The following is a 144,179-nucleotide window of genomic DNA, read 5'->3' as shown; positions in this document are numbered from 1 at the left end:
TGTCCATCATAGCTTTTAGTTTAGCAAGCGTCCGTCTGTTGCCCACCTCCTCCACAGAGTTCAGCGAGCAGCCCAGGACAGAACTGGCCCTCTTGACCAGGCACTCCAGTCTTTTCCTGTCCCGAGTGGTTATGCTGCCTGACCAGCAGACAATTCCATGGTGGATGGCTGAAGCGACCACAGAGTCATAGAAAGTCTTTAGGAGTGACCCCTGAACCCCAAAAGAACTCAGTTTCCTGAGGCGACTCTGTCCCTTTTACATTAGAGAATCCGTGTTTGCAGTCCAGTCCAGTTTATTGTTGAGAGTAACACCCAGGTACTTGTAGGACGTCACCCTCTCAATGGCCGAACCCTGGATGGTCAACAGTGCAGGTGAGGATTGTTTTCTGCAGAAATGCACAACCAGCGCCTTGGCTTTCCCGGTGTTCATCTGGAGGTCATTCTGCTGGCACCAGTCCACAAAGTCATTTGTCAGTCCCTTGTACTCCCAACCGTCTCCCTTTGTAATGAGGCCGACAATAGCTGAGTCGTCAGAGAACCTCCGAAGGTGGCAGGTTGGGGTGTTGTAATTGAAGTCCGAGGAGTAGAGGGTGAACAGGAATGGAGCCAGGACCATCCCCTGCGGCGCTCCAGTGCTGCAGAGAAGCCAGTCTGACTCAGAGTTCTTTACCATCACGTACTGTGGCCTGTTTGTGAGGTAATCTGTAATCCAAAATGTGAGGAGGTGGACCACTCCAGCATGCCGCAGCTTGTCCCCCAGTAGATTGGACTGGATGGTGTTGAAGGCACTGGAGAAATTGAAGAATGTGATGCTCACCGTGCTCCCAGCATTCTCCAGGTGCAGCAGTGCAGAGTAGAGGAGGTAGATGATGGCGTCCTCCACATCGATGCTGGGCTGGTAGGCAAACTAGCGGGTCCAGTGACGAGTCTCTCCAGCGTCTTCATCAGGTGAGACGTCAGTGCCACCGGTCTGTAGCTGTTGAGGTCCTTTGGGTTGGCAATCTTGGGCACTGGGACCAGGCATCACATTTTCCACTGCCGTGGAACTCTGCCCAGCTTCAAGCTCAGGTTGAACATGTGCTGGACAATGACACACAGCTGCTCGGAGCATGTCTTGCGGAATCGGGAACTGATGTTGTCCGGACCTGCTGCTTTCCTCACTTTCATCCTCCTCAGTTGGTTCCTCACCTGCGCGGTTGTGACAGATAGGCAGGAGTCAGGAGAGTGGCAGCTGGGGGTGTGGCAACGGATTAGAGGGCAGTTGTTCGTTGCGGGAAGCTGGTCGTGAGATGAGGCAGGGAGGGGGAAGTCCAATGTGAGAGTTGGTGCAGGTGCACCTACAGGTGGAATTGACGGTGGGCGGGGGCGACAGACGTCTTATCAAACCGAGTGAAAAAGAGGTTGAGTTCATCTGCCCGGTCTTTGATGATGTCCAACTTTACATCTCGAGCAAATCATTTACACAATACAATCCACTCCACCCTGTCTAACTGTCTCTCAGATATCAAATGCTGGATGCAAATACACTCTCACTCTTAAGTGCATGAAATCTCAACTGATAATATTTAGTCCTCGATCTCTCACCCAAATTGCCTACAACTTAATCTTACCATCGACAACTGCATGCTGTTCTCACTGTTGCAAACGTGTCCTTTTTGATAACCTCTCTATCGACCAACACATCACCCAAATCATCAAAATGGCTTTCTTCCACCTCAAAAACATTTCTCGTCTCCGACCTTCACTTTCTTTCAACGCCGCCCAAAACCTCATCCACGCCTTCATCGGCTCCAACTTTGACTACTGCAATAGCGTCCTCTACGGTACAACCTCCAAACTCCTCAAAAAAAAAAAAAAAAAAAAAAACAGTACGTACATGCAGAATTCCGCCGTCTGTCTACTGACCCATTCCGGTGATGACATCACCTCCATCCTTAAAAATCTCCAGTGGCTGGGAGGGAGTTGAGTCTCCGGACTGCCTAGTGGCAGAAACTGTCCTTGAGCCTGCTGGTCTACGCTCGGAGACTCTGCAGTCTCCTACCCGATGGCAGCAGGCTGAAGAGGCTGTGGGAGGGGTGGGTGGGATCGCCAGCGATCCTGATGGCTCTGCGGGTGAGGCGGGTGTTGTAAATGTCCTGAAGGGGGGGGGGGGGGGGAGACACTGATGATCTTTCAGCTCTCCTCACGATGCGTTGCAGAGTCTTACAGTAGGACACGGTGCAGGCTCCGTACCACACGGTGATACAGCTGGTCAGGATGCTCTCGACCTTGTATAGTATAGTTTATTTCTTTAATTATAGTCCATATGGAATGTGACCGCGGTAGAAGGAGGTCGTGATGGGGGTCGGGGCTCCAACTCTTTTGAGCTTGCGGAGGATATACAGGCGCTGGTGGGATCTCTTGGCCAATGTTGCCGTGTTGTGGCTCCAGGACAGGTCTTCGGATATGTGCACTCCCAGGAACTTGGTGCTGCTCACTCTCTCCACTGCAGCTCTGTCGATGGTGAGTGGAGGATGCTGGGGGCGCACTCTCCTGAAGTTCACAACAATCTCCTTCGTCTTCTCCACATTCAGATGGAGATTGTTGTCCTTGCACCACGTGGCCAAGCGGCTGACCTCGTCCCTGTCTGCTGTCTCCTCATCGTTGTTGATGAGGCCCACCACAGTTCTGTCCTCCGCAAACTTTATGAAAAGGGTGGATCGGAATGACGATGGTGAGCAGTCATGCGTGAGCAGAGTGAAGACGAGGTGGCTCAGCACACACCCCTGGGGGGGGGGGCCCTGTGTTCAGCGTGATGGTGCTGGAAGTGTTGTTTCCAATATGCAAGGTAAACTCCTCCCACACCTAGAAAGCCCTTCGCAATCAAGCACCTTCCTACCTTTCTGACTTTCTGCACCAACATACTCCTTCCCGCATCCTCCGCTCCTCAAACACAAACCATCTCACCATCCCCATGGCCAGACTCAGAACCTGGGAGGGCCGAGCCTTCTCTATCACCACCCTCACCCTCTGCAATGCTCTACCACAACACATTGGTGGACAAGATGGCGCCGCGAATGGCAGCCTCGGTCACACGCTCTCTGGTATTGTTCCTGGTTTTGTCATTTTCATTTGTTTTTTGCGATCCTACGCGACTCAGTTACACGAGGGAAGAGTAACTGAGCATTGGGGAATCCACTCTTGGACTATTTTCACTGACACACCAAAATCTACAAGGTTTTTCGGGGCTGCTCGCGAGCGGAGTAGCAGCTCTGTACGGAGCTTTGAGACGCCGGCGTAGGAGGGGGAAGCGAGCCGGCGTGCTCGTCAAGCTTCGGCAGCGTGGATTTCGAACGCCGCTCCCATCGATCCACCTCGCTAATCTACGCTCACTACCAAAGAAGATGGACGAACTTCTGCTTCTCACAAAGACCAATAAAACATTTGCCCGCTCTGCTGCGCTGTGCTTCACTGAGACCTGGCTCAGTGACGGCCACCCGGATTTCGCGCTACACTTACCCGGATTCCGTCTCCTTCGGGCCGACCGCGACACGGAGCAATCGGGGAAATCCAAAGGCGGTGGACTATGCTTCTACATCAAGAATGGTGCACCGATGTCACGATGCTCGACGCACACTGCAGCCCTGGTTTGGAATTGCTGTCTCTCAACTGCAAGCCATTCTACTCGCCACATGAGTTCGCTTCCTTTATTCTCGTCGCCGTGTACATCGCGCCACAAGCTAATGCTAACACGTGTATACAAACGCTAGCGGACCATGTAAACCATCTTGAACTAAAATATCGAGAATCACCCCTGATCATTTTGGGCGATTTTAATCAAACACGTGTAAACGGTGAACTTCCCAAATATAAGCAGCATATTGACTGTTTCACCAGAGGAGAAAAAAATTCTAGATCATTGTTACACAGCACTCAAAGGCGCATACCGGTCTGTTGCGCATGCAGCTTTGGATCTTTCTGACCACTATTTAATCTACTTAATTCCCACATACAAACAGAAACTCGAATGTGTAAAACCGGTAGTCAAGACAGTTAAAAAATGGACAGATGAAGCAAAGTTAGCGCTACAAGAATGCTTAGACTGCACTGATTGGAGCATCTTTGAAACTTCAACGGGCACATTGGATGAATACACAGACACTGTAACATCATACATCAGTTTCTGTGAGGACATGTGTGTACCAACAAAGTCCTTCTGCTCATTTAACAACAACAAGCCATGGTTCACTCCCAAACTTAGGCAGCTTAGGAAAGAGAAAGGGTCTGCATTTAAAAGCGGCGATCGAGCAGTTTACAAACTCGCCCGAAACAGGCTGACGAAGGAAATTAACTTTGCAAAGAAAAGTTATGCGGAGAGGCTTAAACAGTTCTCCGCAAACGACTCTGCATCGGTGTGGAATGGCCTGAAAGCAATAACAAATTATCGCTTACCATCCCCCCCAAGCAGTGTACAACTATGGTATGGCTGATGAGTTAAATACATACTTTTGCCGATTTGAAAAGGACACCCCCATTTCCCTGGTCTGCCCACCATTACCAGAAACTACCGTATCTCCGCCCTCTGCCCTACAGATCCACAAACTGGACGTTAAACGGCTCTTCAAGCAGCAGAAGATCAAGAAAGCTGCAGGACCTGACAGAGTGTCCCCCTCCTGCCTGAGAGTCTGCGCTGACCAGCTGGCTTCGGTCTTCACACAAATCTTCAACAGATCCCTGGAGAGTGTGAAGTCCCATCCTGCTTCAAACAGTCTACTATCGTCCCAGTTCCAAAGAAACCAGCACCCTCGGGATTGAACGATTATAGACCTGTTGCTCTGACGTCTGTGGTCATGAAGTCCTTTGAACGCCTCGTGCTGAACCACCTAAAGAACACCACTGGACCTCTGCTAGATCCCCTTCAGTTTGCCTACCGGGCAAACAGGTCTGTGGAGGATGCAGTCAACATCGGACTGGACCACATCCTCGACCACCTTGACAACACAGGAACCTACGCAAGGATCCTGTTTGTGGACTACAGCTCTGCGTTCAATACCATCATCCCAGAACTCCTCATCCCCAAACTTCTCCAGCTTGGTGTGTCCCCCACGATCTGCCAGTGGACCCTCAGCTTCCTGACAGGACGGACACAACAGGTCAGACTGGGAAATATATCATCCACAACACGAACCACGAGCACTGGAGCCCCACAGGGATGCGTCCTCTGTCCATTGCTCTTCTCTCTCTACACGAACGACTGTACCTCAACGCACCCAGCTGTCAAATTCATAAAGTTCGCAGACGAAACCACGGTCATCGGTCTCATCAAAGACGCCGACGAGTCTGCGTACCGACAACAAGTGGAGCAGCTGGAGCTCTGGTGCAGCCGTCGCAACCTGGAGCTGAACACGCTCAAGACAGTTGAGATGATCGTGGACTTCAGGAAACACCCATCACCACAGCTACCCCTCGCACTATCCAACTGCCTTGTGTCAACCGTTGAGACCTTCAAGTTCCTGGGAATCACAGTCTACCAGGACATGAAGTGGGAGGTCAACACCAACTCTGTCTTGAGAAAGGCCCAACAGAGAATGTACTTCCTGAGGCTGCTAAAGAAGCATGGCCTACCACATGGGGTGCTGGAACATTTCTACACGGCTGTCATCGAATCCATCCTGTGTTCTTCCATCACCGTTTGTCACGGTTTGCGAGGTAGTGATGGCGGGTGCGGATCCCAAAAAGCAGGCAGGAGGGAGCAGGAGGTTGTTTGACAAATTGTATTAAAATAAAGGCCAGCAGGAACAAAATGCAAAACATCAAAATCATCTGAACGGAAAAAATACAAAGTCGCAAAAGAAGACCAAAAGTAAAAGTCCGCCAAAGTTAAACAAACACGTACACAATGCATGCAGCAAACAAACAATGAACCGGCACCGGATGGTCGTGCCAGGTGTCCTTTTAAGTGTCAATGATTAAACGACCAGCACCTGCGAGGCTGCAGGCAGGGCTGACGTCGCTACCCGCTGGTCGCCAATCTGATCGGGACGACCAGCACCTGTGCAGGTGTAGGCGGGGCCGACAGCGCCCCCCGTTGGTCGCCAACCAGATCATGACAACGGGTCCGATGTACCTGCGGGATCCGATGGTTGGCCGGTTCATTCTGTCACGGTTTGCGAGGTGGTGATGGCGGGTGCGGATCCCAAAAAGCAGGCAGGAGGGAGCAGGAGGTTGTTTGACAAATTGTATTAAAATAAAGGTCAGCAGGAACAAAATGCAAAACATCAAAATCATCTGAATGGAAAAAATACAAAGTAGCAAAAGAAGACCAAAAGTAAAAGTCCGCCAAAGTTAAACAAACACGTACACGATGCATGCAGCAACCAAGCAGCAAACAAACAATGAACCGGCACCGGATGGTCGTGCCAGGTGTCCTTTTAAGTGTCAATGATTAAACGACCAGCACCTGCGAGGCTGCAGGCAGGGCTGACGTCGCTACCCGCTGGTCGCCAATCTGATCGGGACGACCAGCACCTGTGCAGGTGTAGGCGGGGCCGACAGCGCCCCCCGTTGGTCGCCAACCAGATCATGACACCGTTTGGTTCGGGGCCGCCACAAAAATGGACAAAATCCGACTTCAACGGACAGTTAGGACGGCGGAAAAAATCATTGGCACCCCCCTAACCAATCTCGAGGACTTGCACACTGCAAGAATCCAAACTAGGGCGCGGAAAATCCTACTGGACCCTCCACACCCTGCCCACCACCTTTTCCAGCTACTCCCCTCAGGCAGGCGCTACCGATCCATGCGCACCAAATCCAGCAGACATTTAAACAGCTTCTTCCCCCAAGCCATTAACTCTTTGAAGTCTTTGAACTCTTTCAACAGTAGCCAAAATGGAACTGTATAGTGCCACTTAGCAGTTTTTTTGACGACGATACGAGTGCAGAGTGTTCTACCGGAAACAAATTCTTTGTGTGTTCTACATACTTGGCAATAAAGATGACTCTGATTCTGATTCACAACTGTACTGACCTCCAATCCTTCAAATCATATCTTAAAACTCACCTGTTCCGCAATGCTTTTAGCACATTTTAACCTCTTTTGCCCATTTTTTCTTTTGTTCATCTAAAACGTGTCTGACAATATGTATAGTTGTTTTCAAGTGTACATTTATCCGGCGTTTTAAACTCTTGTAAAGTGTCTTTGAGTATATTGAAAAGCACTTTCAAGCAAAAGCTGTTATAATGATTAGATTATTATTATTGCCTTTAAAAATTACATACTGAATCGTTGGCAAAATATGAAGTTGTTCAATTCAAACCGGTGGAGGCTGTCAATGATCCTAAGTCTCCTGATACTACAGGACTTTTTATGTTGTTCACGATGATCACCACATCAGAATAACATAAATTATCGTGATTATGTGAATTGCCCAGGGCAAGACCGTCACACTGCAAATCCATCACAAGCCAGATACAGTATCACCCGGTCCTCATTTGCTTTCGTCGAGATTGTGTAAACCTCTTGGTGTAGGTTGTCAGTGAGGTGGAACAAGCAGTCCTAAAGTCATGTTTCAAGGGTTAGGGTTTAATATTAAGGTTTGAGTTTCAAAATATGATTTGTAACTTGGATTAGGGTTTCAAATTTGGGGTTGAAAATTGGGGTAGGGTTTCAAAGTGCCAACAACCTTTCTAGTTTGCAAACATCACATCAGTTGAAATGCTCAATACACTTTGCAACATTTTCCATTTTGTTCACGTCACGTTTGACAGATTGTATGATGGAGCAAGAAGCATGTCTCTCCCTGACCATTATGCTCCCGCTCACTTTTCCTTCTGAAATATCAGGCAGGCTCCCGGTATCAGCATTCAGCAGCATCACTCGGCAGAAACATGAGCCATACGCCTCTATCCCGAGGTCTTGTGTGTCCACAAACGGTTTATTTTCTGCTGGAACCTTTTCTCTTTTATAATCTCTCGGACCCAGCATTCCGCATCGGATTCCACATCTAAACTTGCATTACTTCAGTTCTGTGAAAAAGTGTTTGCCCCTTCCTAATGTCTTTGTTTATTTGATACACTTAAATGTTTCCCCATCATTCAATTTGAAATAGACAACATGACTAAACACAGGATGCACTTTTGAAATGAACAGTTTCATTTTTGGAAGAGGAAACAAAACAAAAACACCATATATGGCCATGTGTCAAGTAATTTGCCCCGAAAACAGACATGGCCAAACTACAGCCTGCGGCCACATACACACATGAGGCTTTTTAATCCGGCCCGCCAAACTTGTCCAAATTATAGTAAAAACAGTGTCTGAAACTCATGACAAAAAAAATTAGTGGACACCAGGGCAAACATCTCTGAAAATTGCCTGCCCGGCTATAATGTTGCCTGCCCCATTTTTCACAACTTGAAACACAATGAGATGACTAATCGCCAAAGTACCCATTGTTGCAAAGTATGAAAGGACAACCGACGTCTCCGGACAAGTTGTGACCATAATTTGTAAAATGGCTTCAAATGACTTCTATTGAGTGTATTTTACAAAGATTCCACCGCATATAGCTATATTTTACGTTTTAAGACACGCGCTTAATATTCAGTCTTGTTTTTGAGTTGGTGACGTCACTAAAGGACCGCCCTTGACCGTAAAAAAAAACGCATTGTGGTGGTCCTTCCATCACGTCAATGTATTTTGCTGTATTTGTTTGGTCTGGGGAACTCATGTTGCACCCAAAAGCCGCCAGAAGGCCAGAAGAGGGAGTCTAAGTGCCATATAAGGAATTTATCAGCCTGTGGAAACGGAGGTGGCCACAGGAGGTCGCCATTTTGTGCCTCTTTTTTTGGGTGAGAGATTTTCCCCCAATGTTGCCTCAAAATGGCACAAATAAATTCTTTAATCGATTGCAAACATGTATGCTTCCCTCTTCAGAGCTATTTGAATCATCTTCATAACTGGATGTGTAACAAGAAAGCATATTCTCCGAATCTGAAGCCATTGTTTTGATTCTCCAGCAACGCAAGACGTCTTGGCATGACGTCACGAACTGGGGGTGGGACTTTTGAAAATGCCCAATTCGCAGCTAAATTTTTTTTCAGATTTTGGACAATTTAAGTCATTTTTATTGTTGTTTTGCATTAATATCTAACTAAAAATATCATCCTGCGTTTTTTGGGTATTTTAGATGCTATAAAACGTTTTTCTGGTGTGTTAAAAAACAAAAAAGTGACGTCGGTTGGCCTTTGAGGGGGCAAACACTTTTTCATGGCACTGTATATGAATATCCCACAATAACTGACTTCCTTCATCATGCACATAGTTCACTAAATAAGTCTGCCAAGCAACAATTACACATAGATCTCAGATGACACTAAATTGTTAACACACAAGTACCTGTGGCAAGTGGGAGAGGTGAAAGCGGTCGTGAGAGCGTGGGTGAAGGGGCCAAACTCCTTCTCTTGTTGTTACGGGCACTGAGAGGAGGAAAACAAATTTAAGAGCGAAATAACAAATACATTTTGATTTTGAAAGTCGCTTCCACAAACATGATCTATGCAAAATTCAAACACAAAGTACACAAGTTTTGACTAACAGGGACCATAGATGAAGAACATATCATGAGGATCAATCAATAATGTCACAAACATACTGATTCAATTTGATAAAGCGTTCCCACAACTGGGTTGAGGCTAGAGCAACCAATTCGACAAAAAAAAGTACAGCAAATTTCCCCATTGTGGGAGGAATAAAGGTTTCCCGATTCTGATTCTGATACAGTGGGGCCTCGGTTTACGAACACCTTGCCTTACAAATTTTTCGGTTTACGAACGTTAAATTTATGAAAATTAAACCTTGGCATACGCACAACTTTTCAGGATACACATGGAGCGCCGCCCCACCATGGCTGGTGAAATAATATTCAGCGGAAGAACACCAAAGCACACGACCGAACAGCGCCCCAGCCGGCCTACCTTTCCACACCCCCTTTCTCTTGAGTGCACACGTCAATCGTCTTCAAGGATTTTTTACGGATACTTTTGCTGTTATGGGACCGAAAAAGATCCCACCATAGGCTCGTGTTCAGCCGAAGAAGACACAAAACAAAATTACAGTCGAGAAGAAGGAGCTCATTGAGAAACACGAACGAGGTGTGCGTTTGTCTGACTTCACGGCCCAGTAGCAATATGCTAAGTCCGCCATTGCTACCATCCTTCGCAACAAATAAGCCATTAAAGGTGCGTGTGTTGCTAAAGGTGTTTCCGTGTCAAAGCAAGGGTCTGGGGCAACAGTAGAGGTTGAAAAACTTCTGTTAATTTGGATTAACGAAAAGCAGCAAGCCGGCGACAGCGTGAATAAAGCAATTATATCAGAGAAAGCACGGCTAATTCACTCTAATATCGTCATGCGGCAACCTGGAAGTTCGCCGTTTATTGATACAAGGGATCATTCTTCGAAATGGTGAAAGAAGAAGGCTACGTTCCTCAGGAAGTATTTAATGCAGATGAGACCGGCCTTTTTGGAAAAAGATACCTAACCGGACTTTCATAACACAGGAAGAGAAGTCTGAACCCCATTCCATCAAGCCATCAACGACCATCACAAAGGTAAATAAAACGACTTTATTGTCAAAGTCAGCTTTATTGTCAAATATGCTAATATGCATGACATACAGAACAGATGAAATTAATGTCCTCTCGGACCCAGCATGCAAGACACTAATAGTTGGCTAACGTGGCTAAAAAAGACATACAATTGACAACAGACTATACATGTAATTTCTGAATGTAAAGTGAGGTAGTGTTGTATGTAAAGTGAGGTAGTGACGTATGTAAAGTGAGGTAGTGACGTATGTAAAGTGAGGTAGTGACATATATAAAGCGATGTAATGTAGTAATGCAAAAACAAACAAGAAGAAAGGGTTGAAGTGGTTGAAGTGAGTCTTGCAGAAAAAATGAGAAAGAACAAAAAAGAGAGTTCAGGATGATAGTACAGCATGTAGCATGTCCTCAGAGTTCGGTGAGTGTGGCAGTGGGAATGGGCAGGGTGGGCAGGGCTGGGAGGGAGTTGAGTCTCCGGACTGCCTGGTGGCAGAAACTGTCCTTGAGCCTGCTGGTCTTGGCTCGGAGACTCCGCAGTCTCCTACCCGATGGCAGCAGGCTGAAGAGGCTGTGGGAGGGGTGGGTGGAATCGCCAGCGATCCTGATGGCTCTGCGGGTGAGGCGGGTGTTGTAAATGTCCTGAAGGGGGGGGAGAGAGACACCGATAATCTTCTCAGCTGTCCTCACAATGCGCTGCAGAGTCTTACGGCAGGACACGGTGCAGGCGCCGTACGACACGGTGATACAGCTGGTCAGGATGCTCTCGACCTTGTATAGTATAGTTTATTTCTTTAATTACAGTCCTTATGGAATGTGACTCCTTTCAAACAGCAATTCTCTCCGACCTGCCACCCTATTCCATCAAGCCATCAACGACTATCACAAAGGTAAATTAAACGACTTTATTATACAGTGCAGTGTATTTCTTTCATAACATACAATAGCACATTTATTACACATAGAATAAGGTATATTGTTTGTAGTTTTAAGGCTCATTTAGTTGAAAATTATATTTTATGGAGACCTGGGAATGGATTAATTCCAAGATGGCGCCGCGTATGGCAGCCTCGGTCACACGCTCCCTAGTATTGTTCCTGGTTTTGTCATTTTCATTTGTTTTTTGCGATCCTACGCGACTCAGTTACACGAGGGAAGAGTAACTGAGCATTGGGGAATCCACTCTTGGACTATTTTCACTGACACACCAAAATCTACAAGGTTTTTCGGGGCTGCTCCCGAGCGGCGTAGCCGCTCTGTACGGAGCTTTGAGACGCCGGCGTAGGAGGGGGAAGCGAGCCGGCGTGCTCGTCAAGCTTCGGCAGCGTGGATTTCGAACGCCTCTCCCATCGATCCACCTCGCTAATCTACGCTCACTACCAAACAAGATGGACGAACTTCTGCTTCTCACAAAGACCAATAAAACGTTTGCCCGCTCTGCTGCGCTGTGCTTCACTGAGACTTGGCTCAGTGACCGCCACCCGGATTCCGCGCTACACCTACCCGGATTCCGTCTCCTTCGGGCCGATCGTGACACGGAGCAATCGGGGAAATCCAAAGGCGGTGGACTATGCTTCTACATCAACGAAGAATGGTGCACCGATGTCACGATGCTCGACGCACACTGCAGCCCTGGTTTGGAATCGCTGTCTCTCAACTGCAAGCCATTCTACTCGCCACGTGAGTTCGCTTCCTTTATTCTCGTTGCCGTGTACATCGCGCCACAAGCTAATGCTAACGCGTGTATACAAACGCTAGCGGACCATGTAAACCATCTTGAACTAAAATATCCAGAATCACCCCTGATCATTTTGGGCGATTTTAATCAAACACGTTTAAACCGTGAACTTCCCAAATATAAGCAGCATATTGACTGTTTCACCAGAGGAGAAAACATTCTAGATCATTGTTACACAGCACTCAAAGGCGCATACCGGTCTGTTGCGCATGCAGCATTGGGTCTTTCTGACAACTATTTAATCCACTTAATTCCCACATACAAACAGAAACTCAAATGTGTAAAACCGGTAGTCAAGACAGTTAAAACATGGACAGATGAAGCAAAGTTATCGCTACAAGAATGCTTAGACTGCACTGATTGGAGCGTCTTTGAAACTTCAACGGGCACATTGGATGAATACACAGACACTGTAACATCATACATCAGTTTCTGTGATGTGTGTACCAACAAAGTCCTTCCGCTCATTCAACAACAACAAGCCATGGTTCACTCCCAAACTCAGGCAGCTTAGGAAAGAGAAAGAGTTCGCATTTAAAAGCGGCGATCGAGCAGTTTACAAACTCGCCCGAAACAGACTGACGAAGGAAATTAACATCGCAAAGAAAAGTTATGCGGAGAGGCTTAACAAACAGTTCTCCGCAAACGACTCTGCATCGGTGTGGAATGGCCTGAAAGCAATAACAAATTATCGTTTATCTTCCCCCCAAGCAGTGTACAACAATGGTATGGCTGATGAGTTAAATACATACTTTTGCCGATTTGAAGAGGACACCACCATTTCCCCGGTCTGCCCACCATTACCAGAAACTACCGTATCTCCGCCCTCTGCCCTACAGATCCACAAACTGGACGTTAGACGGCTCTTCAAGCAGCAGAAGATCAAGAAAGCTGCAGGACCTGACAGAGTGTCCCCCTCCTGCCTGAGAGTCTGCGCTGACCAGCTGGCTCCAGTCTTCACACAAATCTTCAACAGATCCCTGGAGCAGTGTGAAGTCCCATCCTGCTTCAAACAATCTACTATCGTCCCAGTTCCAAAGAAACCAGCACCCTCGGGATTGAACGACTATAGACCTGTTGCTCTGACGTCTGTGGTCATGAAGTCCTTTGAACGCCTTGTGCTGAACCACCTAAAGAACACCACTGGACCTCTGCTAGATCCTCTTCAGTTTGCCTACCGGGCAAACAGGTCTGTGGAGGATGCAGTCAACATCGGACTGCACCACATCCTCGACCACCTTGACAACACAGGAACCTACGCAAGGATCCTGTTTGTGGACTACAGCTCTGCGTTCAATACCATCATCCCAGAACTCCTCATCCCCAAACTTCTCCAGCTTGGTGTGTCCCCCACGATCTGCCAGTGGACCCTCAGCTTCCTGACAGGACGGACACAATAGGTCAGACTGGGAAATATCATTCTCAACACGAACCACGAGCACTGGAGCCCCGCAAGGATGCGTCCTCTCTCCATTGCTCTTCTCTCTCTACACGAACGACTGCACCTCAACGCACCCAGCTGTCAAATTCATCAAGTTCGCAGACGACACCACGGTCATCGGTCTCATCAAAGACGGCGACGAGTCTGCGTACCGACAACAAGTGGAGCAGCTGGAGCTCTGGTGCAGCCGTCACAACCTGGAGCTGAACACGCTCAAGACAGTTGAGATGATCGTGGACTTCAGGAAACATCCATCACCACAGCTACCCCTCACACTATCCAACTGCCTGGTGTCAACCGTTGAGACCTTCAAGTTCCTGGGAATCACAGTCTCCCAGGACATGAAGTGGGAGGTCAACACCAACTCTATCCTGAAAAAGGCCCAACAGAGAATGTACTTCCTGAGGCTGCTAAAGAAGCATGGCCTGCCACAGGAGGTGCTGCAACATTTCTACACGGCTGTCATCGAATCCATCCTGTGTTCTTCCATCACCGTTTGGTTCGGAGCCGCCACAAAAATGGACAAAATCCGACTTCAACGGACAGTTAGGACGGCGGAAAAAATCATTGGCACCGCCCTACCCACTCTCGAGGACTTGCACACTGCAAGAATCCAAACTAGGGCGCGGAAAATCCTACTGGACCCTCCGCACCCTGCCCACCACCTTTTCCAGCTACTCCCCTCAGGCAGGCGCTACCGATCCATGCGCACAAATCCAGCAGACATTTAAACAGCTTCTTCCCCCAAGCCATTAACTCTTTGAACCCTTTCAACAGTAGCCAAAATGGAACTGTATAGTGCCACTTAGCAGTTTTTTTGTGTTTTTTTTTTGACGACGATACTAGTGCAGCGTGTTCTACCGGAAACAAATTCCTTGTGTGTTCTACATACTTGGCAATAAAGATGATTCTGATTCTGATTATTCTCATTTTAATGGTTTCCTATGGGAAATTAATTTTGGGGGTACACACTTTTTTTATTTTTTAGCAAATAGTCCAAACTTTGTATTATTTTATATTTTTATATACCTGTACTGTATGTGGCCATTGCATGTATGCGGCTATGTTTGGACAATATACGCTTGCCCTCGGTTGCTTGTGTTGTCACACATGAATACATATTCTGTACAGTATACAGTATAGTTTTTCCACTGTTTTCCTTGACAAAAATATGTTAACAGTTAATGGTTTTGTTCAGTTGGTGCTTGGTATGTACTGTCAACATGCAATTTTTAAAATATGCCGTATCTTGAGCTGACTCAGCTCGCCTGTCAAATTGTAAAAATTAATGTGGTCTCTGAGCCAAAACTTTTACCCACGCTTTTTACATACTAACTCAGTTTAAAATGTACATTAACAAGGAATTTCTTTACCAGCAATGATTTTATAACAACTGCAGGGTCACTATTGGGAGATCAACTGTATCAATTTACACAGTTTGTTTAGTGTGTCAATACTCTACAAAGAGTCTTTGGTCCAAAAAGGTTAGGCAACCTTAATCTAAACCATGAATGGTATCAACTGGACGTCTGACCATGTCACAACAATTAAACAGCAACTACGATAATAATTAACAGTACTACACAACCCTCCATGCAATTCTAAATAGACTTTTAATACATATTTTATCTGAAAAATGTTCCTTTCCAAATTGGATTGATTTTTTACTACGTCCATTCCCAATTGCTTGCTGCATCAAATCGGATTAATCCTGAAGACATTGATGCAATTTCCCTGTTTCTCTCTGACAGATGATGAAAAATAATTACGAGGATATGAAAGTCAGGAGGGCGGCCCGGTAGTCCAGTGGTTAGCATGCCGGCTTCACAGTGCAGAGGTCGCCGGTTCGCGTCCCGCTCCGGCCTCCATGTGTGGAGTTTGCATGTTCTCCCCGGCCCCGCGTGGGTTTTCTCCGGGTCCTCCGGTTTCCTCCCACATTCCAAAAACATTCATGGTAGGCAGATTGAACACTCCAAAGTGTCCTTATGTGTGAGTGGGAAAGTGACTATTGTTTCTCTCTGTGTGCCCTGCCATTGGCTGGCAACCAATTCAGGGTGTCCCCCGCCTCGTGCCCGAGGAGAGCTGGGATAGGCTCCAGCACCCCCCACGACCATAATGAGGAATAAGCGATACAGAAAATGGATGGATGGATGAAAGCCAGGAGCGCTTGCGGGTCACCGCTGAGGCAGGGTGAGGTGGTGCTAAAGCTTTGCCAGAAATCTTTGTACCTCCAGTAAAGCCCCTTCAGCATTAATTTATTTTATAATCTAAACATATGCGTTATTTCTCACAGCTCTCTAATTTATCAGTGAAGCCCGTCCTTTGGCCGCAGGAGAGAAAAAGCTCTGTCCCCGCACACACTTATTATGCCACCAAAGAACTGAAATGGGCAGAAGCACGCCAGTGACAGAAAAAAGACATTTTGATTTAGACTTAAAATAGCTCAATGCACATACATTCCCTTCTGACTTCTGTTTAATTCTTCTGAGAATATCACACCGACACAAAGGGATAAAAGTATCACGGTGATGGACATGATTTCAACTGTGGTTATCCATACAAATCCAATTTAAATTCTACTCAATACCCAGCCCACTGCCATTAATTTCAATGTTTTGTCAGTGTGGACAAAAAATATATATTTTTATAGAGTCAATCTAAGTCAATGATAAGACAAAAAGAAGAGATCGGGGTTTAACCATTGGACAAGACACCCACAAAGTAGCCCTATTTGCGGACGATATATTAATATATTTGGGAAAACCATCTACCTCTCTCCAGGAACTGTTCTCGACCATCAGGGCATACAGAGGATTTTCGGGATACAAACTAAACATCCATAAAACTCAAATATTGTCATTTAATTTTTCTTCGAGCAAGATGAAGTCAACCTGAAATTGGACTCTGAGAGTATCAGATAATTGGGCGTGAATATTCCAAAAGACAGATAAAATTGTGCTTGAAAATTACTACCCCCTCCTTGCCCAAATTAAAGCAGACTTGATCAGATGGAATCTGGTTCCATTCCTTGGAATATTGCAAAGGTTGGAAGCAATCAAAATGAATGTGTTGCCCAGACTACTTTCTGTATTTCCAACTTTAGCAATTGATATTCCCAAGGATATATTTCAAGAGTTGGACAAAGTAATATCACGATTCATTTGGAAGGAGAAGAGACCTAAAATTCGATACAAGACTCTACAACTGATGAAAAGCAAGGGAGGCCTCTCCCTACCAAAGATGATGAATTATTATAAGGCAACCAAGATAAATATGTTGGTCAATATCTGTAACCCGTCATATAGGGCGAAATGGAAAGACTTAGAATGCCAGATATCAAGTGATATTCCACTGCAAGCAATTATTGGAGACCCCGGATTAACCAATTATCTTAAAAGTGTCAAACCTTGGATCAAAACTTCAATCAAGGTGTGGCATGGAATATTAAAACAAGATAAAGACAATAGCCCATATTTACTTTTGAAATGGATTGGATTTGCCTCCGATTTTATACCATACAGAACGGATGCAGGCTTTCAAAAATGGGTTGGAAAAGGGTTAAGATTTACAGAGACCTCCTTGAGGAAGGAGGGATACGACAATTCCAAGACCTGAGAAACAACTATGGACTGAGTAATCACGACTTCTATAGATATCTCCAACTAAGACACTACTTAGAGAGAAACGTACATAAAGGATGGGTCCAACAAAGTGGTTTCTGTTTAATTAAGATATTCCTATTAACATATACATGTCAAAACCCAGAAGAGGAATTATATCAAAAATATACAAAGAGTTGCAGGAATTGGAAGGAGGAGAAACAACATCTATAAAGCACAAGTGGTCGGCGGAGGGAGGCATTACAATCCAACAAGAAGCATGGGAAAGAACAATAGCACAGCAATGGAATTGTACATCTGCCACTCTTGGAAAGAATTTGGGTGGAAGAACATCATCAGATTTTTTTAGAGTTCCGGCTCAAGGGCATGCGCAAGCATTAAGTACAGCTTGCTGGAGATCCTGTGGCAACAACAAAGCTTCACATTATCATGTTTTTTGAGAATGCCCAGTCATCTCCAAATACTGGAAAGAAACAAGAATGACAGTGGGTAGGATTGTGGGAAAAGTGGTTCCTCCAACCTTTGAAGCCCTGTATCTGGGTCTGGAATCTGATTTAATTCTTAATTCTGCCCAGAAATACATATACAACATTGTGCTGTTAGCATGCAAGAAAGCAATCACGAGGAGATGGCTAACAAAAGAACCCCCAACAGTCAAAGACTGGATTAAGGTGGTGGGTGAAATTTATGAAATGGAAAAGATTGCTTTCATTGTCCGAGGCGAGCGAGAGAAATTTGAGACTATGGGATACCTGGGAAAATTTTACAGCAACCTACGTGCTTATAAAGATATTTAAATTAACCTATGAACCCCAATCCACTCAAGGTCAAAATTGTTAATGATTGCTATTATAATTACTATTATTCATTATTTGTATTACTATTATTTGTTTCTGATTTTTTTTTTTCATTATTTGTTTACTTTTCTTTCTTATACGGCACAGTGAACAGGACATTGCATCAGCAGAATTGCAAGAAATGTAAAACGTCTTATTGAGACGGTCATGTGATCTATGTTTTGTTTTGATGTCTTGACCAGATGATGCTAAATGTGACCATGTTCTCCATTTTCTAACTGTTCAAAAAAAATCCATTAAAAATTCTACTCAATACCCAGCCCACTGCCATTAATTTCAATGTTCTGTCAGTACGGACAAAAAAAAATGTGTATATATATATATATATATATATATATATATATATATATGAAACTTGAATCTGTAGGCCTCACCGTCCAAATGAATTGAGACTGCAAGTCAAGGTACTGCTGTATTAGTTTTTCTTAGAATTATTGTATCATCCCTCTTTAGATATTGCAGATATGCCCAATGAATTGGCTGGTGAGAAAGAGTATGACACACTCCTAAAGAATAACCCTTTTCAGCAACAACGTTTGTCAATACTAATCCATGCATCATTGGTATTCTACCGAGATTCTCTGTATTGGTCAAGGAGCATAAGGCAACCACAATGTAGGTTACACTCGCTGGGAACATCACAAACTCGTTTTACAGGACAACACGGGGCATGCGCTCTTGGGGAGAGCTGATTCACTCCATATCACTGACGGGAGCTCCATCGAAATATCGACCATCAGTGGTACTTCGTGGTATTTTATGCGACAGATGGGTGTGGATAATGTTCAACCCACACAAGCAAGTTTCTCGACTCGGGTGAATTCAACACATCACGTCAGAAGAACATTGCCGAAATCAAAACAGTTGCACACACAGTTAATAGCATGGCATGTTCAATATTTTACCATTTGCTTCTTTTCATCATGGCCCCGGTAACAAAACTAGTTTTGTAGCTCGGTAGAACCGTCCAGTAATGGTTTTGGTCAGCCATGGCGGTCGCCGATAAAGGCAATACAGGCAAGGGAGTCGTCCACTACAGCCAGCGGCTCATGGCAGATAATCTCCGGGCGGGGACCCACTGGAGCCAGTTTTCTTCGTCGGCAACGTCCGAGGATACAAATCCGGTCGTTCAGTTTCGGTAAAAACTGAGCCCCAAACCACAGCTCGCCAGCTCGATGATGGCGAAGTCGCTTGTACGGCCATGCCCGTTCTTCGAGGTCTCCCCTTGTCACACGTTATCCTTCAGGAGTTTCTGTCATCGCAAGCATGATACATGATCAAATGACATAAGCAACAAAAACACGTGAAAAGTGACAGGGGGAGAACAAGAAAATGGTATCGGCAGCGATGCAGAGCGCATGCTCAAAGATTTGCCTTTAAGGATTGTTGCTTTCCGGTTCCCTCGGACAAAAATACGAGAAACTGGGCCCCGGCTGTAATGCCTGTTTAAAAATATAGTGTTAGCGTTGAGATCTTCAGCGCTTTCGCGATGCATTTGGGAGAATAAAGAGTCGAGATGGTCCTCTTGTTTAGATCATACAAGTAGGATATTTATTTGCCGGAGCACAGAGAGCAGCCGCTGCGCTCATCGTCGTACGAGAAGTCAAAAACATATACATAAACTGGCTTTTATCGCTGTCAAGTCACGTGATGCCGCGTAGTGGCTGGGTTGACAGATCAGCTCAGTATTACAGCATTACACAAAATGAGGATACAATGTAACTTTCTTAACAGTTAGTATGCGATGATAGAGTCTGCTTTGTGGTTCGCTGTGTCTGTCCTAGACGAGCTTGAGCCAATCTTGAGTCTTGCAGTCACATATTCACTTACAGTCATTTACAACTTCCTCAAGAGGTGGGTCTGTCAATTGGCCTGTCAGATCTGACAGGTAGGTCATGCCCTCATCGTAACATCAGCTGAAAAAGGCACGTCACAACAACATACGTGACACTCTGACGAAGGTGGTAGTATATGCCGAATCATGTAAGGCAGGGGTGTCAAAGTCATTTTTTGCCGCGGGCCACATTGTAGTTATGGTTTCCTCTCGAGGGCCGTTATGAATTTGGGGAACCCATTAGAATGTTTAAATCCCTTCAAATATGACATATAGAGCACACAGCAAATTAATGAATAACTCGTTTTCAAATCTGAAGTCAAGAATAATGACTTTTATCGTGGTTGACATCCAAAAATATGAAATTTTGGCTCAGATTTTAGCAATCATCATGGAATTTAACAATTGTATTGCTTTCGCGGGCTGAAAAAAATGATGTGGCGGGCCGGATTTGGCCCGCGGGCCTTGACTTTGACACCAGTGATGTAAGGTAATTGAACACCGACAAAAGCCACTGCCTGTAAGAAAAGAATCTGTTGTAAATTAGATAACAAGTAGACAGTATGAATGTTGTGTGAATAGGCAATCATATGTTAAACTTGGCCTTACGTGCAATCCAGATTTGGAAGGGTTGATCCGATCGGCCGGTGAGTGGGTGTGGCTGTGGAGATATACGGCTCTCGTTAGCCGAGGGAGATATACGCCATATACATACATATATATGGCGTATATATATATATATATATATATATATATATATATATATATATATATATATATATATATATATATATATATATATATATATGGTTACTTACTTCGAAAGCCACAGTCACGGTTGACCACGAAACAACTAGTAGCTCAGTGTTCCAATATCCACAAACGGCAATTGCTATCACAACTTGAGATAGATGAGGTACAACACAAATTCCGAGGTGAAGGGCCCCAGGCTGCCACATCAGAGGAAGGGGTTCAACCAGAGATTGGGAGGCAAGCCCCAATGAATGATGAGATTGGGAAGCCAGCCCCAATGAATGAAATGCTGAACGAGGCAGCAACTGACCTGAGAGATAAGATCATGGCAAGAATGAAAACTGGGCAACTAAGAAACCGATTACAACGGCTATGTGAAGTACCACCTGAAAGTCTCATGGAAACTGTGAATGCAGCACTGAGAACGATCCCGACCGGAACGATCACGGAAACCAATGAGCTGATATACACCTCAGCATCAGTGATCCTAGAGATGCTTGGCTACAATAGCAACCATGAGCGCCACGAGATTCATTACCCACCATGGAAAAGACGGTTGGAGGCCAAGATCAAGGCGGCTCGGAAAGATGTGAGTCAATTGACGGAGACCCAGAGAGGTGTGAATAAAAGGCCAATACCCAAGAGGTACATGCAGATAACCATACCTGAAGCACTCGAAACTGCTAAACAAAGGCTCCAGGCCTTGGCCAGTCGCCTAAAGAGGTACACGAAAGAGAATGAGGCCAGAAGAATAAACAGGCTGTTCGCAACACAACCTGCGAAAGTGTACGCTCAGTGGCAGGGTTCTAACAGCAGAGCAGACCCTCCAAGGCTGGAAACTGAAAGATACTGGAAAGACATATGGGAGAAGGAGGTCTCACATAACAGCAGTGTACAATGGCTGGTGACTCTGAAAGAGGAGCAACCTCCCTGAACAGAACCCAGTTACCATCACAGCGGCAGATATACAAGGAAGAGTCTCAGGTATGAAAAACTGGATGGCACCAGGCCCGGATATGGTCCACACCTACTGGCTAAAGCAACTCACAGCTCTCCACGAGCGCCTAGCAGCACAAATGAACCAGCTGCTGATGGATGGGACTCACCCAGGATGGCTAACCGAAGGGCGAACAATCCTGATCATGAAGGATTCCTCAAAGGGTGCAGTTCCTTCCAACTATCGGCCAATAACCTGTCTCTCCACAACATGGAAGCTCATGTCAGGCATCATTGCGGCTAAGATAAGTGGACACATGGATCAATACATGAGCAAAGCACAGAAAGGCATTAGTAGAGATACTAGAGGTGCCAAACATCAGCTGCTGGTTGACAGAACAGTCGCTCAAGACTGCAGGTCCCGACATACCAACCTGTGCACAGCCTGGATTGATTACAAGAAAGCATATGACTCGATGCCACACACATGGATCAATGAATGCTTGGAGTTGTATAAGGTCAACAGGACCCTGAGAGCCTTCGTTGCAAACTTGATGAGGATGTGGAAAACCACACTTGAAGCCAATGGCAAGCCACTAACGCAAGTGTCCATCAAATGTGGCATATACCAAGGTGATGCACTCTCCCCACTGCTGTTCTGCATAGGACTGAACCCCCTCAGCCAGATAATCGCCAAGACAGGCTATGGATACCGCCTCAGAAATGGAGCTACGATCAGTCACCTCCTCTACATGGATGACATCAAGCTGTATGCTAAGAGCAAAAGGGACATAGACTCCCTGATCCACACAACCAGCATCTACAGCAGTGATATCGGAATGTCATTCGGGCTGGAGAAATGTAGTCGGATGGTGACTAAGAGGGGCAAGGTAGTCCACACTGAAGGGGTCTCACTCACTGAAGGAACAATAGCAGACATTGAAAACAGCTACAAGTACCTCGGTATACCACAGGCCAATGGCAACCTCGAATTAGCAACAAGGAAAGCAGCTACGACCAAATACCTCCAGCGGGTGAGGCAAGTCCTCAGAAGCCAGCTCAATGGCAAGAACAAGACCCGGGCAATAAACAGCTATGCCCTGCCAGTGATCAGATACCCTGCAGGAATAATAAGGTGGCCAAAGGAAGAGATTCAGACCACGGATGTTAAGACCCGAAAACTCCTCACCATGCACGGAGGGTTCCATCCCAAGTCCAGCACCCTGAGACTGTACACAAGCCGTAAGGAAGGAGGCCGGGGACTAGTGAGTGTGAGAGCCACTGTCCAGGATGAAACATCCAAGCTCCATGAATACATCAAAGAGAAGGCTCCTGTTCGGTTAAAACTTCTTGTCTGTCTTACCTGGTTCGGGTATTGTCGGGAGTTCACTTGATAAAAATATCAGCAAGTACGATAGATGGTGAACAAAAAACTACTTTATTCTAATGAGACAGAAAAGGCACTTCTCGTCTCGGTGGGACGAAGACATGAGCACACGAGCAAAGAGAGAACAAAGAGACAAAGAGAGCGAGCTCCCGCTCTGACAAGTTTTTAAACATACACAGTGGCGATCTGTTGTCCAATCAGTTACGAACAAGTCGACCTTTCCCGTCCAATCGGTTACGAACAACTCAGCGTTGGGCGGGTCTCAGATTGGAGTTGGAGCTGTTGCTTTTTCCCAACGACTATTGAACTAATAAGACTGATAGTTTTATTTAACTAAATTAGACTGAAATTAAACGTGCACAATTCATAATATATACTAAGCTAAACATGAAAAAACATATGTTTACTTAATCTAAACATGAAATGACGTAATATGTTTACTAATGTGCATAAACACTCTATCATTCCCTCCTGTTGTACATTTAAACATCAGTTCATACATTTCCAAAAGTTTTCATGCATGCACGTCATACTAATTGCACAGGGAACCATTCTAATTTCATCTATCCAACGTCTAATATTATTTAACTAACCATGGAGAAGGCGAAAAACCTCTATCACAAATTTGCTGCTGTGATATATAACCTCTCCATTTTTGAGGGTTTTTAATGAGGAAAACTCCTTCTTGGCTCTCCGTTTCCTTTTTTTGCTTTTGTTCTTTGGAGCAACCACTCTCTGGCCATGGTGTACTATCCCTAGCTACAACACTGGGTCCCCTTCACGCATTTGTTGATACAAAACCTTTGCGTAATTCACCTGAGAATTAGTTATCATATTCATTAGCATTGTTCTTAAGCATGGAATAATACAACCAATGACTAAGAAAATAAGTACAATCACAATTGCGAATGGGATAAACATTCTGAGCAAAGTCTTATACCAAGAGCCCCCAAAGAGCCCGTCAAAGATCCACGGTTGATCAGGCCGGTGATCTTTGGCCATGGCATCTCTGAGATCCCTGACAACAGACAGAGCATCAGTCATGTTTATGGAATTCGCTTCTTCGGGTATGTACGTACAACAAGTATCACCCACCATAGCACAGACGCCCCCTTGTGGGGCTGTCAAAAGGTCCAAAACCATTCTATTTTGCAGCACCATTTGTCTAATTGCTGCAATTTCAGTGTTTTGCATTTCATCTACTTCCAAACTGGCGTTTACAAACACTTGAAACCTGTAGTCAATTGTTTCAATTCGTAGCATGTTTTTAGCTACTCCAATTTGTGGAAAAAGAGCTAACATTACCTTACTTCCCGTGGTACGGTGTTTGAATTGTTCTGGAACATCAGTTCCCCAGATCGAATCGTGGGGCTTAAACGACACTCTTCTTTTCACATGATGGTGTGCTGGACGACTGGTAACGATGAAAGTATTGTCAGTCACAGTAACAGGTGCGCACATACCGTAGGCTTTCGGAGGAATAAACGAATACACTTTCCAACCACATAACCACCAAAGATGTGAAGATACAGGTAAAATGGTGACATTGGTGTTTAACGGTAGCACGTATAAACATCTATTCTCATCTATAAAACCTAGATTTTGACCTGTACCGTACATTGCAACGCATACTGGTAATCTCAATCCGCTCTCGGTCATAACCTGATTTTCAGTTTCCAAAATGGTGTCTAAACTTGGAACAATCTCTCCTCTCGAAGCATTGCGAAGAACTGGAAAATGTTGATCAGGTTTATGCGAAGATATTAACATATATGCAGCTCGAGCCATTTTATCTCCAAATACCTTTGAATGCACTCTTTGTTGCGTTACAGAATGTGGCATAAAAGAACAAACAAAGCAATTACTTTTCCTATTTTGTTTAGCAATTAATGTAGCATAACGATACCACGTGTTTGATAACAACGGATTCCAGTCATGTTTTTCTCCTGCAAATGGTTGATATAATGCGTCCATGACACCTGTATTTTGGGCTTTTTTGTCAGGTATTTCAACATAGGCTGTCAGTCTGATGTGCGGTTTATTTTTGAACGGTGATGTCACGACTGGTGTTGTCAAAGATGACAAGATGCATATAGTTACGGGAAAACCAGTGTGATGTTCACGAGAATCAGGACAGAGTCTCAAGTCCAGGCATCCTGCAACATCATGAGTTATAATAGCAAGTTGGATATCAGTCATTGTACCAGTTCCAGTTCCTGTTCCTAACCAGTTCCCTCGAGCTATCTTGACGACGATTCGTTTTGCTTCTTGGGCACAGCTATTTCGAACCCATTCTGTGTTTGGCTTAGAACGGACCACAACGGAATCCCAACCAGTGGTCCAAGCCTTCCCCGACTTGATACGAGCGTACCAAAACTCTTGGGGATAATTGCTACCCTCTTGTCGTGCTTCGTTCACGAGGACGCTAAGAGGAAATGACACAATTCCTGCAGCTTCGAGTGGAAAGCAGGCTACAGGATGTGTCAAGCTTGGGCACTTTTCTGCCATCGTTGGTTGCAATGGTGGAGTTTGGCAGGCTGATGGAATGGGAGGCTTTACGTGCGTCATCTGGATTGCCTCCACTAATTCATACAGCAAGATGATGTGGACCAAACCCATGGCTATTGAGTAGTTTGGCTCCATCTCTCTTCCACCTGCTCCGGATCTGGTTGGTGAACGATATTGCAGTGGCTTTGATGCACCCAGGTGGATCTCTCGGCGATCTTGATGGCAGTTGGCGTGGTTATCAGCACGGTGAATGGCCCCTCCCACTTTGGCGCCGACCAGGACTTCCTCTTAATTGATTTGATCAGCACGTGGTCTCCGGGCCGAAGCAGGTTTTGCTCCTGTGGAGACAACAGGGCAGACTGCGGCAGTACACAGGCTGACTGAACCTCTTTTGTTGTAAACATTTCACACAACCATTTTGCCAACAAAGCGCCTGGATCTGATTCATTTTCTTGCCAGGGCACACCTTCCCATAATGGGAGGATGAAAGGTCTGCCATGCAAGATCTCAAAAGGCGTTAAGCCGTTATTAGTGGGTGTTATTCTCATATATAATTTAACCAAAAACAGACATTCAGGCCATGGTTTGCCTGTTGCCTCCATGGTTTTCCTGAGTCGATTTTTTATTGTGCCATTCGTTCTTTCAACCAATCCTGCACTCTGTGGATGATATGCACAGTGGTTTTTTAATTTAATACCTAAATGTTCAGAGATTTTGGTGATTACGTCATTAACAAAATGTGGTCCATTATCACTCCAAATTATTCTTGGTATGCCATGTTCTGGAATAATATGTTTGCATAATGCTTTTGCAACGGATAATGCATCGGATTTCTTTGAAGGCACAATTTCCACCCATTTGGTGAATGAATCAATTAACACCAAACAGTATTTATAAGAATTACTTGTGCTTAGTTCAATGAAATCCATGTGGACCACTTCAAAGGGGTGTGACCCTTGTGGAAATGTTCCTCTTTTTGGTCGCATGTTACCTTGTGGATTGTGTTTACAGCATATCAAACAACTCCAACAAAAGTTTTTTGCATACGAATTGAAACCTCTGCTTAAATGGAATACTTTCCCTGCTATAAACACCATACCCCCTGTTGATATATGTGAACTACCATGGCTCAATCGAGCCACCATAGGGAACATGTTTCTCGGTAAACATGGTTTGTTGTCTATTTTATATCAGAATCAGAATCAGAATACCTTTATTTGTCCCGCAATGGGGAAATTTGCAGTCCACAGCAGCAATTGAAGAGGGATGGGGTTGGGGTGGGAGTGAAAGGATAGAAAACAAGATATTCTAAGCATAACAAAATAAAAATGTCAACTGTATACTGTGCAAATGTAGATGTGCAAAAACCGTTCTATAAACAAGACTGTACATAGTGCAGAATCAAGAAATGCATTTAGATATATTGCAACAAGCCATATTTACAAGTGTCCAGTTTTTTTTTTTGTTTTTTTTTCACAACTCATCAATTAGCTTAGCACCATCGGCAAGCCACAAATCTTTTTCGGATTTTGTAGCTAACGCTTGCATGTCCTTTAAAACTTGTGTAGGCACTAATTCACGCATTTCTTGATTGACCAAATTGAAAGTAGTCTGAGCAGCGTTCTTGGCTGCTGTATCCGCTCTCGCATTGCCTGAGGTAATTCTGTCTTTAGCTCTCGTGTGCGCTGCACATTTGCATACAGCTACACTTTTTGGAAGGAGGATAGCTTTCAATAAGCCTCTCAATAAATCTGCATGTTCGACAGATTTTCCGTTCGATGTAGTCATTCCTCTGCGGTTCCACTGAGCTGCAAAGCAGTGAAGTGTGGAAAACGCATATTGACTGTCCGTAAAAATCGTCACCGTTCTCCCTTCCGCCCATTTACACGCTTCAGTCAATGCAACAATTTCTGCTGCTTGTGCTGAATACGTGTTTGGTAATGAGCCATCAGCAACAATTTCAACATCGGTCACAACAGCATAGCCTACCCTGTTAGCCCCTGCGTCTGACCTAGACGCAGAGCCGTCAACGTACAGGTAGATGCTGTCAGGTAAAGGTATGTCTTTTAAGTCTGGTCGTGGTTTGCAGTTCTCATTTATTCTGTCAACGCATGAATGTGGTTCTCCGTCCACAGGTAGAGGTATAAGTGTCGCTGGGTTAATGCTATTGCACCTCTCAACAGTTATATGTGGTTGTTCCAGCAGGGTTGTCATGATAGACAAATGTCGTGCTGGTGACGAGAAGGTCATTTTTGTGCCTGTAATTAATAAGTCAACTGAGTGTGGTACCATCAGCGTTGTGGGATGAAAAAGTACTAGTTCAGCTGACGACTGAACTGCCAACGCTGCGGCACACACTGCTCTAACACATGCTGGAAGAGCTGCAGCTACTGGATCCAGTCTTTTAGAATAAAATGCAACTGGTCTCAGCTTTTGTCCATGCTTTTGTAACAGGACTGAAGTCATGTCTTTGTCTTTGCAGTCAACTGTTTGAACAAAAGGTTTGTCATAGTCAGGTAAGGCTAAGACGCTAGCGTTTGCTATCAATTTTTTTAATTCTGTAAATGCTTTACTGCCCTCTTCGGTCCACTGAATAGAGTCTTTCAGTGCCATTTCGTCTTGGTATATAAGTGTCAATAATGGTTGGGTTACTTGTGCATAATGCGGAATCCAAGTTCTGCAATAATTGCACAGTCCCAAAAACGTCATCATCTGTTTTTTCGTCTTAGGTCGAGGAACCTGCAAAATTGTCTGTTTTCTCTTAGTTGTCAACTCTCTTCCCTTTCTTGACAAAAGATGTCCTAAGAAAACTACTTCTTCTTGACAGAACTGCAATTTATCCAAAGAAGCTTTGTTACCTGTATTCGCTAAATATTGGAACAAAGCTATTGATACAGTCTTGTTCTCATCTTCAGTCGGTGAAGCAATTAAGATGTCGTCAACATACAAAAGAATCTGAGAAGATTCAGGATGTTTAAAATCAGCAATACACGAAGACATTTCCTGTGAAAAAATTGTAGGACTATCTGTAAACCCTTGTGGTAATCTTGTATATGTATATTTTTTCCCATTAAATGTAAATCCGAACCAATGACGTGAATTTTTGTGTAATGGAATGGAGAAAAAGGCATTGCTCAAATCAATTACTGTAAACCATTTTTTGTCAGGTTTTAAACTGTTCAATAATGTGTGCGGGTCTGGCACACACGGAGCACGTGATTGTATGGATTTATTTATCTGTCGTAAATCATGCACCATTCTCCAAACTCCAGATTCCACTTTTTTAACAGGAAATATCGGTGTATTACATTCACAAGTTGGGTCTTCAATCAAAATACCAGCTTTCACCATATCCCGTATTACAGGGGTGATGCCAATAATAGCATCCTGTTTTAATGGATATTGTTTAAGTCTTGGTCGATAAGTCGTTTTAGGCAATACTTCAACTGGTTTCGCTGTTTTAAGTAAGCCCACATCAGTTTTTCCCGATGACCAAAGGGTGGCAGGGACGTCTGGAGAGTCCTCCGCCCCTAAAGTGGCCATCAATCATAATTCTAGTGAATCGACCTTCACTGGGTCCCCCATAGCGTCAACTACGAAGGACTCCAGAAAATTCACTTTTTTGGGTTTATACCCTTCTTCTGTTGGTATTAAAGCTATTTGCAGTTGTTGTAAGGTCTCTTCCCAACAAATTTATAGGACACTCTCCACTCAAGACCATAGTGACCTTGTATGGAGTTAGTCCCTCATCTAAAATTTTTATTGGTTTAGAAATCGGTAACAATGTCACTTTCCCATCTGCAGATACCACAGAAATTTGTTGTCGACTCGGAGTGACACCTGGAATGGTGTCTCTTAACACTGATCTGCATGCACCACTATCGCAAAGAAATTTGACATCCTTTTTCCCGATTTTTAGCCAATAATAAGGTTTTTCGTTTTCCGGTAAGGTCAAGGCAAACACATTAGTCAAATCCAAGATTTCAACTGGTTTTATTGATTCCCATTTCCCACTGTTGTGCTTGTTGTCATCAGTGTTGAAATGGGGTTCCTCGCGTCAATCTGAATGTTTTGTTTTTTGTCCTTCACCATATCGCGTATTATATGGTGGAGGTCTGTAAGATTTCCCATGTTTCCTTTTCGGTATAGGTTTCTTCTTGCAGTGGCGAGCAATATGCCCTACACTGCCACAACTGTAGCATCGATCATTGTGCGGCATCCGTCTCTTCATCCGATCCTGGTATAACACGTTCTCCATTATGTTACCCATGGTAGATGCCATCACATGTTCCATCGGCAAATTTGCACCATTTCCCCACTTTTTTCTCACCACTTCTTGGGCGTGTATTGCCCACTCCATGAGATCAACAAACCTTCCAGTCCGGTGTTGGACATAATGTTTGCGAATGAAATCTCCAATTTCCGGCGTCAAATTCTGCAAAAATGTTTGCTTGAATTGGTTGACATATATGGAATTCTCATCAGCAGATTCAGGAATACAGCAGTGGTTTCGAAAAACATTTTCCAAGCGTCCCCGAAAAATGTTAATATCTTCCCCACGTAACTGTCTACAATTCTGAATCAAGCCAAAGTTTGGTGTTTTTTTCCATAATGTTCGGATGTTTTCACAAATCAATCTTCGTTGGGTTGTCGCTTCCTCGTACGTCATGTTCGTTCCCATCGATGTTTTCCCAGTAAAGTCACCTTTCACCCGATTCCAATGGTGTCCCAAGCATCTCCTGAGAACCTTAAGTGTTTCTTGTCCATTCAACTGATAAGAAGCACATAATTCCTCAAAATTCTCAGTCCAGCTTTCTGCATTTTCAACAACATTACCTAGTCCTTTACACGCCTCTGCGACATCACTGTCGCCCCATGGCCGATAAACCAAGATAGTTTGATCATGTATGCTTGAAGAATTAGGATTTGCTACCTGAATAAGTGGTAAGGCGTCACAGTCGCTTCCATTATTCATTCCAATTCAATTCAACTCTTCAAACGGATACAATTGTCCAGAACAATTTGCTTTGCTCCTTGTACGCGAAGAGACACAATCAGCAGCAATCTGATTTGCCATATCAGGTTGTAATCCTCGTATTCCTCCAGTAGGGGTCATAAGCGCTCCATTCTGCTGTTCTGCCCAACAGACATTTGGAGTCATCACCGGAGGGGGGGGGGGGCACCCAGGGGGGCCCACCCGCCCCACAGGGGTTGAACAAATGGCGTCCTCCCCTTTCTTCAACCCTGCGGAGGAGGGGTAGAAGGAGGAGGGGGAAGAGAAGGAGTGGTAGGAGGGGGGTTGTGGCGCCTGCCCGGGGCAGCCCCCCGCCTCTCCCCCTCGCCTCCCGTGGGGGAGCTCTGGGGATTGAAACAATGGCTGCTTTCCATTTTCCACCAACTTTTCATTGGGACGTGCAACAGACGAAGCCACAGTCTCATTGTCAGAGCTCACTTTGGAAGACATTGCAACTATCGCTTTCTCCTCTTTTTTCATTCGTTTGGCTTCCATTTCCCTCTCCCTGATTCTTGCTTGCACAATCCAAGCTTCGCAGGCAATTATCTCGGCATGTATCTTTCCAAGAGATTTTTTCATCGCGGATGCTTCCTGAAGTTTCAATCGAAACATGATTTCCCTCAAAGGTTGTAGTTGCAACGCACCAGAGAACGTACTACAGTCCATCCACTTCTTGCAATAAAGTTCGCTTCCTGGGAACTTTTTGGACATAAACTCTACGTCCCTATGAATTGGGGTCTTTTTAGAAAAAAATAGCACCCATTTTCACGATTGCAACAACAAATTCCTTCTTTAACTATCATCAGAAAGGAAGCACACCTCGCGATGTTGATTCAAACCCAAGAACAAAGGGCGTGATTCGCGCCAATCCTCAGCCAGGATGCGCGTTCACGCACACACACAAGGAATGCTCTTACGCACACACACACACACACACACACCAACGGCTCAAATGACTTCGCCCCCACCCTTTTTTTCTCTCCGAGACAAAGAACTTTCTCTGTGCCACTATACTAGCATAGACAAACCACTTTTAAGAATGTATTTTTGATCTTATTTCTTTCCTCTTGACTTCGTACTGTAGCAGCTGCCCTAAAATACTTCCGCTTTTCAGAATAAAAGCGGTCCACCACACAAACTGAATCCCAGCTATCACCACCTTGTGATCAATATTCTTTCGCTGGAAAACTTCCGAATCACAATTCGGCGTGTGGATTTCTCGTGCACATTAATATGCACTTCTCCGCCGGCATACGTATTCTCGTTTGGCCACCTTGCCTAACGAAAATCGCTTCACACCGGTTCGTACGTGAGTCAAGTGGAAAAGACCGTCTCTGGCCAGGAGAAGTCTCACAATGCATTCAAACAATGGCTGCTAGCTAGCGCGCTACTTACTTAGTGAACTTTTGAACACTGCCGTGTAGTCCTCCAGCCAGAACGCCAGGAGCCACAACGCCACCAGAAAGGAGTGATTCTTCTCGTCTCTCGCGCGGATTGCACGAGCAGGCTTCAGTGAAGAGCGAAGAATGTTCGTTTCTTCCGTAGGCCGTAGCCAGCCAAGGAGCAGGTTCGACGCGCGTCTCTACGCGTGTTTCCCGTCAAAATTATAAAACGGGCTAACCACCGGGAGCTTCTTTAGCTGTGTTCCCGTCTCGCCTTGACTGGGTCGCCCAGGTGGTAGTCCTCACGCTAAGGCTGGTTGACTGGCACGGGTTCTCCGGCACCAATTAATGTTCGGTTAAAACTTCTTGTCTGTCTTTCCTGGTTCGGGTATTGTCGGGAGTTCACTTGATAAAAATATCAGCAAGTACGATAGATGGTGAACAAAAAACTACTTTATTCTAATGAGACAGAAAAGGCACTTCTTGTCTCGGTGGGACGAAGACATGAGCACACGAGCAAAGAGAGAACAAAGAGACAAAGAGAGCGAGCTCCCGCTCTGACAAGTTTTTAAACATACACAGTGGCGATCTGTTGTCCAATCAGTTACGAACAAGTCGACCTTTCCCGTCCAATCGGTTACGAACAACTCAGCGTTGGGCGGGTCTCAGATTGGAGTTGGAGCTGTTGCTTTTTCCCAACGACTATTGAACTAATAAGACTGATAGTTTTATTTAACTAAATTAGACTGAAATTAAACGTGCACAATTCATAATATATACTAAGCTAAACATGAAAAAACATATGTTTACTTAATCTAAACATGAAATAACGTAATATGTTTACTAATGGGGCGGCCCGGTAGTCAAATGGTTAGCACACCGGCTTCACAGTGCAGAGGTCGCCGGTTCGCGTCCCGGTCCGGCCTCCCTGTGTGGAGTTTGCATGTTCTCCCCGGACCCGCGTGGGTTTTTTCCGGGTCCTCCGGCTTCCTCCCACACTCCAAAAACATGCATGGCAGGCAGATTGAACACTGCAAATTGTCCCTACGTGTGAGTGTGAGAGTGACTGTTGTACGTCTTTGTGTGCCCTGCGATTGGCTGGCAACCAATTCAGGGTGTCCCCCGCCTCGTGCCCGAAGACAGCTGAGATGGGCTCCAGCAACCCCCGCAACCCTAATGAGGAATAAGCGGTACGGATAATGAGATGAGATGAGATGTTTACTAATGTGCATAAACACTCTATCAGCTCCAACGGATGATGTACTCAGAGAATGTCTCAGACAATGGGGAACAGAGGAAGAGGTGCTGGAAGAGGGACAATCATGGGAGGAAAAGCCCCTACACGGGATATACCACCGAACCATAGCAGAAGTGGCTGATCTCAATTAGTCCTATCAGTGGCTAGAGAGGGCTGGCCTAAAGGACAGCACAGAGGCACTCATCCTGGCTGCCCAAGAGCAGGCCCTGAACACCAGAGCCATAGAGGCAGGGATATACCACACCAGACAAGACCCAAGGTGTAGGTTGTGCAAAGAGGCACCTGAGACAATCCAACACATAACTGCAGGGTGTAAGATGCTGGCAGGGGAAGCCTACATGGAGCGCCATAACCAGGTGGCTGGCATAGTCTACCGAAACATCTGTGCGGAGTATGGACTGGAAACCCCAAGGTCAAAATAGGAAACACCTCCCAAGGTGGTGGAGAATGACCGAGCAAAGATCCTGTGGGACTTCCAGATACAGACCGACAAGATGTAATGGCCAACCAACCAGATATTGTGGTCATAGATAAAGGGGAAAAGAAAGCCGTTGTCGTGGATGTAGCGGTCCCGAGTGATGGAAACATCAGAAAGAAGGAACATGAGAAAATCGAGACATACCAAGGGCTCAGAGAGGAGCTGGAGAGAGCCTGGAAGATAAAGGTGACAGTCGTGCCTGTGGTGGTCGGAGCACTCGGGGCAGTGACCCCTGAACTCGACGAGTGGTTGCAACAGATCCCGGGAACAACATCGAATATCTCGGTCCAGAAAAGCGCAGTGCTGGGAACAGCACGGATACTGCGCAGAACCCTCAAGCTTCCTGGCATCTGGTAGAGGACCCGAGCTAAAAAATGGGGGACAGACACCACCCATGGGGGGTGAGACGAGGATTTTTTATATATATGTGGTACCTCGGTTCTCGAACGCCTCACAGTTCGAACAAATCGGTGTCCGAACAAAATATTTGAGATATTCTTGCTTCGGCGTTCGAACATTCGCAGGTGATATCAATCATGAAATTTCCTCACTCGTGTCTTTTCCTCACACACATTTACACACGCGCACTCAACACTTCCACTCAATGACATGTTCACAATTTCATGCAGCAAACAAAAAAAAAACACGAAAAACACTGAAACAAGAAATACATTGTAAAAATAAAAACAACCTACATATTTGCAACACTGCAAACTTCAGAATATTTACATTTGTCCAAACAAATACAGTAAAGTCTCGTTATATCGATATTCAAGGGAGTCCGAAAAAATATCGATATAACCGGGACTATCGATATATCCGACCTTGTTTGCATGTAATTTTCTCCGTGCGGGCATAGAAATAGTATTGATATAACCGGGACCAATATATCCGATATCGATATAACGAGACTTTACTGTATCTCTTCAGAAGACCCCATATGATGAAAAAGAGAAATTGATTCAGTTTTCCCTTGCCCGGACGCGGGTCACCGGGGCCTCTCTCTGGAGCCAGGCCTGGAGATGGGGCTCGTTGGCGAGCGCCTGGTGGCCGGGCCTACACCCATGGGGCCCGGTCGGGCTCAGCCCGAAGAGGAAACGTGGGTCCCCCTTCTCAAGGGCTCACCACCAATGGGAGGGGCCAGAGGGGTCGGGTGCAATGTGAGCTGGGCAGCAGCCAAAGGCGGGGACCCTGGCGGTCCGACCCTCGACTGCAGAAGCTAGCTCTGGGGACGTGGAATGTCACCTCTCTTACAGGGAAGGAGCCTGAGCTGGTGCACGAGGTTGAAAAGTTCCGACTAGACATAGTTGGGCTTGCCTCCACACACAGCCTGGGTTCCGGTACCAGCCCTCTCGAGAGGGGTTGGACTCTCTTCCACTCTGGAGTTGCCCACGGTGAGAGGCGTAGAGCAGGTGTCGGCATGCTTATTGCCCCCCGACTCGCCGCCTGTACATTGGGATTCACCCCAGTAGACGAAAGGGTTGCTTCCCTCCGCCTACAGGTGGGGGGACGGGTTCTGACTGTTGTCTGTGCATATGCACCAAACAGCAGTTCAGTGTACCCATCCTTTTTGGAGACCTTAGGGGGTGTGCTGGAGAGCGCTCCCCCTGGGGACTCCCTTGTTCTGCTGGGCGATTTCAATGCTCATGTGGGCAATGACAGTGGGACCTGGCGTGATTGGGAGGAATGGCCCCCCCGATCAGAACAGGAGTGGTGTCTTGTTATTAGACTTCTGTGCTCAACACGGATTGTCTATAACAAACACTTTATTCAAACATAAGGGTATCCATATGTGCATGTGGCACCAGGACACCCTTGGTCGCAGTTCGATGATTGACTTTATAGTTGTATCATCGGATTTGCGGCCTCATGTTTTGGACACTCGAGTGAAGAGAGGGGCGGAGCTGTCAACTGATCACCACCTGGTGGTGAGTAGGCTCCGTTGGTGGGGGAAGATGCCAGTCCGACCTGGAAGACCCAAACGTGTTGTGAGGGTTTGTTGGGAACGTCTGGCAGAATCCCCTGTCAGAAGGAGTTTCAACTCCCACCTCCGGCAGAACTATACACATGTTCCGGGGGAGGTGGGGGACATTGAGTCCGAATGAACCATGTTCCGTACCTCCCTTGCTGAGGCGGCAAATCAGAGTTGCGGCCGTAAGGTGGTTGGTGCCTGTCGTGGAGGCAATCCCCGTACTCACTGGTGGACACCAGTAGTAAGGGATGCCGTAAAGCTGAAGAAGGAGTCCTACCGGGCTTATATAGCCTGTGGGACTCCTGAGACAGCTGACACGTATCGACTAGCCAAGCGGAATGCAGCCTCGGTGGTCGCCGAGGCAAAAACACGGGCATGGGAAGAGTTCGGTGAGGCCATGGAAGCCGACTTCCGGACCGCTTCGAGGAAATTCTGGTCCACCATCCGGCGTCTCAGGAGGGGAAAGCAGTGCACCACTAACACTGTGTACAGTGAGGGTGGGGCGCTGCTGACTTCGACTCGAGACGTCGTGAACCGATGGGCAGAGTACTTCGAAGACCTCCTCAACTCCACCAACATGCCTTCCTTGGAGGAAGCAGTGTCTGGGGACTCCGAGGTGGGCCCTCCGATCCTTGTGACTGAAGTCACCGAGGTGGTTAAAAAGCTCCTCGGTGGCAAGGCCTCGGGGGTGGATGAGATCCGACCGGAGTTCCTAAAGGCTCTGGATGTTGTGGGGCTGTCCTGGCTGACACGCCTCTGCAACATTGCGTGGTCATCGGGGAGAGTGCCTCTGGATTGGCAGACCGGGGTGGTGGTCCCCCTTTTTAAAAAGGGGGACCGGAGGGTGTGTTCCAACTACAGAGGGATCACACTCCTCAGCCTCCCTGGAAAGGTCTATTCAGGGGTCTTAGAGGGGCGGGTCCGTCGGAAAGTCGAGCCTCAGATTGAGGAGGAACAGTGTGGTTTTCGTCCCAGCCGCGGAACAGTGGACCAGCTCTACACCCTTAGCAGGGTCCTCGAGGGCGCATGGGAATTCGCCCAACCACTCTACATGTGTTTTGTAGACTTGGAGAAAGCGTTTGACCGTGTCCCTCGTGGAGTTCTGTGGATGGTACTTCGGGAGTATGGGGTACAGGAGCGGCTGATACGGGCCGTTCGGTCCCTATATGACCGATGTCAGAGTCTGGTTCGCATTGCCGGCAGTAAGTCGGAACCGTTTCCAGTGAGGGTTGGGCTCCGCCAAGGCTGCCCTTTGTCACCGATTCTGTTCATAACCTTTATGGACAGAATTTCTAGGCGCAGCCGAAGCGTTGAAGGTTTCCGTTTTGGTAGCCTCAGTATAGCATCTCTGCTTTTTGCAGATGATGTTGTACGGGGCCTTCAAGTGGAGCTCTCCAACTCTCGCTGGAGCGTTTCGCAGCCGAATGTGAAGCGGCTGGGATGAGAATCAGCACCTTCAATTCTGAGACAATGGTTCTCAGTCGGAAAAGGGTGGAGTGCCCTCTCCGGGTCGGGGAGGAGATTTTGCCTCAAGTGGAGGAGTTTAAGTATCTGGGTGTCTTGTTCACGAGTGAGGGTGAAAGGGATCGAGAGGTCGACAGGCGGATCGGTGCGGCGTCTGCCGTGATGCGGACTTTGTACCGATCTGTCGTGGTGAAGAAGGAGCTGAGCCAAAAAGCAAAGCTCTCAATCTACCGGTCGATCTACGTCCCAACCCTCATCTATGGTCACGAGCTATGGGTTGTGTCCGAAAGAACGAGATCCCGGATGCAAGCGGCCGAAATGAGCTTTCTCCGTCGGGTGTCCGGGCTCTCCCTTAGAGATAAGGTGAGAAGCTCGGTCATCCGGGAGGGGCTCAAAGTCGAGCCGCTTCTCCTCCACATCGAGAGGAGTCAGATGAGGTGGCTCGGGCATCTGATTAGGATGCCCCCGGGACGTCTCCCTCGTGAGGTGTTCCGGGCATGCCCCACTGGCAGGAGACCCCGGGGACGACCCAGAACACGCTGGAGAGACTATGTCTCCCAGCTGGCATGGGAACGCCTCGGGATACGCCAGGACGAGCTGGAAGAAGTGGCTGGGGAGAGGGAAGTCTGGGCTTCCCTACTGAAGCTGCTGCCCCCGCGACCCGACCCCGGATAAGCGGCAGAAGATGGATGGATGGATGAATGGATGGATGGATGGATGGATGGATGGATGGATATATATATATTTTCTTTTCCTTTCGGCTTTTCCCCTCAGGGGTCGCCACAGCGAATCAATGTCCTCCATCTATCCCGGTTTTGTGCATCCTCTTCCCTCACACCAGCTACCTTCATGTCCTCTTTGACCACACCCATAAACCTCCTCTTCGGTCTTCCTCTCGGTCTCCTGCCTGGCAGTTCAAGGCTCAGCATCCTTTTCCCGATATAGTCGCTCTCTCTCCTCAGGACATGTCCAAACCATCTCAGTCTGGCCTCTCTGACTTTCTCTCCAACGCCTCTAATATGAGTTGTCCCTCTAATGTACTTATTCCTGATCCTATCCAACCTGGTCACTCCCAAAGAAAACCACAAAATCTTCAGCTCTGCTACCTCCAGCTCTGCTTCCTGTCTTTTCTTGAGTGGCACAGTCTCCAGTCCAAACATCATGGCTGGTCTGACCACTGTTTTATACACTTTTCCTTTCATCCTAGCTGAAACTCTTCTATCGCACATCACACCTGACATTTTTCTCCAGCCGCTGCCTGGACACGCGTCTTCACCTCTTTTCCACACTCTCCATTGCTCTGGACAGTTGACCCCAAGTACTTAAAATCCTCCACCTTCTTTATCTCTTCTTCCTGTAGCATCACTCTTGCACTTGGATGCCTCTCATTCACACACATATATTCCGTCTTGCTGCGACTGACCTTCATTCCTCTCCTTTCCAGGGCATATCTCCACATCTCTAGTTTCTCCGCCACCTGTTCCCTGTTCTCGCTACAGATCACAATGTCATCTGCAAACCTCATGGTCCAAGGAGATTTTTGTCTAACATCGTCTGTCAGCCTGTCCATCACCATAGCAAACAAGAAGGGGCTCAGAGCTGACCCCTGGTGGAGTCCCACCTCCACCTTGAATTCCTCAGTCATACCGACAGCGCACCTCACAACTGTCTTACAGTCATTATACATGTCTTGCACCGCTCTGACATACTTTTCCGTCACTCCAGACTTCCTCATGCAATGCCACAGCTCTTCTCTGGGCACCCTGTCATACGCTTTCCCCAGATCTACAAAGACACAATGCAATTCCTTCTGACCTTCTCTGTACTTCTCTATCAGCATTCTTAAAGCAAACACTGCATCTGTCGTACTCTTTTTTTGGCATGAAGCCATACTGCTGCTCACAAATGTTCACTTCTGGTCTTCATCTAGCTTCAACTGCTCTTTCCCAGAGTTTCATTGTATGGCTCATCAACTTTATTCCTCTGTAGTTAGTACAACTCTGCACATCTCCTTTGTTCTTAAAAATGGGCACGAGTACACTTCGTCTCCATTCTTCAGGCATCTGTTCACCATCTAAGATCTTGTTGAATAACCCGGTCAGGAACACCACCGCCACCTCTCCAAGACACTTCCATACCTCGATTGGTAAATCATCAGGCCCGAGTGCCTTTCCCCCCTTTATCCTCTTCAGCGTCCTCCTCACATCATCCTTGCTAATGCTTGCTACGTCTTGGTCCTCAACAGTCACGTCTTCTACTCTTTGTTCCTTCTCATTTTCCTCAATCATCAATTCTTCAAAGTACTCTTTCCATCTTGCCATCACACTACTGGCCCCTGTTAATACATTGCCATCTCTATCCTTAATCACCCGAACCTGCTGCAGGTCCTTACCGTCTTTGTCTCTCTGTCTCGCCAGCCTGTAAAGATCAGTCTCACCTTCCTTGCTGTCTTGCCGAGCATACAAGTCATCATAGGCCTCTTGTTTGGCCTTTGCCACCTTTACTTTAACCGTGCGCCGCATCTCCTCTCAGTGTCCGTCCTCTCAGTGTCCCACTTCTTCTTTGCTAACCTCTTTCTCTCTATACACTCCTGCACCTCCCCATTCCACCACCAAGTCTCCTTATCTACCTTTCTTCCATTCGATACACCAAGTACTTTCCGACCTGTGTCTCTGATTATGTTCGCTGTAGTGTGCCAGTCATCTGGAAGGACCTCTTGCCCACCCAGTGCTTGTCTTACCTCCTTCCTAAATGTCATGCAACACTCTTCCTTTTTCAACTTCCACCATTTTGTCCTCACTTCAGCCTTTGGTTTCTTCATCTTCCTCACTGCCAGCGTCATCCTACACAACACCAACCTATGCTGTCTGGCTACACTCTCACCAACCACTACTTTGCAGTCACTGATTTCCTTTAGATGGCGCCGTTGACACAAAATGTAGTCTACCTGTGTACTTCTGCCGCCACTATTGTAGGTCACCCTATGTTCCTGTCTCTTCTGAAAGAAAGTATTCACAATAGCCATTTCCATTCTCTTAGCAAAGTCAACCACCATCTGTCCTTCAGCGTTCCTCATCTGGAGTCCAAACCTGCCCATCACCTCCTCATCATCTTTGTTTCCTGCGCCAACATGTCCATTGAAGTCTCCACCAATTACAACCCTCTCACTTCTCTGGATGTTCTGTATGACTTCATCAAAGTCCAACCAAAATGTCTCCTTCTCCGCCAGCTCACATCCTACTTGTGGGGCATACCCACAAACAACATCACACCTTCAATTTCTAGCTTCAGACTCATCATTCTATCTGATACTCTTTTTACTTCTAAGACATTCCTAACAAACTCCTCTTTTAAGATAACCCGAACTCAATTTCTCTTTCTGTCTTCACCACGATAGAACAACTTAAACCCTGACCCTAATCTTCTCGCCTTGCTCCCTTTCCACCTGGTCTCCTGGACACACAGTATGTCTACCTTCCTTCTCTGCATCATGTCAACCAGCTCTCGACCTTTACCTGTCATTGTTCCTACATTCAAAGTTCCTACTCTTAGTTGTATACTCCGGGCGGTCCATTTGTCTCTATTCCTCCGGGCACACCTCCCTCCTCTCCTTCTTCGACCAACAGTAGTCCATTTTCCACTGGCACCCTGAAGGTCAACAGTACCAATGGCGGCCGTTGTTAACCCGGGCCTCGACCGATCCGGTATTGGATTCATAGGTTTGATTCGCATATTTGTTTTGGCAATTTTTTTTTACATCGGATGCCCTTCCTGACACAACCCTTTGTATTTATCCGGGCTTGGGACCGGCACAATAAGACACTGGCTTGTGCCCCCTTGTGGCTACATTATAAATATATAGTGATATCATGCGATGCTGGCTCTCAGCGGGACAGGACAAGAAGTGCAATGGACGACAGGTTTGGATACAAACAAAGGTTTTTAATCAAAGGTTTCAGGGGGGATTCACAAGCAACAAAGGTTTGAATAGTGTCTCTTCCAATACTTAAATCAAAATAAAGTCTCTTCTGAGGTAAAACTGAAGACGGAGTTCTTTTACAAGAGTCTCGAGGCCTCACCCCTCTTGACGTCCTCCTCATGTAGCCTAGCCACCTTAGCTAGGTTCCAATCCAGTGTCCAGTCATGTGGTCCCAACTGGCAATGAGTTCCACGCAGCAATCAACTTCTTCACAGAGCACAGCAATCGATCTTGTCTTTCCCCAAGCTGCACACTCAGAGGCTCTCTGCCTTAAGAGCCTTGCCTGCCAATCCCGCCCTGAACAGCTGCAGGTGTGTGGTTTTAATTGCTGCCTTCCACCAGATGGGGCCAAGACTCTCTCTGGGTGGAGCCATCTTAGGGGGATGTATTTGCCCTCCTGGACACAGCCTCTCGTGACATCAAACGTCCCCCCCCCCCCCTTGAGACCGACGTCCTCGGCGGGGTGAAGGATGCGAAACAGGCCAAGAAGGCCTCCCTTCGGGAGAGGGCATCCGCATTGCCTTGGCGCTTGCCAGCCCTGTGGACAACAGAGAAGTTAAAGGCCTGCAGACTCAAAAACCACCTGGTTACTCTCCTGTTGGTCTCCTTGTTCCGGGCCATTTCAGTCCGGGGTGGGGATGTGTTGCCGGTTTCCCTCTTGGTCGTTCGCAGCATCTCCGCTGTGGCCTGGTACTGCTCCACCGCTGCCACTGTTTGACACGCAGTAGTCAGCGACTGCTGACTGATTATCCTTTTTGCCTCATAGGGCAGGGCTCGTAAGTAGCGATCCACGACAATGGCCTCGACCACCTCAGCTGCCGTGCTCCTTTCCGGTTCCAGCCACTTCCGTGCGATGCGGGCCAATTCGTGCATCTGTGCCCGTGGAGGTTGGTCTGGCTGGAAAGTCCAGGTGTGGAAGCGCTGTGCCATCCCGAACTTGGTGAGCCCATGTCTGCTGAGAATTTCAGCTTTTAAATAGTCGTAGTCTTCTGCTCTGTCTGCGGTCAAGTCCAGGACAGCATTCAGCGATTCCCCTGTCAGGAAGGGTGCAAGCAATCCCACCCACTGCTGCTTGGGCCACTTTTCTCGAGTGGCGGTTGCTTCAAACGTATGCAAGTACGTCTCAACATCGTCCGTCGCCCCCATCTTGGCTAAAAAAATCCCCCGCCTTCACCCGGGGCATGTTCTTGGCGGCCATTTGTTTTTGCAAGAGCAATTCCTCTCCCTTCAGTTCATTGGCTCTCCTTTGCTCCTCCAGGAGAGCCAAATTGGCCTGATATTGGGCTTCCTGACTTGCAAGCAGGGTTTTCAAAATGTCCTCCATTTTTTTTTTGTAATTGAGGGTATTTTCAATTTAGAAAAACCATAACACAAACCATCAATGTCCATGCACTTACTAACGCGTGTCCAGTGCCCGCATTCTCCACCATATTTGATATCATGCGAGGCTAGCTCTCAGCGGGACAGGACAAGAAGTGCAATGGACGACAGGTTTGGATACAAACAAAGGTTTTTAATCAAAGGTTTCAGGGGGGATTCACAAGCAACAAAGGTTTGAATAGTGTCTCTTCCAATACTTAAATCAAAATAAAGTCTCTTCTGAGGTAAAACTGAAGACGGAGTTCTTTTCCAAGAGTCTCTAGGCCTCACCCCTCTTGACGTCCTCCTCATGTAGCCTAGCCACCTTAGCAAGGTCCAAATCCAGTGTCCTGTCTTCGACAGCCAGTATTGTACCTTATTGTACTTCGTTGTACCTTATTGTACTTAGTTCCGAGATCACAAATCTTACGTTTCCCCATGGTTTAAATTGGTGTCAAACAACGTACTGTATATAAGTTCTGCTACGCTTTTTTATTGTGCTCGGTAAGACAGGTCAAAACACAATACTGCTTATTATGATACTATTTTCATTTCCCGTGCACATTTCTAGTCTTTATGTATAATTAGTTCCGTTTAGTACGATTCATGGTTATTACGATAATCCGGTTACTACGGTGCTCTTTTTCCTCTCCCGCCGGCCATTTTGCTATGTTTATATCGATACACGTCATCGGCGCGCCATTGGTCGACTTGGTAACGTGACTTGATCACGTGAGTTTGTCACGTGACCAGCACCCGTGTAGCAGAGCCATTTTTATTTTCAGACGCTAGCTCAGGTGTAGCAGACGAGATTGAAGTGTTTGTGTTAAAAGGTAAAAATGGGAAGCAGAAGAAGATTGATGACTTTTTTAAATGGTATACATAATACAGTAAGATGTAAGCGTTGCAGTTTCCCTGTTGTGTTATGTACATGCCCACTGTACTGTATAGGAATTCAATCGTTTTTTGCAACAATGTTTCTTGTTCTGTCTGCTGAAGCGTGATGATTTTGAAAATTATTAACATTCCATACTGTGTATTAAAGGACAACCGATGTCACTTTTTATTCAAATGCAAAACACCAATAAAAATGACTTCACGCCAAGACGTCTTGCATTGCTTGTGAATCCAAGCAATGGCTTCGGATAATATCCTTTCTTGTTACACATCCAGTTATGAATATGATTCAAATTGTTCTGAAGAGGAAAGCATACATGTTTGCAATCGATTAAAGAATTATATGTGCCATTTTGACGCAATATTGGGGGAACATCTCTCACCCAAAAAAAAAAAGAGGCACAAAATGGCGAGCTCATGGCCAGCTCCGTTTCTTATATGGTGCTTGGCTGCCCTCTTTTGGCGGCTTTTCTTAATGCAGTTCGGCGCAGGACGGAAATATCGATAGTACGGCGGTTATATCGACATTTTTTCTAACTCCCGAGAATATCGATAAAACGAGACTTTACTGTATATATATATATATATATATACACACACATATACACATGTATATATATATATATTAAAAAAAATCCTCGTCTCACCCACCATGGGTGGTGTCTGTCCCCATTTCAGCTCGGGTCCTCTACCAGAGGCCAGGAAGCTTGAGGGTTCTGCGCAGTATCCGTGCTGTTCCCAGCACTGCGCTTTTCTGGACCGAGATATCCGATGTTGTTCCCGGGATCTGTTGCAACCACTCGTCGAGTTTGGGGGTCACTGCCCCAAGTGCTCCGACCACCACAGGCACGACTGTCACCTTTACCTTCCAGGCTCTCTCCAGCTCCTCTCTGAGCCCTTGGTATTTCTCGATTTTCTCATGTTCCTTCTTTCTGATGTTCCCATCACTCGGGACCGCTACATCCACGACAACGGCTTTCCTTTCCCCTTTATCTATGACCACGATATCAGGTTGGTTGGCCATTACCATCTTGTCAGTCTGTATCTGGAAGTCCCACAGGATTTTTGCTCGGTCATTCTCCACCACCTTGGGAGGTGTTTCCCATTTTGACCTTGGGGTTTCCAGTCCATACTCCGCACAGATGTTTCGGTAGACTATGCCAGCCACCTGGTTATGGCGCTCCATGTAGGCTTTCCCTGCCAGCATCTTACACCCTGCAGTTACGTGTTGGATTGTCTCAGGTGCCTCTTTGCACAACCTACACCTTGGGTCTTGTCTGGTGTGGTATATCCCTGCCTCTATGGCTCTGGTGTTCAGGGCCTGCTCTTGGGCAGCCAGGATGAGTGCCTCTGTGCTGTCCTTTAGGCCAGCCCTCTCTAGCCACTGATAGGACTTCTTGAGATCAGCCACTTCTGCTATGGTTCGGTGGGACATCCCGTGTAGGGGCTTTTCCTCCCATGATTGTCCCTCTTCCAGCACCTCATCCTCTGTTCCCCATTGACTGAGACATTCTCTGAGTACATCATCCGTTGGAGCCTTCTCTTTGATGTATTCATGGAGCTTGGATGTTTCATCCTGGACAGTGGCTCTCACACTCACTAGTCCCCGGCCTCCTTCCTTACGGCTTGTGTACAGTCTCAGGGTGCTGGACTTGGGATGGAACCCTCCGTGCATGGTGAGGAGTTTTCGGGTCTTAACATCCGTGGTCTGAATCTCTTCCTTTGGCCACCTTATTATTCCTGCAGGGTATCTGATCACTGGCAGGGCATAGCTGTTTATTGCCCGGGTCTTGTTCTTGCCATTGAGCTGGCTTCTGAGGACTTGCCTCACCCGCTGGAGGTATTTGGTCGTAGCTGCTTTCCTTGTTGCTAATTCGAGGTTGCCATTGGCCTGTGGTATACCGAGGTACTTGTAGCTGTTTTCAATGTCTGCTATTGTTCCTTCAGTGAGTGAGACCCCTTCAGTGTGGACTACCTTGCCCCTCTTAGTCACCATCCGACTACATTTCTCCAGCCCGAATGACATTCCGATATCACTGCTGTAGATGCTGGTTGTGTGGATCAGGGAGTCTATGTCCCTTTTGCTCTTAGCATACAGCTTGATGTCATCCATGTAGAGGAGGTGACTGATCGTAGCTCCATTTCTGAGGCGGTATCCATAGCCTGTCTTGGCGATTATCTGGCTGAGGGGGTTCAGTCCTATGCAGAACAGCAGTGGGGAGAGTGCATCACCTTGGTATATGCCACATTTGATGGACACTTGCGTTAGTGGCTTGCCATTGGCTTCAAGTGTGGTTTTCCACATCCTCATCAAGTTTGCAACGAAGGCTCTCAGGGTCCTGTTGACCTTATACAACTCCAAGCATTCATTGATCCATGTGTGTGGCATCGAGTCATATGCTTTCTTGTAATCAATCCAGGCTGTGCACAGGTTGGTATGTCGGGACCTGCAGTCTTGAGCGACTGTTCTGTCAACCAGCAGCTGATGTTTGGCACCTCTAGTATCTCTACTAATGCCTTTCTGTGCTTTGCTCATGTATTGATCCATGTGTCCACTTATCTTAGCCGCAATGATGCCTGACATGAGCTTCCATGTTGTGGAGAGACAGGTTATTGGCCGATAGTTGGAAGGAACTGCACCCTTTGAGGAATCCTTCATGATCAGGATTGTTCGCCCTTCGGTTAGCCATCCTGGGTGAGTCCCATCCATCAGCAGCTGGTTCATTTGTGCTGCTAGGCGCTCGTGGAGAGCTGTGAGTTGCTTTAGCCAGTAGGTGTGGACCATATCCGGGCCTGGTGCCATCCAGTTTTTCATACCTGAGACTCTTCCTTGTATATCTGCCGCTGTGATGGTAACTGGGTTCTGTTCAGGGAGGTTGCTGTGCTCATCTTTCAGAGTCACCAGCCATTGTGCACTGCTGTTATGTGCGACCTCCTTCTCCCATATGCCTTTCCAGTATCTTTCAGTTTCCAGCCTTGGAGGGTCTGCTCTGCTGTTAGAACCCTGCCACTGAGCGTACACTTTCGCAGGTTGTGTTGCGAACAGCCTGTTTATTCTTCTGGCCTCATTCTCTTTCGTGTACCTCTTTAGGCGACTGGCCAAGGCCTGGAGCCTTTGTTTAGCAGTTTCGAGTGCTTCAGGTATGGTTATCTGCATGTACCTCTTGGGTATTGGCCTTTTATTCACACCTCTCTGGGTCTCCGTCAATTGACTCACATCTTTCCGAGCCGCCTTGATCTTGGCCTCCAACCGTCTTTTCCATGGTGGGTAATGAATCTCGTGGCTCTCATGGTTGCTCTTGTAGCCAAGCATGTCTAGGATCACTGATGCTGAGGTGTATATCAGCTCATTGGTTTCCGTGATCGTTCCGGTCGGGATCGTTTTCAGTGCTGCATTCACAGTTTCCATGAGACTTTCAGGTGGTACTTCACATAGCCGTTGTAATCGGTGCCTTCGTTGCCCAGTTTTCATTCTTGCCATGATCTTATCTCTCAGGTCATTTGCTGCCTCGCTCAGCATTTCATTTATTGGGGCTGGCTTCCCAATCTCATTATTCATTGGGGCTTGCCTCCCAATCTCTGGTTGAACCTCTTCCTGTGATGTGGCAGCCTGGGGCCCTTCACCTCGGAATTTATGTTGTACCTCATCAATCTCAAGTTGTGATAGCAATTGCCGTTTGTGGATATTGGAACACTGAGCTACTAGTTGTTTCGTGGTCAACCGTGACTGTGGGTTTCGAAGTAACCATTCAGCCCCCATTCTCCGCATGTAACCCCTCTGACTAGGGTTGCTTGAGTAGTAGCATTCCAACAGAGCCATGTTATCGTATCTCGTCCATCTCCGCTTTGTTCCAGTAGCCCATTTTTCATCAGGGTGCTCTGGTTCCCCAGCACCTGACGCAGACCTTGTTTGGCCGGGCGACGTCTGAGCCGGCATGTCATTCCATTTATTGTCTCTCATCATTGTATGAGGTAGGCATTAGCGTGAAGGGTCTTGCCCAAGGACCCACACTGGATGATGTCATTGTGCTCATTTGTGCTCATTTTCTCTGCCACAAGTGGGATTCGAACCCTCGTCTCCCATATGCCAAACCGATGCCTTATCAACTATATATATATATATATATATATATATATATATATATATATATATATATATATATATATATATATATATATATAGTAAAGTCTCGTTATATCGATATTCTCGGGAGTCCAAAAAAATATCGATATAACCGGACTATCGATATATCCAATCCTACGCGCATGTAATTTTCTCCTTGCGTTCATAGAACTAGTATCGTAATAATCGGTACTATCGATATAACCGATATATATATATATATATATATATAAATATATATATATATATATATACATACAAACATACATACATACATACACACACATATATATATATATACAGTAAAGTCTCGTTATATCGATATCGGATATATCGATAGTCCCGGTTATATCGATACTATTTCTATGCACGCACTGAGAAAATTACATGCAAACAGGGTCGGATATATCGATAGTCCCGGTTATATCGATATTTTTTCGGACTCCCTTGAATATCGGTATAACGAGACTTTACTGTATATAAATAAATGAGCACAAAACATCATCCAGTGTGGGTCCTTGGGCGAGACCCTTCACGCTAATGTCTACCTCACACAATGAGAGACAACAAATCGAATGACATGCCGGCTCAGACGTCGCCCGGCCAAACAAGGTCTGCGTCAGGTGCTGGGGAACCAGAGCACCTTGATGAAAAATGGGCTACTGGAACAAAGCGGAGATGGACGAGATGCGATAACATGGCTCTGTTGGAATGCTACTACTCAAGCAACCCTCGTCAAAGGGATTACATGCGGAGAATGGGGGCTGAATGGCTACTTCGAAACCCACAGTCAGGGTTGACCACGAAACAACTAGTAGCTCAGGTGTTCCAATATCCACAAACGGCAATTGCTATCACAACTTGATATTGATGAGGTACAACACAAATTTCTAGGTGACGGGCCCCAGGCTGCCAATTTCAGAGGAAGAGGTCAGACCAGAGATTGGGAAGCCAGCCCCAATAAATGAAATGCTGAGCAAAGCAGAAACTGACCTGAGATATAAGATCATGGCAAGAATGAAAACGGGCAACCAAGAAACCGATTACAACGGCTACGTGAAGTACCACCTGAACGTCTCATGGAAACTGTGAATGCAGCACTGAGAGCGATCCCGACCGGAACGATTTGGGAAACCAATGAGCTGATATACGCTTCAGCATCAGTGATCCTAGAGATGCTTGGCTACAAGAGCAACTATGTGAGCCACGAGATTTGTTACCCACCATGGAAAAGACGGTTGGAGGCTAAGATCAAGGCGGTTCGGAAAGATGTGAGTCAGTTGACAGAGACCCAGAGAGGTGTGAATAAAAGGCCAATACTCAAGAGGTACATGCAGATAACCATACCTGAACAGTGACGTGCAGTCAGTGGAGGCAGGTGAGGCCTCACATGTCATCATGGAAAGCTGTCATGGAAATATCAAATGAAAAAATAAATTAAACAGTTAGATGTATTTAGTGATTTGTACTTTAAAGTTCTTGTCCATTTACCTTCACCGTTTTAGGATTTTTTTCTAAATCGCTGAATTTTCACATTTACCGTTCAAATACTAAGTAGAGACGAGCGGTGACGTCATTGATGACGTCAGTGCCTCACCAGCCGTGAACCTCACCGCACGTCACTGTACCTGAAGCACTCAAAACTGCCAAACAAAGCCTCCAGGCCAGGCATGGGCAAACTACGGCCCGCGGGCCGCATACCCGTTAGGCTTTTTAATCCGGCCCGCCGAACCTGCCCAAATTATAGTAAAAACAGTGTCTGAAACTCATGACAAAAAAAATTAGCGGACAACAGGGCAGGTAACTGTAACACCATTTTTCACAACTTCAAGCACAATGAGACAACTAATCACATCAAAAAACATTGTAACAAAGTATAAAGTTTTTTCTAAAATCAAGAATGCACCTACTACAAATGCTGCCTTGCTTAATTTACGGTAAATGTGCATGGCTAGATTTTGCTGCAGTAGTCGATTGTCATTGCGGTGCACAATGCAACGTTTGCATTGCTTCCTACGAGCCACTAAGCCCCTTTCATGAGTCTCACGTACACTTTACAGTCACGGTTTAATGTAAATTTACGTATTTTAGCGTCACATATGTTGTTAGCTTCTTTTGAATATTTCTTCTGGGCTGAGGTTCTGTGCATCTATTTTGGAAAATGACATGCAATTGCACGACTTTATAACGCTTGCGAAAGTCCGGAAGAAAGAAGCAGGCTTCTGATTGGCTGCCGTGCCGAGTATGCAAATTTCAACTGCAGGTAGCCGATGTCTGTGTGCTAGGCGACGGTACACGTGTATTGTTTGCGCGCGTGAAGGCGAGGGTGTCAGTGGAGAGTTTGTTGAGCGCGCGGTCAGGACAAACCATCTATGATTTGGCGGAATTTAACACAAGTACAGTAAAGTCTCGTTATATCGATATTCAAGGGAGTCCGAAAAAATATCGATATAACCGGGACTATCGATATATCCGATCCTGCATTAAACAAAAGCCGCCAAAAGAGGGCAGCCAAGCGCCATATAAGAAACGGAGCTGGCCATTAGCTCCCTTTTTTTTTGGGTGAGAGATGTTCCCCCAATGTTGCCTCAAAATGGCACATATAATTCTTTAATGATTGTAAACATGTATGCTTTAATCTTCAGAACTACAGTGTATTTGAAACATATTCATAACTGGATGTGTAACAAGAAAGCATATTATCCGAATCTGAAGCCATTGTTTGGATTCACAAGCAATGCAAGACGTCTTGGCGTGAAGTCATTTTTATTTGCATTTGAATAAAAAGTGACATCGGCTGTCTTTTAATACACAGTATGGAATGTTAATAATTTTCAAAATCATCGCGCTTCAGCAGACAAAATAAGAAACATTGTTGCAAAAAACGATTGCATTCATATACAGTACAGTGGGCATGTACATAACACAACAGGGAAACTGCAACGCTTACATCTTACTGTATTATGTATACAATTTAAAAAAAGTCATCAATCTTCTTCTGCTTCCCATTTTTACCTTTTAACACAAACACTTCAATCTCGTCTGCTAAACACGAGCTAGCGTCTGAAAATGAAAATGGCTCTGCTACACGGGTGCTGGGCACGTAACCAAGTCACCTGACCAAGTCGACCAATGGCGCGACTGATGGCGTGACACGTAACCAAGACACGTGACCAAGTTGACCAATGGCGCGACGGATATATCGATATAAACAACAAAAATGGCCGGCGGGGGATGAAAAGGAGCACCGTAATAACCGGATTATCATAATAACCGGGTATCGTACTAAACGGTACTAATTATACATAAAAAGACTAGAAATGTGCAAGGGAAATGAAAATAGTATCGTAATAAGCGGTACTATCGATATAACCGATATCGATATAGCGAATTTATGTCAGCGAATATCAAATAGTTGTCTTGGTGCAGCACACAACGATTCACCATGGCGTTATTTATGTGTTTTCCTTCTAATTTCGCCATCAACACGGATCAAGTCAAAGTCAAAGTCAGCTTTATTGTCAAATATGCTAATATGCATGACATACAGCACAGATGAAATTACTGTCCTCTCAGACCCAGCATGCAAGGCACTTATAATTACTGTAACAAACATAAACATGAAAATGCCAATTTGCCGGGAGAGGGGAGCCGCTGCGTGTTCACGCGCCGCCATCTTGGGAAAAAAATGTGAAAAAATAACAAATATGACAACACAAAGACACAGAGTCATTCATTCTTCAGGACTTCAACACAAAGTTTTCAGACCAAACAAAGTACCCAAAATGCATTGTGTGTCGCTTTCTCGGTCAGGGGCGGTCCAAACGTGACGTCACATGGGGGTCGTCATCAACTCGAAAACAAGACTTCGTGAATATTCAGTGCAAGTCTTAGTGCGTAAACTATAGCTATATGCTGTGGAATCTTTGTAAAATACGCTCAGTCAAATTCATTTGAAGTGATTTTATAAATTATGCCTTGTCCGGAGGCGTCGGTTGTCCTTTAATGCTTTAGGTTTAGTATTTCCGGCCCAAACACTCCCTCCAAATGCTCCTGGCCCGGCCCCTCTGTCAAATTTTAGAACCCAATGCGGCCCGCGACTCAAAAAGTTTGCCCACCCCTGCTCCAGGCCTTGTCCAGTCGCCTAAAGAGGTACACGAAAGAGAATGAGGCCAGAAGAATAAACAGGCTGTTCGCAACACAACCTGCGAAAGTGTACGCTCAGTGGCAGGGTTCTAACAGCAGAGCAGACCCTCCAAGGCTGGAAACTGAAAGATACTGGAACGACATATGGGAGAAGGAGGTCTCACATAACAGCAGTGTACAATGGCTGGTGACTCTGAAAGAGCCATCACGGCGGCAGACATACAAGAGTATATATATATATCATGTGTACATATGTGTATATATATATATATATATATAGTGACTATTTAAAACCATTGATTCCGTTCTCAAACCCCCTTGGTCTGCTTGTTTGGAAACTGCAACTGAGATGTCCAAGGGGTTCCTTGAGTGTTATATTGATAACGTTTCGACTGCTAGGACTTTGGCTTCAAATACCACATTTGACCCCATTGTTCCGTGTTCAGCTGTGTCAAATTCCTTTTAAAGGACGGCGGTCGCCAGTCGAAGCCATCTGTGATTGCCCCTGTGACTCTCTCCCCCCGCATTTCTGTAAGGAGGTTCTCCCGAGTATTGGCACATCAATCTTAGCCATTATCAACAGAAGCAACCTTCAAATTTGTACAGATGACGGCTGAAGAAACCTTCTCATCGTTGGACCACTCCTGTACGACTGAGAGCTTACACAGATGAATTATCAACAGAAGTCTCTCTTCTGGTATTGTCCCCCAACAGTTTCAAGAAACCTGGTCTTCATCAAGATGTACTGTCAAATTATAAGGTCATTTCCAAACTGCCTTTCTTTTCAAAAATGCTTGAAAAAGTCGTGCACATTAAGTTAAAATCTTTCTTGTATGAACATAACATCTTGGAGGTCTTGGATGCATATCGCGTCAGCCCTGTTACGGATTTCGAATGACATCCTCCTGGCTAATGACATTGGAGAATACGAGTATCTGGTTTTATTGGATTTGACTGCAGCATTTGATACAGTGGATCGCAGTAATCTATCTGCTGTCTAGTTTGCAGCACTATGTGGGCATTACCGGTACTGCTCTTGACTGGTTTAGGGCCAATTTAGCTGATCGAACCATGTGTTTGTGTTGGCTGCCCTGAGTCACGGACCACCCCTTTGTTCTGTCATGTGGTGTTCCACAGGGGGCTCTGCTGTTCTGACTACAACTGCTCCCATTGGGTTCCATCTTCAGGAAACATGGTAGTCAGATCTATTTCCGACTGAACAAAAAAGATGCTTTCTCATTCAGGTCACTTTGATCCTACCTTGAGGAAATCAAAACCTGGATGGCACAACATTTCTTGAAAAGAAGACAGATGTGAGAAGATTTGGTCCATGTACCTATATTGCATCCTGTAGACTTGGGCCCCTTGTCTTCTTATTTTAAGTCAACAATCTCAAAATTGGGTCTTAAACTGGACAGTGATTTTAAACTTGACCGGCAAAATGGTGCCAGGGTTAAATCCAGCTGCTTTCATCTTAGGCAGTTGGCTAAAACTCTCCTTTCTCATGAGCACCCTAGAAGTAATCCATGCATTGTCACAACTCGGCTTGATTACTGGAATGTACTTTACTTTGGATTCAGTCAATCCTCCATAAAGTGTCTCCAGTGTCTCTTGGCAGGTACTCGTAACAGCGCTCTTACTCCGGCATGCATTCACTGGCTCTCTATATATTTTCAAATATCAAAATGACCTTACGCCACTTTACCCCTCCAAGCTCATCCGCCCCTACACCTTAGCGGCGCCTCAGGTCTGCTGACCAGACATTATTAGAAGTGCCAAGAACTAAACGGATCGAGCATTTTCAATTCGTACAGCAAGCAAAATATATTAAATTAAAACTGTAACTTGCTTAGGATCTGATTTTTTTCTGTGCGACAGCCGTTTTTTTTTTTACTTCCGCTCCTTTGCGCTCTCCTGCAATATTGTAACAATCCCTCTTCCCATCTTGAGTCTTCAATCGAAATGGAGATCAGTCACATCCTCTACATGGATGACATAAAGCTGTATGCTAAGAGCGAAAGGTACAGAGACACCCTGATCCACACAACCAGGATCTACAGCAGTGACATCGGGATGTCATTCGACATATACAGATAACATCTGATTTACGACCGGCGCGAGTTACGGCCACCCGTACTTACGACCACGACCGGCAGCCTTGTTTTTTTTAATTCTACGGCTGCTACAGCCAGCAACGCGACAGAGATAGAGGTACGGACCTCTATCTTGTCTTAAAAAGAGGACCAGGAGAATAATAAAAAATAAAGAATACAAAAAAACGACGAGTGGGGGGGGGGGCAATGGGAACCCCGACACTACATGGTGACATTTATTTTTTTTCCCCCAGATCAATAATCTGTGGCATGAGAAAATCATAACAGCAATTTATCAAATCAAGTGTCTCATTAAAGTTCTGTTGAATTATGAAAATAATGTCTTAATTATTCTGAATTAATCCTGTTTAGTGTTTTACTCAGGTCGCGAGTGGATAGTACGGGGGTGGCCAACCCGCGGCTCCCGGGTTTTCACACGACAACCAAAATGCCTCGGCGATGACACTTCTATTCAAAAAAAGGTTCTGAATATACAGAACGAACCACATCAGCCGATCATCAATCCTTATACTTCATTGACATAAAGGGCAGCCAATCAGATGACTGGATGAGTGCTCATGCGCAGATATCTGTGGTAATTGGTAAACGTTAAGATAGCGAGTGAATTACCAATGTTTTTCATGCAGGGATGCCAAATACACCGATCGCAAACGACCAAGAGCCAGCAGACTAGTCCCAAGTCCACTGCGAGCAGTGGGAGGAGGAAATGGGGGGGGGGATGTGTGTGTTTGTGTTTATTAGTGTCATTTATGTTTGAGTGCTCCGGCTGTTGCTCGTCGTGCATGCATATGTGCGAGTTTGTGTGCCTGGACTGGGATCACCACCTTATCGTGGTCGTTATAAGAAGGGGCTCAGAGCTGACCCCTGGTGGAGTCCCACCTCCACCTTGAATTTCTCCGTCACACCGACAGCACACCTCACAACTGTCTTACAGTCATGACACATGTCTTGTACTGCTCTGTCATCCTTTTCCGTCACTCCAGACTTCCTGATGCAATACCACAGCTTTTCTCTGGGCACCCTGGCATACGCTTTCTCCAGATCTACAAAGACACAATGACCTTCTCTGTACTTCTTTATCAGCAGTCTTAAAGCAAACAATGCATCTGTCGTACTTTTTTGGCATGAAGCCATACTGCTGCTCACAAATGTTCACTTCTGGTCTTCATCTAGCTTCAACTACTCTTTCCCAGAGTTTCATTGTATGGCTCATCAACTTTATTCCTCTATAGTTAGTACAACTCTGCACATCTCCTTTGTTCTTAAAAATGGGCACAAGTACTTTCCTTGTATTGCTGTCTACTCTCTTCCGTCCTCTCAGTGTCCCACTTCTTCTTTGCTAACCTCTTTCTTTGTATACACTCCTGCACCTCCCCATTCCACCACCAAGTCTCATTATCTACCTTTCTTCCACTGGATAAGTACTTTCCGACCAGTGTCCCTGATTCCATTCACTGTAGTTTGCCAGTCATCTGGAAGGACCTCTTGCCCACCAAGTGCTTGTCTTCACTCCTTCCTCAAAGTCATGCAACACTCTTTCTTTTTCAACTTTCACCATTTTGTCCTCAGTACTGCCTTTCGTTTATTCATCTTCCTCTCTACCAGCGTCATCTTATACACCACCAGCCTATGCTGTCTGGCTCCACTCTCACCAACCACTATACAGTCACTGATTTCCTTCAGATGGCGCCGTTGATACCTGTGTACTCCTGCCTCCACTCCTATTGTTCACACTATGTTCCTGTCTCTTCTGAAAGAAAGTATTCATCATCATCTTTGTTTCTTGCGCCAACATGTCCATTGAAGTCTCCAATAATTACAACCCTCTGACTTCTCGGGATGTTCTGTATGACTGTATGACTATGAAGGACTTGATTGAAAGTATAAAAGATTTTGAACTAGGAATAGCCAAACCAAGTGAAAAAGGTGAAGATGCATTGCGAAAGAGAAGCACAGTGCCCCCAGACACTGCCCCCTGGCGCAAAGATTTCAAAATATCTGGACAAATAGGTGAGCTCGGACAAAAAGATAAAGTCACATTTCTTAATTTGGTCAGACAGGTAGAAAGTGGGCTCAGTAAAGGCTACCAGGGGGATGAGATCATCGATGCAGTGGTTCGTGCCATAACACCAGGTCTGCAGTTGAGAAGCTACCTCAAACGGAAAGAAAACCTCACCCTACCTTCTTTACGAAGGATTCTCCAATCTCACTATCAGGAGAGAGGAGCCACTGAATTGTACAAGCAGCTCTCATCGGAAGTGCAGACTAATAAAGAGTCCCCGCAGGACTTTATACTCCGTGCAATGGATCTTCATCAAAGGATTCTTTTTGCATCTCAAGAGGCCGAATCAGGGGTGAAGTATGATCCTACATTGGTCCAGAGTTTATTCCTGCACACAGTTCTGACAGGGTTACAGAGTGACAATGTAAAGAGTGACATGCAACCTTTCCTCCTGCTAACCACCATATCAGATGAAGTACTGTTAGAAAAATTAAACATGGCATGTGCAAATGAAAAAGAGCGACAGGAAAAAAAGAAAAATGCTGCTGCACGGGTGACAACGCTGAACACTGTCCAGTTAGATGACACACCAGTTCCGATTGGGAAGAAGACAGTCTTAAAGCAGAATACTGTTACTGTGCCGAATGAACTCCTTTCAGAGATCAAAGAGATGAGGTCAGAGATGATGCTGTTAAAGGAGCTGCGGGCAGAAGTGTCCCAGATCAAAGAGACTATTCAGAAACCAACAGCCACTTCTCAGCCCACCAGCGGAGGACCTGAACGCCTGCCTGACCACTACCCTGAACAGGTCGCCTTCACTCCACCTTTACCATATCAGGTAGATCCACCAGCCAGGCACTACTACACCCAGCACTCCCCATCAGCTTTTCAGCAGTACCACCCAGCACCAGGTCCCAGGCCGATGAGGGGGGCAGCACAGTTCCAGCAGCGGTTCGCCCCTCAGCAGTACTACATGCCCCGTCGCCTTCAGCCCAGGTGTTATTCTTGTATTCAGACAGGTGAAGAATATTGTCAGCGCTGTTTTAAATATGGAAGTAGTGAACATTTCAGAGCAGGCTGCAAAGCACAGAACTCAGCCAGGAACCATGCTTTAAACTAGAAAGGGTTACCCCAGTGGGACATGGTGTGACCACAGAGACAGATAGGTCCCAGTGTTACAGTGGTGCTATGAAAATGGAATGTAAGCCCCACCATGTGGCCCCGTTCAGAAGAGATATAAGCAGTCATTTGTCGAGCGTACAGATAAGAAACAGTGTGGCAAATTACCTTCGGTCAGGGAGTTAGTGGGAAAGAAATGTCTTATTCGGTGGTTTTTGGGTAACAAAAGGGTTCGCTCAGTTCACTGACGAAGCCTCTTGGATAGGAGGCGAAACGTCCGAAACCTTCAAATTTGTACAGATGACGGCGGAAGAAACCTTCTCATCGATGGACCACTCCTGTACGACTGAGAGCTTACACACGTAACAAACGGGTTGAAGCACTCTGGGACTCAGGTCCCAGGTGTGTGCTATAGATGAGTTATGGAAACAAACGAACTTACCTGACGTGTCACACCCTGATAATACTCTCAATATTGTGGCAGCTAATGGAACGGATATGCCTTATGTAGGATGGCTTGAGATACCATTTAAACTTGGTGCTAATGATCCACGGCTACTTGTACCAGTTTTAGTACTAAAAGGTGACCAGCAACAGTGTCCCATCATAGGGTTTAATGTCATTGAGCTTCTTGTGTTAGATAGCCTCTCTAACGGGGGATAGCTCTTGAAATCGGTTAGACTAGCTTTTCCCCACCTTAAGCGCAATAAAGCTGCCACTTTCATAAAAGCAGTTAGTGTGGGACAAGCGCATGAGTACCGTGTAAAAACAACAAATGAGAGATTCACTATAGCTAGGCACAGCTCACTTCTTATTCCATGCAAAGTACAGGCTAAGCCAGGGGTGGGCAAACTTTTTGACTCGCGGGCCGCATTGGGTTCTAAAATTTGACAGAGGGGCCGGGCCAGGAGCAGTTGGAGGGAGTGTTTGGGCCGGAAATACTAAACCTAAAGCATTAAAGGACAACCGACGCCTCCCGACAAGTTATGTCCATAATTTATCAAATCACTTCAAATGACTTTTACTGAGCGTTTTTTACAAAGATTCCACAGCATATAGCTATAGTTTACGTTCTAAGACTTGCGCTGAATATTCACGAAGTCTTGTTTTCGAGTTGATGACGATCCCCAGGTGACGTCACGTTTGGACCGCCCCTGACCGAGAAAGCGACGCACAATGCATTTTGGGTACTTTGTTTGGTCTGAAAACTTCGTGTTGATGGTGAAATTAGAAGGAAAACACATAAATAACGCCATGGTGAATTGTTGTGTGTTGCACCAAGACAACTATTTGATATTCGCTGACACAAATTCCCAGCTGACAAATCAGCCCATTTCCAACGGAGCTTAGGCGCAATCTTCTTCATTTTCTGGCCGCTACATTGCTGTCATTGGCGGCTCGAATTGATATGGGAGGACTCCTTGAATCAATTGCAAACATTTATGCTTTCCTCTTCAGAACTATTTGAATCCTATTCATAACTGGATGAGTAACAAGAAAACATCTTCTCCGAATCTGAAGCCATTGTTTTGATTCTCGAGCAAGGCAAGACGTCATGGCGTGACGTCACGAACAAAGGGGTGGGACCTTCTGAAAATGGCCATTTCCGGATTCATTTTGAAGTCATTTTTAGTGGTGTTTTTCATTTAACTAAAAATATCAGCCTGCCTGTTTTGGGTATTTTAGATGCTATAAAACGTTTTTATAATGTCAGTGGGAAACACAAAAAAATGGTGCCGGTTGTCCTTTAAATGTAGTGTGTACAAACCTCATAGCACAGTAAGAACCCAATTTATTAACTGTCTTTCAAATGTGAAAAATATCCCTGATCAGTTAATAAATTTGTCTCAAGGAATATGCAAGATACTATACAAGATACTTTCACAGATACTTGGAGGAGGAAATGGAAATAGATTAAAATAACATATGCACTGTGATTCATCAAGATTGCGTCTGTTTTTAATAGGTTTTCATTGAAGGGGCAACGTTAAAGAAATCAACATTTATTGAAAAATGTAATCACTTTCATCATTCAAAACATATTATTCCACAACGAAATATTCAAGCTCAATAATACCTACTTGTGTTAAATTCCGCCAAATCATAGATGGTTTGTCCTGACCGCGCGCTCAAAAAACTCCTCAGTGACGCCCTCGCCTTCACGCGCAAACAATACACGTGTACCGTCGCCGAGCACACAGACATCGGCAACCTGCAGTGAAATTTGCATACTCGGCACGGCAGCCAATCAGAAGCATGCTGCTTTCTTCCGGACTTTCGCAAGCGTTATAAAGTCGTGCAATTGCATATCATTTTCCAAAATAGATGCACAGAACCTCAGCCCAGAAGAAAGATTCAATAGAAGCTAACAACATATGTGACGCTACAAAACGCAAATTTACATTAAACCGTGACTGTAAAGTGTACGTGAGACTCATGAAAGGGGCTGAGTGGCTCGTCGGAAGCAATCCAAACGCTGCATTGTGCACCATAATGACAATCAACTACTGCAGCAAAATCTAGCCATGCACATTTACTGTAAATTAAGCAAGGTAGCATTTGTAGTAGGTACGATCTTGATTTAAAAAAAAACGTTATACTTTGTGACAATGTTTTTTAATGTGATTAGTTTTCTCATTGTGCTTCAGGTTGTGAAAGACGGGGCAGGCAACTTTTCAGTTATCTGCCCTGTTGTCCGCTAACTTTTTGTCATGAGTTTCAGACGCTTTTTTTAATATAATTTGGGCAGGTTCGGCGGGCCGGATTAAAAAGCCTAACGGGCCGTATGTGGCCCGCGGGCCGTAGTTTGCCCATGCGTGGGCTAAGCCCTTGAAGGAAGATGTTACATTGATTTTTGAGCCAAGTGAAAACCCACAGTGGCCAGATGGCCTCGAGTTTTGTGACTCGTTGGTCTCAGTAAAGGCAGGTTCTATCCCTAGGATAGTTGTTAGTGTCCAGAACCCTACTAACCATGACATCAGGTTTTCAGTAAAAACTATTATTGGTACAGTGCAGTCAGTAGGGTCTGTCTACCCATCTAACATGTTTAAAAGAGACCTTCCTTCAGCGGTTGTCAATGAGGTCCATGTCTAGGATACCACCATCCCTCTCAGTGAGCAGTGGGACCCCCCAATTGACCTTTCTCATCTAGACGAAGATAAAAGAAAGACCGTTCAGCAGATGTTGAGAGAGGAATCAGCATAATTTTCAAAATCGGACGAAGACATAGGGTGTGTGGAAAACCTACAATGGACATTTTGTTAAAAGACACTGAGCCCGTTTCAAAGACATATATGTCTGTCCCAAAGCCACTGTACAGAGAGGTGAAAGACTATTTACAGGACTTGATAGCGCAGGGGTGGGTGGAAAAGTCCACTTCCTCCTAATCATCCCCTGTCGTCTGTGACAGGAAAAAGATGGTACACTGCGCTTATGAATTGACTACGGAGAGCTGAATCGAAAAACACACCCTGACCGGCACCCCATCCCACGGGTACAGGACGTGGTGGACAGCCTTGGGGGTAACACCATCTTCTCGCTGCTGGACCAAGGAAAAGCATACCACCAGGGGTGCATGTCCAAAGGGAGCCGACACCTGACCGCCTTCGTGACCCCTTGGCGCCTTTATGAATGGATTCGAATCCCTTTTGGACTCATGAATGCACCAGCAGCGTTCCAGCGGTGTATGAAACAATGTCTGGAGCGGTTACGGGACGAAATATGTGTCCCCTATCTTGATGACATTCTTGTTTTCAGCGGGACAATTGACAACCACGTTGAGGACGTCAGGCGAGTATTGCGACGTCTCAGGGAAAATGGAATAAAACTCAAATCCCGAAAGTGTGACCTCTTCAAGCCGGAAGTGAGGTACCTCGGCAGGATTGTCTCTGCTGAGGGAAGCAGAATGGACCCGGCAGATACAGCAGCAGTGCGTGCCCTGAAAAACAAGCAGCCAGGCACTGTCGGTGAGCTTCGAGGCATTTTGGGACTATTAAGCTATTATAGGCAATACATCAAAGATTTCTCTTGTATTGCTAGTCCCTTGTATGATTTGCTTAAAGCCCCTCTGAATGTTGAGACTGAGCAGCACCAAAGGGAAAAATGGAAAGTGAGACATAACAGTTTGCCTTCCAACACTGAGTGGAGCGATGAGCATCAGTCAGTGTTATCAGTCAGTGTTAGAGCAGCTACTAGACTGTTTAGTTCAACCACCAGTCTTAGGTTTTCCTGACTTCGCGCATCCTTTCATTTTGCATACAGATGCCTCCAACAGGTGCTGTGTTAATTGTACCAAAGACAAAATGGCAAACTTCACGTGATAGCCTATGGCTCTCGGACTTTAACTGCAGCTGAGAAGAATTAGAACTTACACTCGGGAAGTTGGAATTTTTGATGCTTAAGTGGGCGATCACAGACAAGTTTCGTGATTATTTGTACTATGCACCATTCTTCACTGTGTTTAGTGACAATAATCCACTTACTTATGTACTGTCGACTGCTAAGTTAAATGCAACTGCGTGCAGGTGGGTCGCAGACAGTTATTTAGGATGCCCCTTGATATGGTAACAGCTTCTTCCCCCAAGCCCTTAACTCTTTGAACTCTTTCAACAGTAGCCAAAATGGAACTGTATAGTGCCACTTAGCAGTTTTTTTGACGACGATACTAGTGCAGCGTGTTCTACCGGAAACAAATTCCTTGTGTGTTCTACATACTTGGCAATAAAGATGATTCTGATTCTGATATATGGAAGTATGTACAAAAGAAATGTCATATGATGCTGTGAGTGCTGCCGTACAAACAGTTGACCAACAGAACGAGTCTAGTGCAGCTTGGTCTATGGGAATCTCAGCTACGTGTGCCGAGGTGTCTCTAAACACACCGATAGCCCCATTGACTGTTGGACAGATCAAGCTAGATCAAGAGACTGACCCCATTATAGGACATATTATTAGATACAAACGGGCAGAGACGAAACCGCTAGGTACTGAACTAAGAAAGCATTGTCCTCAAGTTGTTTGTCTTGTGAGGGAATGGGACAAGCTACACTTTAATGACAGAGGTGTTTTGTACGGAAAAACGTCAAACACAACCCAACTACTGCTTCCTGAAAAACACAAGGTGACAGTGTTAAAAGAGCTGCATGATGAAATGGGCCACCATGGTGTAGAAAGGACTCTTTCCCTTGTAAGGGATTGTTTTTACTGGCTCTTTATGGAAAAAGAAATAGAGGACTATGTACTGAGAGTGTGTGTGTGCCTAAAACACAAAAAGCCCAACCGTGAGACCAGAGCCCCTCACTAATATTGTGACTACTCAGCCTTTTGAACTTGTCTCTGTTGACTTTTTGCATCTTGACAAATGTAAGGGTGGTTATGAATACGTGCTTGTGCTAGTAGACCATTTTACACGTTTCGCTCAAGTTTATGCTACAACGTCCAAATCTGGCAAAACAGCGGCAAACAAAATCTTTAATGACTATGCTTTAAAGTTTGGGTTCCCCCTTCAGATTCACCATGATGATGATCACCGTGGTGAATTTGAAAATCAACTTTTTGCTCAACTGAAGGAATATTGTGGGGTTGCGGGTTCAAAGACAACCCCCTACCACCCACAGGGAAATGGACACGTTGAACGATTTAATTTAACACTGATCCAGATGTTAAAGACACTGACAGAGAAACAAAAGAGTAACTGGAAAGACTCACTAAACAAACTCGTTTATGCTTACAACTGTACCAAAAGTGAGGTGACAGGGTTTTCACCTTTTTACTTACTTTATGGACGTTCACCACGTTTACCAGTTGATATTGGATTGGATTGGATGTGCCTTTATTAGTCTCACAGAGGAGAAATTTACATTTCACAGCAGCAAAGTGATGAAAGGAATATGATATGTTGTTTAGTTTGAATCCAGACTCTAACCAGGGTGACACCAACCACAAGGACTATGTGAAGAAGTGGAAACAGGGCATGGAGGAAGCGTATGTGATCACGCAAGAAAATAACAACAAAGCTGCTGCCAGTAGTAAGAGACTATATGACAGTAAACTAAAGTATTCTACCCTGTTGCCCGGTGATCGTGTTCTAGTTCGAAACTTAACCCCACGCGGAGGTTCAGGCAAACTGAGAAACCACTGGGAGGATGTTGTTCATACAGTGGTTCGTCAAGTCAGCAAAGACATTCCAGTTTATGAGCTGAAACCTGAGAGGGGGAAGGGCAGATCTAGGATACTCCACCGCAATCTCTTGCTGCCATGTGATCATTTGCCATTAGACTTCACTCCAGCCTCAGTGTAAGGAAAAGTCCACTCGGCAACGACCGAACAAGATGCCGGGAATGGATCCGGAAAAGGATGGTGAGGAGGATGAGTATTATCCAGTGTTGCATCGCCAGAGCACCCGACCAGACTCACCAGAACTGCGGGACGTGAGCTTCGTGGAGACAACCCACCATGATGACAATCAACTGGGGAATGAACTGCCGGGGACAGAGCCGGGAGCTGCGGAAGTTGATCAACCTCAGGAGGGCAACATTGGTCCGGAAAATGATTCACCTGTGACGGTGTGTCCCCCTTTTCCCCAGCCACCCCCCAGTAATCCTGATATTGGGGGAAATCAACGGCCACAACAAGAGCACAGGAGACCCAAGGTATTCACGTATGATAGCCTTGGTACACCATCTTGTAACAATGTAGGAACAGTACCATGTTATGGTGAACAGACAATGCCTTGGATGTATGGTGCACACCCCTATTATGCCACGGAGTACTACAGAGATGGTTAATCGACACTTCCGTTTGATAGCACAGTGAGATGGAAACAAGAAGACCTGATATGTATAATTAAAACGAAATGTATGAAAAGAGTTCCAGTCTGTGAACTGTTGATTGTTATAATGTAAACAGAATGTATGAAAAGAGTTCCAGTCTGTAAACTGGTCATTATTATAGTTCATATTTGGATGCAGTTCATAATACTGTGCGTAATTTGTTTTGGGCATGTCATCCAGCGCATTTATGTATTTACTAGTACATACGTTGGGGACAACACCTATTTTGAGGGGGAGTATGTGACAGGTTGTAAAGTGTCTTATTTCATATTTTGGTTACATTCGCGTAGTTCTATTGGTTTACAAATGATATATATCGAAAATGTTTATTTAAACAAGGAACGCCTGCTTCGGTTAGTGTTTCCTGTCGGACCGATTTAGATCGTTGGACAGGAAATTGTTGTGCGCATACGTTTGCATTAGATCTGGACATTCGAAGTAAACCACTGTTGAGTCAAGACGTATCGCACTGCTTGTCTTGTGGTTTTTTTCTGGATCCCACAACACCGTATCTCCCTTACCATAGTGGAGAGCGCAACACTCTCAGGTTGGGGGGAGCAGAGGACGACTCCCTGTTTACTCCACTGATTACTTCTATTGTCCTAGTAGAAGTAATCAGTGGAGCCGCAAGAAGTCGTCCTCTGCTCCCCCCAACCTGAGAGCAGGGAGCAATCATAGCAGAGTCCGGCACCGCTTGAACAGTAGGGATATATATATCGGGCCAAAACTACCAGCAAGACTTTATTTCGCTGACGAAGCATCTTGGATCAGAAGCGAAACGTCCGACACCTTCAAAGGGTCCAGATGACGGCTGAAGAAACCTTTTCATCGATGGATGATATATATATATATATATATATATATATATATATATATATATATATATATATATATATATATAGTAAGGTCACGAGAGGCTGGGTTCTGGAGGGGAAATATATTCCCCGAAGATGGCTTCGCCCAGAGAGAGTTTTGGCCACATCTGGTGGAAGGCAGAAATTCAAACCCCACACCTGTGGCTGATCATGGCTTGATTGGCATGCAAGGCTTTTAAGGCAGACAGCCTCTGAGTGTGGTGGCCGGGGAGACAAGCTCCATTGTTGTGCGCTGTGGAGAAACACAGAGAAACTGATTACTGCATGGAAATCGTCGCCAGTTGGGACCATAGGACGTAACACTGGCTTTGGACCCTTGCTAAAGGTGGCTAGGCTACCTAGGAAGGACGTGTAGAGGGGTGAGGCCTAGAAATACATGGGAGAGAACCCCATCTTCAGTTTCACCTCAAAAGAGACTTTGTTGTACTTGAGAATTGGAAGGAACGCTATTCTTGCCTTTTTTTGCTTGTGAATTCCCCCTGAAACCCTTTATTAAAATCTTTTTTTGCATATATATATATATATATATATATATATATATATATATATATATATATATATATATATATATATATATATATATATATATATATATATATGTCCATTAGGGATATTGGACAGAAATTGGACAATGAAACTCAAAATGGGTTTGAAGCTGTGCATGAACAGCTTAAAGGACAACCGACGTCACTTTTTTGTTTTTTAACTGACACCAGAAAAACGTTTTATAGCATCTAAAATACCCAAAACATGCAGTATGATATTTTTAGTCAAATGCAAAAACACCAATAAAAATGATACATCTGTTTGTCTATATTCAATCCTTCACAGATCACCTCAACTCTGTAGACATCAACATTAAATTTACTCGTGAGGACATTAAAGAGAACCAACTCGCCTTCTTGGATTGTAAAGTAATTATAAAAGAGGACAGAGCGCTAAAAACAGATGTCTTGAGGAAGGCTACGCACACCGACCAATACATACTTTTTGACTCTCACCACCCTTTACAACACAAACGAGGAATTATCCAAACCCTCCAGCATAGGGCTAAACTAATACCAACTAGCATTGAAGGTAGAGAAAAGGAGTCAAAACATATCAGGAGAGCACTCACTAACTGTGGGTACCCTGAGTGGTCATTCAACAAATGTCAGAAAGAAAGAATAGGGAATGAAACCAATAATTCTCAAGATACAAAAAGGAGAGGAGTAGCAGTACCTTACATTGCAGGAGTTTCTGAAAAACTACAAAGAGTCCTTTGGCAACACAAAATTCCTACTTATTTCAAACCGATAAACACGTTAAGGCAAAATTTAGTGCATCCAAAAGATAAGGCTACCAAATGAAAAACAAAGTAATGTAGTTTATTCCATACATTGTAAGAATGAAAATTGTAAAGAGCAGTACATTGGGGAGACTCAACAAATTCTCAAAAAAAGACTTTATCAACATTGCAGGGATAATATAAGTGGACCTCAATCGGCAGTACATTTGCACCTAAAAGCTAGCAACCACTCATTTGACGACAATGAGGTTAAAATCTTAGCGAAAGAACATAGATGGTTTGAAAGGGGGGTAAAAGAAGCGATTCTTATAAAACAACAAAATCCTTCATTAAACCGGTCTGGTGGGGTGAGGTTCAATTTGGATCGTACATACAATAGCCTGCTTAGGCAACATTCGTAATGCTGATGAGGTGATACCGGTGGGAGTGGGGGAAATAGGCCAGTCGTTAGTCATGAATGTAGGAACTATCAGTGGGGCCACAGGGAGTGGTCCTCTGCTCCCCCCAACCTGAGAGTAGGGACCTATCATAGCTGTGTCCGGCGCCGCCATGTCTGGACATTAGGGATATATAAATGGGGCCGATACGACCAGTCAGACTTTAGTTCGCTGACGAAGCCTCTTGAATAGGAAGCGAAACGTCCGAAACCTTCAAATTTGTACAGATGACGACTGAAGAAACCTTCTCATCGATGGACCACTCCTGTACGACTGAGAGCTTACCCAGACTTCTTTAATCCTGTTTTTTCAATTTGTCTGATGATTTTATGTGGGTTGACATTTCTTTTAATCTTTGTTTGATGTTTATTAGATTTTTACTTTGAGTTACTTTTGTGTTACAATTGTGGGAGAGCAGGTCTGTTTGATAGTTTTTTGTTTTGCTTGCAATACACAATGGTCTCTGTTGGTGTGGCATATTTTTAAAAGGTCAAGAGAGGGATTAAAGGGACATTTATCGTTTACTAATAGCATTATATTTTATTTAAATGTTATACTTACCATTTTATAATTTCGCTAATGATATCATCCGCAAGATTGAAACTGTTTAGATCATTCACATATTAGGAGTGTCGCTTTATTGCCTGACATGCTCTGTTCTCTGTCCAGACCAGAGGTCATATAACTTGATGAGAAAATCACCCAGCCGTGGGTCCTGAACTCCCTGGAAAAGTACTGAGGCCTGGACCGATCTGAAGATGAAGATGACACCTTTGCTTTCTGTTTATTTTATAGTGGTCCCCTCCTTAAAGGACAACCGACACCATTTTTTTGGTTTCCGAACTGACATCAGAAAAACTTTTTTAGCATCTAAAATACCCAAAACACACAGGCTTATACTTTTAATCAAATGAAAAACACCAGTAAAAATGACTTAAAGTCTCCCAAAACTACTTCAAAATGATGTGAGAACATTTCATTTTCAGAAGGTCCCGCCCCCTTGTTCGTGGTGTCACGCCAAGAGGTCTTGCCTTGCTCAAGAATCAAAACAATGGCTTCAGATTCGGAGAAGATCCTTTCTTGTTTGTCATCCAGTTATGAATATGATTCAAATCGTTCTGAACAGGAAAGATAAATGTTTGCAATCGATTAAAGAAGTCCTTCCGTATCATTTTGAGGCGTCTGGACTCCAATGTCGCTCCCATAAAATGCACAAGATGGCGCACAAGCTCCGTTGGAAATGGGCTGATTTGTCTGCTGGGAATTTGTGTCAGCGAATATCAAATAGTTGTCTTGGTGCAACACACAAGGATTCACCAACGCGTTATTTATGTGTTTTCCTTCTAATTTCGCACCCAACATGAAGGTTTCAGACCAAACAAAGTCCCCAAAATGCATTGTGTGTCGCTTTCTCGGTCAGTGGCGTTCCAGACATGACGTCATGTCAGGCATCGTCATCAACTTGAAAACAAGACTTCATGAATATTCAGCGCGAGTCTTAAAAGTCGTAAAATATAGCTATATGTGGTGGAGTCTTTGTAAAATACGCTCAGTAGAAGTAAAGAGTTTGGTGTTTCTCTTTATTTGTAAGTAGGTTCGTTGTCAGATCTCCCAGGCAGGTGACGCGCAGAGCTTGATCGTGGCGTGGAGTCGAGCAAGTCGTGCCGTGATGTCCGACCGACGCCCGGCGCCTGTGCGGGTCTTTGCAAGTCTCTTTGAGTCTGTGAGTCCGAGATGAGTCTGATTCTCTCTGTCCCACGACAGCTGCTTTTATACCATTTTCAAGCGTGTGATATGCGACATTAAAGCTGCGGTGCGCACCGGTGACGCCACAGAAGTCATTTTATAGTGATTTTACAAATTATGGACACAATTTGTCCGGGGGCGTCGGTTGTCCTTTAACGGCTGTTCAGGAATGCACTGTTAAAAGTTCTGTTCCTCCCTGGTTCTTTGTTCTTCCTCAATTGCACGGGTTGAACCCAAATATGCTTTAAAAACTTTCAGAGCAAATCAGAATCAGATAACCTTCATTCGTCCCACAATGGAGAAATTTGCAGTCCACAGCAGCAATTTGAAAGGGGATGGGGAGGGGGGGTAAAAGGATAGAAAACAAGATATTCTAAGCATAGCAGTCAAAAAATTTCAACTGTATACTGTACAAATGTAATTGCAAAACCGTTTCATAAAAAAAAAAAAAACTGTACATAGTGCGAGTATAAAGAAAGGCATATTGATATACAGTAAGGTCTCGTTATATCAATATCGTTTATATTGATAATACTGCTTATTACGACACTATTTTCATTTCCCGCGCACATTTCTAGTCTTTTTATGTATAATTAGTACCGTTTAGCACGATTCGTGGTTTTTACGATAATCCGGTTACTACGGTGCTCTTTTTCATCTCCCGCCGGCCATTTTGCTATGTTTATATCGACACACGCCATCGGTCGACGTGATCACGTGACTTGGTCAGGTGACTTGGTTACGTGCCCAGCACCCGTGTAGCAGAGCCATTTCCATTTTCAGACGCTAGCTCGTGTGTAGCAGACGAGATCGAAGTGTTTGTGTTAAAAGGTAAAAATGAGAAGCAGAAGAAGATTGATGACTTTTTTAAATTGCATACATAATACAGTAAGATGTAAGTGTTGCGCTCTCCACTATGGTAAGGGAGATACGGTGTTGTGGGATCCAGAAAAAAAAACCACAAGACAAGCAGTGCGATACGTCTTGACTCAACAGTGGTTTACTTCGAATGCCCAGATCTAATGCAAACGTATGCGCACAACAATTTCCTATCCAACGATCTAAATCGGTCCGACAGGAAACACTAACCGAAGCAGGCGTTCCTTGTTTAAATAAACATTTTCGATATATATCATTTGTAAACCAATATAACTATGCGAATGTAACCAAAATACGAAATAAGATACTTTACAATCTGTCACATAAGCGTTGCAGTTTCCCTGTTGTGTTATGTACATGCCAACTGTAATGTATATGAATGCAATGGTTTTTTGCAACAATGTTTCTTGTTTTGTCTGCTGAAGCGTGATTTTGAAAATTACCATACATTCCATACTGTGTATTAAAGGACAACCGATGTCACTTTTTATTCAAATGCAAATAAAAATGACTTCACGCCAAGACGTCTTGCATTGCTTGTGAATCCAAACAATGGCTTCGGATAATATCCTTTCTTGTTACACATCCAGTTATGAATATGATTCAAATGCACTGTAGTTCTGAAGAGGAAAGCATACATGTTTGCAATCAATTAAAGAATTATATGTGCTATTTTGAGGCAACATTGGGGGAACATCTCTCACCCAAAAAATAAAAAGAGGCACAAAATGGCGAGTTCATGGCCAGCTCAGTTTCTTATATGGCGCTTGGATGCCGTCTTTTGTTAACGCAGTTCAGCGCAGGACAGATATATCGACAGTACGGTTATATCGACATTTTTTCTAACTCACGAGAATATCGATATAACGAGACTTTACTGTATGTAGCTGTATTGCATCAACCCATATTTACAAGTGTCCAGTTTTTTTTTTCTTTCTTTTTTTTCCACATGTGATTGCAAAGCCTGACAGCTGTCGGTAGGAACGATCGGCGGTACCTCTCCTTCTTGCAGCGCGGGTGTAATAGTCTCTGGCTAAAGGAGCTACCCAGTGCTCTCAGGGTGGGCAGGGGGGGTGGGAGGGGCTGTCCATCATAGCTTTTAGTTTAGCTAGCGTCCGTCTGTTGCCCACCTCCTCCAGAGAGTCCAGCGGGCAGCCCAGGACAGAACTGGCCCTCTTGACAAGGCGCTCCAGTCTTTTCCTGTCCCGGGTGGTGATGCTGCCTGACCAGCAGACAATTCCATAGTGGATGGCTGAAGCCACCACAGAGTCATAGAAAGTCTTTAGGAGTGACCCCTGAACTCCAAAATACATCAGATTCCTGGGTAGGAAGAGGCGATAGAATTTTGGACTGTACTTCTGGCTCTTGGTTTTCTCCCGATCTCGATGAACACGCACAACTGCACTGTGTGAATGACAAGTAAATAGTCATTAATTAACCTGACACCATTTTGACCTTGGGGTTTCCAGTCCATACTCCGCACAGATGTTTCGGTAGACTCTGCCAGCCACCTGCTTATGGCAGTCCATGTAGGCTTTCCTGCCAGCATCTTACACCCTGCAGTTATGTGTTGGATTGTCTCAGGTGCTTCTTTGCACAACCTACACCTTGGGTCTTGCCTGGTGTGGTATATCCCTGCCTCTATGGCTCTGGTGTTCAGGGCGTGCTCTTGAGCAGCCAGGATGAGTGCCTCTGTGCTGTCCTTTAGGCCAGCCCTCTCTAGCCACTGATAGGACTTCTTGAGATCAGCCACTTCTGTTATGGTTCGGTGGTACATCCTGTGTAGGGGCTTTTCCTCCCATGATGGTCCCTCTTCCAGCACCTCATCCTCTGTTCCCCATGTCTGAGACATTCTCTGAGTACATCATCCTTTGGAGCCTTCCGTTTGATGTATTCAGCGCAATGCAGGATGCTTCATCCTGCATTGCGCTGGATTTGGGATGGAACCATCCATGCATGTTGAGGAGCTTTCGTGTCTTAGCAGGCTCTGAATTCCCCCGCCCCATCTTCCTCACGCCCTCCCCCAATCTGCCCCCCGTCACTCTCTCTCTCTCTAATATATATATATATATATATATATATATATATATATATATATATATATATATATATATATATATATATATATATATATATAGAGAGAGAGAGAGAGAGAGAGAGAGGGAGAGAGAGAATATACTATTATATATGTATAAAACTGATTATTAAAATCTGTACCTTTTTATTATAGAAGACATCTCTGCTCAAAATGATCCCAAATAGGGGATGTTCTCTTTCATTGTCGACGGTGGGTCCAATGCAGAACGAATCCGATTGATTTGAGGTTTGAAGATGCGTGATGGGTATGGAGGTGTCTTTTATTTTGAATGACCCGCGAAACTATGAGTTGACCATGACGTAGGAAGCCCGTTTGCACGGTTTGAGCGGATCGCAGCACCACACAACAAAAACGGATACTTCAAGCGCTTTTGAATGTACAGTTTATTTGAAAAAAGTTGTACTGTACTTCTTTTTCCCCACCTTGTTTGTAGCATTTCGAAAAACCATGGTTAATCGAAATCAACGCTCAGACACCAGAAGAGGAGCAACATGTTGAAGTACAATTAGGAGACTGAACTTTCTCTGAAAAGTTTTGCAGCGCCGAAACAAAAATATATCTGTCATGTTGGGTTTTTTTCCAAACACAGACTGTACTATTCATATGTTTAACTACAGCAACTACAGGCAAGACCTTCTCCTTCTCCATCTCGCTGCATTCTGCTCAAGAGGCGTTCAACGACTGCCCCTGAAAACGTAAATCAACGATGACTTCAATGCCACTCATAAAAGCAAACATCTTCTTCTTTTCCTTTTGGCTTTTCCCTTCAAGGGGTCGCCACAGCACATCAGTGTCTTCATGTCTCCATCTTTTGAGGTTTGAAGCAAACATAATCCACCCCCCCATAAAAGAGATTTGCTATCTTTGGCAAGTCGGCCAGGGAGACCAAGAATATTTTTTATATCTATGTGTTATCAAATGCCTATACTACCTGGAATCCATAGCATCATTATAGCCCAATTACACCATAAAACGAGTTTAGTTGACAGCACATCATATATTCACAGGTGTGATGTAAAGCAGTCGTATATATGACAGCTTCTCGCATGCAGTGTGGCATTATTTTGATACTTAATGTACGTTGGACCGGTTTTTCAGGGAATCGTTCGTGTGCGTTTATTTTTTATAATACAGTAAAGTCTCGTTATATCGATATTCAAGGGAGTCCGAAAAAATATCGATATAACCGGGACTATCGATATAACCGACCCTGTTTGCATGTAATTTTCTCCGTGCGTGCATAGAAATAGTATCGATATAACCGGGACTATCGATATATCCGATATCGATATAACGAGACTTTACTGTATCATTAACTTCGAAATGTCAGATCTTCCACCTTGAGGGAATCTTGGGAAAGAATTCCCTTAACACACAAATATTAATTAAAACTTGTGGGATAACAATGAATGGGGTCCTACACTACACAGCACCGTGCAGGTAAAGTGAAAGGAACTTGTTGAAAGTCTCTGACTTGTATCCTGCAACGCCAGCTGGTACCTAGAGAGAAATACACAAAAAAATGACAAGCATCTTGCAATTTCATTCTACTCCATCCACATCTTTGACATGTTGAAATTTGGCCAAACCTGGGATCTGGGCGATTGCATTTTATTGTGTCATAATAATAATAATAATAATAATAATAATAATAATAATAATACATTTAATTTCCAAAAGCCTTTCAGAACACTCAAGGACACTTTACAATCAAAAAACAATACACTAAGCAATAGAACCATAAATAATATGATAATTAATAAAAAAGCTGATTGAACTGGACCAGGAATGCAATTTTAAATAGATGGGTTTCGAGGTGGGATTTGAAAGTAGGAAGGGAGTCAATATTACGGATGTTGGGTGGAAGTGAATTCTAGAGTTTGGGAGCAGAGCAGCTGAAAGCTCTGCACCCCATGGTGGTGAGACGGGCAGAAGGCACATAGAGGTGAAGGGAGGATGAGGATCTGAGGGACCGAGAGGGAACGGAGATTTGAAGTAGGTCAAATAGATGGGGGGCAAGGTTATGGATGGCTTTGAATGTAAACAGAAGTATTTTGAATTCAATCCGAACTTTGACAGGGAGCCAGTGGAGTTGCTGGAGGACAGGGGTGATGCCCAACTGCTCACTGGATCCGCTACAGTTTGCCTACCAGTCCAACATCAGTGTGGAGGACGCCATCATCTACCTCCTCCACTCGGTGCTGCTGCACCTGGAGAATGCTGGGAGCACGGTGAAGATCACATTCTTCGATTTCTCCAGTGTCTTCAACACCATCCAGCCCAATCTACTGGGGGACAAGCTGCGGCATGCCGGAGTGGACCACCACGTCACATTCTGGATTACAGATTACCTCACAAACAGGCCATAGTACGTGAGGGTAAAGAACTGTGAGTCCGACAGGCTTCTCTGTAGCACCGGAGTGCCGCAGGGGACAGTCCTGGCTCCATTCCTGTTCACCCTCTACTCCTCGGACTTAAATTACAACACCCCAACCTGCCACCTTCACAAGTTCTCTGACGACTCAGCTATTGTCGGCCTCATTACAGAGGGAGACGATAGGGAGTACAGGGGACTGACAAAGGACTTTGTGTATTGGTGCCAGCAGAATCACTTTCAGATCAACACCGGGAAAACCAAGGAGCTGGAAGTGGATTTCTGCAGGAAACAATCCTCACGGCACCGTTGAGCATCCAGGGTTCGGACATTGAAAGGGTGACATCCTACAAGTATCTGGGTGTGACTCTCAACAATAAACTGACTGGACTGGACTGGACTGCAAACACGGATACCCTAATCAAAAAGGAACAGAGTCGCCTCTTACTACTCAGGAAACCGTGGTCTTTTGGGGTTCAGGGGTCACTCCTAAAGACTTTCTATGACTCTGTGGTCGCTTCAGAAATCCACTGTGGAATTGTCTGCTGGTCAGGCAGCATTATGGACACGTGAACACACAGCGGCTCCCCTCTCCCGGCAAATTGGTGTTTTCATGTTTATTATGTTTGTTAGTCATTATAAGTGCCTTGCATGCTGGGTCCGAGAAGACAGTAATTTCATCTGTGCTGCATGTCATGCATATTAGCATATTTGACAATAAAGCTGACTTTGACTTTGATTATCACCCAGGACAGAAAAAGACTGGAGCGCCTTGTCAAGGGGGCCAGTTCTGTCCTGGGGTGCTCCCTGGAATCTCTGGAGGAGGTGGGCAACAGACGGACGCTAGCTAAACTAAAAGCTATGATGGACAGCCCCTCCCACTCCCTCCTGCCCACTCGACAGCACTGGGTAGCTCCTTCAGCCAGAGACTGTTACACCCGCGCTGCAAGAAGGAGAGGTACCGCCTTTCGTTCCGACCGACTGCTGTCAGGCTTCGAAATTCTCAATAATCACATGTGAAAAAAAAAATGAATAAAACACAAACAAACAAAACTGGACACTTGACACTTGTACTGTAAATATGGGTTGATGCAATACAGCTACATATATCAATATGCCTTTCTTGATACTTGCACTATGTACAGTTTTTTATGACAGTTTTGCACATTTACAGTATACAGTTGACATTTTTATTTTACTATGCTTAGAATATCTTGTTTTCTATTCTTTCACCCCCCACCCCATCCCCCTTTCAAATTGCTGATGTGGACTGCAAATCTCCCCATTGTGGGACAAATAAAGGTTTTCTGATTCTGATTCTGAGGTGGAGAAAGGATGAGGATCTGAGGGCCCAAGAGGGAACGGAGAATTGAAGTAGGCTAGACAGATAAATCCACCCTACACAAAGGAAACAGTTTCTCTCTGACCATTGACAGTTCAACCGTGTCACCCTGCCTTCATGTGGAAAGGCGAAGTAGGATACTGACACATTGTCATTGGAAATCGTTGAATGAAGTACATCAGATTGACTTGAATAATAGGAAAAAAAATACTGTCATTTTTTTCAAGTTTTGAATGTTTTGGAGGTCTGGGGACGTTTCATGTGCTTCCAACGTTTTGTAGAACTTGTTGAAATGTTCAAGCCAAGCCATAGCTTTCAAAATTTGTAGAAGTCTTCAGTGAGCCATTTTTCTTGATAACTGCAAAATGAATGCAATGTTTTTTTGTTTTTTTTTCGCCGAGTGTGTGCACCATGTTTCATGTCTGCACACATATTCAGACTATCAAAATAGGCGTCATTGCTAATCTGCAGCAGCATGAGGTCATGGCAAAATAAAAAGCTTTGCTTTCTTTGTTGCTCTGATGATACACGTCTTGCACCGCTCTGACGTACTGTACTTTTCTGTCACTCCAGACTTCCTCGTGCAATACCACAGCTCTTCTCTGAGCACCCTGTCATTTGCTTTCTCCAGATCTAAAAAGACACAATGCAATTCCTTCTGGCCTTTTCTGTACTTTTCTATCAGCATTCTTGAGAACAGAAAAAAATCAAAACTGTTAGACAGCTGCAACAATTTCGAATTGTCTAAACAATTAACCCTTTACGGACGATTGGGTCAAATTCGGTACACTAAAGATAAATGCTTATAGGTCGAGAAATTTAAAGGTAGCAGTTCAAGTGCCGATTGGAACTGATGCCGCACAAGTTACATGTCCCTTTAAAACAGGATATGTGCAGCTTTGCCTTTAAGAGCGTCAGTGACATCATCTCCTTCTTGCGCAACACAATGTGCGCTCCTCCATCTTCAAAGCTGCTTCTATTTATCGTCATGGATCAAATATCACGTAAGTATATGTTGTGACGATTTTATGAGCTATTCAGAAGAGGTTTACCTTGATACTGAGATGCATAAACTAACGCTAACTTGTTTATTAACCAAGAAATATTAAAAATAAGTAGTGTCCCGAATTTGGAACATTCGGCGTGCTAACGCTATTTTCATGATGATATTGTTGATCCTGACTGGGTACCCGATGCGAATAATTGTAAGTGAATGGTGCGTTTTACACTAACAGCTGTACCTCATAGCTTTGCATTCTCAATATAATTATTGAAACGGAGGTCCATATGTTTTTTTACAAGTTTCTGTGAAAAAAATGACAGGAAAAGCTAAAAGTCTCTATTTTATTTGGGGCAAATCAAAGACAGCAAAATTACTTCTGAAGGCCTTTGTAGCATATGTCACACTGCTACAGAATGTTGCGACAGGTCGAAAAGCAGCGGTGACGTCACGACCGCAGGTAGACTAAGATGGTGGCACAATAAACACGTTGACAAAGCAACTCTCCTCTCTCATCCCTCCGGACACAACATTGGCGACGAAGATGGACTTCTACACAGCTGCCCTCCCCTCGTTTCTCGCGCCCCCCGGTGAGCCACCAGTCCCGCTGGTATGACTCGTTCACGACATATCTAACGGCGATCGGACTAAACGAGGCAAGCGAAGCACGCTGAACGGCTATGCTAGTGCACAGTTTAGGTAGTGAGGGGCAGCGCATTTTTCGCTCTCTTGGACCCACGCAGACATACGGGGATTGTGTGACTTTATTGGCCCGACATTTCGCCCCACCTCAGGGCGTGATTGTCTGGCGGATTGCCTTCCGTCAACGACGGCAACGAACAGGCGAGTCGGTACACCACTACGTTGCCGACTTGCGGTTTTTAGCGGGCCTCTGTAAATTCGGCCGCTTGGAGGACGAAATGATTAGGGATCAACTCGCCGAGCACACGATTGATCCCAAACTACGGGAGAAACTGGTATTGTCCCCTGACGACCTCCCACTATCGAAGGCTGTGGAAATGGCATTTCAATTGGAGAACGCAGCACAATTAACTGCTCGGTTCGTGAACCCACCCACACCTTCACACTCTCCCGCGTTGGCACAGATTGTTTCTCCAACCCCTCCACTCCCAGACGCCACCTTCACCTACGACTCCACCGCTACATACGACGGTGCCGAGATAAATGTGGCCAGACGTCAAGGGGCCGATGCACGCAGACCTTGTGCCAACTGTGGTTCTGCCTCGCACGACACACGTGCGCCCGCTTGCAAGGCCACCGGACAACGATGCCAACGCTGTGGTAAGATGAACCACTTCTCCAGGATGTGCCGCTCCGCCCCTACGTCGACAAACATATCATCCCGCTCACCAGACCAGCCGAGGCGAACCACCATCCACTGCGTGGGCTCGCGCGCCAAGCCATTCAAGTGGTGCACAGTGGAACTGGATGGAGTGAGCTTACCACTCCTGCTCGACACGGCAGCCTCCAGGTCACTGTTGCACGTGTCCACAGATCGACGGCTATTTCCTCATCTCCCGATCGAGGCCAACGCTGAGGACTTGTTTGGCTATGGCCAAACTAAGATTGGTATGGTGGGCATTGCCACCTTCACGGTGCGCTATGGCTGAAGGACTCTCCCTGCTTTCACTTTCCAAGTGTCCCGTCACGGCGCCAACCTCTTGGGCTTGGACTTGTTTTGTGCACTCGGCTTTTCTATCTCTGACAATGCGGGTGTCCCAATTCACCCCCAGGCCAACGGGGGTGGAGAAAGCTCCAACCACGCAGATGGCCTGCCCTACTCTTCCTCGGCCAGCAGAGGGCCCAACGAGAAGCGCCGGACGAAGCAACCCACACTGACTGTGTCGGACTGGGTCCGCATTCGCCGGCTGAGCTGCTCTCACAAATTGGACATTCTGGACAGCACCAGTCCAGATTACCGCCCAACTCGGACCGACCACCTTCTGTTTGGCTGACGGGTCGCGTTGGCATGCCAGCCGCCTAAGGAGAGTGGCAGCACCGACCTCCTCGAACGACTTCTCAGGCAAAGACTACTGACGTCCTGTCACACATCAGAGAACACCGATGGGACGCCTCGAAGAGCGTGGTGAACCAGCCGTGCCCGTGGGGCCAGAGCCTCGGCCAGCTCGCGTTCGCCTTTGGTAATTTGGACGATTATCACATATTTTGAATGTTCAGACCCTAGCCAGTGCTTAGCCTATCGCGTGGCAGAATAACCCACACGGCTAAGCAGGGAAACCGGCAGTCTACCCGGTTTCCCTTGTTACAGAGTGTTTTTGGTTCCTTCAGGGAGGGGGGGTAAATGTAGCATATGTCACACTGCTACAGAATGTTGCGACAGGTCGAAAAGCAGCGGTGACGTCACGACCGCAGGTAGACTAAGATGGTGGCACAATAAACACGTTGACAAAGCAACTCTTTTCCTCTCATCCCTCCGGACATAACAGCCTTGAGGACATTAGATTGGCCTGTCAACTAAAATCATCTGAGAGAAAGAATTTGTAATCAGAAAATGTAGAAATGATTGTTTTGAAGAACGTAATAGGTTGCATTTCCACTTGTGCCATGTAAGGTTTTGTTGCCACCTAGTGGACAAAATAGTCCCCACTACCGTATGTGCATTTCACATTCTCAAATACAGTACAGTGACTAGAAGATAAAGCATCTGAAAGAACTGAAGTTCTGTTTGTGATGTAATGTAAGGAAAGAGATGCCCATTTCACGGTAAGATAAGAGCATTGACATCAAATGGTCGATATAGTTTTTGCTTTATTGAATGTTGCTGTGCCCATGTTTTTTTTCTAAAATACCCATGTACTGTATATCTTTCCAGATCCTGATGAGAATGAAATAGATGACCATGTTGATGAAGACATTTTGGCATCGGACACAGTCGTGACTGTTGCATTGATGAACTTCTATCACTATTCAAATATTTTCAAAGGATTTTCGATGAAAAAATGGATATTACTGTTGAACTGTGGAAATTCTATGCAATTCAAAATGACATCAATTAGCCCGTGTCTTGCCAAAGAAGAGCTTGAGAAGTGGCAGGGATTGATATATTGTTTCTCAATCTCAAAATGACCAAACACTCGGATGCTTTGGGCTTGAAAGCTATCTCCACTAACTGATTATGCTGCAGAATGTACTGTATGTCAAGGGATCGCTTCGAAATTATAAAAAGGAACTTGCATATAGCAGACAACACAAAACAAGGAACTCGGGGAAGCCCAAATTATCATCCCTTGCACAAAGTAAGGCCAATGATAAAAGTTTCAAGAATTACCCAAATCACAGCGTTTGTCAATTGATGAACAAATTGTACTCTATGAAGGTAGATTTACACTCAAGCAGTGTCTACCAAATACACCAATGAACTGGGGGTTCAAGTTGTTTGTGCTGGCAGGTTATGATGGCCACATGCATGCATTCCATATAGAGGAATGACAGATCCAGTCAGTGACTCCAAGGTTCCCGATCTGAAAGTGACCTCAAATGTTGTGCTCCATTTGGCTCAAAACATCCAACCAGGAAAGAATCATCGATTGTAGTATTTTGATAATTGGTTTACATCTATCCCCTTCCTCCAACATTTGGCAACAAGAAAAATCTGGTGTTGCGGCACAGTGAGGCTCAATCGATTGTTCAGCTGAGCCGCAGCTAAAAGACATTGAGGTTCTTTTCCCTCCGATGATACAGTATTCGGTTTGACAACATAGCTCATGTTCCATATGCTGCAGAGAACCAGGTGCAAGCATGGCACATGCTCGGTGAAAACTAATATTTACTGCAAAAAACAAATGCAATGTAAATCTTTGTTTGAATCATCACAAGAACTGATTTGCATTATTCCATGGTTATTAGCTAGGTTTCTTTATCTGTAAAGGGACTATGTATTTTTTTATGTAAATATTTTATGTATTTTATTATTTTAATAAAAAGCTGTCATATGGGTAAAAGTCTAATCTTTGAAGTTGCACTTGACATATGTTCCAAAAAAGGCACCCACTCAATATAGGTCTTTCATGACGATTGTGCCAAATTAGGCACATTATCAAAGTTTCTACATTATTGGAAAATAATAAAAAAGAAGCTACTAGTATGTTATTATATCCATCAGTGAACAGACATTTTTTTTGTAATTAGAACATAATTCAGGCAGTAAAGGGTTAATTGAGTTGTCTTTCAGATAAAGTTAGGGTCAGTGGTTACCTTCAATTCCTTCTTCTTGAAAAGTGGTCTAACTTTTGCAAAATCGTAGAGCTCAGCATCTTCTTCGATCCACACCTAAAACAAGTGAAATAAACAATACTAACTTACAATAATCACAAAAGCACAAATGAATATCATCTTATTATTCTTTTATATTGGTGTCTTTCATGCCAGAGCGTATTCAAATTTCTGAAATAAAATTTCTCACTTTCCCATACTGTACTTCGGTTTGTAACCTATTCCAAGCTGATGTCAATCATTTTGCTTTTTAATTCCTGAAATTCTTTTAACCATGGCGTTGTGTGCTTTTTTTTAATCTTGTTACCAACCCCAGTGACAAGTACTATTTAAAGGACAACCAACACCACTTTTTTGTTTCCTAACTGACATCTGACAAACGTTTTATAGCATTTAAAATACCCAAAACACGCAGGATGATATTTTTCGTCAAATGCAAAACACCAATAAAACAGAGTTAAAGTGTCCAAAAACTACTTCAAATTGAACCCGAAAGTGGCCAGTTTCAGGTCCTGCCCCCTTGTTCATGATGTCACGCCAAGACGTCTTGCCTTGCTCGAGAATCAAAACAATGGCTTCAGATTGGAAGAAGATGCTTTCTTGTTACTGATCCAGTTATGAATATGATTCAAATAGTTCTGAAGAAGAAAGCATAAATGTTTGGAATCGATTGAAGAAGTCTTTCCGGGTCATTTTGAGGCGTCAGGACTGATGTGTAGCACCCAGAACATGCAGAAGACGGCGCCAAAGCTCCGTTGGAAATGGGCTGATTTGTCTGCCGGGAATTTGTGTCAGCGAAAATCAAATAGTTGTCTTGGTGCAACACACAACAATTCACCATCGCTTTATTTATGTTTTTTTATGTTAGGTGTTTTCAGACCAAACAAAGTACTGCAAAATGCATTGTGTGTCCTTTCTCAGTCAGGGGCGTTTCTTCAGTGACGTGACGTCGGGAATCGTCACCAACTCTAAAACAAGACTTCCTAAATATTCAGTGCAAGTCTCAAAAGGTAAAATAGCTATGTGCAGTGGAATCTTTGTAAAATGCGCTCAGTAGATCATTTGTCATTTGAAGCGATTTTACAAATTATGGACTCAACTTCTCCGGATGCGTCAGTTGTCCTTTAAATGGGTGTAAGAGTCATCAAATTTGGTGGTAATTACACCAGATGTAGAGGATTGATTTTTCAAAATACAAAAAGAATAATGCACTCAAGCAGGGGTAATCAAACTTTTTGGACCGAAGATCTACTTTTAGCCCATATCCCCACGATCGACCCGTTTCGAGCACGCCCGCATTTACACACGCACGGCATGATGGGCAATGGCCATAACGAGCCCTAAGATGAAAAGAAAAATTCAGTAGACACAAGACTTGAAGTTTGTTAAAAGCAAACAATGGCCGACCTTCGTGGGAGACCTGGTGCGGAGCTATGCAACATACCTTTGCTGCCTATTAACTGTCGTAGCTCAGGCGTACCATTTTAAAATGCTTCTCTCAGTCCTCCAGATTGCCATTCTTTGCTCATGTCATCGGTGAATTGCAGGCAAATCGACCTTTGACTGATAATTGGAATAATAAAAGCTATATCGTGACAGCTCCAATTCCAATGGGCCATTCCAAACAGCTAAACGCTAACAATTTCCGGTCACACTAAAAAGTTAAAGGTGACATTTTATTTTTTCAAAATGCTTTTTGTGAAGGTGAAACTATCTACCTACCTCCCTACCTCCCTACCCACCCATCCATCCATCCATCCATCCATCCATCCAGTGACGTGCAGTCAGTGGAGGCAGGGGAGGCAGTGCCTCACCTGTCATCATGGAAAGCTGTCATGGAAATATCAAATGAAAAAATAAATTAAACAGTTAGATGTATTTAGTGATTTGTACTTTAAAGTTCTTGTCCATTTAACTTCACCGTTTTAGGATTTTTTTCTAAATCGCTGAATTTTCACATTTACCGTTCAAATACTAAGTAGAGACGAGCAGTGAGGCACCAGCCGGCTGATCCTCACTATGGATTGCGCAATCACTATGCTTACTGTGGTGTCTTGCTCTGCAGTGAGACCGCATTGCTGTCCTTCTGCATATCGCTATTAAAGCGTTCAAACACGTTTAGTATATGGACTAAATTTCTACAGTTTAGCTGGTGTATATAATGTAGAGTCATTGTACATTATAAACACTGCACTATAGTGTTTATTTTGTTTGATTTTTATCAAAACGCTGTGCGTAGGTGAGGCACACAGTTCTCCCGCCTCATGACAGGCAGGGGGCGCTTGTGATTCCAGAGATACTTCTTACTCCACGTCTGCAGAATAATAGAATTAGAGACAGAAAGCTACAGTAAACAGTTAGCAAGTAAAGTGCAACCCTGCAGTCATTTTTTCGTGTTGCTTGGCCTCACTTTCAGAATGGAGGATTACATATCTAAATTGAAAGAATTTTCTAAACTGGACTTTCAATCGAAGCAGGAGGTAATAATTAAAGGAAGACGAACACCGGAGCTAAAAGGTTTGCTTCAGGCAACGGGACACAATACTCGCTCGCTCTTTTCAGGCGGACTGGTACACACGAAAAGGCTGGCTGTGTGGACGTCCAGCAAGAAACCGCCTTTTCTGCTTTTCCTGCCTTCTGTTCTCAATTTGTGACAATGTCTGGACTCAAATGGGCAGCTGGCATTTCGTGGAAATGATGAAAGTAAGGGCTCTGCTCATCGTGGCAACTATGTTGAACTATTACATGCTTTCGCTGAGAAAGATGACAGGCTAGCGAGTCATTTTGGGACATCCACTATATTTTCTAGCCTGTGAAACAGAATACAGAACGATTTAATTGAAGCAGTTGGTGGTGTCATTAGAAATGACATTAAAAAGGAGATCGGTGCAGCCCCATTTGTTGCTGGAGAAGTAGACGAGATTGTCATTCTCAGCACTGAAAACATACAGTCGGAACAGGACCGATCAAGGACGACTTTCTTCACTGGCAGTGATCTCCGTTGAGACAGAGAGACTTTTAAAACTGAAGAAAGATAAGGAAGGCTTCTACAAAGAAGTTATCGATGCCTTTCTTCAGAAGGAGCGGCGCATGGACTAAAGGTAACACGCTAAAAACGTTTTTTTTTAATTATTTTTTTCTATGCTACAGTTTGTATATATAAAGAATGCTGACATGAAATGCTGACAACAAAATAGGTTAACTGTTGCCAATCAAATGGTGAATAAACTACTCTGTAGAGTTCATATGTTTGTAAATCTGACTATTGATGACGTCAGTGCCTCACCAGCCATGAACCTCACCGCACGTCACTGCATCCATCCATCCATCCACCCATCACTAATAAGCACAGACAGCGTAGACACTTTTTTTAACACCCTATGCGATTGACTTTTCTTCTTTTCAATCCCCCTGCGCCACCCCTACCAATTTTGTTGCGGTAGATTGCAAATTTCCCCACTGTGGAACTGTTAAAGGCTTTCTGATTCTGATTATGATCCTGGAAGCGACCTTTCGGCCACTCACAATCGACGTAATGAGCACGTCTGCACGAGTCAAGCCTTGATAGAAATATACAGAAACAATATTCATTCATTCGTTCATTCATTCATTTGTTTTCCGAACCACTTTACTCTCATTAGTTAAGCACTATGATGGTTGCACCCTGAATCGGGTGCCAGCCAATCACAGGGCACATAGAAACAAACCAATCACGCACACACTTAGACCTCGGGGTGATTTGGAGTGTTCGATCAGCCTGCCATGCATGTTTTACGAATGGGGGCGAAAACCGGAGGACCCAGAGAAAACCCACGCAAACAACAGGAGAACATGCAAACTCCACACAGGGATGTTGGAGCTGGGATCGAAGTTAAGGCATCTGCAGTGTGAAGTAAACGTGCTAACCACTGGAGTACCAGGCTGCCCACGCACAGACAATAAATCACTACGAATCAGATTTAGAACCTGGTTTTTGATGCCATCATCTCCACTCAGATCTGTAGTGTTGAGTTGGAAAACAATGAACTGGAAAAGTCTGCCATTGGTCCCGACTGCCTGTATTGTGATCGGATGATCCAAGACGTGACAAGTCTTGGCCTATAAGCAGAACCAGATAAGACAGAGAGGATGAGGGGGGAGAAAGATGAAAATGCATTTAGTCAAATTCACAAAACGTCTGTGTAAGCTCTCAGTCGTACAGGAGTGGACCATCGATGAAAAGGTTTCTTCAGCTGTCATCTGTACTTCTTTGAAGGTGTCGGACGTTTCGCTTCTTATCCCAGAAACTTCGTCAGCAAACAAAGTCTTACTGGTAGTTTAGGCCCTATATATATATATATCCCTACTGTCCAGACATGGCGGTGCCGGACTCTGCTATGATAGGTCCCTGCTCTCAGGTTGGGGGGAGCAGAGGACTACCCTGGTGTAGTCCTCTGCTCCCCCCAACCTGAGAGCCTTTTCATCAAATTCATAAGTCAAGTTTCCACAAATATGTGGAGATTTTTTAGGCTAACGATTTTGCTAAATGGGCTGTTTCTACAGTGGTGGGCTTTCAGGACCTGCAACGCCTTCATGTGGCCTAAAAATCTGAATCGCAGACTGATTGATGTTCATGATATTGTGTCCATTCATTGTGAGTACATAATTCCAAATTATCTTTTAGCTTTCTATCAATGTTTTCCGCCCGTTGCGCTGCTACCAGATGTGTGCTTTCATATTTAAAGAACAACCGACGTCACTTTTTTGTTTTTTAACTGACACCAGAAAAACGTTTTATAGCATCTAAAATACCCAAAACATGCAGTATGATATTTTTAGCCAAATGCAAAACACCAATAAAAATGACTTAAAGTGTCCAAAATCTGCAAAAAATTGAGCTGCGAATTGGGCATTTTCAGAAAGTCCCGCCCCCAGTTCATGATGTCACGCCAAGATGTCTTGCATTGCTGGAGAATCAAAATAATGGCCCAAAATGACCACCTCCATTTCCACAGGCTGATAAATTCCTTATATGAAGCTTGGGCGCCCTCTTCTGGCGGCTTTTGGGTGCAACACGGGGTCCCCAGACGAAACAAGTACAGCAAAATACATTGACGTGATGGAAGGACCGCTACAATGAGTCTTTTTTCTGTCAGGGGCGTTCCTTTAGTGACGTCACGTACGGACTCGTCACCAACTCAAAAACAAGACCGCCTAACTATTCAGCGCGAGTCTTAAAACGTAAAATATAGCTATATGCGGTGGAATCTTTGTAAAATACGCTCAGTAGAAGTCATTTGAAGCCATTTTTCCAATTATGGACACAACTTGTCCGGAGACGTCGGTTGTTTCGCAAACTAAGATTGGCTAGTCACCAGTCATAGTATCTCCGGCCGCTCATGACAAGAGCATACCTGCCAACTTTTGAAACCAAAAAAGCCTAGTGATAATCAGGGGACAGGGGGGCTTTGCCCCCGTGAAGCCAAACCATTTTTAACATTACAGCTACTTAAAATTATGCTAAAATACCATACAAATTTGTCCTACATTACCCTTACTCTAGAGTACATACAAATGTGCATGCGCACACACAAACACATAAACGCAGATACACTTACCCCATAAAGTATATGTGCACGTGCCAAAGCATTTCCAAAAAGGAACATGATCATCTTGGCTCTGAACTGCTCTGGAGGAAGCTTGCAGCGAGTATCATCTCCTTCCAAGAAGTAAAGTGTGTGGGTATGAGGGTAATAATATTGTTCTCTGAAACCTGAATGAAAAACATTTCAATTGTGTTAACAATTAAAAAACAACCAAAAAGAAATTGGATTAATAATGTAGAGTGCAATATGATTCCCTTCATATTAAATGTGAAGTACAGTAATGAACTAGACACAAGGTGGGTGGGCATCGCCGCTCGGGATTGCCGCGACGAGAATGCCGCGTGAGGCCCACGGCAGGCGCCGCCGCCTCTTTGAGACAGTTCGTTCTGCTTCGGAGGTGGCGGGTCGGGCGCGTCAGTGCCGCAGACAGCCGCGGAGAGCGGGGTACAGCCGCAGAGAGGGCAACTGGTAGAAAACCTGCGACCCAGACCCACGCCCGCCCGCCCCCGTGGCATCCGAATCTGGTCGTTTGCAAATAATCTTTATTTAATAGTCTTTATTTAACAATTTAAATGGATTTCGACTTATGATCATTTTGACTTGCGATCAGCTGGTCGGAACGGAACCCGGTCGTAAGTCGGATGTGACCTGTATTAAATATGCCCAATGATATGAGACATTACTGGGCCAAACATGAGGATAATGTCAGGGTACAGTCATTCACTTATCTATTCACACTAGCTTTGTACAAATTGAATTGGAAATCAGTAATTATTATTGGTCTACTCTCCACTTAATGTTTGAAAATTAAGCTTCCAGGAAGCAGTTGCTCGATCAGACCCTGCTGAACTTCACATTGTCAAAGAATGCCAGCCCCTCAGCATTGAGAGTCAAGGGTTGAAGGAACCGATTCAGGTTCTTGAACCCTCATATGTTCTGCCAACCAGAAAGGTTTGTGTTAAAGTTCCATAAAGTAGGAAATGAATTGCCTAGAATTCTAATTTATTTGTGTTTGGTTTAATTTTCAGACTCCACGAACACTTTAAGCGTCGAGTCACAGACACTGCTTCCAGTTCGGCGTTTAAGTGTTTTCACCTTAGCAACGCTTCTCGATCCCAGATTCAAATCAGTTGGAAGCCATATCCAGACTGCGGTCCCAGTGCGTACGTGTAATTGGCCGCACAATCGAGGCAGCAGCCCGGACCACCATTGCAGCTCTCTGCAACTACTTCTGATTGTTTTTGTAAAGTGGTTTTAACCCTTTACAGACGATTGGGTCATATTTGGTACACTAAAGATAAGTGCTTATTGATCGAAAAAATTAAAGGTAGCAGTTCAAGTTTCGATTGGAACTGATGCAGCACGAGTTACATGTCCATTTAACACAGTTTATGTGCAGCTTTGCCTTTAAGAGCGTCAGTGACATCATCTCCTTCTTGCGCAACACAACGTGCGCTCCTGCATCTTCAAAACTCCTTCTACTTCTCGTCACGGATCAAATATCACGTAAGTATATGTTGTGACGATTTTATGAGCTATTCAGAAGAGGTTTACCTTGATACTGAAATGCATAAACTAACGCTAACTTGTTTATTTACCAAGAAATATTAAAAATAAGTAGTGTCCCGAATGTAGAACATTCGGCGTGCTAACGCTATTTTCATGATGATATTGTTGATCCTGACTGGGTACCCGATGCGAATAATTGTAAGTGAATGGTGCGTTTTACACTAATAGCTGTACATCATAGCTTTGCATTCTCAATATAATTATTGAAACGGAGGTCCATATGTATTTTTTTGTTATATCCTAAACAGAAATTAGAAAACTTAACTTAAAACATTTTCATCATAATGTCTGGTACAAATTTAACACTTCCTATTTCCAAAAGACCGTGAAACATGGTAGGAGCAGGTACAACACTTACAAGTTTCTGTGAAAAAAAAATACAGGAAAAGCTAAAAGTCTATATTTTATTTGGGGCAAATCAAAGACAGCAAAATTACTTCTGAAGGCCTTGAGGACATTAGATTGGCATGTCAACTAAAATCATCTGAGAGAAAGAATTTGTAATCAGAAAATGTAGAAATGATTGTTTTGAAGAACGTAATAGGTTGCATTTCCACTTGTGTTATGTAAGGTTTTGTTGCCACCTAGTGGACAAAATAGTCCCCACTACCGTATGTGCATTTCACATTCTCAAATACATCGATGAGAAGGTTTCTTCAGCCGTCATCTGTACAAAAGTGAAGGTTTCACCGCCGACCGATTTGCGCCATTTGCGCCTGAAGGCTCGCGGCCACTCATTTGACGACAATGAGGTTGGAATCTTGGCGAAAGAACATAGATGGTTTGAAAGGGGGGTAAAAGAGGCGATTCTTATAAAACAACAAAATCCTTCATTAAACCGGTCTGGTGGTGTGAGGTTCAATTTGGATCGTTCATACAATAGCCTGCTCAGGCAAAACAGGTTAGGCAACTTTCGCAATGATGATGAGGGTCGTTATGCTGATGAGGTGATACCGGGGGCAGTGGGGGTAATAGGCCAATCGTTAGTCAGGAATGTAGGAACAATCAGTGGGGCCACAGGGAGGGGTCCCCCGCCCCTCCCAACCTGAGAGTAGGGACCTATCATAGCTGTGTCCGGCGCCACCATGTCTGGACATTAGGGATATATAAATGGGGCCGATACGACCAGTCAGACTTTAGTTCGCTGACGAAGCCTCTTGGATAGGAGGCGAAACGTCCGAAACCTTCACTTTTGTACAGATGACGGCTGAAGAAACCTTCTCATCGATGGACCACTCCTGTACGACTGAGAGCTTACACAGACGTATTCTCAAATACAGTACTTTGACTTGAAGATAAAGCATCTGAAAGGACTGAAATTCTGTTTGTGATGTAAGGAAAGAGATGCCCATTTCACGGTAAGATCAGAGCATTGACATCAAATGGTTAGTTTGGTATAGTTTTTGCTTTTTTTGAATGTTGCTGTGCTCATATGTTTTTTCTAAAATACCCATGTACTGTATATCTTTCCAGATCCTGATGAGAATGAAATAGATGACCATGTTGATGAAGTTATTTTGGCATCGGACACAGTCGTGAATGTTGCATTGATAAACTTCTATCACTATTCAAATATTTTCAAAGGATTTTCGATGAAAAAAATGATGGATATTATTGTTGAACAGTTGAAATTCTATGCAATGCAAAATAACATCAATAAGCCCCTGTGTCTCGCCAAAGAAGAGCTTGAGAAGTGGCTGGGATTGATATATTGTTTCTCAATCTCAAAATGACCAAACACTCGGATGCTTTGGGCTTGAAAGCTATCTCCACTAACTGATTATGCTGCAGAATGTACTTCGAAATTATAAAAAGGAACTTGCATATAGCAGACAACACAAAACAAGGAACTCGGGGAAGCCCAAATTATGATCCCTTGCACAAAGTAAGGCCAATGATAAAAGTTTCAAGAATTACCCAAATCACAGCGTTTGTCAATTGATGAACAAATTGTACTCTATGAAGGTAGATTTACACTCAAGCAGTGTCTACCAAATACACCAATGAACTGGGGGTTCAAGTTGTTTGTGCTGGCAGGTTATGATGGCCACATGCATGCATTCCATATAGAGGAATGACAGATCCAGTCAGTGACTCCAAGGTTCCCGATCTGAAAGTGACCTCAAATGTTGTGCTCCATTTGGCTCAAAACATCCAACCAGGAAACAATAATCGATTGCATTCTGATAATTGGTTTACATCTATCCCCTTACTCCAACATTTGGCAACAAGAAAAATCTGGTGTTGTGGCATAGTGAGGCTCAATCGATTGTTCAGCTGAACCGCAGCTAAAAGACATTGAGGTTCTTTTCCCGCTGATGATACAGTATTCGGTTTGACAACATAGCTCATGTTCCATATGTTGCAAAGAACTGCAACAGGTGCAAGCATGGCACATGCTCGGTGAAAACTAATATTTACAGCAAAAAAATGCATCACAAGAACTGCTTTGCATTATTCCATGGTTATTAGCGAGTTTTCTTTATCTGTAAAGGAACTATGTATTTTTATGTAAACATTTTATGTCAATATTTTATGTAAATTATGTATGTATTTTATTATTTTAATAAAAAGATGTCATATGGGTAAAAGTCTAGTCTTTGAAGTTGCACTTGACATATGTTCCAAAACAGGCACCCTCTCAACATAGGCCTTTCATGACGATTGTGCCAAATTAGGCACAAATTTTCTTAGGCTCAAATTTTCTACATTATTGAAAAATAATAAAAAAGGAAGCTACTAGTATGTTATTATATCCATCAGTAACCATAAAAACTGAACAGATTTTTTTTTTCTAATTAGAACATAATTCAGGCAGTAAAGGGTTAATGCCAATTTTGTTTTTGTTTAGATGACTCGTGACAGCATGAAGATGATGTGGCGAGACTGGGAAGTGGTGCAACAGCAGATGCTAGGTCCAGCGATCCCTGGCAGAGATGAAATTGTGCACACAATACAGACCCACCATAATATGGGAAGAACCAACGCCTTTTTTCCACACCTCTCACACCGCGCAAAGAAGTTCCTTTGGAAGCCGCCATTATCTGTGCCATCCTGTTATTGAAACATATTGAGGGTGGTCCGGTAGTCAAGTGGTTAGCACGCCGGCTTCACAGTGCAAATGTCGCCGGTTCGCATCCCGCTCCGGCCTCCCTGTGTGGAGTTTGCATGTTCACCCAGGGCCTGTGTGGGTTTTCTCCAGGTCCTCCGGTTTCCTCCCACATTCCAAAAACATGCATGGCAGGCAGATTGAACACTCCAAATTGTCCCTCGGTGTGAGTGCGAGAGTGACTGTTGTATGTCTTTGCGTGCTCTGCAATTCAAGGTGTCCCCCGCCTAGTGCCCGAAGACGGCATAGGCTCCAGCACCGACCCCCCCAACCCTAATGAGGAATAAGCAGTACGGAAAATGGATGGATATGTTACAATATGAATGCATGGATGTGAATGACATTGTATATACTTGGTCATCAAATCAGTCTGTCAAATTGGTTGCTTGACTTTTATGCCTTTCAATGACTCTTTCAGAGTCTCTGTAACTCTAGAACAAATTGCTAATGAGGCACTTTGCTCAGGGGTTACTTTCTTCTGTGTGTACCATTCTGCCGTAGCTAGGAAATATACATTTATTGGTGGCACAAACACTTCGTATGTTAGTCCTTGGTCGAGAACAGCACATTGTAAAAAAAAATAAAAATATGAACAAATTATGTCCACGTGTAATGTGCATTTAAATGTATGCATGTTATTCCTAAGGTGCAAAAGACAGAACCATTGCTCACCTGTACAATTCACGTCCTCCTTGTACACATATACTTCCTGCAGGTCCACAGTAGGAGACACAGGATAAAACGTTTCAAGAGCACGATCTGCTGTTTCTGACACTTGGTCTTTCCCAGAAACCCATGGTAGAGGATCCATGCTGTTATAGATGAAGCCATTCTGACCTCGGACCTGGAACAAGTTTTCGCCTGGTACACAAAAATGCAACTACATTTTCATTAAACATTTCTCACCATTTGAAACAAAAATATGAAAATCAATATATATATATATAGCACTATATATATATATATATATAGCACTATATATATATATATATATATATATATATATATACACACACACACACACACACACACACACACACACACATTCAAACCTCGGTTTTCGAACGTCTCGGTTCTCATCCCATTCAGTTTTCAACCAAAAATGTCATATTTTTTATGGCCCGGTATACGACCGAAATTTGGTTCTCAAACAAACTGAGTGCATCTGAATGCGTCACTCGACTACCCTCCACTTCCTTATACGTCACGTCTTCCTCATTGTGACCGACGCATTAATATTGTTGCTGTTTTATCTTTGCGAAAATGCAGACATATTTGGTTAAGATCTCCTGAATAGTATGATTTTAAAGCAAGCAGAGGATGGTTCGAAAAGTTAGTGTGCCCTGTGTTTGCCCAAAGACAGTTGGGATAGGTGCCAACACGCCTCGTGGCAAAAAGAAAATTGGTGAAAATAAGTTTGTTTTTTATAGAATTTTACACATGACCTGCTCTATTAAGTTTTCATCCGGTTTATGCGATCAAATAGTTAAAAAGTTGTTTTCTAGACTTTGAACGGATTAAGATTTTTTACATTGATTTTAATGGAAAGTGCTGTTTCGGTTTTTGAACAAATCGGCTTTCGAACAGGAAACCGAGGCATCACTGTATATATATATATATATATATATATATATATATATATATATATATATATATAGTTTTGCTTCTTTGATTGTTGCTGTGCTGATGACCATTTTGTGTTTGGGAGCCTTTTACTGAGCGAGTTGCTTGTTCTGTAGCCACAAAGGGACATAAGTCTTCTTGTACTGGTCCCAAGCCCAGATAAATACAGAGGGTTGTGTCAGGAAGGGCATCCGACGTAAAAGCTGGGCCAAAACAAACATGCGTATCATACCTCTGAAGATGGAGGTTACTGATTCGCTGTGGCGACCCCTTGAAGGGAAAAGCCAAAAGGAAAAGAAGATATATATATATATATATATATATATATATATATATATATTAACATCCGATTTACGACCGGTGCGAGTTACGACCACCCGTACTTACGACCACAAACGCCAGACCCTTATTTTTTTGGGACCGCTACAGTGGCAGCTGTTGAGATCTGCAGCGTGCATTTAGTCGAATAATCGTTGGCCCTTCTTGTTTAGACTGAACAAGTAGGATGTTTTTTTTTGCCAGAGCACAGAAAGCAACCGCTACTCTCAGCATTGTACAACAACTATTTTTTTATCGCTGTCAAAGGACCACATGTATCGTTCTGGCTATGTTGCCAGATCCGCTTAACATTCAGCATGCGTCATTTATCTTAACAGAGAATATTACAGCATTGCACAAAATGAGGATAAAAATAACTGCTTTTTTCACAAACGTGTACGGCAATTTTGGCCAGCCAGGCGCGTGATTGTGTTGCACTACCAGTCACACTACCAGGCACCGGCGGGGGGGAGCATCCACGGACGCCGAGGCGCGTGGAGGTCAGCGCTGGGGAAGAGGGTCCTCCGACGCCGGCCAGGGCAAAAGCCGAGGCGGGTCGGCGCTCGGGATTGGCGCGACGCGAACGCCGCGTCTGGCCGCATCCGCCTAAATCCAAGCGTGCATGTTGGGCGACCTCTTCTGGCTTCTCCGTTAGCAGGGAGGGCCATTTTTCAACAGCGCATAATATATGGGAATCCGTGCATATTTGGATCAGCAGAACGACACAGTAATAAAAATCGACAATCCGAAATATAAAATGATAAAAATGACACTAAAGGTTATAATATTTATAATTTAACTGTAAGCAGTTTAGTATATCATAGTATTCAATAGAAAACGTTCTTTCAAAACAACATTGACATCGTATAAACCTCACGTCTGCCATTTTGAATGCTTTTCGATTTACGACCGTTTGACCGTTTTGGCGGAACGGAACCCGGTCGTAAGTCAGATGTTACACACACACACACACACACACACACACACATATATATACATATGCATATATATATATGTAAGCTCTCTCTCTCTCTCTCTCTCTCTATATATATATATATATATATATATATATATATATATATATATATATATATATATATATATATATATATATATATATATATATATATATGTGTGTCTGTGTAAGCTCTATATATATATATATATATACAGTGGTACCTCGGTTCTCGAACGCCTCACTGTTCGAACAAATCGGTGTTCAAACGCCAATACGCCAATACGACACGTGAGTGCGTACGGGAGGGTGGGGTGCTGAGCGGCGCACGGGTGTATCGCTCTGTTCGTGACCAACTGTTGTCGCTAGCGGACGTGCTGCGTTTTGCTCTAGCGTTTAATATAGGTGTACGAAGAGTTTTAGCCCCTAATCATGCCTCCAAAGAAAGTAAGTGCTGCTTAAAGTGACAAAAGAAAAGTAGTGCATACAACTATTGCATTTAAGAAAGAAATAATCGCAAAATATGAAGGTGTGCGGGTGTCTGATCTGGCGAGGGAATACAGCATGGCGAAATCTACGATCAGTACGATATTAAAGAATAAGGAGGCTGTGAAATCTAGTGATGTGACTGTAGGCGTGAGAGCAAGTGTCATTGGATAGATCTTTTAAGAGAAAAGAACATCCTGTAGCCGAGTCATCCGTAGCTGTCACGTTCCGAGCGAGAGTGACGGCAGCTGACTCGTCGGAACGTAGTGGAATGTTTGGAATCCCAAAGCAGACACGTACTAACCAAGCAGGATGTTTATTTACAAATAAAAGAAAAAACACAGCGAGTAAGAAGGCAGGGGGTGATCCGACCTGCTTACTACGCCAAAAAGCAAATGGCACACGAGGGTGCAAAATTACGCAATCCCGGAAGATGACATAAATTTACGGGACGCGGGGAAAATATCTCGGACCGGATACACTGATACACTCGCGCATCGAAGGAAGAGTCCAGGTGAGGCGAGGTGAGTCAATCATCCGGCATTGGCGAGGCGATCGCGAACCGCCGGGAGAGGCAGCCCCCCCCCTCCCCGCTGTCAACTCGCAAGTGACAGGAGCAAAGAGGTGGTTTCGGTGTTCGAAAAAAATTGCTTTTCGAACAGGGTCCTGGAACGAATTATGGTCGAGAACCGAGGTACCACTGTGTGTGTATGTATGTATATACAGTAAAGTCTCGTTATATCGATATTCAAGGGAGTCCGAAAAATATCGATATAACCGGGACTATCGATATATCCGACCCTGTTTGCATGTAATTTTCTCCGTGCGTGCATAGAAATAGCATTGATATAACCGGGACTATCGATATATCCGATATCGATATAACGAGACTTTACTGTATATATATATATATATATATATATATATATGTATATATATAATTTTTTTAAAAGCTGAAAGTCTGCTTTTTTTCGCTTAACATTACTGGATGCAGCTAGATCCACATTAGCATTCCAGATACCTGATACAGAAAGCATTTGGTAATCATTTCAATAGTACACCTCTTTTCCATGTAGCTGCCAATGAGTATTTCTCAGCAAACATTCTCCTTCCAATTAATGGATGGCTGGACTGAAGAGTGGCACAAAGATGGAGCAGGTTGAAGAGGAGTGTCTTGCTAAGAAAGAAATATAAAATGAACATGTTCAGAGAATTTAAAGTGAAGCTCTGACATTTATTGGTAATGGTATGGGGAAGAGTTATCTGTTGTTGACTATCCGCCGACATTGGGTCTTTATCCGATATTTAGGCAAAACATTATGGATTGGATTGGCCTTTATTAGCCTCACAGTGGAAACATTTACATTTCACAGCAGCAAAGTTATGAAAGGAATGAAAGTCGAAAAACAAAAAACAACAGCTGCTGGAAAGGCAGCCACTCTCGCGGTGCCATCTTGAAGTCAAAAGAACAAAAAAACTAAAAAACAAAAACATGACATCATCAGGGACATCATGGTGCACTGTGCACGTCGACTACAAGCTAAATGTTGAAAGCAAACACGCAGCTGTAGCATCCATTGACGAAAATAAATTGTCTCACATCTCAGCTGACACTTTTTTCTTCTTATCGCGGGCTCCTTAAGCCATGCATCCATCCAGCCACAGACTGTCCAACAGCACCGACCTTTCTGCTAAACAAAGCGGGGCTGTGAAGATGCTGCCCATTACAGGCGCAAAAAAAGCACAATGGCCCCAGAGCCATCCAGCAATGATAGTCAAATGGCACTGACATTCCTCCCATTCATATTCATGCTGCCGAAAAGGCGCAACCGCTCAGCACAGTCTCCTGCTTGATGAATGTTGTGACCAAAAATGCTGAAAAACAATCCGTATCCGTTCCACACGATGCACAACAACACAAAGTGACAAAAGGAAACACAAAAACAAGACAAAAACAACAAAAAAAAGCAAGGCTCATCAGAGCACTTGCTGACGGCTGCCTAATCGGGCGCCATCTTGGACTCCTTTTTTTAAGAAAATTAAGAGTGCATATGAATTGTTAGGTTTTATTTTTGTGGAAAGTTGTTTTTTTGTTTGTTTGATTGTTTGTATACCAATAAAAGTATCCCTACATTATAGGGGTGTTCACATGGCCATTTTTACTCTACTCTAGTGTAGCACTGGGCTGCCCCTGTAACAGCATTCACACATGCAAAGTTACACAGTGTAGCCCCTGAAAACAGCTATGAGGTGTGCTGTCAGTGTGAGGGAGGACTTCATGGTCGAGGTGGATTTCACCAGGGATAGCTTCTTATTCGCTATGGTGATGGACTGGCTGACAGACGATGTTAGACAGAAATCTCCTTGGTTGATATTTGCAGATGACACTGATCTGTAGCAAGTGCAGGGAACAGGTGGAGGATTAATAACTCGAGAGGTGGAGGTTTGCCCTGGAAAGGAGACGAATGAAGGGCATTCGCAGCAAGACAGAATACATGTGGGTGAATGAGAGGGACCCAAATAGTAGAGTGAGGTTTCAGAGAGAAGAGCGAAAGAAGGCGGAGGATTTTAAGTACTTGGGGTCAACTGTCCAGAGCAATGGTGAGTGTGGAAAAGAGGTGAAGAAGCGTGTAGAGGAAGGCGGGAACGGTTGGAAAAAAATGTCAGGTGTGATGTACGATGGAAGAGTTTCAGCTAAAATGAAAGGTGTATAAAACGGTGCTGAGACCAGCCATGATGTTTGGACTGTAGACAATGCCATTGAAGAAGACAGGAAGAAATGCTGGAGGTAGGAGAGTTGAAGATGTTGAGGTTTTCTTTGGGAGTTGTATGGGATCAGGAATGAGTATTTCAGGGGGACAATTCATATTTCAGGTTTTGGAGAAAAAGTCAGAGGCCAGATGGTTTGGACATATCCAGAGGAGAGAGAGTGAATACATTGGGAGAAGGATGCTTGGACTACCAGGCAGGAGACCGAGAAGAAGACCAAAGAGGATGTTTATGGATGTTAAATGGTTGCAAAGTCAAAGTCAGCTTTATTGTCAAATATGCTAATATGCATGAGATACAGCACAGATGAAATTAATGTGCTCTCGGACCCAGCGTGCAAGGCACTTATAACGTGGCTAAAAGAGACATACAATTGACAACAGACAATACATGTGATTTCTGAATGTAAAGTGAGGTAGTGTCGTATGTAAAGTGAGGTAGTGACATATGTAAAGTGAGGTAGTGACGTATGTAAGGAGAGGTAGTGTCGTATGTAAAGTGACATAATGTAGTAGTGCAAAAACAAACAAGAAAAAAAAAGATTGAAGTGAGGTCTTGCAGAAAAAAATGAAAAAGAACAAAAAATAAAGTTCAGGATGATAGTACAGCGTGTACTTAGCATTTGGTGAGTGTGGCAGTGGGAAGGGGCAGGAGGGGCAGGGCTGGGAGGGAGTTGAGTCTCCTGACTGCCTGGTGGCAGAAACTGTCCTAGAGCATGCTGGTTTTGGCTCGGAGACTCCGCAGCCTCCTACCCGATGGCAGCAGGCGGTGGGATCTCTTGGCCAGTGATGCCGTGTTGTGGCTCCAGGACAGGTCTTCGGATATGTGCACTCCCAGGAACTTGGTGCTGCTCACTCTCTCCACTGCAGCACCGTCGATGGTTAGTGGAGCATGCTGGGGGTGCACTCTCCTGAAGTCCACAACAATCTCCTTCGTCTTCTCCGCATTCAGACGGAGATTGTTGTCCTTGCACCACGTGGCCAGACGTGCTGACCTTGTCCCTGTAAGCTGTCTCCTCATCGTTGTTGATGAGGCCCACCACAGTTATGTCATCCGCAAACTTTAAGTCATGAAATGAAGATGAAAGGAAAGAAAACCGACATACAGGAGCTGCTGGATAGGCGCCATCTTGAAGTCAAAAGAACCCAAAAAACTAAACGATAATATGATAACACAAAGACAGTCATTCATTCTTAAGCACTTTCTGTAACTTCTTTGTTACATGAAACAGTTCTAGATGAAAGAGGAGAAGATCAAAGAGTTCCTTTCACCATATGACAGATTAACTCAAATTACAAAACAACAAACATAGTCAGAAAAATGAACTAAACACAATGTACTGTAATCACACCAATTCAGTGCAGGACAATATTGTATTTTTTCTCTCGTGGAGAAAATTTGACTACTTTGAATGCATTTTTTTATCCATTACAGTAAAGACTCGTTATATCGCTAGTACTGCTTATTGCGATACTATTTTAATTTCCCGGCAAATTTCTAGTCTTATTATGTATAATTAGTTCCGGTTAGTACGATACTCAGTTATTACAATAATCAGGTTACTACGATGCCCTTTTCATCTCCCGCCAGCCAATTTGATCTGCTTATATCGATACAAAAGCAGCTAAAAGCTGAATTCATGCCATTCATGCTGCTTCATGTCATCACAAAGAGGGTACAGCAAGTCCTGAAGAATGAATGTCTCTGTGTCTTTGTTTTGTCATATTGTCTCTATGCTGTCATATTATTTATTTAGTTTTTTTGTTCTTTTGACTTCAAGACGGCGCCCCGAGAGTGGCTGCCTTTCCAGCAGCTCATGTATTTTGTTTTTCTACTTTCATTCCTTTCATCACTTTGCTGCTGTGAAATGTAAATTTCTCCACTGTGAGACTAATAAAGGCAAATCCAATCCAATCCAATCCAATTAATATTTGCTTAAGGATTTCAATACCATCATTAGCAAAATCTGTAAACGGCGTATTGTTTGATTTTCAGCTAATGAAACATAGTGTTCTTCTATACAGTTGTTCAACACCAATTTGAACCATGGGGAAATGTAAGAATTGTGATATTGAAACGAAGTACAAGGAAATAGTGGCTGTGCAGGAGAATCCAACAAGAAGCAAATCCTTCACTGCGAAAGAGTTCGACGTGCCGCAGAATACTTTATCAACGTAAGTCTGTGTAAGCTCTCAGTCGTACAGGAGTGGTCCATCGATGAAAAGGTTTCTTCAGCCGTCATCTGTACTTCTATGAAGGTGTCGGACGTATCGCTTCTTATCCAAAACAGAAGTCTTTAGGAAGGCTACGCACACTGACCAATACTTACTTTTCGATTCTAACCACCCTTTACAACACAAAATAGGAGTTATCAGAACCCTCCAGCATAAGGCTAAACTAATACCAACAAGCGTTGAAGGTAGAGAAAAGGAGTCAAAACATATCAGGAGAGCACTCACAAACTGTGGGTACCCTCAGTGGTCATTCAACAAATGTCAGAAAGAAAGAATAGGGAATGAAACTAAAAATTCTGAAGATACAAAAAGGAGAGGAATAGCAATACCTTACATTGCAGGAGCTTCTGAAAAAAACTACAAAGAGTCCTTTGGCAACACAAAATTCCTACTTATTTCAAACCGATAAACACTAAGTTAAAACACTTAAAATTAGTGCAGGGGTGGCCAACCAGTCAGAGACGAAGAGCCACATTTTTTACTATGTTACTGCAAAGAGCCACATCAAGATGGCGGTGCGTGAACACGCAGCGGCTCCCCTCTCTCTCCCGTCAAATTGTCGTTTTTGTGTTTATTATGTTTGTTAAAGTCATTATAAGTGCCTTGCACGCTGGGTCCGATTGCACAGTAATTTCATCTGTGCTGTATGCCATGCATATGAGCATATTCGACAATAACACTGACTTTGATAAACATGGGCACACATGAACACTCCATCGCCCCATCCCTCACACACACACAGACCTCTGCTCAGACAGATTGATTATAAGTATCACCTTTTAAATACAAAATCAGCAAATATATTGGAAATTGACTCTGAGAGTACAAAAACCACAGGCAACAAAGAACACTGTCTTTCCACACACAAACTCAGTAAAACCAAGTCCACAAACAAAAATGCCATAATTGACAATATTTTGCATGTTGCTTAGTGGGACTTCTGGCATTCTTTGTCTTGAACAATCCTCATTCAATCTGGCTTGCATTCTGTTGTTGCCACTCGAAGCAATTCTTTTACATGAGTGTCAGTAATAACCGATCGATGCCTTGATTTCACATGTTTCAGGGTAGAAAACACAGACTCGCAGACATATGTTGACCCAAACATTGACAGTATCTTAAGCGCAGCCGGTTTGACATTGGGGTATTTTTCCATTGGCACGCGTTTCCAGAACTCAATGGTCCCTTCCCTTAAAGCAGGTTTCAATTGATCTTCCTCACAAAGATCGATCATCTCTAACTCAGCCGCAGCTTCATCTGTGACTAGCGGGGCTTTCAAACAGTCTGTCTCCGCATTAAACGGGTCGACAAGGAACGTAATCTGCGGCTTTTTCAGTTGTAGATCACGGAATGGGGTCACAAAGTTTTCGTGCAAGTTTTCAACCAGTGTTGCATATCTGGCTCTTTTCTTATCCAGGGTATCGGTGGTGACTTGCCCGCTGGCTTTTAGCAGAGTGGGAAAATGTGTTAAATCTTCCTTTTGAATATGCGCCCTGAACAGCTTCAGTTTGTTGACAAACGCAAACACACTTTGCACCAAGTCAGGCAGAATTTTTGACTTACCCTGCAGAGTAAGGTTCAGTTTGTCCAAGTGACACAGCAACAGTGTAGCCCCTGAAAACAGCTATGAGGTGTGCTGTCAGTGTGAGGGAGGACTTCATGGTCGAGGTGGATTTCACCAGGGATAGCTTCTTATTCGCTATGGTGATGGACTGGCTGACAGACGATGTTAGACAGAAATCTCCTTGGTTGATATTTGCAGATGACACTGATCTGTAGCAAGTGCAGGGAACAGGTGGAGGATTAATAACTCGAGAGGTGGAGGTTTGCCCTGGAAAGGAGACGAATGAAGGGCATTCGCAGCAAGACAGAATACATGTGGGTGAATGAGAGGGACCCAAATAGTAGAGTGAGGTTTCAGAGAGAAGAGCGAAAGAAGGCGGAGGATTTTAAGTACTTGGGGTCAACTGTCCAGAGCAATGGTGAGTGTGGAAAAGAGGTGAAGAAGCGTGTAGAGGAAGGCGGGAACGGTTGGAAAAAAATGTCAGGTGTGATGTACGATGGAAGAGTTTCAGCTAAAATGAAAGGTGTATAAAACGGTGCTGAGACCAGCCATGATGTTTGGACTGTAGACAATGCCATTGAAGAAGACAGGAAGAAATGCTGGAGGTAGGAGAGTTGAAGATGTTGAGGTTTTCTTTGGGAGTTGTATGGGATCAGGAATGAGTATTTCAGGGGGACAATTCATATTTCAGGTTTTGGAGAAAAAGTCAGAGGCCAGACTGAGATGGTTTGGACATATCCAGAGGAGAGAGAGTGAATACATTGGGAGAAGGATGCTGAGTCTTGGACTACCAGGCAGGAGACCGAGAAGAAGACCAAAGAGGATGTTTATGGATGTTAAATGGTTGCAAAGTCAAAGTCAGCTTTATTGTCAAATATGCTAATATGCATGAGATACAGCACAGATGAAATTAATGTGCTCTCGGACCCAGCGTGCAAGGCACTTATAACGTGGCTAAAAGAGACATACAATTGACAACAGACAATACATGTGATTTCTGAATGTAAAGTGAGGTAGTGTCGTATGTAAAGTGAGGTAGTGACATATGTAAAGTGAGGTAGTGACGTATGTAAGGAGAGGTAGTGTCGTATGTAAAGTGACATAATGTAGTAGTGCAAAAACAAACAAGAAAAAAAAAAGATTGAAGTGAGGTCTTGCAGAAAAAAATGAAAAAGAACAAAAAATAAAGTTCAGGATGATAGTACAGCGTGTACTTAGCATTTGGTGAGTGTGGCAGTGGGAAGGGGCAGGAGGGGCAGGGCTGGGAGGGAGTTGAGTCTCCTGACTGCCTGGTGGCAGAAACTGTCCTAGAGCATGCTGGTTTTGGCTCGGAGACTCCGCAGCCTCCTACCCGATGGCAGCAGGCGGTGGGATCTCTTGGCCAGTGATGCCGTGTTGTGGCTCCAGGACAGGTCTTCGGCTATGTGCACTCCCAGGAACTTGGTGCTGCTCACTCTCTCCACTGCAGCACCGTCGATGGTTAGTGGAGCATGCTGGGGGTGCACTCTCCTGAAGTCCACAACAATCTCCTTCGTCTTCTCCGCATTCAGACGGAGATTGTTGTCCTTGCACCACGTGGCCAGACGTGCTGACCTTGTCCCTGTAAGCTGTCTCCTCATCGTTGTTGATGAGGCCCACCACAGTTATGTCATCCGCAAACTTTAAGTCATGAAATGAAGATGAAAGGAAAGAAAAACGACATACAGGAGCTGCTGGATAGGCGCCATCTTGAAGTCAAAAGAACCCAAAAAACTAAACGATAATATGATAACACAAAGACAGTCATTCATTCTTAAGCACTTTCTGTAACTTCTTTGTTACATGAAGCAGTTCTAGATGAAAGAGGAGAGGATCAAAGAGTTCCTTTCACCATATGACAGATTAACTCAAATTACAAAACAACAAGCATAGTCAGAAAAATGAACTAAACACAATGTACTGTAATCACACCAATTCAGTGCAGGACAATATTGTATTTTTTCTCTCGTGGAGAAAATTTGACTACTTTGAATGCATTTTTTTATCCATTACAGTAAAGACTCGTTATATCGCTAGTACTGCTTATTGCGATACTATTTTAATTTCCCGGCAAATTTCTAGTCTTATTATGTATAATTAGTTCCGGTTAGTACGATACTCAGTTATTACAATAATCAGGTTACTACGATGCCCTTTTCATCTCCCGCCAGCCAATTTGATCTGCTTATATCGATACAAAAGCAGCTAAAAGCTGAATTAATGCCATTCATGCTGCTTCATGTCATCACAAAGAGGGTACAGCAAGTCCTGAAGAATGAATGTCTCTGTGTCTTTGTTTTGTCATATTGTCTCTATGCTGTCATATTATTTATTTAGTTTTTTTGTTCTTTTGACTTCAAGACGGCGCCCCGAGAGTGGCTGCCTTTCCAGCAGCTCATGTATTTTGTTTTTCTACTTTCATTCCTTTCATCACTTTGCTGCTGTGAAATGTAAATTTCTCCACTGTGAGACTAATAAAGGCAAATCCAATCCAATCCAATCCAATTAATATTTGCTTAAGGATTTCAATACCATCATTAGCGAAATCTGTAAACGGCGTATTGTTTGATTTTCAGCTAATGAAACATCGTGTTCTTCTATACAGTTGTTCAACACCAATTTGAACCATGGGGAAATGTAAGAATTGTGATATTGAAACGAAGTACAAGGAAATAGTGGCTGTGCAGGAGAATCCAACAAGAAGCAAATCCTTCACTGCGAAAGAGTTCGATGTGCCGCAGAATACTTTATCAACATAAGTCTGTGTAAGCTCTCAGTCGTACAGGAGTGGTCCATCGATGAAAAGGTTTCTTCAGCCGTCATCTGTACTTCTATGAAGGTGTCGGACGTATCGCTTCTTATCCAAAACAGAAGTCTTTAGGAAGGCTACGCACACTGACCAATACTTACTTTTCGATTCTAACCACCCTTTACAACACAAAATAGGAGTTATCAGAACCCTCCAGCATAGGGCTAAACTAATACCAACAAGCGTTGAAGGTAGAGAAAAGGAGTCAAAACATATCAGGAGAGCACTCACAAACTGTGGGTACCCTCAGTGGTCATTCAACAAATGTCAGAAAGAAAGAATAGGGAATGAAACTAAAAATTCTGAAGATACAAAAAGGAGAGGAATAGCAATACCTTACATTGCAGGAGCTTCTGAAAAAAACTACAAAGAGTCCTTTGGCAACACAAAATTCCTACTTATTTCAAACCGATAAACACTAAGTTAAAACACTTAAAATTAGTGCAGGGGTGGCCAACCAGTCAGAGACGAAGAGCCACATTTTTTACTATGTTACTGCAAAGAGCCACATCAAGATGGCGGTGCGTGAACACGCAGCGGCTCCCCTCTCTCTCCCGTCAAATTGTCGTTTTTGTGTTTATTATGTTTGTTAAAGTCATTATAAGTGCCTTGCACGCTGGGTCCGATTGCACAGTAATTTCATCTGTGCTGTATGCCATGCATATGAGCATATTCGACAATAACACTGACTTTGATAAACATGGGCACACATGAACACTCCATCGCCCCATCCCTCACACACACACAGACCTCTGCTCAGACAGATTGATTATAAGTATCACCTTTTAAATACAAAATCAGCAAATATATTGGAAATTGACTCTGAGAGTACAAAAACCACAGGCAACAAAGAACACTGTCTTTCCACACACAAACTCAGTAAAACCAAGTCCACAAACAAAAATGCCATAATTGACAATATTTTGCATGTTGCTTAGTGGGACTTCTGGCATTCTTTGTCTTGAACAATCCTCATTCAATCTGGCTTGCATTCTGTTGTTGCCACTCGAAGCAATTCTTTTACATGAGTGTCAGTAATAACCGATCGATGCCTTGATTTCACATGTTTCAGGGTAGAAAACACAGACTCGCAGACATATGTTGACCCAAACATTGACAGTATCTTAAGCGCAGCCGGTTTGACATTGGGGTATTTTTCCATTGGCACGCGTTTCCAGAACTCAATGGTTCCCTTCCCTTAAAGCAGGTTTCAATTGATCTTCCTCACAAAGATCGATCATCTCTAACTCAGCCGCAGCTTCATCTGTGACTAGCGGGGCTTTCAAACAGTCTGTCTCCGCATTAAACGGGTCGACAAGGAACGTAATCTGCGGCTTTTTCAGTTGTAGATCACGGAATGGGGTCACAAAGTTTTCGTGCAAGTTTTCAACCAGTGTTGCATATCTGGCTCTTTTCTTATCCAGGGTATCGGTGGTGACTTGCCCGCTGGCTTTTAGCAGAGTGGGAAAATGTGTTAAATCTTCCTTTTGAATATGCGCCCTGAACAGCTTCAGTTTGTTGACAAACGCAAACACACTTTGCACCAAGTCAGGCAGAATTTTTGACTTACCCTGCAGAGTAAGGTTCAGTTTGTCCAAGTGACACAGCATGTCGACCAAAAAATCCAGATGCATAATCCACTCGTGGTCCGAGAGCACGGGATAGTCCTTGTCTTTCTCTTCCATGAACAGTTTCACAGTATCCAACAGCTCAAAAAAGCAAGAAAGTACTTTGCCTTTTGACAGCCACCTCACAGTGCAGTGCACCGGCAGGTCACCTGGAAGCCCTTGGTCCAGCTCAGCGATGAGATTCTTGAATTGTCTGTGGTGAAGCGCATGAGTGCGGATGTAGTTGACGATTTGCATCACAGGCTTCATGACATTCTCTAAATTTAATGATTTAGACACGAGTTGCTCCCTGTGGATCATGCAGTGGAAATTCCAACACTCAGGAAATGTTTGGTCGGCTTTGCACAGCCCCACAAGCCCGTTCACAGATCCGATCATGGCAGGTGCTCCATCCGTGGCTATTGCAGTCAGTTTTGGCCATGGGCAGATTTGCTGTTGCAAATGCAGCCATCATTGTTTCCTTCACATCTATGCCACAGGTTCTGTCTTTTAATGGCACAATATCAAGGAGTTCTTCTTTGAGCACACAATCCTTTGTCACAGACTGTGCAAATATTGCCAACTGAGGCTTGTCTTGTATGTCACAACTTTCATCCAATGCGACACTAAAATACTCACATGCTTGAAGGTCAGAGTGCAGCTGTGATTCAATAGCGGTGCTCGTGTCTGAAATTCTGCGTTCAACAGTGTGGCGGGACAGTTGGACATCAGAATCAGAATCATCTTCATTGCCAAGTATGTAGAACACACAAGGAATTTGTTTCCGGTAGAACACGCTGCACTAGTATCGTCGTCAAAAAAAAAAACCTGCGTACCGACAACAAGTGGAGCAGCTGGAGCTCTGGTGCAGCCGTCACAAGGTTCCTGAGCACGCTGAACACGCTCAAGACGTTGAGATGATCGTGGACTTCAGGAAACATCCATCACCACAGCTACCCCTCACACTATCCAACTGCCTTGTGTCAACCGTTGAGACCTTCAAGTTCCTGGGAATCACAGTGCACTATACAGTTCCATTTTGGCTACTGTTGAAAGAGTTCAAAGAGTTAATGGCTTGGGGGAAGAAGCTGTTTAAATGTCTGCTGGATTTGGTGCGCATGGATCGGTAGCGCCTGCCTGAGGGGAGTAGCTGGAAAAGGTGGTGGGCAGGGTGCGGAGGGTCCAGTAGGATTTTCCGCGCCCTAGTTTGGATTTTTGCAGTGTGCAAGTCCTCGAGAGTGGGTAGGGCGGTGCCAATGATTTTTTCGCCATCCTAACTGTCCGTTGAAGTCGGATTTTGTCCATTTTTGCTACCATTTGTTTTAGTTTGTCGTTTTCAGGAGACAAGATTTCAACAGCGTCACTGAGGCATTTCTTAATAAACTCCCCTTCGTTGTATGGCTTTTTAGACTGTGCAATGTTCCAAGCCAGTTGGTATGATGCAAGCGTTACGGTCTCTGGTTGCTTTGTAAATTTTCGGAAAAAAATTATCTGCTTTTCAGTCTGAGTTTTTAAAGTGACCAACTTGTGCTTGCGAAGTTCAGTCCCTTTGGGGAATTCTTGGTCGATGTTCGCGTGGAGTGAGCTGAAGTGGCGCTGAAGATTTGACGCTTTGAAATGCGCCAATGACGCCTGACATATAAGGCAGAATGGCTTGCCCTTACGCTCAACAAAAAAAATATAAACTCTCCCACTCTCTTAAAAGCGTCCTGGGTTCGTCTTCATATTTTCGTTTTGCTGTGCATTTTTTCCCTGCCATTTTGAGAGCGAACTTAACGCAAATGAATTGTTTACGTCATAAACAATTTGTGTCGAGTCTCTGATTGGTTGGCCACCCGTTTACGACATAAATGATTAATTTTCATCACACGCACATGCGTGTTAACGTCACATGGTCAGCTTGATACCGTAATTTCACGACTATCGGGTGCACTTAAATGTCTTCACGATTCTCAGGTGCCCTTAAAAGTCTTAAATGTTCTCCAAAATGTGCAGCGCGCGCTATGGTCACGAAATTACGGTACATAGAGTATGAATGGCAGCGCCAGCAGCAAACTTTTTTTAAGCTTGTCATGTGGACGCCCCTTACGAGTCGGCCCCTTAAGAGCCGCATGAAATCAGCCAAAGAGCCGCATGCGGCTCGGGAGCCGCGGGTTGGCCGGGCCTGAATTAGTGCATCCAAAAGATAGGCTGCCAAATGAAAACAAAGTAATGTAGTTTATTCAATACATTGTAAGAATGAAAATTGTAAAGAGCAGTACATTGGGGAGACTAAACAAATTCTCAAAAAAAAGACTTTATCAACATCAATTTGGATCGTTCATACAATAGTTTGCTTAGGCAACATAGGATTAGTAATACTGATGAGGTGATACCGGTCGAAGTGGGGCAATCAGGCCAGTCGTTCGTCAGAACAATAGGAACAATCAGTGGAGCTGCAGGGAGTAGTCCTCTGCTCCCCCCAACCTGAAAGCAGGGACCAATCATAGCAGAGGCCGGCACCGCCATTTCAGGCCAGTATATATATATTGGATTGGATATGCCTTTATTAGTCTCACAGTGGAGAAATTTACATTTCACAGCAGCAAAGTGATGAAAGGAATGAGAGTAGAAAAACAAAATACATGAGCTGCTGGAAAGGCAGCCACTCCTGCGGCGCCGTCTTGAAGTCAAAAGAACAAAAAAACATATATAACATACACACACACACACACACACACACACACACACACACACACACACACACACACACACACACACACACACATATATATATATATATATATATATATATATATATATATATATATATATATATATATATATATATATATATATATATACACACACACACAGTAAAGTCTCGTTATATCGATATTCAAGGGAGTCCGAAAAAATATCGATATAACCGGGACTATCGATATATCCGACCCTGTTTGCATGTAATTTTCTCCGTGCGTGCATAGAAATAGTATCGATATAACCGGGACTATCGATATATCCGATATCGATATAACGAGACTTTACTGTATATATATATATATATATATATGTGTGTGTGTGTGTGTGTGTGTGTGTGTGTGTGTGTGTGTGTGTGTGTGTGTGTGTGTGTAACACCGGCTTCACAGTACAGAGGTCGCCGGTGCAATACAACACAATCAAATACATGTATGGAAAAGAAAAACTGCAACGTTTACATTACTTACGTTGATAAATCGATGAAAAGGTTTCTTCAGCCGTCATCTGTACTTCTATGAAGGTGTCAGACGTTTCGCATCTTGTCCAAAAACTTATTCAGCAAGCTAAAGTCTTACTGGTAGTTTAGGCCCTATATATATATATATATATATATATATATATATATATATATATATATATATATATATATATAAATATATATGGCTGAAGAAACCTTTTCATCGATTTATCAACGTAAGTAATGTAAACGTTGCAGTTTTCCTTTCTATACATGTATTTAATTGTGTTGTATTCAGATACATTTTTATCGCTTGCAATAATCACCCTTTTTCATATGTTTGCACATGCTGGCGTTCGTGGTTTCTCTCGTGTATATGGAACAACGTGAGGATTTTGCATTGGTTGCATTTTTGAAAGGAAATAGTAATTAAAAAAGTGTAAAGACGTTTTTATTTAATGCAAGAGTTTATTTTTCACTTCACTACAGTAAAAAAGCATGCTAGATACGCAATCCATGAACTCAAGGAGAAAATTACATGCAATATCAAAGATCCCCCATGTATTGCCCACTTTTAATGCAGTTCGGCGCAGGATCGGATATATCGATAGTCCGGTTATATCGATATTTTTTCCGACTCCCGAGAATATCGATATAACGAGACATTACTGTATTTGGCGTATGAAAATGTTTCCGTGCGTATCATAATTTTGTTGCAAGTTGCAAGTTACTGTCCCATTGATCACCAGTGATGTCTGGTGATTCTTAAGCATACAGAAGGATTTTTGTTGCCATTTCCATTGCTTCCTTGCATTTCACGGATGCATTTCACTTGCTTCTCCACATTTATCAGTTTGTCGTTTCAATGCCTTTATCTACAGGATCCAAGTGAATAAAGTTAAAATCTTTCACGATTCTAGTAAAACGCATTTCAAAAAGAGTCACTTTCACGTCACTGTTTCGGATCCGATGATCGAAAATGGCATAGTGAACTTGTTTCTTCTGTCGTGTCTTCTGTTCAATCGAGTGGGCGCTGCTTGAATTTAAGCACTGAAGTCAAAATTTTAATGCAAGGGATTTTATTCCAGGTGAAGGATAATTCGTTGAACATTAGTTCGCAGTTGAGAACTTTCACTGCATTGCAATAAAATACATTGATGCAACACTGATGCAAATGCGTGCCGCGTGAACATCCCTAATTTGACATGAATGTTGCCAGGGCTGAAGAAAGCAGTGCTTCAAATTAGGTAAACAAATACAATGTTTTAATCTCGACTTTAAAAATGGATGGCCCAGTAGTCCAGTAATTAGCGTGTCTACTTCACAGTACATACAGGTCAAAAGTTTACATACACTTGTGAAGACCATATTGTCATGGCTCTCTTGAGTTCCCAGTTATTTCCACAACTTTTCTACGATAGAGTGATTGGAACAGATACTTCTTTGTCACAAAAAAAAAACATTCATTTTCTTTTATGACTTTGCTATGGGTGAACAGAAAAAAGTGATCAAATCTGCTGGGTCAAAAATATATATACAGCAACGCTAATATTTGGTAACATGTCCCTTGGACATTTTCCCATTGATTAGGCGATTTTGGTAGACATCCACAAGCTTCTGGCGAGCTTCTGGTTGGATCTTTGACCACTCCTCTTGACAGAATTGGAGAAGTTCAGTTAAATTTGATGGCTTTCTGACATGGACATGTTTCTTCAGCATTGTACACAAGTTCTCAATGGGGACTTTGGCAAGGCCATTGGAAAACCTTAATTATTCTGATTCTGATTCTGATTTAGCCATTCCATGACCACTTTTGATGTGTGTTTGGGCTCATTGTCCTGTTGGAACACCCAACTGCGCCGAAGACCCAATTTTCGGGCTGATGACTTTAGGTTATAGTGAAGAATTTGAAGGTAATTCTGCTTCGACATTATCCCATTTACTCTCTGTAAAGCACCCGTTCCATTGGCAGCAAAACAGCCCCACAGCGTAATAGTACCACCGCCGTGCTTGATGATAGACATGGTGTACTTGGGGTTAAAGGCCTCACCGTTTCTCATCCAAACATAATGCGGGGCATTGTGGTCAAACAGCTCCATTTTTGTTTCGTCTGACAACAGAACTTTCCACCAGAAGGTCTCATCTTTGTCCATGTGGTCAGCAGCAAACTTCAGTCGAGCATTCAGGTGGTGCTTTTGGAGCAATGGCGTCCGTCTTGCATGGCAGCCTCTCAGTCCATGGAGATGCAAAACACGCTTGACACCTGTGTTCCAGAAGCTTCTAATTCTAGGCTTTTTGGTGATTCTCGGTTGAATCTTCACCCTCCTGATCAATTTCTGTCAGCAGCAGGTGATAGCTTGCGTTTTCTTCCTGATCGTGGCAGTGACAAAACAGTGCCATGCACTTTATACTTACAAACAATTGTTTGCACTGTTGCTCTTGGGATCTGCAGCTGCTGTGAAATGGCTCAGAGTGACTTTCCTGACTTGTTCCAAGTCAATGATGAGCTTTTTCAGATCAATGCTGATCTCCTATGACTTTCCCATTGCAGCGTTTGTGGCCGTTTGCAACCAATAAGCCCCATTTAAATAGCCTCAGAGAAGTCACCAACTGTAGTCACTCAGAATCACTCACAAGAAGTTAAGAGGCGATGCTTTGAAGCTCATTTCGCTGACACAACTTTTTAAGTCATCAAAACTGCTAATTCGTGTACGCCTACCAAAGAGTGCAAAAGCATAACCAAGGAGCACTACCCATGCTCTGTGATACCCCAGCGATATCCCACAGCTTGTCCTGAAGGACGAACCCCCTAATGAGACAGCTTGTAGCGAAAGGGACATAGACTCCCTATCAACACAGGATCTAAGAGGAAGGAATGATTCGGCTGAAAAACGGATGTGATAAAGGGAAGGTATTCCTGAAGGGGTTATCCCTGAGGAACAAAGGAATTGAAAACACTAAGCTCGTATCCAAGGCCAATGGCAACCTGAATAGCAACAAGGAAACGGTAACCAAACCCAGGTGGCAACCTCAAAGCCAGAAGGCAAGAACAAACCCGGGATAAAGCATCCCGCCAGTATCAGAACCCGGGAATAAAAGGTGGCCAAGGAAGGATTCAGACCCGGAGTAAACCAAAACTCCAAGGAGGGTTCCACCCAAGTCAGACCCGAACTTCACAAGCCAAGGAGGGGCCGGGATAGTAGACACTGTCCAGGTAAAACAAGCCGAATATAAAGAGAAGGCTCCAGGATGAACTCAAGAATGTCATCAAGGGGAACAAGGATGAGGTCTGAAGAGGGAATCTGGAGGAAAAGCCCACAGGGATGACCCGAACAGCAAATGGGAAAAAGCCTACAGTGGCAGAGGCTGGCCAAAGGCAACCAAGGATCATCCTGGCTGCCAAGGCGGCCCTAAACCAACCAAGAGGCAGGTATCCCCCAGACAAGCCCAAGAGGTGCAAAGAGGCACGAACAACCAACAGAACCAGGGTGTAAGTGTGGCAGGGAAAGCCTACATGACCCTAACCAGGGGTGGATGTCACGAAACTCTGGAGGGCGAAACCCAAGGTCAAAAGGGAAACACCTCCCAGGGGTGGAATGACCAGCAAAAACGGGATCCATCAGTGAAGATGGAAGGCCAACAACCGACTGTCATAGATAAAGGGGAAAGGAAACCTCGATACGGTCCCAGTAGGGAAAGAAAGAGGACTGGAAAATGAGAATCCAAGGGCTCAGAGAGGACTGGAGAACCGGAAGGAAAGTACAGGCCGGGGGCGGAGACTGGGGAGTGACCCCAAACTGCGTGGTTGCAAGACCGGGACAATCAACCGGTGTAAAGCCGGAACTGGGAACCCGGAACGCGGAACCCGTCAAGCTTCCTGGCCTCTGGTAGAGGACCCGAGCTGAAATGGGGACCCAGACAGTTTTTTTGGGTGAACGGATAGTTGTATTTTATAATATATGAAAAAATGGTTTTAACACCGGTTAATCAGAGGTCGCCGGTCAATCAACATCAATATGAGGAAAAGAAAAACGCAACTTTCATACTTATTGATAAATCATGAAAAGGTTTTTAGCCCATTTATTTATAAGTTAATTTATTTTCAAAAATTATTAAATAAATTTATGTATTTAGCCTATATATATATATATATTAAAATTATATTATATATAATTAATATTTTTTATAATTATTAATTTGGTGAAGAAACCTTTTATCGTTTCAATAAATAAACTTTTTTCCTTTTTACATGTTATTGTGTTTTTCGTATTTTTACCTTGCAATAATCACCCTTTTTCATATGTTTGCACATGCTGGCGTTCGTGGTTTCTCTCGTGTATATGGAACAACGTGAGGATTTTGCATTGGTTGCATTTTTTTGTCATGGCTCTCTTGAGTTCCCAGTTATTTCCACAACGTTTTCTACGATAGAGTGATTGGAACAGATACTTCTTTGTCACAAAAAAAACATTCATTTTCTTTTATGACTTTGCTATGGGTGAACAGAAAAAAGTGATCAAATCTGCTGGGTCAAAAATATATATACAGCAACGCTAATATTTGGTAACATGTCCCTTGGACATTTTCCCATTGATTAGGCGATTTTGGTAGACATCCACAAGCTTCTGGCGAGCTTCTGGTTGGATCTTTGACCACTCCTCTTGACAGAATTGGAGAAGTTCAGTTAAATTTGATGGCTTTCTGACATGGACATGTTTCTTCAGCATTGTACACAAGTTCTCAATGGGGACTTTGGCAAGGCCATTGGAAAACCTTAATTATTCTGATTCTGATTCTGATTTAGCCATTCCATGACCACTTTTGATGTGTGTTTGGGCTCATTGTCCTGTTGGAACACCCAACTGCGCCGAAGACCCAATTTTCGGGCTGATGACTTTAGGTTATAGTGAAGAATTTGAAGGTAATTCTGCTTCGACATTATCCCATTTACTCTCTGTAAAGCACCCGTTCCATTGGCAGCAAAACAGCCCCACAGCGTAATAGTACCACCGCCGTGCTTGATGATAGACATGGTGTACTTGGGGTTAAAGGCCTCACCGTTTCTCATCCAAACATAATGCGGGGCATTGTGGTCAAACAGCTCCATTTTTGTTTCGTCTGACAACAGAACTTTCCACCAGAAGGTCTCATCTTTGTCCATGTGGTCAGCAGCAAACTTCAGTCGAGCATTCAGGTGGTGCTTTTGGAGCAATGGCGTCCGTCTTGCATGGCAGCCTCTCAGTCCATGGAGATGCAAAACACGCTTGACACCTGTGTTCCAGAAGCTTCTAATTCTAGGCTTTTTGGTGATTCTCGGTTGAATCTTCACCCTCCTGATCAATTTCTGTCAGCAGCAGGTGATAGCTTGCGTTTTCTTCCTGATCGTGGCAGTGACAAAACAGTGCCATGCACTTTATACTTACAAACAATTGTTTGCACTGTTGCTCTTGGGATCTGCAGCTGCTGTGAAATGGCTCAGAGTGACTTTCCTGACTTGTTCCAAGTCAATGATGAGCTTTTTCAGATCAATGCTGATCTCCTATGACTTTCCCATTGCAGCGTTTGTGGCCGTTTGCAACCAATAAGCCCCATTTAAATAGCCTCAGAGAAGTCACCAACTGTAGTCACTCAGAATCACTCACAAGAAGTTAAGAGGCGATGCTTTGAAGCTCATTTCGCTGACACAACTTTTTAAGTCATCAAAACTGCTAATTCGTGTTGCTGTATGTATATTTTTGACCCAGCAGATTTGATCACTTTTTCTGTTAACCCAAAATAAAGTCATAAAAAAAAACTTCATGTTTTTTTACTGAGAAGTATCTGTTCCAATCACTCTACCAGAGAAAAATCAGAGTTGTAACTGGAAATGCTTCACAAGTTTCTAGAAACTTTTGACCACAACTGGAGGTCGTGTCCTTAAAAATACCTGTATTTTGCTGGTCGCTCCTCAGTCGTGTCCCAGAAACGGGCATGTTTGATGGCGTTCAGAACACGTTTTTCTTGATCTGGTATTTGATTTGCAGGACTCTTTGCCAGTGCAAGAAGTTGAGCAGGCAAACCATTGACGGCTGTGCTTTTGGTTAACCAAAGTGCCTGTCGAACACCTGTAAAAAAAGAGTGTATGTTACTTCCCTGTCCACTTTTACAAGAATATTTTGGGACATGTAACATTGCAAGACAATGTTACTGACTTTCTTGCGACTAGACCAGGGGTCGGGAACCTATGGCTCGCGAGCCATATATGGCTCTTTTGATGATTGCATATGGCTCGCCGATAAAACTAAATACATATTCTCGTTTTTTTCGCCGTTCATTTCCCGTTGGGGCTGCAGTTGGCGGAAAGCACAATTTTGATTGGATGACACTGACCTAGAATGGCCGAAAGCGCCATTTTGATTGGATGATAGTGGCCGTCATGTTGAAAACGCCCCTTTAAATGAGTCTAACGAGTGCAGTTCAGCGTGAATGCACCGCAGCATTAGAGGAGAGAAAATGTTCTGATTCTAATTTGCAATGAAACAATACCATCGATGAAACAGTCAAATGTCAGTGACATTTTAACAAGCCCCATGTTAACGTTAGCATCAACATACTTCTGCGAGAAGTAGATTGCAGATAGCAAGTGTGGAAGCTTATGAGCCGTGTGCAGGCTAGCTAGCAGTAACTTCGCCTCTGGACCGGCAAGTTGAATTTCATTCCGATCGTTTGCCTGGATTTTTACCAATCACGAGGAACGGAAAACTATTCGTGTTAACGGTGAGTACTATCACAAATTTATTTTAAATAATACATTCTGATATTTTGTTGAAAATTGGCCGCGCGAGCGTGCGTGTGTGTGCGCGCGCGGTACCTCGCCGGTTGGACAGCATAATGATTTTGAAAAATGGTTGAATGGTTTGGTGGACATCGCAAATACTGTACAGATTACTGTATAAAGCGGCCACAAATCAATGGTAATTGTCAGTCATGTCATATTTTGTTGATTTCGGGTTGTTGTTACACAAGATGTATGTGCAACTTTTTTTCATGCCTTGTCCGTTGTTGTAATGGAACCTGTGTGAAAAGGGAGGATTTTTTATGTCTGTCTTCTTCTTTTCCTTTCGGCTTTTCCCCTCAGGGGTCGCCACAGCGAATCAATGTCCAACATCTATCCCGGTTTTGTGCATCCTCTTCTCTCACACCAGCTAACTTCATGTCCTCTTTGACCACATCCATAAACATCCTCTTTGGTTTTCCTCTCGGTCTCCTGCCTGGCAGTTCAAGGCTTAGCATCCTTCTCCCGATATAGTCGGTCTCTCTCCTCTGGACATGTCCAAACCATGTCAGTCTGGCCTCTCTGGCTTTCTCTCCAAAGCCTCTAATATGAGTTGTCCCTCTAATGTACTCATTCCTGATCCTATCCAACCTGGTCACTCCCAAAGAAAATCTCAACATCTTCAGCTCTGCTTCCTGTCTTTTCTTCAGTGGCACTGTCTCCAGTCCAAACATCATGGCTGGTCTCCACATCTCTAGTTTCTCCGCCACCTGTTCCCTGTTCTCGCTACAGATCACAATGTCATCTGCAAACATCATGGTCCAAGGAGATTCTTGTCTAACATCGTCTGTCAGCCTGTCCATCACCATAGCAAACAAGAAGGGGCTCAGAACTGACCCCTGGTGGAGTCCCACCTCCACCTTGAATTCCTCAGTCATACCGACAGCACACCTCACAACTGTCTTACAGTCACGATAATGTCTTGCACCGCTCTGACATACTTTTCTGTCACTCCAGACTTCCTCATGTAATACCACAGCTCTTCTCCGGGTACCCTATCATACGCTTTCTCCAGATCTACAAAGACACAATGCAATTCCTTCTGACCTTCTCTGTACTTCTCTATCAGCATTCTTAAAGCAAACACTGCATCTGTCGTACTCTTTTTTGGCATGAAGCCATACTGCTGCTCACAAATGTTCACTTCTGCTCTTAGTCTCGCTTCAACTGCTCTTTCCCAGACTTTCATTGTACGGCTCATCAACTTTCTTTCTCTGTCGTTACTACAACTCTGCACATATCCCTTCTTCTTAAACATGGGCACCAGTATACTTCGTCTCCCTTCTTCAGGCATCTGTTCACCATCTAAGATCTTGTTGAATAACCCAGTCAGGAACACCACCGCCACCTCTCCGAGACACTTCCATACCTCGATTGGTAAATCATCAGGCCCGAGTGCCTTTCCCCCCTTCATCCTCTTCAGCGCCCTCCTGGCTTCATCCTTGCTAATGCTTGCTACGTCTTGGTCCACAACAGTCACGTCTTCTACTCTTTGTTCCTTCTCATTTTCCTCATTCATCAATATTTCAAAGTACTCTTTCCATCTTGCTATCACACAATTGGCACCCGTTAATACATTGCCATCTCTATCCTTAACCACCCGAACCTGCTGCAGGTCCTTACCATCTTTGTCTCTCTGTCTCGCCAGCCTGTAAAGATCAGTCTCGCCTTCCTTGCTGTCTAGCAGAGCATACAAGTCATCATAGGCCTCTTGTTTGGCCTTTGCCACCTTTACTTTAACCGTGCGCTGCATCTCCTTGTACTGCTGTCTACTCTCGTCCGTCCTCTCAGTGTCCCACTTCTTCGTTGCTAACCTCATTCTCTGTATACACTCCTGCACCTCCCCATTCCACCACCAAGATTTTTGATGTCTGTAAACATTTCAATTTGATTGCTTCTCATCAGGTATGGTAAATGCAGCTATTGTCTTGTTCATATAAGTGTTCTACCAGGCAACCGGTAGAACACCGGCGACCAAGACCTGGCGTCCAAATCAGATTGTTTGCAAGTCATTTAGCACCGAGTCTCTATTCAATATTTTGAATGGATTTTGGCCCACGACCATTCTGACTTACGGCCGTTTGGTCGGAACGGAACCCGGTCGTAAATCGGATGTTACCTGTACTGCGAAAGGGCTGACCAGCAGTATAAAGCCCAGTCAAGAAATTAAATGTATTATTATTCATATTATTATTATTATTATTATTATTATCATCATCAAGAGTGGCGGGCCCTGTGAAAGAATATATTCTACACAGAAAAAAAACAACAGCACTGTGGGAAAGCTATTATTTCTTAATTAAAATAATTCATATATTTTCTCATATACTCCTCGTACTTGTTGTATTTTGTTCCCATAGTAATACAACCACATTCATATCAATGGCTCAGCCATAGAATTCTCAATGAACACTACAATTGAAGTTCAGAAATACTTGTCAGAACCAAACATTGACAGACGCGCACATCCCTGGCCACAGCATTGGAAACGACCAGAATATATATTCACAATTTTTTTTCAAATTGGCTCTCAGGTATCTTTCTACATCAGCCTGACGCGAGAACAGATCTACTAGCAGTGTCAGGTACGTGCTCTCCAGAGTACCGAACAGACTATAAATGACACATTGACCAACATTTGCTGAGCCCTACAGTGCCACCTGTTGGTCACTAACAGATTTATGACACGGTAGCACCTCAAGACTGGTTGTTTCAAAGACACCCAGACTTTGTGAGTTTTTCACAAAAAAAGTTGTTGGGTTAAAACCCCTTCCCCAACAACTTTTTTTTGTGAAAAACATTCCTTTCACAAACGAGCCGGTTCTTAGAGCCGGATCTCTTAAGTGAACGAATAGAGCCGGCTCCTAACAAGGATCGCACGTGATTGGTCAACATCCATGGTAGAGGCGGGACATGAGAATTACAGACACACGCAGCAGTAAGGAGAACGAAGAGTGGTTAGAGAAACAGAAGCACACTGTGAGTTGCACATGAAACAGGAAAGGGCTTTCCGATTCTGACAATCATACCAGAATCATATATAGTTGTACTAAATTCATCCTGTCCACTTGATAACTAATTTAAAGCAGATTCTTTACTTACAGACAGTGTAGGTGTTCAAATACCTCAGAATCATATATGACAAAGAACGTGCTGCAGTCCAAGAACGGGTCAAAAAAGCCATAGTTGTTTGTCAACTGACTGCTGAACATCCCGAACCACAACATCCTTTTCTCCACTGCGAGACTGATATAGGCAAAACCAATCTAATCCAATCCTACATGTCAGTTTCATGCTACTTTTTTGAAAATTTCAAAGTGGGGATCTGTCAGCTGGATTGTTTTGAGTCCAATGAAAGACACATATCTGAGAACTTAGCAGAGGAGCTGGGGAGGTACTGCAGGACGCATGCACTGTTTTAGAGCCATTTGAGCAGGTCACTGGAGATGAGTGGAGACAGGTACAGTTGACAAAAGTTATCACATTGTGCTGTTATTATTATTCAACTATTATCAATTTTACTTGTTGGGATGATAGCATTATTAATATGAAAAGCTAATTAGTGACAGCTGATTATCAGACTAGAGCAGGTACGGGACAACTACGGCCCGCGGGCCATACCAGAGGCTTTTTAATCCGGCCGACCGAAGTTGTCCAAATTATACTAAAAACAGTGACAAAAAGTTAGCGGACAACTCTGAAAATTTGCCTGCCCCATTTTCACAACTTGAAACACAATAAGACGACAAATCACATTAAAAAAAACATTGTCACGAAGTAAGAAGTTTTTTTAATTAGGAGTGTACTTACCACAAATGTTACCTTGCTTAACGTACAATAAATGTCCACAGCTGTAGATTTTGCTGCAGTAGTCATTGATCACCATGGTGCACAATGCAATGTTTGCATTGCATGCTACAAGCCACTAAGCCCCTTTCATAACTCTCAACTACACTTTACAGTCACGGCCTAATGTAAATTTACGTTTTGTAGCGTCACATATGCTGTTAGCTTCATGGCCGAAAGCGCCATTTTGATTGGATGATAGTGGCCGTCATGTTGAAAACGCCCCTTTAAATGAGTCTAACGAGTGCAGTTCAGCGTGAATGCACCGCAGCATTAGAGGAGAGAAAATGTTCTGATTCTAATTTGCAATGAAACAATACCATCGATGAAACAGTCAAATGTCAGTGACATTTTAACAAGCCCCATGTTAACGTTAGCATCAACATACTTCTGCGAGAAGTAGATTGCAGATAGCAAGTGTGGAAGCTTATGAGCCGTGTGCAGGCTAGCTAGCAGTAACTTCGCCTCTGGACCGGCAAGTTGAATTTCATTCCGATCGTTTGCCTGGATTTTTACCAATCACGAGGAACGGAAACTATTCGTGTTAACGGTGAGTACTATCACAAATTTATTTTAAATAATACATTCTGATATTTTGTTGAAAATTGGCGCGCGTGCGTGGTGTGTGGCGCGCGCGGTACTCGCGGTGGACAGCATAATGATTTTGAAAAATGGTTGAATGGTTTGGTGGACATCGCAAATACTGTACAGATTACTGTATAAAGCGGCCACAAATCAATGGTAATTGTCAGTCATGTCATATTTTGTTGATTTCGGGTTGTTGTTACACAAGATGTATGTGCAACTTTTTTTCATGCCTTGTCCGTTGTTGTAATGGAACCTGTGTGAAAAGGGAGGATTTTTTATGTCTGTCTTCTTCTTTTCCTTTCGGCTTTTCCCTCAGGGGTCGCCACAGCGAATCAATGTCCAACATCTATCCCGGTTTGTGCATCCTCTTCTCTCACACCAGCTAACTTCATGTCCTCTTTGACCACATCCATAAACATCCTCTTTGGTTTTCCTCTCGGTCTCCTGCCTGGCAGTTCAAGGCTTAGCATCCTTCTCCCGATATAGTCGGTCTCTCTCCTCTGGACATGTCCAAACCATGTCAGTCTGGCCTCTCTGGCTTTCTCTCCAAAGCCTCTAATATGAGTTGTCCCTCTAATGTACTCATTCCTGATCCTATCCAACCTGGTCACTCCCAAAGAAAATCTCAACATCTTCAGCTCTGCTTCCTGTCTTTTCTTCTGAGCCCTACAGTGCCACCTGTTGGTCACTAACAGATTTATGACACGGTAGCACCTCAAGACTGGTTGTTTCAAAGACACCCAGACTTTGTGAGTTTTTCACAAAAAAAGTTGTTGGGTTAAAACCCCTTCCCCAACAACTTTTTTTTGTGAAAAACATTCCTTTCACAAACGAGCCGGTTCTTAGAGCCGGATCTCTTAAGTGAACGAATAGAGCCGGCTCCTAACAAGGATCGCACGTGATTGGTCAACATCCATGGTAGAGGCGGGACATGAGAATTACAGACACACGCAGCAGTAAGGAGAACGAAGAGTGGTTAGAGAAACAGAAGCACACTGTGAGTTGCACATGAAACAGGAAAGGGCTTTCCGATTCTGACAATCATACCAGAATCATATATAGTTGTACTAAATTCATCCTGTCCACTTGATAACTAATTTAAAGCAGATTCTTTACTTACAGACAGTGTAGGTGTTCAAATACCTCAGAATCATATATGACAAAGAACGTGCTGCAGTCCAAGAACGGGTCAAAAAAGCCATAGTTGTTTGTCAACTGACTGCTGAACATCCCGAACCACAACATCCTTTTCTCCACTGCGAGACTGATATAGGCAAAACCAATCTAATCCAATCCTACATGTCAGTTTCATGCTACTTTTTTGAAAATTTCAAAGTGGGGATCTGTCAGCTGGATTGTTTTGAGTCCAATGAAAGACACATATCTGAGAACTTAGCAGAGGAGCTGGGGAGGTACTGCAGGACGCATGCACTGTTTTAGAGCCATTTGAGCAGGTCACTGGAGATGAGTGGAGACAGGTACAGTTGACAAAAGTTATCACATTGTGCTGTTATTATTATTCAACTATTATCAATTTTACTTGTTGGGATGATAGCATTATTAATATGAAAAGCTAATTAGTGACAGCTGATTATCAGACTAGAGCAGGTATGGGCAAACTACGGCCCGCGGGCCATACCAGAGGCTTTTTAATCCGGCCGACCGAAGTTGTCCAAATTATACTAAAAACAGTGACCAAACTCATGACAAAAAGTTAGCGGACAACTCTGAAAATTTGCCTGCCCCATTTTCACAACTTGAAACACAATAAGACGACAAATCACATTAAAAAAAACATTGTCACGAAGTAAGAAGTTTTTTTAATTAGGAGTGTACTTACCACAAATGTTACCTTGCTTAACGTACAATAAATGTCCACAGCTGTAGATTTTGCTGCAGTAGTCATTGATCACCATGGTGCACAATGCAATGTTTGCATTGCATGCTACAAGCCACTAAGCCCCTTTCATAACTCTCAACTACACTTTACAGTCACGGCCTAATGTAAATTTACGTTTTGTAGCGTCACATATGCTGTTAGCTTCTTTTGACTCTTTCTTCTGGGCTGTGGTTCTGTGCATCTATTTTAGAAAATGACATGCAAATGCACGACCTTATAACGCTTGCGAAAGTCCGGAAGAAAGAAGCAGGCTTCTGATTGGCTGCTGTGCCGAGTATGCAAATTTCAACTGCAGGTAGCCGATGTCTGTGTGCTAGGGGACGGTACACGTGTATTGTTTGCACGTGAAGGCGAGGGCTTCAGTGGAGAGTTTGTTGAGCGCGCTGTCAAGACAATCCATCCATGATTTTGCGGAATTCAATACAAGTACGTATTATTGCGCTTGAATAGTTCGTTGTGTAATAATGTGTTTTGAATGTTGAAAGTGATTCCATTTTTCAATAAATGTTGATTTCTTTAACTTTGCACCTTTGATTGAAACGTATTAAAAACAGACTCAGTCTTGATAAATCACAGTGCATATGTTATTTTAATCTACAGTAAAGTCTCGTTATATCGATATCGGTTATATCGATAGTACTGCTTATTACGATACTATTTCTATGAACGCAAGGAGAAAATTTACATGCCGCAGGATCGGATATATCGATAGTCCGGTTATATCGATATTTTTTCCGACACCCGAGAATATCGATATAATGAGACTTTACTGCATTTCCATTTCCTACTCCCAGTATATGCGAAATAGTATGCAAACGCCATATCTTGCATATTCCTTGACACAAATTTATTAACTGATCAGGGATATTTTTCACATTTCAAAGACAGTTAATAAATTGGGTTGTAGTGTTCTTACTGTGCTATGAGGTTTGTACACACTACATTTAAAGGACAACCGGCACCATTTTTTTGTTTCCTACTGACATCAGAAAAACGTTTTATAGCATCTAAAATACCCAAAACAGGCAGGCTGATATTTTTAGTCAAATGAAAAACACCAATAAAAATGACTTCAAAATGAATCCGGAAATGGCCAGTTTCAGAAGGACCCACCCCCTTGTTCGTGACATCACGCCAAGACGTCTTGCCTTGCTCGAGAATCAAAACAATGGCTTCAAATTCGGAGAAGATGGTTTCTTGTTACTCATCCAGTTATGAATAGGATTCAAATCGTTCTGAAGAGGAAAGCATAAATGTTTGCAATTGATAAAAGGAGTCCTCCCATATCAATTCAAGCCGGCAATGACAGCAATGTAGCACCCAGAAAATGCAGAAGATGGCGCCCAAGCTCTGTTGGAAATGGGCTGATTTGTCAGCGGGGAATTTGTGTCAGCGAATATAAAATACAGTAAAGTATCGTTATATCGATATCGTTTATATTGATAATACTGCTTATTATGACACTATTTTCATTTCCCGTGCACATTTCTAGTCTTTTTATCTATAATTAGTTCCGTTTAGTACGATTCGTGGTTTTTACGATAATCCGCTTACTACGATGCTCTTTTTCATCTCCCGCCGGCCATTTTGCTATGTTTATATCGATACAAAAGATATTCAAGATGAATCGATATTTGCTTAGGGGTTTCTATATAGTACCACCATTATCGAAATCTGTATCGGTCGCGCCATTGGTCGACTTGGTCACACGACTTGGTCACGTGACTTGGTCACGTGAGTGTGTTACGTGACCAGCTCCCGTGTAGCAGACGCCATTTTAATTTTCAGACGCCAGCTCGTATGTAGCAGACGAGATTGAAGTGTTTGTGTTAAAAGAAAAAAATGGGAAGTAGAAGAAGATTGATGACATATTACAGTAAGATGTAAGCGTTGCAGTTTCCCTGTTGCAGTGTTATGTACACAACAATGTTTCTTGTTTTGTCTGCTGAAGCGTAATGATTTTGAAAATTACTGTACATTGCATACTGTGTATTAAAGGACAAACGATGTCACTTTTTATTCAAATGCAAAACACCAATAAAAATGACTTCACGCCAAGACGTCTTGCATTGCTTGTGAATCAAAACAATGGTTTCAGATTCGGACAATATGCTTTCTTGTTACACATCCAGTTATGAATATGATTCAAATACACTGTAGTTCTGAAGAGGAAAGCATACATGTTAGCAATCGATTAAAGAATTATATGTGCTATTTTGAGGCAACATTGGGGGAACATCTCTCACCCAAAAAATAAAAAGAGGCACAAAATGGCGAGCTCATGGCCAGCTCAGTTTCTTATATGGCGCTTGGATGCCGTCTTTTGGCGGCTTTTGTTAATGCAGTTCAGCGCAGGACGGATATATCAACGGTACGGTTATATCGACATTTTTTCTAACTCCCGAGAATATCGATATAACGAGACTTTATTGTAGTTGTCTTGGTGCAACACACAACGATTCACCATCCCGTTATATATGTGTTTTCCTTCTAATTTTGCCATTAACACGGATCAACACAAAGTTTTAAGACCAAACAAAGTACCACAAAATGCATTGTGTTTCGCTTTCTAGGTCAGGGGCGGTCCAAATGTGACATCACATGGGGATCGTCATCAACTCAAAAACAAGACTTCATGAATATTCAGCGCGAGGCTTAAAATGTAAACGATAGCTATATGCTGTGGAATCTTTGTAAAATGCGCTCAGTCAAAGTCATTAGAAGTGATTTTACAAATTATGGACATAACTTGTCCGGAGGCTTCAGTTTTCCTTTAATGCTTTAGGTTCAGTATTTCCGGCCTAAACACTCCCTCCAAATGCTCCTGGCCCTCTGTCAAATTTTAGAACCGATTGCGGCCCGCGAGTCAAAAAGTTTGCCCACCCCTGGACTAGAGTAACCACAGGGAAAGTGAAAGTTAGCATCCACTAACTCTGTGCACATATAAATAAAGACATATACGTAAATCAAAACATTTGATATATTGTATTTGTTTACTTGAGTAATTCGTTTTTCACATAATTTTACATGCTTAATTTAGCAACAAAAAAACTGAGGAGCCATTTGGGACCCAAAGGGGTCGAATCTTTTTTGTTACCCGAGCCAAAAGAACCGGCTTTCTGAAAAGAGCCGGGATTCCCATCACTAGTGCAGACTGACGTGTTACGATTTTTAAAAATAATCACGGCCCTAAACCCGACGACACACTTGAAACGGCGCCGAATTTGTATCATAAGGTCTTCCGTGTCGTTTAACGACACATTTAAATCTACTATCGGGCCACTTTATGAGTTGTTGTTTTGACTCTGCTCCCACATGAAAAACAAATGTTAAGTGTGTGTTGTGAAAATGCTTTCCGATACCTTCCAGTGCGTTGGTTCTCTGGTGAAAGACATAACACGGTGTCTCTCGCGACAACGCCATCTCATTAGCTGGAGGTGATGTGAAATACTGTGGATCTTTATAGTCCTTTGTCCACTTTGGGAAAACGGGTTTCGACAGCCCTGGGACAAAATGCATCCTTTCTCCGTAAGTGACCATTTCCAGTCCTGGGATGTGAACTTTTTCCTTGGGCAAATCGACACTCTTTGTCCGAGCCTTCCTCGCAGAAACTTTACTAAGAAAGAAATTTCGGATCTGTAATCGATTGATCTCTCCAGATGCTGGGATCCCGTCTCTGTAGTGTATCGATTTGAAAACCCGCAACGCAGTTTCCGGAAACATTGATATCCTTCGTTGGTGGCCTGATATACGGCGAGGATGAATGAATTTGCGAAAACACAACCTTAACATTTTGGGCACAGTGTACGGCGCGCCTTCGTCGTCCTATTTCTTCTTCGTCGTCCTATTTCTTCTTCGTCGTCCTTGATTATTCTTTTCTTCTTCTTCCCCCCTCCTTCTTCTTCTACATCTGTTCATTCTCCCTCCTGGAAATGGGAGGTTATTTTATCGCGATTATATATATATATATATATATATATATATATATATATATATATCTTCAGCCGTCATCTGTACAAATTTGAAGGTTTCGGACGTTTCGCCTCCTATCCAAGAGGCTTCGTCAGCGAACTAAAGTCTGACTGGTCGTATCGGCCCTATTTATATATCCCTAATGTCCAGCCATGGCGGCGCCGGACACAGCTATCATAGGTCCCTACTCTCAGGTTGGGGGGAGCAGAGGACCACTCGCTGTGGCCCCACTGGGAGTGGAAACCTTCTCATCGATGGACCACTCCTGTACGACTGAGATATATATATATATATATATATATAGTAAAGTCTCGTTATATCGATATCGGATATATCGATAGTCCCGGTTATATCGATACTATTTCTATGCACGCACGGAGAAAATTACATGCAAACAGGTTCGGATATATCGATAGTCCCGGTTATATCGATATTTTTTCGGACTCCCTTGAATATTGATATAACGAGACTTTACTGTATATATATATATATATATATATATATATATATATATATATATATATATATATATATATATATATATATATATATATATATCAGTATCGAGGCTATACTGGCAAAGAGGCAACTGCCGCTTGCCTCTTCAGGTGCTTTATGGACAACTCCTGTCAGCGAATAGGAAGCCTGGTGGTCCTAAACTGCGATACAAAGACCAGCTTAAACAGACTCTAAAGAAATGCAACATCAAGCCCAGCGATCTGGAGTCTGCTGCAGCTAACAGGCCACTGTGGCGTTCCTTATGCCACGAAGGGGTGACACAACTTGAAAACAAACGCACCCAGAGGAGGATCGTGCGGCACGAGCAAAGACGCCTTTGTGCTGCTTCAGTACCGCCTCGCCAGCCCGGTCCTGGCCTCACATGTCCTGAATGTGGCAGGATTTGTGGCTCCAGAATCGGGCTTCATAGTCACCTACAGTGGCATCGACGCCAGCGCCGATAACCACTGTCCAATACCCCACAAAGCAATGGAAGCGACGTCATCTTCGACTTCGATGGACTGCCAAGAGAGAAGATGTATATGTATATGGTTAGCACACCGGCTTCACAGTGCAGTGCTTCACAGTGCAGAGGTCACCGGTTCGCGTCCCGGTCCGGCCTCCCTGTGTGGAGTTTACATGTTCTCCCCGGACCCGCGTGGGTTTTCTCCGGGTCTTCCGGTTTCTACCACACTCCAAAAACATGCATGGCAGGCAGATTGACCACTCCAAATTGTCCCTAGGTGTGAGTGTGAGAGTGACTGTTGTATGTCTTTGTGTGCCCTGCGATTGGCTGGCAACCAATACAGGGTGTCCCCCGCCTCGTGCTCGAAGACAGCTGAGATAGGCTCCAGCAACCCCCGCGACCCTAATGAGGAATAAGCGGTACGGAAAATGAGATATATATATATATATATGGAACCACAAATCCTGCCACATTCAGGACATGTGATCTCAAGAAGTCCTATCAGTGGCTAGAGAGGGCTGGCCTAAAGGACAGCACAGAGGCACTCATCCTGGCTGCCCAAGAGCAGGCCCTGAACACCAGAGCCATAGAGGCAGGGATATACCACACCAGACAAGACCCAAGGTGTAGGTTGTGCAAAGAGGCACCTGAGACAATCCAACACGTAACTGCAGGGTGTAAGATGCTGGCAGGGAAAGCCTACATGGAGCGCCATAACCAGATGGCTGGCATAGTCTACCGAAACATCTGTGCATAGTATGGACTGGAAACCCCAAGGTCAAAATGGGAAACACCTCCCAAGGTGGTGGAGAATGACCGAGCAAAGATCCTGTGGGACTTCCAGATACAGACCGACAAGATGGTAATGGCCAACCAACCAGATATCGTGGTAATAGATAAAGGGAAAAAGAAAGCCGTTGTCGTGGATGTAGCGGTTCCGAGTGATGGAAACATCAGAAAGAAGGAACATGAGAAAATCGAGAAATACCAAGGGCTCAGAGAGGAGCTGGAGAGAGCCTGGAAGGTAAAGGTGACAGTCGTGTCTGTGGTGGTCAGAGCACTCGGGGCAGTGACCCCAAAACTCGACGAGTGGTTGCAACAGATCCCGGGAACAACATCGGATATCTCGGTCCAGAAAAGCGCAGTGCTGGGAACAGCACGGATACTGCGCAGAACCCTCAAGCTTCCTGGCCTCTGGTAGAGGACCCGAGCTAAAATGGGGGACAGACACCACCCATGGTGGGTGAGACGAGGATTTATATATATATATATATATATATATATATATATCCACGATGCTGCCGTCTTAATGAGACCAGACGCGTGGATGTGTCTTTTTATTTATTTTATTTCTGCAACACAGTATGGCAGAAGGAATGGGTGAAGTCGCATGGGTTTCGTCTTGTGATTAACTGTGCAACAGAAAAGCACTATGAAGCACATGTGCTTCAAAGTTCCACTTGACAAAACGTGAAGTAAATAATGACACAAAAAGTAATCTGGACTCGAAATGAATAAGGGAACTAATTAGATAACACTAGACAGTACAGAAAGGGAAACAAAATAAGATATTGTCGTGAAAATGCGCATTAATCGAGACCATCAGAAAATTGCGACTCACCATGAATATCCTCCAGATTGTTCTGGAAACTATGGGCAGGACATTGTGCCACACTGTGCGCCGTTGCGTCACTTCCTTCATAATTTAATAATCTAAGCGCACAACTCCGTTACATATATATATATATATATATATATATATATATATATAGTAAAGTCTCGTTATATCGATATTCAAGGGAGTACGAAAAAATATCGATATAACCGGGACTATCGATATATCCGACCCTGTTTGCATGTAATTTTTTTCCGTGCATGCATAGAAATAGTATCGATATAACCGGGACTATCGATATATCCGATATCGATATAACGAGACTTTACTGTATATATATATATATATATATATATATATATATACACACACAACAAAAAACAACCAACTCTCACTGTGGCCTTACCCTCCCTGCCCCCTCTCACGACCGCTTCCCGCAACCAACAACTGCCCTCCCAACCGTTGCCACACCCTCAGCCACCACTCTGCCTCCTGGTTCCTGCCTGTCTGTCACAACTCCGCAGGTGAGGAAACAACTGAGGAGGATGCAGGTGAAGAAGGCAGCAGGTCCGGATGACATCAGTTCCCGACACCACAAGACCTGCTCCGACCAGCTGTGTGTCATTGTCCAGCACTTGTTCAACCATAGCCTGAAGCTGGGCAGAGTTCGACAGCTGGCGAAAACGTCATGCCTGGTCACAGTGCCCAAGATTGCCAACCCAAAGGAGCTCAACAGCTACAGACTGGTGGCGCTGACGTCTCACCTGATGAAGACGCTGGAGAGACCAGCATCGGTGTGGAGGATGCCATCATCTACCGCCTCCATACGGCGTTGCTGCACCTGGAGAATGCTGGGAGCACGGTGAGGATCTTCGATTTCTCTAGTCCCTTCAACACCATCCAGCCAAATCTACTGGGCGACAAGCTGCAACATGCCGGAGTCGACCATCACCTCACATCCTTGATTACAGATTACCTCACAAAAAGGCCACAGTACGTGAGGGTAAAGAACTGTGAGTCGGACAGGCTTCTCTGCAGCACCGGCGCGCAGCAGGGGACAGTCCTGGCTCCATTCCTGTTCACCCTCTACTCCTCGGACTTCAATTACAACACCCCAACCTGCCACCTTCACAAGTTCTCTGACGACTCAGCTATTGTCGGCCTCATTACAGAGGGAGACGACAGGGAGTACAGGGGACTGACAAAGGACTTTGTGTACTGGTGCCAGCAGAATCACCTCCAGATCAACACCGGGAAAACCAAGGAGCTGGTGGTGGACTTCTGCAGGAAACAATCATCACCTGCACCATTGTACATCCAGGGTTCGGACATTGAGAGGGTGACCTCCTACAAGTACCTGGGTGTTACTCTCAACAATAAACTGGACTGGTCAACAAACACGGATGCCCTAATCAAAAAGGGACAGAGTCGCCTCTTCCTACTCAGGAAACTGAGGTCTTTTGGAGTTCAGGGGTCACTCCTAAAGACTTTCTATGACTCTGTGGTGGCTTCAGCCCTCTTCTATGGAATTGTCTGCTGGTCAGGCAGCATCACCACCCGGGACAGGAAAAGACTGGAGCGCCTTGTCAAGAGGGCCAGTTCTGTCCTGGGCTGCTCGCTGGACTCTCTGGAGGGCAACAGACGGACGCTAGCTAAACTAAAACCTATGATGGACAGCCCCTCCCACCCCACCCTGACAGCACTGGGTAGTCCTTTAGCCATAGAGTATTACACCCGCGCTGCAAGAAGGAGAGGTACCGCCGCTCACTCCTACCGACTGCTGTCAGGCTTCGCAATTCTCAATGATCACATTTGGAAAAAAAAAAACAAATAAACACTTGTATCTTTGGGTTGATGCAATATATCAATATGCCTTTCTTGATACTTGCACTATGTACAGTTTTTTATGAAACGAGTTTGCACATTTACATTTGCGTCGGTATACAGTTGTCATTTTTATTTTGTTATGCTTAGAATGTCTTGTTTTCTATCCTTTCACCCCCCACACCATCCATTTTCAATTGCTGCTGTGGACTGCAAATTTCCCCATTGTGGGACGAATAAAGGTTTTCTGATTCTGAGAAATAGTGGGCAGCCTAATATACATAATGACATGTACCAGACCTGATTTAAGCTGGGTTGTTAGCAAACTCACACAACACCTAGCTGAACCAAAACAGCAGCATTGGACTGCAGTTAAACACTAAAATATTTAAAAGGTACTACAGATCAAGAGCTTAATTTCCGAAAATTTGAAGGGACGTTAAGACTAGAAGGATATAGTGACGCTGATTGGGCTGCCGATATAAATGACAGGAGGAGCACAACCGGAAATTGTTTTAGCCTAACTAATGAAGTTCCAGCTATATCGTGGCGTAACTGTGGCGTTATCAACCTATGAAGCTGAGTATATGGCACTGGCGGCCACAACTCAAGAAAGCATTTTCCTTGTCCAATTATTAAAAGGGATAGACAGCGGTAATTATCACGTACCAGTAAAAATATATGAGGACAATCAGGGGGCAATAGTTTTGTCCAAAAACCCAGTGTGTAGGCAGAGAAACATATACATATTAAATATCATTTTGAACGGTCTGCGCACACTCAGGGGAAAATATCTGTAAAATATTGTCCGACAGAAAACATGGTTGCGGATGTTTTTACTAAGGCGGTGACACAAGTGAAACTTGAAAGATTCAAGAGATACAGTCCATCCATCCATCCATCCATCTTCTGCCGCTTATCCGGGGTCGGGTCGCGGGGGCAGCAGCTTCAGTAGGGAAGCCCAGACTTCCCTCTCCCCAGCCACTTCTTCCAGCTCGTCCTGGCGGATCCCGAGGCGTTCCCATGCCAGCTGGGCGACATAGTCTCTCCAGCGTGTTCTGGGTCGTCCCCGGGGTCTCCTGCCAGTTGGGCATGCCCGGAACACCTCACGAGGGAGACGTCCCGGGGGCATCCTAATCAGATGCCCGAGCCACCTCATCTGGCTCCTCTCGATGTGGAGGAGAAGCGGCTCGACTTTGAGCCCCTCCCGGATGACCGAGCTTCTCACCTTATCTCTAAGGGAGAGCCCGGACACCCGACGGAGAAAGCTCATTTCGGCCGCTTGCATCCGGGATCTCGTTCTTGCGGACACAACCCATAGCTCGTGACCATAGATGAGGGTTGGGACGTAGATCGACCGGTAGATTGAGAGCTTTGCTTTTTGGCTCAGCTCCTTCTTCACCACGACAGATCGGTACAAAGTCCGCATCACGGCAGACGCCGCACCGATCCGCCTGTCGACCTCTCGATCCCTTTCACCCTCACTCGTGAACAAGACACCCAGATACTTAAACTCCTCCACTTGAGGCAAAATCTCCTCCCCGACCCGGAGAGGGCACTCCACCCTTTTCCGACTGAGAACCATTGTCTCAGATTTGGAGGTGCTGATTCTCATCCCAGCCGCTTCACATTCGGCTGCGAAACGCTCCAGCGAGAGTTGGAGAGCTCCACTTGAAGGCCCCAACAGTACAACATCATCTGCAAAAAGCAGAGATGCTATACTGAGGCTACCAAAACGGAAACCTTCAACGCTTCGGCTGCGCCTAGAAATTCTGTCCATAAAGGTTATGAACAGAATCGGTGACAAAGGGCAGCCTTGGCGGAGCCCAACCCTCACTGGAAACGGTTCCGACTTACTGCCGGCAATGCGAACCAGACTCTGACATCGGTCATATAGGGACCGAACGGCCCGTATCAGCCGCTCCTGTACCCCATACTCCCGAAGTACCCTCCACAGAACTCCACGAGGGACACGGTCAAACGCTTTCTCCAAGTCCACAAAACACATGTAGAGTGGTTGGGCGAATTCCCATGCGCCCTCGAGGACCCTGCTAAGGGTGTAGAGCTGGTCCACTGTTCCGCGGCTGGGACGAAAACCACACTGTTCCTCCTCAATCTGAGGCTCGACTTTCCGACGGACCCGCCCCTCTAGGACCCCTGAATAGACCTTTCCAGGGAGGCTGAGGAGTGTGATCCCTCTGTAGTTGGAACACACCCTCCGGTCCCCCTTTTTAAAAAGGGGGACCACCACCCCGGTCTGCCAATCCAGAGGCACTCTCCCCGATGACCACGCAATGTTGCAGAGGCGTGTCAGCCAGGACAGCCCCACAACATCCAGAGCCTTTAGGAACTCCGGTCGGATCTCATCCACCCCCGAGGCCTTGCCACCGAGGAGCTTTTTAACCACCTCGGTGACTTCAGTCACAAGGATCGGAGGGCCCACCTCGGAGTCCCCAGACACTGCTTCCTCCAAGGAAGGCATGTTGGTGGAGTTGAGGAGGTCTTCGAAGTACTCTGCCCACCGGTTCACGACGTCTCGAGTCGAAGTCAGCAGCGCCCCACCCTCACTGTACACAGTGTTAGTGGTGCACTGCTTTCCCCTCCTGAGACGCCGGATGGTGGACCAGAATTTCCTCGAAGCGGTCCGGAAGTCGGCTTCCATGGCCTCACCGAACTCTTCCCATGCCCGTGTTTTTGCCTCGGCGACCACCGAGGCTGCATTCCGCTTGGCTAGTCGATACGTGTCAGCTGTCTCAGGAGTCCCACAGGCTATATAAGCCCGGTAGGACTCCTTCTTCAGCTTTACGGCATCCCTTACTACTGGTGTCCACCAGCGAGTACGGGGATTGCCTCCACGACAGGCACCAACCACCTTACGGCCGCAACTCTGATTTGCCGCCTCAGCAAGGGAGGTACGGAACATGGTCCATTCGGACTCAATGTCCCCCACCTCCCCCGGGACATGTGTATAGTTCTGCCGGAGGTGGGAGTTGAAACTCCTTCTGACAGGGGATTCTGCCAGACGTTCCCAACAAACCCTCACAACACGTTTGGGTCTTCCAGGTCGGACTGGCATCTTCCCCCACCAACGGAGCCTACTCACCACCAGGTGGTGATCAGTTGACAGCTCCGCCCCTCTTTTCACTCGAGTGTCCAAAACATGAGGCTGCAAATCCGATGATACAACTATAAAGTCAATCATCGAACTGCGACCAAGGGTGTCCTGGTGCCCCGTGCACATATGGATACCCTTATGTTTGAATAAAGTGTTTGTTATAGACAATCCGTGTTGAGCACAGAAGTCTAATAACAAGACACCACTCCTGTTCTGATTGGGGGGGGCATTCCTCCCAATCACGCCCTTCCAGGTCCCACTGTCATTGCCCACATGAGCATTGAAATCGCCCAGCAGAACAAGGGAGTTCCCAGGGGGAGCGCTCTCCAGCACACCCCCTAAGGTCTCCAAAAAGGATGGGTACACTGAACTGCTGTTTGGTGCATATGCACAGACAACAGTCAGAACCCGTCCCCCCACCTGAAGGCGGAGGGAAGCAACCCTTTCGTCTACTGGGGTGAATCCCAATGTACAGGCGGCGAGTCGGGGGGCAATAAGTATGCCGACACCTGCTCTACGCCTCTCACCGTGGGCAACTCCAGAGTGGAAGAGAGTCCAACCCCTCTCGAGAGGGCTGGTACCGGAACCCAGGCTGTGTGTGGAGGCAAGCCCAACTATGTCTAGTCTGAACTTTTCAACCTCGTGCACCAGCTCAGGCTCCTTCCCTGTAAGAGAGGTGACATTCCACGTCCCCAGAGCTAGCTTCTGCAGTCGAGGGTCGGACCGCCAGGGTCCCCGCCTTTGGCTGCTGCCCAGCTCACATTGCACCCGACCCCTCTGCCCCCTCCCATTGGTGGTGAGCCCTTGAGAAGGGGGACCCACGTTTCCTCTTCGGGCTGAGCCCGACCGGGCCCCATGGGTGTAGACCCGGCCACCAGGCGCTCGCCAACGAGCCCCATCTCCAAGCCTGGCTCTAGAGAGAGGGAAAACTGAATCCATTTATCTTTTTCATCATATGGGGTCTTCTGAGTCGTACTTTGTCTGGTCCCTCACCCAGGACCTGTTTGCCATGGGTGACCCTACCAGGGGCATGAAGCCCCAGACAACCTAGCTCCTAGGATCATTGGGACACACAAACCCCTCCACCACGGTAAGGTGACGACTCATGGAGGGGATATATATATATATATATATATATATATATATATATATATATATATATATATATATATATATATATATATGTGTACTTGATAGTTTTGAAAGCCACTGAGAAAGAGGAGTGGACGTGGCTTTGAGCAGACAACGCAACGCAAACATTGCATTGTGCAACATGACGACAAACGACAACTGGAGCAAAATATTCAGCAAGGGATATTTACCATAAATGAAGCAAGGCAGCATTCATGGTAGGTACCCCCTTAATTAAAAAAAACAAAACCTTCATACTTCGTAACAATGTTTTTTTTTTTGCGATTCGTCGTCATATTGTGTTTCAAGTCGTGAAAAATGGGGCAGGAAACTTTACGGCCGGGCAGGCAACTTTTCAGAGTTGTCTGCCCGGATGTCCGCGAACGTTTTGCGATGAGTTTCAGACACTGGCAGTGTTTGAAATAACATCTGCCCGGAGGCGTACAACTTTTACGTTGGGCGTACAACTTTCAAAACGTCTCGGCCTGGGTGGCCGACAACTTCCTCAAGGAAAAAATATATATATTTTTTTTTCAAATGAAACATTTGTTTTATTCAATAAAGCAAAAGCTAAAAGCAAACCGCTACTAGCCATGTGGACTCCTCTTTTTAAGCGGCTTTCAAAACCCTCAAGTACACTTCTCAGTCACAGTGTGGTCCGAAGCAAGAAACAGGCTTCTGATTGGCTGCCGGTGCTGAGTATGAAAATTGCCAAACGAACGTTCGTTTGGCAAAAAGAGTACTTGATAGTTTTGAAAGCCACTGAGAAAGAGGAGTGGACGTGGCTTTGAGCAGACAACGCAACGCAAACATTGCATTGTGCAACATGACGACAAACGACAACTGGAGCAAAATGTTCAGCAAGGGATATTTACCATAAATGAAGCAAGGCAGCATTCATGGTAGGTACCTCCTTAATTAAAAAAACCCTTCATACTTTGTAACAATGTTTTTTTTTTGCGATTCGTCGTCATATTGTTTTTCAAGTCGTGAAAAATGGGGCAGGAAACTTTACGGCCGGGCAGGCAACTTTTCAGAGTTGTCTGCCCGGATGTCCGCGAACGTTTTGCGATGAGTTTCAGACACTGGCAGTGTTTGAAATAACATCTGCCCAGAGGCGTACAACTTTCAAAACGTATCTGCCCGGGTGGCCGACAACTTCAAGGAAAAAAAATATATTTTTTTTCAAATGAAACATATGTTTTATTCAATAAAGCAAAAGCTAAAAGCAAACCGCTACTAGCCATGTGGACTCCTCTTTTTAAGCGGCTTTCAAAACTCTCAAGTACACTTCTCAGTCACAGTGTAGTCCGAAGAAAGAAACAGGCTTCTGATTGGCTGCCTGTGCTGAGTATGCAAATTGCCAAATCGAACGTTCGTTTGGCAAAAAGTGTACTTGAGAGTTTTGAAAGCCACTGAGAAAGAGGAGTGGACGTGGCTTTGAGCAGACAACGCAACGCCAACATTGCATTGTGCAACATGAAGACAAACGACAACTGGAGCAAAATATTCAGCAAGGGATACTTACCATAAATGAAGCAAGGCAGCATTCATGGTAGGTACCTCCTTAATTAAAAAAAACCTTCATACTTTGTAACAATGTTTTTTTTTTGCGATTCGTCGTCATATTGTGTTTCAAGTCGTGAAAAATGGGGCAGGCAACTTTACGGCCGGGCAGGCAACTTTTCAGAGTTGTCTGCCCGGATGTCCGCGAACGTTTTGCCATGAGTTTCAGACACTGGCAGTGTTTGAAATAACATCTGCCCAGAGGCGTACAACTTTTACGTTGGGCGTACAACTTTCAAAACGTCTCGGCCTGGGTGGCCGACAACTTCCTCAAGGAAAAAAATATATATTTTTTTTTCAAATGAAACATTTGTTTTATTCAATAAAGCAAAAGCTAAAAGCAAACCGCTACTAGCCATGTGGACTCCTCTTTTTAAGCGGCTTTCAAAACCCTCAAGTACACTTCTCAGTCACGGTGTAGTCCGAAGCAAGAAACAGGCTTCTGATTGGCTGCCTGTGCTGAGTATGAAAATTGCCAAACGAACGTTCGTTTGGCAAAAAGTGTACTTGAGAGTTTTGAAAGCCACTGAGAAAGAGGAGTGGACGTGGCTTTGAGCAGACAACGCAACGCCAACATTGCATTGTGCAACATGACGACAAACGACAACTGGAGCAAAATATTCAGCAAGGGATATTTACCATAAATGAAGCAAGGCAGCATTCATGGTAGGTACCTCCTTAATTAAAAAAACCCTTCATACTTTGTAACAATGTTTTTTTTTTGCGATTCGTCGTCATATTGTGTTTCACGTCGTGAAAAATGGGGCAGGAAACTTTACGGCCGGGCAGGCAACTTTTCAGAGTTGTCTGCCCGGATGTCCGCTAACGTTTTGCCATGAGTTTCAGACACTGGCAGTGTTTGAAATAACGTCTGCCCGGAGGCGTACAACTTTTACGTTGGGCGTACAACTTTCAAAACGTCTCAGCCTGGGTGGCCGACAACTTCCTCAAGGAAAAAAAAATATATATATTTTTTCAAATGAAACATTTGTTTTATTCAATAAAGCAAAAGCTAAAAGCAAACCGCTACTAGCCATGTGGACTCCTCCTTTTAAGCGGCTTTCAAAACTCTCAAGTACACTTCTCAGTCACAGTGTAGTCCGAAGCAAGAAACAGGCTTCTGATTGGCTGCCTGTGCTGAGTATGAAAATTGCCAAACGAACGTTCGTTTGGCAAAAAGTGTACTTGAGAGTTTTGAAAGCCACTGAGAAAGAGGAGTGGACGTGGCTTTGAGCAGACAACGCAACGCAAACATTGCATTGTGCAACATGACGACAAACGACAACTGGAGCAAAATATTCAGCAAGGGATATTTACCATAAATGAAGCAAGGCAGCATTCATGGTAGGTACCTCCTTAATTAAAAAAACCCTTCATACTTTGTAATAATGTTTTTTTTTTTGCGATTCGTCGTCATATTGTTTTTCAAGTCGTGAAAAATGGGGCAGGAAACTTCACGGCCGGGCAGGCAACTTTTCAGAGTTGTCTGCCCGGATGTCCGCGAACGTTTTGCCATGAGTTTCAGACACTGGCAGTGTTTGAAATAACGTCTGCCCGGAGGCGTACAACCTTTACGTTGGGCGTACAACTTTCAAAACGTCTCGGCCTGGGTGGCTGACAACTTCCTCAAGGAAAAAAAAAATATATTTTTTTTTCAAATGAAACATTTGTTTTATTCAATAAAGCAAAAGCTAAAAGCAAACCGCTACTAGCCATGTGGACTCCTCCTTTTAAGCGGCTTTCAAAACCCTCAAGTACACTTCTCAGTCACGGTGTAGTCCGAAGCAAGAAACAGGCTTCTGATTGGCTGCCTGTGCTGAGTATGCAAATTGCCAAACCAACGTTCGTTTGGCAAAAAGTGTACTTGAGAGTTTTGAAAGCCACTGAGAAAGAGGAGTGGACGTGGCTTTGAGCAGACAACGCAACGCAAACATTGCATTGTGCAACATGACGACAAACGACAACTGGAGCAAAATATTCAGCAAGGGATATTTACCATAAATGAAGCAAGGCAGCATTCATGGTAGGTACCTCCTTAATTAAAAAAACCCTTCATACTTTGTAATAATGTTTTTTTTTTGCGATTCGTCGTCATATTGTTTTTCAAGTCGTGAAAAATGGGGCAGGAAACTTCACGGCCGGGCAGGCAACTTTTCAGAGTTGTCTGCCCGGATGTCCGCGAACGTTTTGCGATGAGTTTCAGACACTGGCAGTGTTTGAAATAACATCTGCCCAGAGGCATACAACTTTTACGTTGGGCGTACAACTTTCAAAACGTCTCGGCCTGGGTGGCCGACAACTTCCTCAAGGAAAAAAAAATATATATATTTTTACAAATGAAACATTTGTTTTATTCAATAAAGCAAAAGCTAAAAGCAAACCGCTACTAGCCATGTGGACTCCTCTTTTTAAGCGGCTTTCAAAACCCTCAAGTACACTTCTCAGTCACGGTGTAGTCCGAAGCAAGAAACAGGCTTCTGATTGGCTGCCTGTGCTGAGTATGAAAATTGCCAAACGAACGTTCGTTTGGCAAAAAGTGTACTTGAGAGTTTTGAAAGCCACTGAGAAAGAGGAGTGGACGTGGCTTTGAGCAGACAACGCAACACAAACATTGCATTGTGCAACATGACGACAAACGACAACTGGAGCAAAATATTCAGCAAGGGATACTTACCATAAATGAAGCAAGGCAGCATTCATGGTAGGTACCTCCTTCATACTTCGTAACAATGTTTTTTTTTTTGCGATTTGTCGTCATGTTGTGTTTCAAGTCGTGAAAAATGGGGCAGGGAACTTTACGGCCGAGCAGGCAACTTTTCAGAGTTGCCTGCCCGGATGTCCGCTAACGTTTTGCCATGAGTTTCAGACACTGGCAGTGTTTGAAATAACATCTGCCCAGAGGCGTACAACTTTTACGTTGGGCGTACAACTTTTAAAACGTATCTGCCCGGGTGGTCGACAACTTCAAGGAAAAAAAAAAAAAATTATCAAATGAAACAAATGTTTTATTCAATAAAGCAAAAGCTAAAAGCAAACCGCTACTAGCCATGTGGACTCCTCCTTTTAAGCGGCTTTCAAAACTCTCAAGTACACTTCTCAGTCACAGTGTAGTCCGAAGCAAGAAACAGGCTTCTGATTGGCTGCCTGTGCTGAGTATGAAAATTGCCAAACGAACGTTCGTTTGGCAAAAAGTGTACTTGAGAGTTTTGAAAGCCACTGAGAAAGAGGAGTGGACGTGGCTTTGAGCAGACAACGCAACACAAACATTGCATTGTGCAACATGACGACAAACGACAACTGGAGCAAAATGTTCAGCAAGGGATATTTACCATAAATGAAGCAAGGCAGCATTCATGGTAGGTACCTCCTTCATACTTCGTAACAATGTTTTTTTTTTGCGATTTGTCGTCATGTTGTGTTTCAAGTCGTGAAAAATGGGGCAGGGAACTTTACGGCCGAGCAGGCAACTTTTCAGAGTTGTCTGCCCGGATGTCCGCGAACGTTTTGCCATGAGTTTCAGACACTGGCAGTGTTTGAAATAACGTCTGCCCGGAGGCGTACAACTTTTACGTTGGGCGTACAACTTTCAAAACGTCTCGGCCTGGGTGGCCGACAACTTCAAGGAAAAAAAAAATATTTTTTATCAAATGAAACATATGTTTTATTCAATAAAGCAAAAGCTAAAAGCAAACCGCTACTAGCCATGTGGACTCCTCTTTTTAAGCGGCTTTCAAAACCCTCAAGTACACTTCTCAGTCACGGTGTAGTCCGAAGCAAGAAACAGGCTTCTGATTGGCTGCCTGTGCTGAGTATGAAAATTGCCAAACGAACGTTCGTTTGGCAAAAAGTGTACTTGAGAGTTTTGAAAGCCACTGAGAAAGAGGAGTGGACGTGGCTTTGAGCAGACAACGCAACGCCAACATTGCATTGTGCAACATGACGACAAACGACAACTGGAGCAAAATATTCAGCAAGGGATATTTACCATAAATGAAGCAAGGCAGCATTCATGGTAGGTACCTCCTTAATTAAAAAAACCCTTCATACTTTGTAACAATGTTTTTTTTTTGCGATTCGTCGTCATATTGTGTTTCAAGTCGTGAAAAATGGGGCAGGAAACTTTACGGCCGGGCAGGCAACTTTTCAGAGTTGTCTGCCCGGATGTCCGCGAACGTTTTGCGATGAGTTTCAGACACTGGCAGTGTTTGAAATAACATCTGCCCGGAGGCGTACAACTTTTACGTTGGGCGTACAACTTTCAAAACGTCTCGGCCTGGGTGGCCGACAACTTCCTCAAGGAAAAAAAATATATATTTTTTTTTTCAAATGAAACATATGTTTTATTCAATAAAGCAAAAGCTAAAAGCAAACCGCTACTAGCCATGTGGACTCCTCCTTTTAAGCGGCTTTCAAAACTCTCAAGTACACTTCTCAGTCACAGTGTAGTCCGAAGCAAGAAACAGGCTTCTGATTGGCTGCCTGTGCTGAGTATGAAAATTGCCAAACGAACGTTCGTTTGGCAAAAAGTGTACTTGAGAGTTTTGAAAGCCACTGAGAAAGAGGAGTGGACGTGGCTTTGAGCAGACAACGCAACGCAAACATTGCATTGTGCAACATGACGACAAACGACAACTGGAGCAAAATATTCAGCAAGGGATACTTACCATAAATGAAGCAAGGCAGCATTCATGGTAGGTACCTCCTTCATACTTCGTAACAATGTTTTTTTTTTTGCGATTTGTCGTCATGTTGTGTTTCAAGTCGTGAAAAATGGGGCAGGAAACTTTACGGCCGGGCAGGCAACTTTTCAGAGTTGTCTGCCCGGATGTCCGCTAACGTTTTGCCATGAGTTTCACACACTGGCAGTGTTTGAAATAACATCTGCCCAGAGGCGTACAACTTTTACGTTGGGCGTACAACTTTCAAAACGTCTCTGCCCGGGTGGCCGACAACTTCAAGGAAAAAAAAAACATTTTTTTTCAAATGAAACATGTTTTATTCAATAAAGCAAAAGCTAAAAGCAAACCGCTACTAGCCATGTGGACTCCTCTTTTTTAGCGGCTTTCAAAACCCTCAAGTACACTTCTCAGTCACAGTGTGGTCCGAAGCAAGAAACAGGCTTCTGATTGGCTGCCTGTGCTGAGTATGAAAATTGCCAAACGAACGTTCGTTTGGCAAAAAGTGTACTTGATAGTTTTGAAAGCCACTGAGAAAGAGGAGTGGACGTGGCTTTGAGCAGACAACGCAACACAAACATTGCATTGTGCAACATGACGACAAACGACAACTGGAGCAAAATATTCAGCAAGGGATATTTACCATAAATGAAGCAAGGCAGCATTCATGGTAGGTACCTCCTTCATACTTCGTAACAATGTTCATTTTTTTTGCAATGTTTTTTATTTTTTTGCGATTTGTCGTCGAATAAAGGTATTTGTGTTTCAAGTCGTGAAAAATGGGGCAGGGAACTTTACGGCCGAGCAGGCAACTTTTCAGAGTTGTCTGCCCGGATGTCCGCGAACGTTTTGCCATGAGTTTCAGACACTGGCAGTGTTTGAAATAACGTCTGCCCGGAGGCGTACAACTTTTACGTTGGGCGTACAACTTTCAAAACGTCTCGGCCTGGGTGGCCGACAACTTCAAGGAAAAAAAAAATATTTTTTATCAAATGAAACATATGTTTTATTCAATAAAGCAAAAGCTAAAAGCAAACCGCTACTAGCCATGTGGACTCCTCCTTTTAAGCGGCTTTCAAAACTCTCAAGTACACTTCTCAGTCACAGTGTAGTCCGAAGCAAGAAACAGGCTTCTGATTGGCTGCCTGTGCTGAGTATGAAAATTGCCAAACGAACGTTCGTTTGGCAAAAAGTGTACTTGAGAGTTTTGAAAGCCACTGAGAAAGAGGAGTGGACGTGGCTTTGAGCAGACAACGCAACGCAAACATTGCATTGTGCAACATGACGACAAACGACAACTGGAGCAAAATATTCAGCAAGGGATATTTACCATAAATGAAGCAAGGCAGCATTCATGGTAGGTACCTCCTTAATTAAAAAAACCCTTCATACTTTGTAACAATGTTTTTTTTTTGCGATTCGTCGTCATATTGTGTTTCAAGTCGTGAAAAATGGGGCAGGAAACTTTACGGCCGGGCAGGCAACTTTTCAGAGTTGTCTGCCCGGATGTCCGCGAACGTTTTGCCATGAGTTTCAGACACTGGCAGTGTTTGAAATAACGTCTGCCTGGAGGCGTACAACCTTTACGTTGGGCGTACAACTTTCAAAACGTCTCGGCCTGGGTGGCCGACAACTTCCTCAAGGAAAAAAAAAAATATATTTTTTTTCAAATGAAACATTTGTTTTATTCAATAAAGCAAAAGCTAAAAGCAAACCGCTACTAGCCATGTGGACTCCTCCTTTTAAGCGGCTTTCAAAACTCTCAAGTACACTTCTCAGTCACAGTGTAGTCCGAAGCAAGAAACAGGCTTCTGATTGGCTGCCTGTGCTGAGTATGCAAATTGCCAAACGAACGTTCGTTTGGCAAAAAGTGTACTTGAGAGTTTTGAAAGCCACTGAGAAAGAGGAGTGGACGTGGCTTTGAGCAGACAACGCAACGCAAACATTGCATTGTGCAACATGACGACAAACGACAACTGGAGCAAAATATTCAGCAAGGGATATTTACCATAAATGAAGCAAGGCAGCATTCATGGTAGGTACCTCCTTAATTAAAAAAACCCTTCATACTTTGTAACAATGTTTTTTTTTTGCGATTCGTCGTCATATTGTGTTTCAAGTCGTGAAAAATGGGGCAGGAAACTTCACGGCCGGGCAGGCAACTTTTCAGAGTTGTCTGCCCGGATGTCCGCTAACGTTTTGCCATGAGTTTCAGACACTGGCAGTGTTTGAAATAACATCTGCCCAGAGGCGTACAACTTTTACGTTGGGCGTACAACTTTCAAAACGTCTCGGCCTGGGTGGTCGACAACTTCCTCAAGGAAAAAAAAAAAATATATTTTTTATCAAATGAAACATATGTTTTATTCAATAAAGCAAAAGCTAAAAGCAAACCGCTACTAGCCATGTGGACTCCTCCTTTTAAGCGGCTTTCAAAACTCTCAAGTACACTTCTCAGTCACAGTGTAGTCCGAAGCAAGAAACAGGCTTCTGATTGGCTGCCTGTGCTGAGTATGAAAATTGCCAAACGAACGTTCGTTTGGCAAAAAGTGTACTTGAGAGTTTTGAAAGCCACTGAGAAAGAGGAGTGGACGTGGCTTTGAGCAGACAACGCAACGCAAACATTGCATTGTGCAACATGACGACAAACGACAACTGGAGCAAAATATTCAGCAAGGGATATTTACCATAAATGAAGCAAGGCAGCATTCATGGTAGGTACCTCCTTAATTAAAAAAACCCTTCATACTTTGTAACAATGTTTTTTTTTTGCGATTCGTCGTCATATTGTGTTTCAAGTCGTGAAAAATGGGGCAGGAAACTTTACGGCCGGGCAGGCAACTTTTCAGAGTTGTCTGCCCGGATGTCCGCGAACGTTTTGCCATGAGTTTCAGACACTGGCAGTGTTTGAAATAACATCTGCCCAGAGGCGTACAACTTTTACGTTGGGCGTACAACTTTCAAAACGTCTCGGCCTGGGTGGCCGACAACTTCCTCAAGGAAAAAAAATATATATATTTTTTTTCAAATGAAACATATGTTTTATTCAATAAAGCAAAAGCTAAAAGCAAACCGCTACTAGCCATGTGGACTCCTCCTTTTAAGCGGCTTTCAAAACTCTCAAGTACACTTCTCAGTCACAGTGTAGTCCGAAGCAAGAAACAGGCTTCTGATTGGCTGCCTGTGCTGAGTATGCAAATTGCCAAATCGAACGTTCGTTTGGCAAAAAGTGTACTTGAGAGTTTTGAAAGCCACTGAGAAAGAGGAGTGGACGTGGCTTTGAGCAGACAACGCAACGCAAACATTGCATTGTGCAACATGACGACAAACGACAACTGGAGCAAAATATTCAGCAAGGGATATTTACCATAAATGAAGCAAGGCAGCATTCATGGTAGGTACCTCCTTAATTAAAAAAACCCTTCATACTTTGTAACAATGTTTTTTTTTTGCGATTCGTCGTCATATTGTGTTTCAAGTCGTGAAAAATGGGGCAGGAAACTTTACGGCCGGGCAGGCAACTTTTCAGAGTTGTCTGCCCGGATGTCCGCTAACGTTTTGCCATGAGTTTCAGACACTGGCAGTGTTTGAAATAACATCTGCCCAGAGGCGTACAACTTTTACGTTGGGCGTACAACTTTTAAAACGTATCTGCCCGGGTGGTCGACAACTTCAAGGAAAAAAAAAATATTTTTTATCAAATGAAACATATGTTTTATTCAATAAAGCAAAAGCTAAAAGCAAACCGCTACTAGCCATGTGGACTCCTCCTTTTAAGCGGCTTTCAAAACTCTCAAGTACACTTCTCAGTCACAGTGTAGTCCGAAGCAAGAAACAGGCTTCTGATTGGCTGCCTGTGCTGAGTATGAAAATTGCCAAACGAACGTTCGTTTGGCAAAAAGTGTACTTGAGAGTTTTGAAAGCCACTGAGAAAGAGGAGTGGACGTGGCTTTGAGCAGACAACGCAACGCAAACATTGCATTGTGCAACATGACGACAAACGACAACTGGAGCAAAATATTCAGCAAGGGATATTTACCATAAATGAAGCAAGGCAGCATTCATGGTAGGTACCTCCTTAATTAAAAAAACCCTTCATACTTTGTAACAATGTTTTTTTTTTGCGATTCGTCGTCATATTGTGTTTCAAGTCGTGAAAAATGGGGCAGGAAACTTTACGGCCGGGCAGGCAACTTTTCAGAGTTGTCTGCCCGGATGTCCGCGAACGTTTTGCCATGAGT

The 144,179-nt window shown here is 44.3% G+C and overlaps 2 protein-coding genes across 5 annotated transcripts in view; both read right to left on the bottom strand.

Moving 5' to 3' along the window:
* Positions 1-20,367, bottom strand: part of LOC148891962 (microtubule-associated serine/threonine-protein kinase 3-like) — a 73,653-nt gene extending 53,286 nt beyond the window's left edge. For 2 of the 4 annotated variants that reach the window (XM_089007880.1, XM_089007881.1), the window contains exons 1-2: positions 19,143-20,367; positions 9,380-9,459 (exon numbers count right to left, since the gene is read on the bottom strand). In XM_089007880.1, the coding sequence (XP_088864006.1) occupies positions 9,380-9,459; positions 19,143-19,228 (166 nt within the window). In that variant the 5' untranslated portion in view covers positions 19,229-20,367. The remainder of the gene's footprint in view (positions 1-9,379; positions 9,460-19,142) is intronic. The other 2 variants (XM_089007882.1, XM_089007879.1) reach the window with 2 other exon arrangements.
* A 51,113-nt stretch (positions 20,368-71,480) lies between these two features.
* mrpl37 (mitochondrial ribosomal protein L37) lies at positions 71,481-124,918 on the bottom strand. Its single transcript, XM_089007984.1, has 8 exons — positions 124,438-124,918; positions 113,854-114,031; positions 94,792-94,907; positions 91,021-91,209; positions 85,683-85,837; positions 84,052-84,183; positions 80,068-80,142; positions 71,481-72,615 (listed from the first exon to the last, which is right to left on the bottom strand). Exons 1-8 carry the CDS (start codon positions 124,865-124,867, stop codon positions 72,538-72,540), a joined length of 1,353 nt encoding a protein of 450 aa, XP_088864110.1. The 5' UTR covers positions 124,868-124,918; the 3' UTR covers positions 71,481-72,537.
* Positions 124,919-144,179: the final 19,261 nt, after the last annotated feature.

Source organism: Hippocampus bargibanti, linkage group LG11 (genome assembly GCF_051943395.1).
Source record: "Hippocampus bargibanti isolate YZ-2025 linkage group LG11, ASM5194339v1, whole genome shotgun sequence".
Classification (NCBI taxonomy): Eukaryota; Metazoa; Chordata; class Actinopteri; order Syngnathiformes; family Syngnathidae; genus Hippocampus; species Hippocampus bargibanti.
Note: the sequence above shows the minus strand (reverse complement) of the source record. Positions and strands in the feature narration are given on the sequence as shown.

Bases quoted from the DNA above. Each gene is read 5' to 3' on its own strand.
- mrpl37 (XM_089007984.1), bottom strand. From the start codon at position 124,867: ATGTTAAGGTTGTGTTTTCGCAAATTCATTCATCCTCGCCGTATATCA. The intron at 85,838-91,020 runs GTGAGCAATGGT...TTTTTCATTCAG, and splicing joins GGAGGACGTGAATTGTACAG to GTTTCAGAGAACAATATTAT. The intron at 80,143-84,051 runs GTTCTAAATCTG...CACTTGTTTTAG, and splicing joins ATGATGGCATCAAAAACCAG to GTGTGGATCGAAGAAGATGC.